Source organism: Rhea pennata, chromosome 4 (genome assembly GCF_028389875.1).
Source record: "Rhea pennata isolate bPtePen1 chromosome 4, bPtePen1.pri, whole genome shotgun sequence".
Taxonomy (NCBI): Eukaryota; Metazoa; Chordata; class Aves; order Rheiformes; family Rheidae; genus Rhea; species Rhea pennata.
The window spans coordinates 73,365,436-73,505,119 of record NC_084666.1 but is presented as its reverse complement, the minus strand read 5'-3'; the positions used below and the strand labels follow the sequence as shown (position 1 = coordinate 73,505,119).

Sequence of the window (139,684 nt, the reverse complement as noted above, 5' to 3'; positions counted from 1 at the left end):
GGAGGTGAGCTGCGTGGCGAGGGGCGGCTCCGCGGCGGGCGGCGGGGAAAGCTTCCGCTCGGGCAGGGCCTGGGCAGCCCCCGGCGGGGCTGCTGATGGGGCCAAGCCCAGACCAGCGTGGTGCTGCAGCATGGCGGTGACGGCGGGAGCGGGGGTCTGCTGCACCCGTGGGGTCTCCCCAGGGGCCCCGGGGCTGGGTCGGTGCTTGGGCGTCTGCCCCGGGGCTCCTGAGCAGAGTGGCAACCGCAGCCTCCTCGGCGGCAGGTGGCGAGGGCAGTTCTGCGCTTCACCAAGGAGCTGCTCGGCTGCAGCGTCCAGAGCTGCTCGGCCTGGGAGCTGGTGGCCCACGTCTTCGCCAGGTTCAGCCAGGCCTCCGGCAGACTGGTGAGGGCCGAGCGTGGCGCTTGGGCTCCGCTCCGTGCCGGGGCGTCCTGGGAGCCCCCGCGGGCGCCCTGGGAACGGGGAGGCCCCGCGGCAGGGCCGCAGTCACCGGTGCGGGGGGCTGAGCGGCGTCCCCGTCGCCATTCCTCGGGGGGATCTCGGAGGGTGCCGGGGCCGCGCTCTGGCCTCCCCCCCAGCGCGTGACAGATCCGACTGCGGCGCTGGCTCTTGGCCCCGGGAGCTGAGCGGTGCTCACCAGCGCCCTGGCTGGAGCCCATCCCGGGGGGTCCTGGTTTGCACCCCGACCGAGGATGCTGGCGACCGCCCCGCCGAGCTGCGGGTCTCCCTGGTCGCAGCCTGTTTAGTCCTTCCTCCCCCTGGGATCTGGCCCCTCTTGGGGGACTTGCTGCTCTCTCCTCCTCCGGAGATGGGGGCTCCCAGGGGAGGGAGCATCACGGTGGCGCTGGGTGGTACCTGTGTCCCTCTCCTGTCTCAGGGACAGGGCTGATGCTGGTGTTGTCCAAACTGTGTCTTGCAGGCGGAGGGAAACCTTTCGGAGGCAGAAGCACAGGAGGAAGCAGATCTTCAGGCCCTGTGCTTGGACATCCTGCACTCCCTGGATGTCTCCATCAAGGGGATGAGCAAAGTAAGTTGTCCTGCCGCTGGCTGCTGCCTCCCGGCCCTGCTCTCCCCAGGCTGCTCCCCAAACAGGCCCTTGTGCGCACAAGGCGAGCGGAAATGCCGAGCATCGTTGCCAGCTCAGAGCTAAATGAGCTCGCGCTGAGGTGGGAACCCCGAGGTGCTGAATTGCCCTGTTCTTACCACAGCTCTTGTGGCCGTGGCTCCTCCAGTACGTGGTGCCAGCCCAGTACACGGGCACACTGGTCCCGCTCTCTCGATGTCTCCGAGAGCTGGCAGAGAGACGGGAGAGCGCGGAAGGCGAGGACGGAGAAGAGGAGCCCGATGCTGCGGCCGCTCAGGATCAAGGCAGGAAGCCAACCTCTGACATGAGTGCTGCCGGGCTGTGCCGGGGCCGGGGCGGCCTGCGTCCCTCTGCTGCCCGCCTGACCCAGGCGGTCGCCGGCCCGTGGGCTGCACGGGGGCTGCCCGGCCCGGACAGGGGCAGGGTTTAGCGGGCGACGCCGCTCTCACCGGCCTCTCTTTCTCCTTGCAGCCAGGCTGCCAACGCCGCAGGCCCTGCTGGCTCGCCTGCTGGTGAGTAGGGCCCTGGGGAAAGGCTCCCGGGGCCTCGAGGCAACGGGAGAGGTGGGGGCAGAGCCGCTTCGCGAGCCGGGGCCAGCAGCCTCCGGGCAGGAAGGGGCGTGTGAGAGCGAGTCGGAGCCTCCCCTGCCCCGCGGGGACCCCGCTGCGGTGCGGGGGAGAAGCTCCCGGCTCGGCCGGGGCCCGGCGACCGCCCTCCCTCCCGGGAGAAGCGGCGGCTCTCGGGCTCCCGCGGCCGCCCCAGCCCGGCTCTCGCCTGCCCTCTCCCAGGTGGTGGCGGCGGCTCCTCACACCAGCGGCGGCTGTGGCATCGCTGCCCTGCGGCTGCTGCAGGCCTTGTCCACGGAGATCCACGGCGCCGTGGGCATGGTGTGGGCCGTGAAGATCCCCTTCCTGCTGGAACACCTGGCAGGTAAAGTGCCGTCGGTCGGGGAGGAGGAGGCTGGGGAGGCCGAGGGGGAGGCGGGAGAAGGCAGCGCCCAGGCGCGAGGGAGGGGAACTGGCGCTGGGTTTCTGGGCGCTTGCTCTGCAGCCATCCACCTCCCGGGGGCGAGCGCTGGCGCCGAGGGCAGGATGGGGCCCGGAGCGGCTCCCGGGAGCCCGTCACCGCCGTGAGCAGGCTTTGCAGCAGCCCAGCGTCCTCGCCGGGGGACGTTTGGGAGGGCCAGGCTTGGCACTCCGGGGGGTGGGTGAAACGTGCCCCGGTGCAAACGCCTGCGCGCGGTCGGTGCCCTCGTGTGACGGCCTGGTTTGCTCTGAGAGCCGCAGTCGAGCGATGGGGATTGGGGCTGGCGGGGCTGTGGCTGACCTGAGCCAGTGACCCTGTCCCCAGGTCCCTCGGGTGTCCTGGGCCTGGCAAGGAGTTTGGCGCTGGGGCTTGAGCCTCCCGGCTTCGGCCCCTTCTGGCGTGGGACCCGGAGGGTGTTTGAGTGCGCGGGAGACCCTGGGGCTCCTCTCCGGTGCTAAGTAACGCGGCGTGTTTTCTTGCTCCGGCTTTGTAGAGAGAAGCGAGAGCTCCCTGGACTCTGCCGAATGGGAGCATCTTCTGCTTAAGGTACGGCGCCGCTGCGAGGCAGCGGAGACGGGCGGGGAGCAGAGAAGGGGTGGGTGGAAACAGGGGAAAGCCGAGAAGGAGAAGGCCAGTTCTGTTTAGAGAACGGGAAAGCCAGCAGACGCCCTGGGAAGGCCCTGAGGATGTTGTCTGCAAAGAGCTGGGGATCACGGAGGGTCGTTTCCTGCTCTGCCCTGTCCCGGCGTTGCGACCCGCTCGGCGGGGACACGGGCAGCGGCCCCGTGCAGCCGGGGAGCTGCCGGGGGAAGGCTTGCGCTGGGCGTGCCTCCGAGTCCCACCAGAAGGATCTCCCATCGCCCGGATAGATGGGAGCAGGGAAGGGAAAGGCGGGTGGGATTTGGGGCTGTCTCTCGTGGAAAGCCCTCCCTGGGCACACGGGCAGGATTCCCTGACCCCACGCGGTGCCTGCAGGAGAGCTGTGCCCCACGGCCGGTCCCTCGGGCTCCCCGTTTGGAGGGCGGGAGAGGGCAGGAGCGCCGGGCGCTGGCCGAGCAGCCCTGGGGCCGGGGAGGCTCTGCCTCAACTCGTGTTCCTCCTAGTTCCTGAGGACGTCGCTGGAGACCATCGAGAGCCAGGCCTGGACCATGGCCTTCAGCTTCGAGCTGAACCAGCAGGCGGGCAGCTACTGCCGGCTCTCCCGGGAGCAGGTGGGTCCCTGCCGAGGCCTCGTTCCCGCTCCCGCTCCCGGCAGGCGCTGGCGGGAGAGCCGGGACGCCGCCCCGGGCTGCGCCTGCAGCTCTCGCCCCCTGCGGCCGGCCGGGCTCCCCGGCTCCCCGGCCCTTCCCCAGACGGGCTTTGCTCTCCGCACCGCGGGCAGCGGCGCTGGGCTGAAGGGCCGGCGCTGCGGCCAGCTCGGCTGTGCCTGGTGCGGGCTGGCGCTGCCCGGCCCGGCCGTGTCCCGCCAGGGCGCGCGTGACCGCGTCTGGGGTGGCCTCTTCTCTTCCAGGCCTTCCTCTACAAGGCTGTCGGGGTGTCCCTGGCAGCCTGTCAGCACGTCCCCTACGTCCGCGGGGAAATCCGGAAGTACCTCTTCCAGACAAACTATTTGGAGGCGTCTGAGAGAGAGGTGAGTTTCCTCTTCTCCCCTTGCTCTCCCCGGAGACCCCCGTGTTTGGGGAGCAGTGACCTCTCCCAGCAGGGCGCTCCCGGGTCTTCCGGTCTCCGTGTCGCTGCTGCAGCCGTCGGACGATACCGCGAGTATTGCTCAGAGCTTGCCGTGGCCGAGGGCCAGCCAGAGGCTGACTCCCGCTCTCTCCTACCTTGCAGGCAATGATTTCTGTTGTCGCCGGCTCTGCTGAGAGCCACTTCCCCCTCGCCTTGGAGGTGGTGCACGAGTTTGGGGCTACAATGGAGGAAAGACCAGTGTCCGGGGCTTTCAGACGCCTCAAGGTGAAGGATCCCGCGTGTCTGGCTTGTTTCCCTCTGCTTTATCCCCACTCCTAACCAGAGGCCGCCCAGCGGTGGCGGCTGCGTGGGAAGCGGGGCGGCTCCTTCGCTGGGGGGCAGCGGGAGCTGGGGCCGCCTGAGGCGCTGGGCTGACGCCTCGCGGCCTCTCCCGCGGCGCAGGAATACCACCAGGGCAAGAGAGCGGGGACGCACACGGCGCTGGTGCTGGCCTATGGCCGGATGGCGCTCTGCGCCCCCCGGGAGCAGCTCCTGGCCCGTGTCGAGAGCGACGTCGTGGGGCCCATCCTGCGGCACTACCGCGCCAGCTGCCAGGTGGGTGTGTGGGTGACACAGGCGTCCCGGCTCGTCCCCGCCGTGCTGCAGGGTCTGCGCGCGCCGTGGCCGTCGCTGCGCGAGCTGCGTCTGGGCGCCGCGGTTCGTCGCCGCTCACCGTGTCCCCTTTCCCCTTCCAGGTGCTGGGCTTCACCTTCTCCACCAAGGTAAGTGCTGCCCAACGGGGCCTCGCTTCCTGCCCTTCCCGCACACCTTCCCTACTGCGGGCGTGCAGGACCGGCGCTCCCCAGGCCACGGGCCCGGGCTCTTCTGGCGGTAGGTAGCCGGGAGAGCTCGTGCCGTCCCCAAGGGAGCTGCTTCCCGGGAGGGGAGAGGAGGTTTCCTTCCTCGGGGCCGTGTGCCGAGCTGCGGTCCCCGAGGCTCCCGGGAGCCACATTCGCCCCTGTGTGCCGTGCTTTGGGGCTGGGCTCCGCGCCGCGCCGCTCTTTCGGCCCCTGGCGCTGCGAGGAGCCCGTCATCGGCGCCACTGTGTTTCTCTCTGCCGGGATGCAGAACGTGCAGCTCAAGCTGGCGCTGGTGCGGAGCGTCGCCGAGGTCAGCCGGGCCATGCAGGGGGCGGGGGGCTCCCAGCGCGCGGAGCTCTGCTGCAAACGGGAGCTGCTGAGCGTCCTGCTGGTGAGTGCCGGGGCCGGGGCGGTGCCGCCAGGGAGTCGGGGCTGTGCCCCGAGGCCGGCTACCCGGAGGGGTGATGCTCTCCCTGGGCCGTGCGCCACCTCCCCAATGCCTGCGCCTTGTCCCCGGGCAGCGGGGCCCTCAGGTGCTGGCGCCCAGCAGCCGTTGCGGGGCCGAGCAGCGGGTCTGTCCCCAGCGGGACCGCAGCCCGGCCCCGGGGCTGTTGCGGGAGCCATGCGGGCCCCCGGGGCTGGTGCCTGGGGCAGGGCGAGCGGCAGAGCCTGTCCCTGGCGGGAGGGCGCTCGGTCGCTGCCCGCTGCACACCTGTCTCTCTGCGACCTGCAGGGCTTCGTGAGGGCCGAGCCCCGGGATTGCCTGGCGTCCCCGGTGCGCCAGGAGGCGTTTCTGGCCGTGGGGCACCTGAGGTAGGGTCTTCCCGCCGGGGCTGCGGGGGCTGTCGCTTGAGCGCGCCGGGGAGTGGCAGTAAGACTCTTCCCTGCTTTCCCTGTCCTCTGCCAGCAAACTGAAGCCGTCACTGAGCCGAGAGGAAAGCCGCGACCTCCTGGATCAGTGCCTGCAGAGCGTGATGCCCCTGCCTGCCCTGGAGCCGGCGGAAGAGGAAGGGGCGACAGCGGCGGGCGCTCTGCACCTGCGGGTACCTGCCGGCGCTTCTCTGCCGGCCTCTCCGGGGATCCCCCCGCAGCACCCGCTGCGCTCGGCCCCCTCCGGACGAGCCGGGCGTCTCTGTGCATGGCCGAACGCCCGTCCTGCCCTCCGCTCTCAGGCTCTGCACGCTCAGACCATGGGGGCGCTGGGCGAGCTGGTGACGGCGCTGCTGGAGGAAGACCTCACCTCCGGCTGGCTCGCGGAGATGCTGCACGTGAGCACCCGTGGGGCGGCGGGGGAGGCGTCCCCGGCGTGGGGCGCAGGGTGCGCGGGAGAGCCGGGCTGTGGAGTCGGCAGGGTCGGCGCCAGGCAGCCGTGGGGCAGCTGCGGGGCACGTCTGCGCCACTGCCCACGCCGTGGGGCTGCCGGGGATGGTGCGGGGCTGGTGCCGCCGGCTGCCAAGGCGGCAGCTCCCGAGCGGGACGCTGTGCGGGAGGGAGACGTCTGGGGCGGCGGCGGGCAGGCCGGGGCCGCCGCTGTGAGACAGGGCTGCTCTTGCGCAGGTGCTGGAGTACTGGCTCAGCTCGGCCCGCGAGTGGGAGCGGGAGAGGGCCCTGCAGGCCTGCGCCCAGCTGCTGGGCGCCTACGAGGAGCGGTTTGAGCTCACGGTGAGAAGGGACCCCCGCGCACCGCGTCCCCGTCCCCGCCGGCCGCAGGGCTGCCATGACCTCCTCGCCGGCCGCCTGTCCCCAGGGAGAAAATTCTTTCGGGCTCTTTGGCTCCATGGTGGGACTGCTGGCGCCTTTCGTCTGCGACTCGCTGGCCACGTCCCGCCAGCGGGCAGGCGCCTGCCTCGGCCACCTCCTCCGCATACAAGGTGGGGGCAGCCCCCTCTCGGCCCCGGCCGGCCGCCCTTGCCGCACGGCTGCGCGGGGCCGGGCTGCGTTCCTGCTGGCCCGTGGCCCAGGGGTGGGGTCTCCGTCACCACCGCTGCCCTTTCCTCCTGGTGCTCGCTGCAGGCAAGGCCCTGGAGACGACGGCCGAGGAGGACGAGGTGCAGTCCCTGTGCCAGCGGCTGCGAGCCCCCGACGCCGAGGCTCTGCTCCAGGCGTCCTCCAGACTCTCAAAGGTACCTGGTCCCGACAGCATGGGGGAGCCGGCGCCTGGGCTCCTGCGCAGCTCCTCTTCCCTGCCGGGGCCCCGCTCCGTTCTGGGAGAGCTGCTGCGGTGGGCAGCCGGGCTTACGGAGTCGCGAGCTGTTGAGTGTGTGTCCGTCCTCCGGGCGCGCTGGGGAAGGAGGAGAGGCCGTGGGTGGGGGGGTGCACTCCTGTGGGACGGCCGTGCACCCGCCCTGAAGCACACGTAGCTGTCGGTGGGGCCCGAGGGGCTGGAGGGAAGGCGGGAAGCTCCTCGGAGCCGGAGCAGACGTGTGATGTGGTCTCTCCTGTGCCTGATTTCTCCGCAGATCGTTTGCAAATACATCCCCCCGGCGCAGGCGGCGGATTTCGTTTCTGCCGCCCTGGACGGGATGCTGTCGGCGAGGGTGGCGTGCGCTCAGGGAGCTGGCGAGTGGCTGCTCGCCTTCCTGGAGACGTGCGGGGGACAGCTGCTCATGCAGGTGCGAGGGACGCCTTTCCCTGGGCTTCGGCCTCCCCGCCTCAGCCGCTGCCGCGCACCTCGCGCGCCGGCAGCCCAATGCCAGAGCTGCTCTTCGCCCGGCGACACCGACCCTCCTGGGTCCCATCCTCCCGATGGCTCCCGCGGCCGAGGCCCCTAGAGCAGGGGCACCCAAAGCGCCCAGTTCCTGCCTGGTTCGCGGGTGCGATGCTCAGCCCTCCCAGCCCCGGGTCAAAGGGGGCCGCGCGGACGGCTGTGGCCCCCGTGGTGGTCCAGCGTCCCCCCGCGGCTGCGCAGAGCCGTGGGGCTTTAGGGCTGGGTCTTGAGAAACGGTCGGGGAGCAGGACGAGGACAGGACGGAGAGGACGGCTCCTCCGCTCTGCGTTCAGGTGCCGGAAATCCTGAGCATCATCTACATCCGGATGCCGACCATGCAGCAGGACACCCTCCGCGGCCTCCTCTTCAAGGCGGTGTCCCTGCTCGCCCACTACCACCCCGGGGCCGTCATCGACAGCCTCCTGCACAAGCAGCTGCCCGTGGACAGGTACGTGCACTGCGCCGGCCCCGGGGGCGGGCAGGACCCCCGCTGCCGGGGCGAGGAGGAGCCGGCGGGGAATTCAGTGCCCGGAGCCTGACCCCCGTCGGCCCCTCCGGGGGCGGGAGAGCGTTTGGCCGCTGCCGAGGGCGTCGCAGGTACCGGCGCTCACGGGGGGTCTTGTGCTCCCCTGCAGTGAAACCGTGGAGCTGTGGGGGGTCCTGGGGAGGACGTTCATTGCCGGCCAGCTCCTGGGGGTTTTGATGGAGAAACTGAAGGACTCGGGAAGCGACCGGCCCGGGACCAGCTCCGCCAAGCCCGAGGCAGACGACAGCCAGGCTGCGCTGGAGCCTCTCAAGGTGCGTGCGCTGGCCGCCGCCCTGCTGCAGCGTCGCGCCCGACGTCCCACGTAACCTTCAGCCCGGGGGAGGCTGTGCCTCGCGCGCGCTGCGCGTGCCCCCGAGCCCCCCGGTGCCGGGCCGGGCCCTGGGCAGCGCTGGCGCCCGAGACCTTTTGCTGCTGGCAGCCTGCAGGGCCGCTGCCGAAAGCCAAGGCGCAGGCAGGAGAGGTCCCCGAGGCGGGCAGGGGGCGGCGGGAACGGCGCGTTTTCACGGGCCGCGCTGGGGGCACTGTCTGCAGATCACCCGCGCCATCTTCGAGGTGGTGTCAACGCTGCAGAGCCCGGAGGCTGTGCAGCACCTGCTCCCGGAGCTGCTCCCGGTGCTCCTGCAGCAGATCAGCGCCACGCTGGGAAAGGAGATGCCGTTCTCCAAAGTCAGCGGCCGGGGAAAGCTGTTCCTGAAGGGACACACGAGCGACGACAATCCGTGCAGGTAGGAGCCGGCGGGACGGAGGCGCCGGGGCTGGGCTGCGGGGCCCGTGACCAGGCCGCGTTCACTCGTGGCCCCGAGGCAGCGCTTTGGGCTGCCCGTCCCCTAGGCGGGGAAGCCGCTTCTGGTTGGTTTCCTAGTGCTGCCAGCGCGTTTGGGGCATCAGGAGGGGGAGGAGGGCGGTTCCCTTGCTGCTTGGCAGACGTTGGGGTCGTGGGGTGTCACTTCAGGGGTGCTGTGCCCAACCCGCCCCAGTGGGGCTGAGCGCGAGCGACCGAGCGCCTCGCGGGCGGCGGTTCCCTAGCTCTGCCCGAGACGCCTGCTGCCGCGATTCGGGAGTCGCCGCTCTTTTTCCGCCCAGGCTTTCCCTGGAGACCTTGGAGGCGGTGCTGCGTGCGTGCCTCCACGGGGGATGGCTGTGGCTGCTGAGGAAGCAGGGAGCCTGGGCTGCGCTGGAAGACCCCCGGGCTCACCACGACGGCGTCTGTCTGCTGACGGGGTGAGAGCCCGAGGAGGCGCCTGGCTGCTCCGGGGCGGCCGCGCCCGGGGGGCCGGCGGGACCCTTCCCCTCGGCCCGGGCGTCTGCGAGCTGCCGAGCAGAGCCCGCGCGGGAGCCGGTGGGTTTGGGGGGCCAGGTGCCTCCCCGTGTAATCGCGCGCCGCCTGCCTGTGCTCCGCACGCAGCGTGCTGCTCCGCGCCGGCATCGTCTCGCTGCCCGTGGTGCTGGTGGTGACCCAGTGGCTGGACTCCCCCTCGGCCAACCGGCGGGTCATGGCCGCGGCCTGCGCCGAGGTGAGAGGGGAGGTGCAGGGGGAGGCTCGGGGGGTTTCTCACGACGCTGCTCTTTGGGAAGGCGCCGGCGGAAAGCGTCGCCGTTGGGGCGGGAGCGGGTCCCCTGGCAGGAGGCGCCCCGGGAGCTGCCCTGCCCCGGCCCCTGCCGCGTCCTTCCCCTGCGCTGTTGCGGGGGCTGCTGCTGCCCCTCCAGACCGCTCAGTCCCGGCGCTCGTCGCCGCAGCGGGCGTCGGGGCAGTCCACCGGGGCGCGGGGGGCTTCTTCGCGTGGAGCCCGGGACGGCTGCTGGTCCCAGGCCCGGTCCGTGCCCGCGTGCGGGTGCTGACGGCCGGTCGCTGCGCCCCAGCTGATGAAGGCACCAGTGCCCTGGGAGAGGAGGTGCCTGCAGCCGATCGTGGGGGCCCTGCTGCAGAAGTCGCGGGACCCGAGCGGGACCGTGCGGCAGATGGCAGCGCGTGGCCTCGGCAATCTGGCCCGCGGCGCGCCGGAGACGGTGAGCGGGACTTTCCTGCGCCCGAAACGCAGCCCCGGCTGGCTGGGAGCCGGGGGCGGAGAGCGCGGGGGGACTGGGGAGACGGGGCGGAGCGGCGGCGGCGGCTGCGCGTCTTTCCCCGACAGCGCTCTGCTCCCGGGCGGCAGCCGGGCGGCGGAGGGGACCGCGGTGCGGCAGGAGCGGGGCCGCGCGCTGCTCGGGGCCGCTCCTGAGGGCTTCGGCCCCGGGGACAGGGGCACAACGAGCGGCGGGGGCCGGGCTGGCGCGAGGCCCGTGCGCGTGTCGCACCTTACAGCTGCGCGAGCACAGGGGAGCCGTGGTGGCAGCGCTGCGGAGCGGCCTGGAGCCCAGGGTGGCGGCGGCGGTGGCGGCAGAGAGCCTGCTGGCGCTGGCCAGGGTGGTGGAGGAGCTGCGGGGGAAGGGCCTGGGTGCCTCCTTCAGAGACCTCGCCAGGGACGCAGCGGCCTTCTTCAACGCCGTAAGTGCGCGGTGCCGCCCCGCACCGCTCGGAGGGTCCCGTGCGGCGGCCCCGGGCGGAGCCCACGCTCGGCCGGTGGCGCTCGGCGCTGCGGAGCAGCCGCGCGCGGGGGCCCGGTGCCCACGCGGCAGCCGGGGTTCCTGGGTTGCAGGAGGAGGCGGCGCTGCGTGCGGCAGCCTTCACCCTGTACGGGGCGCTGGCGGCCTCCGCCTCGAGGCGGTGGAGGCCGTTCTTGGCCGAGGAGCTGGGGAGCACGTGGGCCAGCCTGGTGCTGCACCTCGGGGACCCGGACCCAGGCGCCTGCAGGGTAAGCGCCCCGGAGCGTCCTTGTGGGGCCAGGGCCAGGGCCAGGGCGGGCGGCACTCAGGCCACAGAGCTGAGGGCTCCTGCGCGGAGCCGGGTGGCGGGGTTCGGCCGTGGCGGGCGGCGGCGACGGGCTCCGCTCTCCACTCTCGTCGGCAGGTGTGCCGGGGCGCGCTGCAGCTGTGCGTGCTGCTCCCAGGGCTGCAATGGCTGCGGCAGAGCATCGCCGTGGGCGCGGGGCTGAGCGCGGCCGAGCTGCTGGACGACATCTGCGGGCAGCTGGTGAGGAGCCGCACACCCAGTGCCGCGGGGCCCTGCCCGGCCAGGCCGCGCCGCGTCCCCTCCACGCCCGGGCGTCCTGCTCGCCGCGGGGCGTTCGGGGCGGAGAAGGACGCTGCGTCCCCTTGTCGCCAGGCCTGGGAGAGCCTCGAGCACCAGCAGGCGCTGTACGTCGCCGCCCGGCGCTGCTTCCTGCAGGGCTGCGGGGAGGTGCGGGCCGCCGGCCTCCAGGTGGCTGGTGAGTGGCCGCGGGCGCTGCACCGCTGGGACTGGGGCTGTGCGGGGCGGCGGGGGCCAGGCCGGGCCGGGCGGCGGCAGCGCCCTGAGGCCGCGCGTGGCTGGTGCCCGCAGGGGTCCTCGTGGCGCACGCAGGCACCGTGTGGCTGACGGCGGAGGAGGCGATGCTGCTCGGGGCAGGTAGGCGACGGCACCCCGGCCCAGGGGCTCCGGCAGTTCGGGGCCGCGTCGACCCCCGGGGCGGCCGGGCCGGGCCGGGCCGGGGACGCGGTGACGGGGCGGCCGGTGCCGTTGCAGCGCTGCGGGTGCTGAGGCGCGACGCGGACCCGCGGGTGCAGCAGGCGGCCGCTCGGCTGCTGCAGGACACGGGCCTGGACCAGCTGCAGCGGCGGCGCTGAAATAAAGTCGGGGCGGCGGCAGGGCAGAGCAGGGCGGTGTGCGCCGGGGGCGGGGCCAGGGGCGGGGGCGGGGCTACGGGAAGCGAGGAGGCAGCGGAGGGGCGTCGGACAGGAGGGGGCGGGGGAAGGAGAGGGGCGGAGCCGAGGAGGGGCGGGGCCAGGGAGGGCGGGGCCGTGGGCGGGGCGCAGCGGTTTTTCCCGGCGCCTGCGCAGACGCTCGGGTTTGACCCCGGCGCCTCGGGCGGGGGCGGTCGGTGTCCGCGGGGCTCCGGCTCCCCGCAGCCGGCGGCGGCAGCGAGCCCGAGGTGAGCGGCGTGGCAGCGGCTGCCTAGGCCACGCGTGGCGGAACCACCCGATGGCGGGAGTGAGGCTGGGGCTCTGCCCGGCCACCGCTGCCGGGAGCCGCCGGGCCCGGACACGCCGGGGCTGCGGCGCCGCTGTCTGGAGCGGGGGGTCCCGCAGCGATGGGGCCGGGCGGGGGCCGCGGGCGCGCTGGGGCCGGGAGCCGCTCGCGGGAGCGGCGGCTGCGGGGCTGCGCTGGGGGGACGTGCAAAGGGGGGGGGTGCAGGGGCTGGTGGGGGGGCAGCGGGGAGGGTGAACTGCTGCTCTTTGGGGCTCAGACGGGTCGGGCGGCTGCTTTGGGGGCTCGCTCTGCGTTTGTGAGCCCCAAAGAGCCGCCAGAGCCAGTCGCGAGCCCCCGAGGGCAGCGTTCAGCCTGCAGCTCTGCACGCTGCTTTTCGTGGGGACTGAAAAGCACGTTCTCGGGGCTGGTGCAGAGCTGCGGAGCGGAGGCTCAGTCCTGCCTTTGCGGTGCTGAGGAGCAGCAGGAGCGGGCTGCTGTCAGCGCTGCAAAGCAGGGGCTGGGTGCTGCGTTTCGGAGCCCTGCAAGCAGCTTCGGGGGCTGGTTCGGGAGCTGGGCGTTTGCGGCTCCCAGCTGTGTGCATGGGACCGATGTCCGGGCTTGAAAGGGAGGCTAAGTGCTGCGTTTGGTGGGGCTGGGGAAGAGGGTGGAGGGGTGTTTGGGGGCTCAGGAAGGGAGGCTAAGTGCTGCGTTTTGGTGGGGGGAGGCTGGAAAGCAGAGGCCCTGTCACCCGTAGGGAGCCCCCAAGCAGAGGCCGGGTGGGCTCTTCCTGGGGGAGGGTGGGGGCGCGGGGCCGGGCCGGGCGGCGGGAGGGGTGGGGGTGGGGGGGCCGCGGACCCTCACCGGAGGTGGGGGTCCGTCCGCGCGCGCCCTGAGGCCCGGGAGGCCGGCATGCACCAGGCCGAACTTCGCGTCTGAGATAGTTTCTGGGGCGAAAGGCGCTTTTGGGGGAGGAAAGGCGAGCAGAGGCCGTCCGCCGGTTCCAGTGTTTAGTCAGTGCTTGTGCAAGACTCAAGGTTTATTCCACACATTTACACTGTTAATAAACTAATTGCTCCATGTGTTTGCAATAATAAACGCTGACATGAATGTGCAAGTTGTGACAGTGATTGATTTACGGCCCTGTCAGTGCCCAGGGTGGCTGGAAGGAGCTGGGCCTGGAGGAGCCCGCGCTGAGCTCCCGGCAGGGTCACCGAGGGGGCCCAGAGCCCGGCGGAGGGAGGGAGGCGGGCGCAGTCGTCCTGCAGCACCACAGGAGGGCGGAGGGTTGGAGGCGCCTCTGGAGATCGTCTAGTCCAAGCCCCCTGCTCCAGCAGCGTCGCCTCGAGCACGGTGCCCAGGCTCGCGTCCAGGCGGGCTTTGCGTGTCACCGGAGAAGGAGACTCGGCCGCCTCTCCGGGCAAGCTGCTCCAGTGCTCCGTCCCCCTCGCGGCACACAGGTTCTTCCTCGCGTTCAGCGGGAGCTTCCTGGCTTTCCGTTTGCACCCGTCGCCTCGCGTGCTGTCGCTCGGCACCCCTGAAAGAGAGTCCGGCCCCACGCCCCCGACACCGTGCCCTTGAGGTGTCAGGGGGACTCGAGAAGGCCAACGAGAAGAGCCCAGAACCGGACGCAGGGCTCCCGGCGGGGCCTCCCCAGGGCCTCACAGAGCGGCAGGGTCACTCCCCTCGGCCCGCTGGCCACGCTCCTCCCAGGGCCCCCACGACACCCTCGGCCTTCTCGCACACGGGGCGCCTCGCCGTCCAGCGGCGCTCCCAGGCCCCTCTCGGCACGGCCGCTCTGCAGCGGGGCGGCCCCCGGCCCGTGCTGCTGCGCGGCCTTGCTCCCCCCGGGCCGCGGGGCCCCGCACTTGCCTCTGCCGAGCTTCAGGAGGCTCCTGCACGCCCGGTTCTCCGGCGCCTCCAGGGCTCTCGCACGGGCGGCACGGCCCTCGGCTGCATCGCCCGCTGCTCCCGGCTTGGGAGCGGCAGCCGTCGTCGGGGGCAGGAGAGGGGGGAAACGAACCTCCCGTCGCCCCTCTGCGCTGCGGCTCTCCCGCTCTCAAAACCTTTCTGGGAAAAAGAGAGACGAAAAAACGTTTCCCCCCCGGCCAGAAGCACGAGGAGCTTTTGCAGCGCTTCTCCGAGCGCAGGCGGCAGCGGCCCGAGCCGCCGCCGCCCCGGCAGCCCCGGCCCCGCCGCCGCCCCGGCCCGGCGCCGCTCCGCCGCCCGCGCCCCCCGCCCGCGCCTCGGCGCCGTCGCGGCAGCGGCAGCAGCTCCCGGCGCCGCGCGGCTCCGCGCAGCCCCCGGCACCCTCCGGCCGCCCCCAAGCGCCCCCCCCCCCCGCGGCCCGAGCTGCTGCCGCAGCCGCCGGCAGATGCTGCCGAGCCCCGGCCCCGGCTCCCCGCACGGCCTCGGCCCCGCCGAGCCTCCCGCCGGGGCTTTGCCGTGCCCGGCCGCGGCGCCGGCTGCTCACCCGAGGCTCCGCGCAGCTCCCGGCGCGGCCGCCGCCTGCCCGGTACTGTCGGCTGCGTCGGCGGCGCTGCGCGGTCGGGGGGAGGGCGGAGGGGCGGGGCGGGCGTCGGGGGCGGTCGGGGAGGGCGGAGGGGCGGGAGAGGGGAGCGGAGGGGCGGGAGGAGAGAGGAGGGGAGGGGAGGGAGCGGAACGGAGCGAAGGGGAGGGCGGAGGGGCGGCACCGGGCGCCGGGGCGGGGCGGTACCGGGGAGCTGCTGCCGCCCGCCCCGGACTTACCGCGGCGGGGAGACGCGCCCCGGCGCTGCCCGGCCGCCGAAGGGAAGCGCTTTCCCGCAGCGGCCCCTCGGGGGTGGCGCCCGCGCAGGGGGCTCCTCCGCGCCCGGCGCTCGCACACGCTGCCCGGGCGGGAGCTGCCGCCGCCGCCGCCTGGCGCCGCGGTGCCCCGCGCTGCAGCCCGGCCTCGGGGCGCCCGTGCGCGGAGAGCCCCCGGGCGGGACCGGGCGCGTTTCTTTTTCTTGTCTTTTCTTTCCGTTTTCGCTTTGCTTTCTTTGCACGGGGCGCGGGGCAGAAGCCCAAACCTCGCGCCTTTCGTCACCAGCCCTTCCAGGCCAGCGGCTCCCGCTTGCCGAGGGCTGCGGGGCAGCGAAGGTTGCGGGCCGCAGCGCGGAGCCGCGCTCGCCGAGCCCGGGGCCCCTTCTGCCGCGAGGGGCCGCGGTGCTCGGGTGCTGCCGCCCGCGGCCGCGGAGACGCGGGGAGCTGCGCGCGGGGCCTGGGCGCTTGGCGAGAGGCTCGTCGGGCAGCGCGGGCGGAGCGGCGCGGCGCGGGGGCGGCGAGAGCGGCGCGAGCGGAGCAGCGGCGGGCGGCGGAGGCGGCGCGGCGCTCGGGCGTGGCCGGCGCGGGAGCGAGGCGCTGGCGGCGGCTGCCCCGCGGGTGCCGGTGCTGCACGGGGCTGGCGGCGGCGCTGCGGGCCGAGGCGGTGCGGGGAGCTGCGGGCGGGGAGCGGGGGCGGCTCGGGCGGGGGCGTGTGCGGGGCGGGAGCTGGGGGCGGGCGAGGGGCGTGCCCACGGCCGGGGGCGTGGCCAGCGCCGTGGGCGGAGCCGAGGCCGCGGCTGGAGGCGTGGCCAGAGCAGCGGCGGGGCCAGTGAGGGGCGGGGCCGGGGCCGGGGGGCGGGGCCGTGGCCGTGGCGGGGCGGGGCCGCCGTCGGGGGCGGGGCGGAGAGGGGCGGGGCCGGGGCGCAGCGGCTTTTCCCGGCGCCTGCGCGGTGCCTCCGGTTTGGCCCCCGACGTCGCGGGCGCGCGCGGGCGGCGGCGCTCGGTGTCCGCGGGGCTCCCGCTTCCCGCAGCCGGCGGCGGCGGCAGCCGCAGCCGCGAGCGCTGCCCCGGCGGCTCCGAGGTGAGCGGGGCGGCAGCGGCTGCCCGGGCCGCGGCCGCCGCAGGGCAGCAAGCAGCTGCGGAGCCGGCCCGGAGCCCGCCCTGCCTCCCTGCCTCCGTCCCGCCGCTGCCGGGAGCCGCCGGGCCCGGGAGCCTTGGAGCAGCCGCGCTCGGGCGCGCCGGGGCTGCGGCGCCGCTGTCCGGAGCGGGGGGTCCCGCAGCGATGGGGCCGGGCGGGGGCCGCGGGCGCGCTGGGGCCGGGAGCCGCTCGCGGGAGCGGCGGCTGCGGGGCTGCGCTGGGGGGGGCGTGCAAAGGGGGGGGTGCGGGGGCTGGTGGGGGGTGAACTGCTGCTCTTTGGGGCTCAGACGGGTCGGGCGGCTGCTTTGGGGGCTCGCTCTGCATTTGTGAGCCCCAAAGAGCCGCCAGAGCCGGTCGCGAGCCCCCGAGGGCAGCGTTCAGCCTGCAGCTCTGCACGCTGCCTTTCGTGGGGCCTGAAGAGCACGTTCTCGGGGCTGGTGCAGAGCTGCGGAGCGGAGGCCCAGTCCTGCCTTTGCGGTGCTGAGGAGCAGCAGGAGCGGGCTGCTGTCAGCGCTGCAAAGCAGGGGTTGGGTGCTGCGTTTCGGAGCCCTGCAAGCAGCTTCGGGGGCTGGGAGCCGGAGGCCGAGTGCTGGGCGTTTGCGGCTCCCAGCCGTGTGCATGGGACCGATGTCCGGGCTCGAAAGGGAGGCTAAGTGCTGCGTTTGGTGGGGCTGGGGAAGAGGGTGGAGGGGTGTTTGGGGGCTCAGGAAGGGAGGCTAAGTGCTGCGTTTTGGTGGGGGGAGGCTGGAAAGCAGAGGCCCTGTCACCCGTAGGGAGCCCCCAAGCAGAGGCCGGGTGGGCTCTTCCTGGGGGAGGGTGGGGGCGCGGGGCCGGGCCGGGCGGCGGGAGGGGTGGGGGTGCGGGGGCCGCGGACCCTCACCGGAGGTGGGGGTCCGTCCGCGCGCGCCCTGAGGCCCGGGAGGCCGGCATGCACCAGGCCGAACTTCGCGTCTGAGATAGTTTCTGGGGCGAAAGGCGCTTTTGGGGGAGGAAAGGCGAGCAGAGGCCGTCCGCCGGTTCCAGTGTTTAGTCAGTGCTTGTGCAAGACTCAAGGTTTATTCCACACATTTACACTGTTAATAAACTAATTGCTCCATGTGTTTGCAATAATAAACGCTGACATGAATGTGCAAGTTGTGACAGTGATTGATTTACGGCCCTGTCAGTGCCCAGGGTGGCTGGAAGGAGCTGGGCCTGGAGGAGCCCGCGCTGAGCTCCCAGCAGGGTCACCGAGGGGGCCCAGAGCCCGGCGGAGGGAGGGAGGCGGGCGCAGTCGTCCTGCAGCACCACAGGAGGGCGGAGGGTTGGAGGCGCCTCTGGAGATCGTCTAGTCCAAGCCCCCTGCTCCAGCAGCGTCGCCTCGAGCACGGTGCCCAGGCTCGCGTCCAGGCGGGCTTTGCGTGTCACCGGAGAAGGAGACTCGGCCGCCTCTCCGGGCAAGCTGCTCCAGTGCTCCGTCCCCCTCGCGGCACACAGGTTCTTCCTCGCGTTCAGCGGGAGCTTCCTGGCTTTCCGTTTGCACCCGTCGCCTCGCGTGCTGTCGCTCGGCACCCCTGAAAGAGAGTCCGGCCCCACGCCCCCAACACCGTGCCCTTGAGGTGTCAGGGGGACTCGAGAAGGCCAACGAGAAGAGCCCAGAACCGGACGCAGGGCTCCCGGCGGGGCCTCCCCAGGGCCTCACAGAGCGGCAGGGTCACCCCCCTCGGCCCGCTGGCCACGCTCCTCCCAGGGCCCCCACGACACCCTCGGCCTTCTCGCACACGGGGCGCCTCGCCGTCCAGCGGCGCTCCCAGGCCCCTCTCGGCACGGCCGCTCTGCAGCGGGGCGGCCCCCGGCCCGTGCTGCTGCGCGGCCTTGCTCCCCCCGGGCCGCGGGGCCCCGCACTTGCCTCTGCCGAGCTTCAGGAGGCTCCTGCACGCCCGGTTCTCCGGCGCCTCCAGGGCTCTCGCACGGGCGGCACGGCCCTCGGCTGCATCGCCCGCTGCTCCCGGCTTGGGAGCGGCAGCCGTCGTCGGGGGCAGGAGAGGGGGGAAACGAACCTCCCGTCGCCCCTCTGCGCTGCGGCTCTCCCGCTCTCAAAACCTTTCTGGGAAAAAGAGAGACGAAAAAACGTTTCCCCCCCGGCCAGAAGCACGAGGAGCTTTTGCAGCGCTTCTCCGAGCGCAGGCGGCAGCGGCCCGAGCCGCCGCCGCCCCGGCAGCCCCGGCCCCGCCGCCGCCCCGGCCCGGCGCCGCTCCGCCGCCCGCGCCCCCCGCCCGCGCCTCGGCGCCGTCGCGGCAGCGGCAGCAGCTCCCGGCGCCGCGCGGCTCCGCGCAGCCCCCGGCACCCTCCGGCCGCCCCCAAGCGCCCCCCCCCCCCCCGCGGCCCGAGCTGCTGCCGCAGCCGCCGGCAGATGCTGCCGAGCCCCGGCCCCGGCTCCCCGCACGGCCTCGGCCCCGCCGAGCCTCCCGCCGGGGCTTTGCCGTGCCCGGCCGCGGCGCCGGCTGCTCACCCGAGGCTCCGCGCAGCTCCCGCGGGCGCCGAGGCTCCCGGCGCGGCGCCGGGGCCGCTCCTGCCGGCGCTCGGCGCGGCCGCACCCGGGCTCTGCTCCCGCCGCTCCCCGGAGCCGCTTCCCGGCGCGGCCGCCGCCTGCCCGGTACTGCCGGCTGCAGCGGCGGCGCTCCGCGGTCGAGGGGCGGGGGCGGGCGGAGGGGCGGCCTGGGTGGGGGCGGCCCTCAGGTGAGACTCGACCTTGACTCTGCCTCAGCAGCTGCTCCCTCACCCTCCACTCAGGCCCACAGGACTCCGGATCGCTTGCGCAGTCCCGACGGAGCAGACGCTCTGGCTATTTCGATGGCAATATGGTTCCTCGCTGCAGCCGGGAGCTCCTGCACATTCGCCTTCATCGTTGCTCCCCCAGCCTCTGCCCTCATTTTTCTTTCCTCAGAGTGAAGGCCATGGCCCTGAGCTGCATTGCCGTAGCCACTTGGTGCTGCAAGTTGCTCCCACCTCCAGAGCTGAGCCTCTTCCCTCTACTGCGGCTTCACTTGCCCCCACTATCCAGAGCAGCTGATCCGTCTCTGCAGGGAACTGCATACTTCCAGCACCTCTTTTGGATAACATTTTCCTCCTCCTCCTCAACAAGTGCCTCCAAAAGTGGCTCTGGCAATGACTAGTGATACCTGTGTGATTTTGCTTTTTCTGCTGTGATTCCTTCGAGCTTTCTGCTCTCCCCCTCTGCCTCAGCCACGCACCTTTCAATACAGCTAAGCACTGGCAAACTTGGTGGAGAGCATCCTCTGGGAGACCCAGTGAAACCAGCAGCGCTCCGCCAGCCCAGGGCTCTTCCCATGGCAGAAACGTGCGCTGCAGCAGCACCGGCCTGTTTGCCTGAGCGAGAGGGGCCGCGTCGCAGGCGCCCGGCCCTCGGCCGCACCAGCGCCAGACTCCGAGCTGTGCACGTCGCGCGCACGCTGCATTTTGTGCTGCTCCCACTCGTCAAAGGGAACGAAGAGCACTGGAGAGCTGCTACCAGAAGCACCACTGCTGAGACATTTCGCCTCCATTTAAGACCAACAAGTGCCAGAGTCAGAACCAGGCTGACAGCTATGCCCAAGTCTTGAGTTGTTTCAGCTTTCATCTGCAGGAAGCTGAGCTTTAACAGTGGAGAAGTGGAGCTTTCCCAAAGTTTTTCAGGTAACCCACCTTCTTTTCCATCACTTAAAACAAACCCACCTTTGCAAACTGGATTTTTATCACCTGAAATACAAAAAAAATTCCTCAGCACCCACTGCGTCTGCCCGGGCGCTTCTCGGAGCACGCGCGTGGAAGCCCGGGAGCAGCACGCGGGTGCGGGCGGCTGCCGGGAAGCCGCACGCCACCGGTGCGGTGCTCGAGGGCACCGCAGCACTGCGAGCCAGCGCTCCTCGCAACAGGCGTACCTGCGACCCGGCTTACGCACGCTTTTCTACCAATTACTTTGTACGCTGTTTTCTCCGTGGAAAGCGCGCAGCCTGCCCCCGGTGCTCTGCGTCGGGTGTTTGCACCTTGCTCCATCGCAGCGATACCGAAAGGATTCCCGAACCGGCTCATTATCACGCAGCACCGCTCGCACCGTCTAACGTTGCTCTGAGCCAGCACAGCTCAGGGAGTGACAAAACGTGCTCTTTGGAGACTTTAAGCACCTAAGATTTAATGCTACAAGTCAAACTTGGTCCTAGCAGATCCTGTTTGTTTTTATCAGTCTTCAGAGACCGTTGTCTTTGCCTTCTCCCCTCTCCGCCAGCCACCGATAACCACGCAGCCTGAATTTGCAGGCCTCCGGCGCCATAAAGCCACGCGAAGGTCCGAGTGCTTCAGGAGGCAGCATCCAGGGGCCGGCGGTTCTGGGCTGCCCCTTGGCGCCAGCACATCTCAGAGCAGGTGAGGCCACTCCTCAGAGGAGGAGTTTCCAGGCCTCCAGCTTAGGAGGCTGCGGCAGGATCTGCTCGTCCGCTCCGGCATTTCAGCTCACGCAACTCTGCGTCTTTCTATAAACTTGCAAACTAATTTCGGTTCTCCCAGTTAGCAGAAAATGTTACAATCAAAACACATACTTGGCGCAGGACCTCAAGATACAGCAGGCAGCGACTGCCAGAAGCTTCTGCAGGGATGACACAGCTCTACGAGGGCTCCGTGCTTCAGACACAGTTTATCTACAAGCGTCGTATGAATTCACCGATGTTTTGGGCCAGTGTTGGCACTGGCATGGCCGGCAAAGGCAAGAAGGGGAAAAACAGGGGTTATGTTGCAGCAAGAGAATCTGTTCCTCCGTATCACGAGTAAGTGACGCCAGAGCCAAGAGCAAGGGACTCCAGACGCAGGGCGCTGCTTACCTGCACCACCGCCGCGCGCACTTGTACGCACGCTTTTCCATGTCACTCTGTTCCTCGTCTACCGCAGTTTCCACAGTGGATTGAATTAGCTTCAGAGACTCGGCTCAAGCTTCTCCCACTCTCATCATAGCACCTGTTCATGCGGCGCCCCCAAAGCCGGACTCCGCAGCCCCCGAGCCTGCCGGCCGTGCCGGGGGCCGAGCAGCCGACCCCGGGACGCCTTCGGGAGGAGCCCGCGTCCTCCCCGACGTGCGCCCTGCGGTGAGAAGAGCCATCAGATCAAGGGGATCAACTTGCAACAAGGGCACCGCTTTGCTGGCCACGTCCAGCACAGACGAACCGTGCCAGCTTTTCCTGCCTTTCGCCTCTGCAGCAGGAGCGACGCCACCCGGCACAAGCACCAGCAGCCCTCACCAACCACACCGAGACCAGACCAGGCCTCCCGTTGGTTGTGTCTTTCCAAGCAAGATCCCACACGGGGATCACACGGCCGTGGCAGACCAGAGCTGAGTGACTCTGCTGCAGTCACTTCAGCTCAGCTGTGTGACACTGGGCTCACACGGCTTCCCCTAGTCTCAGAAGCCAGGAAAAATTCTCCTTTAAAGCCGTTTTCTGTATCTTAAGGGATGAAATAGTGCTCTCCACCAACCTACAGTCAAGAGAAGTAGGGACATCATTGATAAATGCTGCAGACATCAGTAGTTTATTGGTATGTTTAGTCAAAACACATTCAGAATGGAAACTTAAAAAGTAAAAATACTTTCCACCTGCAACAATTAAACTAGAATCTACTAGCATATAATGCTTGACACGTTACAGCAATAAAGATGGTAATCCACTGTCTTTTATACCCACTAAAGCCAAGATGGTCAGCCAAGTTTGTTGAAATAGAACCGTCATGATAAAATACTCCCACCATCCACAAATCAGCAACTAACAGTGATGGTCAGTGAATCCCTTCCTTTGCTCTAAGAGGTACATTTACTATAAGAGGGTCAAGAACATTTAAGAGTCCACAGTATGGGAGGTGAACTATCACCATGTAAACTTCTCTGGATGACGTCCCAATGTTTTTTTTTTTTTTTTTTTTTTTTTTTTTCCATGTCATGTGAACAAGAAGCAAGCCAGAAAGCAGAACGGCTCAGTAGCTCTTCTAATTCTCCATTTCCGTTGCTGAGATTTTTCCCAGTGCCATTTGCCATACCAGTTAAATAGGTGGCAGCAAAACACCACAGCACAACAAAAGAAAAACAGGCTACACAAAACACACTGGTAGCAAACTGCTAACTGAAGACAGCAATTTGACTAAAGGCTTCAAACCTAACTCCTGTTGTGTGGTGTGCAGTTCAAGTAATATAGACTTCCAAGTAACAGCTGAAAACGCAAGAGTCAAACCAAAACCTGAAATTACGGAAATGAAAACTACAAGAAATGTGTCCCAGAAAAAAGGGGCATGAAAATAGTGCAAGACTTACCATCAAACACAGAAGACCTTGAGTTTGGGAGAAAACAGATGCTTTCACTTTGCCTAACGCATCAGAAACAAGTATGTGCAAAATCTTCCAACTTACGAGAAAAGAACAAATGATTGCATAATCCAGAGACAGATTGCTGTTATACCCTATCTGCTTTTGCCTGAAACCTTTTTTTTTTTGGGAGGTCTTCCATGCTTAGAAGCAGCTTTAAGTGGTCACACTTCCACACAGACTCGCACACAAACACTCTTCTACTCCTGACACTCCGGAGCTGCGGGCTCGCTGCGCTCCTCAGCATTGAGCTGAACTGTGCTGTCTGCCGCAGCTGCAGTTTACGGGAATGTGCTCCAGAACGTCACCCAGAAACAGACCTCTCGACTGGCAAAACCCACACGGAAAACCGAAGAAGAGGATGTCTCCTTTCTACCCTTAAGTCCAGAGTCACAAAGGTGTCAACTTCAGCTGACAGTTATGTGCAAAATGAGTATGAGTTTCAAAAAAGCGCCAAATGGAAAATGCAAATACTTAAGAGCTGCTGTTTTGTCCTCTGAAAATTGCAGTATCCTCATTTGATAAGCTCGCCCTCACAAAGGATGCTCAGCTCCACTGAGTGCGAGCTGGCAAAAATCGTCCACAATTCCTGACCGAGTTCTGAAATGTCCAAGAGAGATTTCAACTCTGTTGTCTTTAACTTTGACATAGCTTAAAGAGAAGAGACAACCTGGAGACTACCTGGATGCCTTCTTCCTCCCTTCCCCCCCTCTGCAAAGAAACAGACGAACTTGTTAATGGAAGAGCAAGGTGAATGATAATTTTAGCAATGTTTACTGATTTAAAGATACTGCAATTTTTTAATACAATTTTTCAATGATTTCTTTTAAATGCTTTGCAGCAGATTGGCTTTGCAGCACAGTAATTCATACACTATACTGTACAAAATCACCAGCAAGACTGGAATGATGTATTCATAGAAGGCACCATCATGCTTATTACATTACCAGAGAACTCAAAATACAGTCAAGACAATTTTCACTGTACAATGCGTATTGAAGGGGAAAGGGGGAGGAGGAGTGTGTTGAGCAGCCATCCCTGTACTGTAGAGGGGCAGATAGAAAAATCTGATGTGAGCTATCAAACTTTGTTTAGTATTCAGGAGTACGACTTTGAAACTCTGGGTTGTTTAGTTTACAACTAAATGGATTCCTTCTGGAATATACTTGTAGTCTTATTAAGGTTTGCGTGTGTACATATGTTGGTCACAGCAAGCAGATCAGATGCCCGCATCATTTCACAAGCTATTCTGTCTGAGTAAGAGGATGAAGGGTTTTTTCCTCCGATGCCTCCTGCAGATGTCAATATAAATGAGTTCAGAGTACCCATTAGTGCATTTTGATGAGTGCGTAAACACAAGTTTGTTTGGAGCCGAGTGTTCTAAAAAGGAAAAAAAGGCAAGCTTCTCCAATTGCACAAATTGCACTATTTGTGTTGCCAACAGTAATAGGCAGAAACCGTAACACTTACACAAAATGTGCAGCAGAGGGTTTTTGACTGAAAGGACCTCAATTCTACTGGGCATGTCCTTTAGTTCACTTTTGTTGCAGATAGTTTAATGGTCTCTCTCTTTTTTTTTCAGTCCTCAATTCTCCAAGTCTACATTTATAAATTAACAGTGTGACTCCTGTTGTGAAACTGGGGAAAGAACGTCCACCTCAATTTAAACTGGAAACCAAAGGATGCTTTCGCATCAAAGAAATGATCAGAAGGGCTGTGTCACATTCCAAAGCCAAAAAAAATTAACAAGAATGCAAACACGATGGATAATGTACCACTGCCAAGACTGTCTGCCCGCAGTGGAGAATTCAGCGACGCTGTCCTGTGAAACGGCCTTCCATCTGCCCGGTTCCTCGTCCAGAGCCAAGTTTCTGTGCCATGCCACCTCTTGGAGGGGGTCCTCTTCCGTCACGGTCTCGCATCATGCCACCACCCACTATTCCACGGGGACCCCCGGGGCCTCTATCATTGCGCCGAATATCCCTACGATCATCGCCTCCACCTCGGGTCTCTCTTTCACGAGCAGCTCTTGTTTTTTTCTCTTCTACGTTCAGGCGCACCTCACCCCGGAACATAATAGGCTTATAGGGAAAAGTTTTCAAGGCATATGTTAGTCATCATTTCAAAAAGTCCATTTACAGAACACATGTGAAAACATTGCATTCAGTACATGCCTCTGCCTACCTTTACTTATATGAGAAGGAGAAACAAACTGTTAACAGTTCCCTGGTACTGTTCAGCCCTAAACTTTACAGAGAACTGAACAGTGTTTTCCTATACTTTTTTTTTAAATTCATCTAGCATGCAAGAACCAAAAATTTCTTTTTCATATAAGGATTGATCTTAGCCTTTTCACTTTGAGGCTAGAATTCCTGTCTGCTGGAAAAAATAATTTGAGAATTGCTCCATCAGGTCTAACTCCCATATACTACAAACGAAAATTGCTCTTTCCCCCTCCTCCGGCTCCTCAGATCACAGCTGCCAAAAACCATGCTCCTTTTCTGAACCCCAGACACACGATTTAGTGATCTACGTGATGCCCTTCAAAAGCTCAGGTACTGACTCCTCAGCTTACAAGGATCTGCAATAGGAAGGGTTCAGCTCCACACGATGTCTGCGTGCAGAAGTACAAAACCTGACATCAGTATGTCACTGTTTGAGGATCCTTGGCACAACTGATGTAAGCCAGAAAACCCTCTTGACAGACCAAGTGTGCCAAAACAATGTTTTTTTGTTGTTCATGGTAAGAGAGTAGGAGACAAATGAATGCCAGAAATAACAGCAACACAAACTAGGATAACCCACACTATTTGGCTTTTAGGGCTCTCTCCATCCTTGGATGGCTATTCAATGCTCATACTTACTTTTGCAACTAAAATTCTCTGGACTGGCTCAGAGTCATCAAATACCACAAAACCGAAGTTAGGCAGTTTTCCTCCCACTCCTTTAGTATTTATGCGAAGTTCTACCACATTTCCAAAGCCTGGAAAGCACAAGCAAGGAATCAAGTTATTAAAACCTACAGTGTCAGCTCTATGACCTCTCCATTTCTTTCCAGAAAGCACCTGTCATGCTACAACATGCAAAAGCTCCCTCATACACTCTTTAAGTGAATGGTACATGGCTTTTCAACACAGAAAATGCTTCTGTTCTTCTTAAGTCTCTGCAGTTGAAATTATTACTTACTCATGAAAAACTCTTTCAGCTCACTCTCATCGATATCATGTGGCAAGTTCCCAACAAAGAGCTGATGGCTGTCTGGGTAGCGAATTATTCGACGATTATCCGACTCATTCTGCTCCATGTCCCCTCTCCCTGTTGTCAACAGAAAGAAGGTAGAACCACTGAGGTTAGAAATTGTGTGCAGACTTGGACAAATACATCTATAAGCAGTATCAAGCACATTCGCTCAAAGCCTCAGTACTCTCAGGTCTTGAGCTCCTGTTTACCACGGGCAACACATGAGTGAGGATACAGTCTTCCTCTCTCTGTAGCTCTGACAATTTGCCACCTACCAGTGCCTCTCCTCTATAATTCTCTGTAGTTATAACACAAAGTATATGTTTTCATTTAGTTTTCCTGGTTAGGTTGAATCAGTCCCTGCTAATTAATACACTGGCATATTGGGTAAGCTTGTGTGAGAGGATCTGATCATATCTTCTGATAATTAAACCAGTAAGTTTATACTACAAATAAAAAAAAAGCAGTATTAAAAGTTCCATTTAAAATGCCAGAAGACGTTTTCAACAGGTAAAGTCCCTGCTAAATCATACAGAAATGAAGCTTGCTACCTATTATAATGTTTTTTCAAAAAATCTGGATTTAAGTCACCTCTCAGTCAATTCCTTAATACAACAACAATATTCTTATTTTGCAGTTTTTGATAGTCACTTCTGGCTTTCATATTCCACCATTTTGTCCCAAACAGAACTGTGAATTTCCTAACGTTCTCTCCAGCTCAGTGGAAAGAGAACTATTGGTAGATTGGTCCCATTTCACCACATGTTGTCTAACATGTTGAGGATGCATTTCTCATCCTCACCCTACATGCAATATGTTTGGCAGCAGACAGTATAAAATCCTGTAACTCACCAGCAAATCGTTACCTACCTTGTAAAGTGATCACAGCACACTGTTACCCCTTCTGTGTTTTAAGTATTGTAGTGTAGGTACATTTCCCTTTCTCTCCTCTCCTTCCCCTATAAGTCAGTTTATCAAAAGCTTGCTAGGTTGTTTCAAAGGTTTCATTGAGCAGATTGAACAGCTCACAGAATTCCTTTGACAATAACACCATAGGGCAGAAGCTCTACCATTTGGTGAACTGACATTTTAGCTATTTCTCTCCTATCCCTGCTTCCTCCCGCTTCTTCAAAATAAGAATTAAAAGGGTTGGGCTCTGTTGAAGTTTTTCTGTTTGGCTTATGATACGGTTTTGTTGTAGCCCCATCCAAGAATAGTAGAAATGCATTTCTGCAACTTTATTTAGTCTCAAGTTGCAGCCTTCACTCCCTGCTACAGATGACAGATTTAAAACACAGGTTAACCTATAATAAATTTTAAGATGCTTTCTTCGCATCTTATATCCTTCCAGTTTCAGAGCTGTCCCCAAGTGAGGAAATGCTTACACCGATCAAAACCAAAAGCAAAAATCATGTAAAACCCAGGTCTGGATCAGAAAGCTTGAGGGAGGCTTACTGAGACCTCTCGGTAGGACCAATGTGAATTAACCAGAGTTGGTAGGGAGGCCTGCACTTGCTGTGGTGCAACCACATCTGCGGGAAGTGCTTTGAGAGCTCTTGCCAAGTTTATGCTGGCACTTTGGGATACTCATGAATAATAATATCCTCTCCCTCGCAACTCCAGACTTCTTTCCACAGCAGATGATGAACCCGTCAGCAACTTGTGATTTGGGGCCTTCGACTAGACAGCTTTTCTCCAACCCCGCACAGAGGTTCACCGAGTAACTAGGCTGGACTAATGAATACAACTCTGAAGACTTTCACCTTTCAACACCACTTCTGACAACTCCAAAGTAACAAGCAGCTTTTCTAGTGAGACCATTCCAGGGATTTGGATACTCTGTATGAATAACATAGATAAAACTATTAACTGATTGAGGCAGAGTTGACATGGTAAAAACTTTTTCCTACGAAACAAGGAGTACTACAGGCCATAACGACAGGCATGTAAGAGCTCTTATTCCCAAGATTCAGTCAAAGTTAGGGGACATTCAAAAAAAACAATAGATTTCAAGACTAGCTTTTCCAAACTGCACCATGCCACCTGAAAGGTATTCAAGCATACAAGCAAGTGGCCTGACTATTAATAAACAATTAAACAGAACAAAATCTTAGAAATAACACCTAATCTTTGCAGCAGCTCATCTCAGCATGGACTCCAAATCACATCTCTCCATTTTGGGTTGAAGACAGTAGGGATAAACAGTTCATAATCAGCCAAGTACAGCTCACAGTTATAGGCAAGATCATTCAAGGAGACCCATCTCACTAACTAACCCCAAGCAGGCTCACAAACTGATCCACGTTACCTGGTCTAGGTCCTCGGGGTGGAAAACCTGGTCTTTCCCTTGGACGCTGTTCACGTACACGAGGAGGTTGAGACTGAGCTTCAGGCTTAGTTTCAACTCTTGGCTGAAACAGGAGGAAAACACTCATTATTAAACACCACGTATTAAAGAAAAGCCCCAGTTAAAAAATAAAAAAACCCCAAAAGCTACGCAAGACAGATAAGTGGCATGCACAAGACGAACTCAGAAAGATATGCATCCATGTACATGTGTTTGTGTTTAAAAATGTATTTTTTTCACCTCTATAAATTCCTCTGTACCAATCCAGGACTGCAGTGTTCAATTTTGTCTACTAAAAGGTACAAAGTAAACATCTCTGAATTAGAACTTTTCCCCCAAAACATTGCTAAAGTGGACTTTCTGTGTTTGACCAGGCATTGAGACCCCCAACGCCCCATAATTCAAGAATCCCTTGACCTGGCTAAAAACCCTAAAAAGATCAATAAAGCTTCCTCATGCCAAGCTCAAAGTCCAAGGATTAGCAGGTAGTCCAAAATAATACATGAAGAGATGGACAAATCACACTTTCTATCTGAGCCGCTGAAGGATTCTTTTTCTAGGTGCTGTAGAACTGTAAGGCAACTACTGAAAAGCAAAAGGAAAATAAAACAAAAGCCTTCAGAAGTGCGTTTCTGATATAAAAAAGCTGCTTGAAACAACAATTTCTATAGACTACCTGCTGAGATTCCTCCTCAATTTTCATTATGTCATGAGGTACAGAGGACAACCTTGAAATTTTCAGGAATAAGAATATCGAATTCAAACTTTTGCAAGCAAAAAATGCCTTTAAAGGTCATTTGGAGAGGAGACAGATAGAACTTTCAAAACTATTTCCAAGGAGCCTGTTGGTTACTGAGACAATTTCCAAGATTTTTTGAAATCCTTTTTTTTTGCACAACATTCCAGCACCTGCTGCTGTACTTGGTTCTTATTTTGGAAAACCAAAATAATTTGTAGAAACATAAGGATGAACACTAGCTTCCGAGTAAGATTACACAAGGAGAATGTCTATAAGCCCAGTCTATCAGACTGCTGCTGAAAAGAAGTTTGTCAAGCATCTCCTTTATTTTCCTTTGAGGACCCAAGGCAACTGACAAATGCAACTGGACAACCCCTAACAGGGAAAAAAAGACATGAACACCCAGGTATTACGCACCAAATAAATGTCACAGACCTCCTATCCCTTGTGCTCTATTCAGCTAGGCATTACCTTGCCTTTCAAACACTTCTAGGATCAGTATTTCAACTCCAAGAATTAGCTGGAAAAATCATAATACCTCCTTCTGGCTCATGAGATCACCACCATCTTTACTGCATTAAAAATTTTACCTCTGAAGAGAAACTCAAGACTTTTTCATCCTCCATTGCTTAGACTCTTACTGCTATCAGGATTAAATACTCCTTCCCTAACCCAACTATAGCAAAAATTTGCTAAGTCACCGATGTCCATCTTCTAGATCTTGTATAACAGAAAACTGCTTTGCATTTTACTGAACTTCTCATCTCCAACATAAATCCTTTCTCTCTACCTAACCAAAAAGCAGCTAATCTCATTAGTTGCTTTCTAATCAGTACCACCCCCTTTCACAGAGAAAAACTGCCTCAGTGCTCTCTGACTGATAACACTTCTGCAAAACTGTGCTCTGCCAAAATACTGTTATCACCAGCTGCCTCACAAGATTCCTGTAAAGAGCTGCCAGTTACAGTCAAGGAAGCAGCTAATTGCAACTTCTATTTCACAGAAAGCATGCAAAGTGGACTGAAAGTCATAGAACAAGGATTTCAACAAAGACCAACAGACTGCTCAGCCTGGGAGCAAGTTATGCCACAAATCTCAACCTACTGGAGCCTTGAGAACAATTCTGGACAAGATGACATTGTCTCCATTCTCTCCCGGAGCTGCAAAGGAGAAGGAAATGGGCCTCTTTCTGCCACTGCAATGCTACTGGCAACGACAGCAAAAAGAGTTAGCTGCAAGCTTTTACTCACTTTGGAACAGAATATCCCCCTTAAACAGAGCATGATGGGGCAGAAAGAGCAAGACAAGGGGTAGCTCCAAAGGCTGGTACAATTCTGTTCTGGAAATGTTAAAAGCTTCTCCATAGTGAGATGCCTGCCATGACAAAAACACGCATACAAAGAACCAACTACTCAAGCAAACCAACCAACCAACCAAACCACACAAAACAAACAAGAAAAAAAAGCAAAAAACAGGCAAAGCAAGCAAAAAAACCACATCCCCTCACCTGAATTCCAGCAGTTAGGTTAGATGCATTGCTCTCACATTGCTGCCACACTACTTCTGAGGTAAACAGGGACCACAGAAGAACTCTCTAAAAGGCACTCATCAATCACTTCCACAAAGGCATCATAGATTCACGCTAGCTACCAAGCAAAAACACTAACCATCCTAAACTAAGAGAGGACAGACTAGCTTTCAGACTCCTCTTTTCAGTTAAACCTTGGTCCTTAAAACTTGACTCAGCCTTAAAATACCCCAGACTTCCAGTACAGTTATGTTTAACGCACAGATCCCTTCACAGAAAAAAATATCTAAAGAGATTTTAGATGGTGAGGTGAATGAAGTCGGTATAAACATCAATCTCATCTTGAACTCACCATTTTCAACCCCAAAGGAAAGGATCAAGGAGTACCTTGCCTGCCTCCTCACCCCTATCTCTAGCACAAGTACTGTATGAATGACAGTAGAAGGTCAGAATGGCTTTTCATTTACAGTAAAGAACAAGACATGCAGCTAATGAGTGCAGAAGAACTAAAGGCACTCTCGTAACAGGTAAGGGCATTGCTCAGTCTCGCAGCAGTTTTTTTTTTTTTTTTTTTTTTTGAAGTTCATGATAGAAGTCCAAGTGCCTGGTCTGCACCAGATCTGAGACAACTTACAAATATCAGCTATCCTGAGGTTAAAAACTAAGTCTCTTCTTTGCTGTAAAGAAAAGGTCCAACTTACCACTGTAGGTTGTTAACAGTCAGTAACAATTTCTTATCACCCACAAAGAGAAAAAGAGCAAGGATTACCTCAGCAAGTAATGCCCATCTGTTTTAACTCCACATCTGTCAACAGATAGGAACCGAATGGGTTTATATCTGAAACACTACATATGAAGTCCTCCAAAGAGTTCTGAGCAATACTATGGAGGTTTCATTTAAAACTTGATAAAAGATGGGAAAAAAATTGGAGTGATACAAGGAGAGGGGTGAGAAAAACAGTCTGTTGACTCTTTTGTACCATCACTCATGCTGGTTTGAACAGCATCCCCTACCCACCCACTGTGCAATCTACTATCCTTGTTTACATGTACGGTATCAGACATTAATGAGGGCAAGAGGATGGGAATAAACTGCTGCTACTTTGTAACCCTTTGTAGAAATAGTTTGGCCAACCAGCTTTCTGTACATGTCTGGAAAGCATGAAAGGAAAGAAACTGAGGACAGACTACCCTATCTCCCAGAACTGTTAAGATTTAAAATCCTGCCTGTTCCACTCTTGTTCAAAAACTTCCATGCAAAATTACTTGAACATGAAGTCACAGCAAACAGTCTAAAAGGCAGAAAACACAACAAGCTGCAGAGGCAAAACAAAGAAGGCTCAGCTGGACACCTACAACCTATATTCTGTTCTCTGGTCTAGATTATTTTGAGTGATTCTTCAGTCATATTGCAAAAACCTACTCTCTCTACTGCAACTAAAACAGAACTGGAGAACCTATTCTGGTTTTGTGTAAGAAAAACCCATTCTGCCCTAAAAAAGGAGGACTGTTTGGACTGCTCAAATACCACCTGAATGCTGGAAGCCCTTTTGAAGCTGATGAAAACAGACAGGCTTCCCAACTCATTACATAGCCATTATCTGATTTTCATGACAACCTTGTTGGACCAAACGCAATACCATACAAGGCAGATTTTTTTTTTTGAACATGCTTTTGGTTGGAGAGCAATCCTAGACCGGTTCCTCTCTGTCTGTAAAAAATGGAGAAGAAACCACTGCAAAAACAACAGCTGCAATAACACAGCTGCTCTCCTAAAAGTTGCAGTCTTCGTAAAAGGTTGGACATGAGCTACGCAGTATAGGTGCTTGTGGAATACAGCTTCAGTAAAACAGATTAAAGCACATGAAATAAAAAATTCAAGGGCTTTCTGTTTACACAGAGGCAGCTGAATTGAGAGTCTCAGGTCATCTCACACCAACTTGGCATGTGCTGAACATGAGCTATCACCCGGTCAAACGTTCTTTCCTCCTTTCCCTCCTCCCGCAATCAACTTAGGAATGGGAAGACAGCATTGTCCTGGCAAGGAAATGTGAATCCTTCCATTCCGCACACAGTCATAAGTTGGTACAGGGTTCTGTATAAATGGATAGTGGAGTCCAAAGTATTTTTGTAGAGATAAGGCTACAAGGCAAACTTGCACCTCTTAAAAACGGTACAATTCCTTTTACTGCTGGGGCACTTCTGCCAATGAAATACCCCTTTTGCACACGCATTAGAAAACAACTATTTTGGGGGTTTTCTTGTGTTTTTTCTTGTTAAGTCAAACCATATCCCAGTAAGATAGGTCAAAAAAAAACTTCAGTAGCGATTTCCTGATTGCATACGAACAGATCTTAACTCTACCACCACCCAAAGTTACATCTGTTAAGAGTATTGTGCCTTCAGTTGTGACAAGAAGGTGAGTGCATTAACATTTAAGACACAATTAATTTGTGAAATTTAAGTCATACAATTTGATCTGTTAATTTAAAAACTGAAGCAGTTTGCAGAAGTAATGAGACAATCCAAGGTGTTCACAGATGGGTTACCTGTGAGACGGGTGCTTTAACATGGGGTGGAATTCCAGAGGAAGAAACAGTACCACTAGGAGGCAGGTTTTTACTGGTCACTGAAGCCCAAGAGAAAGCCTGCAGGAAATGCAACAAACCTAGGCTACTAATCATGGCAAACCACTGACATTCCTACAGGGAAACTTGACTGCTGAAAATATACTTTTGGTTCACATCTAGCTATTAAATCATTGTTGTGCTAGCATTACATCAAAGTTCTAACCATCTGTGGGCTCCAACAGCATAGATCAAGTATGTACCATACTCACTATCACTATTTTGAGTGAGCTCAGTTCCCTCAGCATCCTGAAATCGCTACTTTCCATGATGTAACCAAACCTAGGACTGAAAACCTTGTGCTATTAAGTGTCTTCTGCAGAAAGAAAGAAAGTGGATGCCAGAAGTTAGAACTTAAAACGGAAAAGAGAAAAAAGATTGGCAAAAGAGGGGAGACTGACACTGGAGCTACAAAATGACCTCTCCAGTTTTCATCAACTCCTCCCATCTCTTTCAGACTACCTAGTGTAACCATATTGGAGGACTAATGGTGCGTGCATTGTAAGATGTGGCATCCTGCCTCTAAGGGAGACAGTCAAAGCCTTCATACTCATTTTAAAGCTATACTGCCAGTAACTTTGCAAGTCTCAATGCACTATTATGTTGTTTTTTTTTTCCCCCTCCAAGAAAGAATGGTGGTTCTCATTATTTCAGTATTTTGTTGGTGGCGGTTTGGAATGTTCTTTTTTCTTAAACACATCTTAACTTCACATTTAAAAAGGTTTACACATGCATAAAACCACACACACACGCTTTACAAGCAGAACATTATATTTATGATAGGTGACTTGAGTAACATTTTAAAATAATGTTATTTCCTTTTTTGCTAAAAATTCACATTTTTTTAAGCTGAAGGTTAAAGTTTAGCTGTTCATACAGTATGACGCTGAAAATAGATACCAGTTTGGCCACTCAGAGAGACTAAGTTCAAAATCATATATGTTGGTTTACCATTTTCACCTAGAAGCACAGATATGACTTTTAACTAACCTTTGGTGGTTCTTGTGGTAGTGAAGCAGGTTCTACAGGAGGTGGAGATGGAGACTTCTCTTCTAGCTCTTCAAGGGTCTTTTCCTCTACTTCTGCTTTCAGCTCCTCAGTTTTTGTTTCAGATTCCAGTTCTGGCTCAGGTTCATGAGACGGTTCTTCTAGTGGCTCCTCTATCCCATTACTACAATAATCAGAAGTAGTTTATGCAGTTAACTGATTGCTTAGTATTTTCTGACATTTTTTTTTTAACAGCTATACTATAGTAAAGATTGGTATTAAAAATATTATTCTGTGTTAAATTGCTATGATACGTTATCTATACATATGGTCCTGTGAGAATTTAAACTGTACCATTCTGGTCGCATACAAAATCAAAACTGTATTTCTACTCAAACGAAGATAAGTTCTGCAATTCCCTGCAAAAAATCTGAATACAACACCAGGTATGCAAACTGTTTAAGGAATAGATGCTAAACTCGAGAAGCATTGTTCCTACAAGACAAGAAGCACAGACCAACAGAAGATTAAGCTACACACATAAGCTGATTTTGAAAGCATACCAGCAGCTTACCAAACTGCCATAAAAGTTCATTACCAAAAGAATTACACATTTTGTTTATTTAAAGTTTCATTTTCCATTCTGCATATATTCCATGTAAGGAGTCTGAAATTCTTTACTTCTCTCTTCCAGTCACCCAAAAAATTTATCAAATTCCAAATATTTACATCTATGCAACTCCTGTCACAGGTGAGAGTTCCTGCCTAAGGGACTAACTGCTGAATCTCATATTTTCATGTTCCTTCTGAATAGTACCATATCCCACAAGTAAGACCTGACTGAACTCTTTCAGGCATCAAAACCTTCCTATGTGACCTTGAGCAAGTCGCTGCCAGAACTCCAGCAGACTCCGCTCTTCCTTCAGAGATGTCAATAAAATCATTATTTGAACAGCATTTAGCATTCCCATTGACGCATTTAATAGACATCATGACTGATTTTATAAATGTTTTTTTTGACTGAAGAAATCAGTAAGCTATGGCCCATAAAAGACATTCTCATGTAGAAAAAGTATGATTTCTTATAAAATATATTTTTCTTATAAAAACATAATGAAATTTACTTTTTCCATGTAGTTTAGATTTTAAGACACCCAAAGCACAAATCTATTCTTCCAACATTGCACTGGAACAGCTTCTCCCAAATTAGTCCTTTCTTTCAGTTTTAGGTGCCACCCAAATTTAAGGAGTAGCATGTAATTAGCCACTCCTTTGTTAAATCATCTGTTCAATATGAATTATATCATACCAACTCATTATTATAATTTTACATAATAGAGACTGCAATAAGTGTATATATAAACAGATTTGTTATCTTCTCACTTCACACTTGAAACCAGAAATGAAAATAACCAACAAACATAGGAACATCCTCCACTTCCTCTCTTCATTCAAAAATCAGTGTTTAAAATAATACAAAGCAACAAACATAAATCCACAGCAAATTTAGCATAGTTTCCTAAACATGTTAAATCACATCCAGAATCTGAAAGTCAAAACAATTCTGGATTTCTTAAAAAAAAAAAGCAGCTTCATTCAATAAAATGAACTTCTTACGTTACAGGGTGATTTTCATAGTAAGCACTGCTTGCATTTTCTTGCACAGGTTCAGGTGATGGCTGTCTTTCCTCCTGCTCCTCTTCCACCTCCTCTTCAGATTCTGACATAAGAGAAAAACTTCCTTGAACATCTCTGCAAGCGTACACAAGCCCCACTTAAAATGGAAGCACATTCAACTGGCAGCAATTTAAGTAAAGTTTCATCAGTAAGCACTACAATAAGAGAGGCAAGACCATTCTGCTCTTTCAAGAGGCTTTGTTTCTTACTATTTTAATAAAAGGAGGAAATGGAGCTGCTTTGCTGTTGGAAAGCTCTGAGAGGAAGGTTTGGAGATCTTTCTAAGCATCAGATGCTTTCCATATGTTGGTAACAGGAAAGGAAGTTTAAATCTCTAGCTCATAAATCACAGTACCTAAAACTAAGAAGGATGATTGCTTGAGATGCTTTGTTTCACAGAAATAGGACAACAGAAATTCCAGCAGTAACCCAGTGAACATATGTACACACATTCTATCTGTACTCTTCTTTAATTTGCTTTGGCTCAATAAACAGGATGAACAGGAAAAAAAAAAAAAAAAAAAAAAAAAAAGCTTGAGAACAAACTCAAGTTCAGCCTGTGAATAAAAATTAATCACTGAAGGCGGTGATCGTACGAAAACAAACTACATCTTACATTCAAAAAAGTCCATTAGATTTTATTCAAATCACTTCACCTACAAATCCAATTGACAACAGAAATCAACTCTATCTAATGAAACTCAATTGCAGAAAAAATGCAATTGCTCTCTTCACTGCTGTTCTCTACCAAGCCTTACACAGCCTAAGCAAATTTAGACTTGTAGGGAACAAGGCACAACAACAAAAGCTTAGTTTTACAGAGACTGTTTTGGACCAGCAGAAAGTCACAACAACATAACCTACACTCTCTCTCTCCCTGCTTCCAAATTACTACGTTCCACGATAACACAGTACAGTTTGTCTTTCCATGTCCTCTAGATACCTGCAAAAACTATGTCTATGGTGGAGGAACAAGTACAAGACAAGCCCTATTATGTCCGAAGTACAATTCTTCTCACCTTCATCAAGTTCTCCTTCTGAATCTCCAAATACTTCATCTTCGTATCTGAATATATCATTATGGACATAGAACTTGTTTGGAACAGATCCCTGTAAAAAAGAAACATATACATTTTTCGCATGTATATTAGCAGTTAACAACATGGACAGATTACAGCTACAAGCTTTGGGGTAAACATCTGTATTTTGGAATTGGACTGTTTCATCAAAATCCCTTTTCAAGTGGCATCTCTTCTCTAAGCAAATAATTGAACAACAACTACAATCTACCTGAAAGATGAAAAGTTTCAGGCACAATAATAGTTTTTGCTAATGCATGGTAATCATAGGTCCTAACTAAACGTTATATCTATCAGTTTCATCAAGTCACCTGTGAAATGTTCTCTATTAAAAACAAACAAACAAAAAACCACTGAACATTCACAGGGTGGCTGTACGCTCATATTATTGCATAAGAACACAATGAAGAAATTCAGCAAAGTTCTGAAGCATTAATAATCAGCGACGCAATAGTTTTTGATGACACGGAGGGGAAGATGCAGAAAGAGTAACTCTTTACCATAACTCTTGCTAAGAACTGAGTCTGGGCAGTGATTTGCACTGCATCAGCCAATACTCGTATTTGTCAGTCGACTTGAACAAAGTACAGAACTACATTAGACTGTTCATCTACAGGGCTGGCCGTTATTTTTCTTCATTGGTGCAAACAGCAGCTCCCAAATAAAAGTCCCTATTCGCTTTGGACTACTGCTCCAACACCTCAGGTCTAAGAAAATATAACAGCTTGAGACAGGTTCAGAACACTCATTCTTCTACATTCACATGTTGTGACATATTTAATCATAGCCTTTTGGCCAAGCTCTAAAAGCCAGATAGTATCTTTCAGCCCAGTAAGACAGATCATAGCTGCAGGCCAGGCTTTCATCGTCATTACTTTAAGCCAAACATAATCTTAGATATACTTACTTCTGGAGCAAGTACAAAAGTCTGCATGAACTTCCTCATGGGCTGCCCGTTGTTTGATAGCTCTCCCATAACCTGCACAACCACCCCATCACTCAAAGTAGCATGAGCATCCACATGACGAATCTTGGTGTGACATTCACTGAATTGTAATGACATCACTTTTTTGTGTATCTCCTAGAAATAAAGAATTACATTTTAGCTACACTGAGTTTCATACAGAGTTTTACACCTTTTAAATACCTGACCCTGAACTAACGCAAAAAACTGCCCTGCTCAAGCTCGGAAGGTGAACACGGGAATGAAACCTTGCCTTTCACCTAGAAGAGCCTATCTGGGCTTAAATAATTTTTCTTCTGCACTTTTCAAGTACTTATGAGAGGAGTCAAATACATCACAACTTGCTATCTTATTTTCCAGCTGCATTAGTATATATGACCCATTTTAAGACTTCCATTTTTAAGAGGCCTGTTCAAGACAGAAAGGATTCATCTGGGTTTATTAAAAAAACAACCAAACAAAAAAACCCAACCAGACAACCAAACAAAAAAACCCTCTCCCTAGCCATGAGGTACCAAACCTCACAGCAGTGGGCTACATCTACATCATCATGGTTTTCCTAGCCATAAAACAGGTTCTGCTGATGAAAGGAGACACAGCCAATCCTGGCCGCAGCTCAAAAAAATTGCCCCAAAGAAGCTGTGACAGGAAGAGATGCTCCCAGGTGGCAAATATTATTCCAAAAAGCAGCTGCAATCACAAAGAAGCACTCATGCTTTCTAGAGTAACACCACTTTTTCAAAAATTATTTTAAGAGAGAAATTCTCTTAAGAGAAGTCCACTCACAGAAGAATTTGGTAATATGCAGAATTCAACACAAGTTTCAAAGATCACAGTTCCTCTCCCAGAGAAGAGGTTCTAACTGAAATCAGATACATGAAGAGATCCGTCTAACTAATGCTTTGTTTCCTGTCCTAGAAGTATGTTCTATACACCAGGTGTACAGCTAATGTGAGCATCAAATATAACCCACAATAACAGCAGCAGCAAATCAACTAAAAAATTCAAGCTAATAACTAATTAAATTTGTATTGGCTTCTGACCAGCAGGAAGGATCACAATCTATTGAGAATGAGATAAGAAAATCAACAGAAGTATTTGATTGAAAAAAAATGACTGACACATACAGTAAGTTCTGACCATTAGTGAAGACTATACCACCAATTTTGATACGCACAGCTTGACCGTACACTGCTTCTTGAGGTTTCCCACTGGCATCCAGTCCTCCATGGACATAAGAAGAGTTCCTGCCATAAAACCTGCAAAAGCAGAGAGATGTAAAGTTCATAGCTGTGAAAAAAAAAAAAGAAAAAAATCAAGCAAGACTGTATCCAACAAGTGTTTTAGCTTGAAATTGTTGAACCTTTAAAGCTGAAATTTTTTCATGGTAGTAAACATGTTGCTGTTCATCACATCAACAGCAAGAAGAAGTTGGATTATAAAATGCCCTGTCAGAAGACCATCAGTAGTATAAAATGTTGGTCCAAAGAAGAGACAAACACATATCTTCCATGTCTGACCCTCAGTAGGAATAGCCAGCTATGCAACAAGGAAAGCAGGAAGAAGGGTGGGGGGCAAAGGGAAGAAGGGTGGGGGAACTGGCTAGAGGATGTTTCCCACATCTAGCTCAAGAATCAGTTTGATCTCAACAGCTTGTTCAGACAAACTAAATCGGGACAGCTGTTAGGACAGTTCTGTAGAGAAGTACTTAAGATGCTACTGTTAGTGACACTTGTGCAACATTCAAAACGAATGCCGTTTACTACCATTAGGCAGCCCTGTAATTTCATGTGGTTATGCTGTCCTTAAGAATTTTGAGAGTTCAAAGTTTGAGAGACAGTGAGAGAGCAATCTAACACTTTCTGAGAACAAGCTGCCCAAAGTCATTCTTCAAGTATAGAACATCACCTGCACCATTTTTCTCACACACGTGCTTCTGTTAATTACATACTGCCCCAACCTGGAAAAATCAGTCCACATCTCACATATACCAGGAACACTAGTTCTTTAATGCTCCCAGAGCATGAGTTAATATTGATGAAATGGGGAAGTAATATTGCAACACTAAGGGAACGAGGGCGGAAAGCAAATCTGGAATAGCTAGCTGCCCTTCATTGACTCAGGTACACAGGTTGGAAAAACATACTAATAATATTCTGCCTTTTTAAAACCTTCTCGTCCCGCCCCCAATCTTGCCAAAGTTACAATTGCAGTCACTACAGGTAAATGCTGTTATGAGTAACATCAAAGATTACTAGCAACACCAAGCTGGAGGCATGGGTAATCTATCTGGACATTGACTCTGACTGCAATCAAAACAATTGATTGTTTAACTAAAACTGGTATCATTCATTTTTTTCCCCTGCCTCGACACTGTAGATGAAAAGAGGCATTATTCAAAAGTTCAATTTTCAAGTAAGTTGTTTGAGAGCTTGTCACCAATCAAACAGTCCAATTTTTCACCATTAGCCTTATGCCAAGGCCTGAGATGGAGCAACCCACATAAGTAATTGCTTTTTTGAACACTGGCAAGGCTATATTCGTCTTCATTTATTGTAAGTTTGTGCTGCTCTGAGTCCAAATGTAGAAATGCAAAATCTTAAGAGATAAGCTGTAGCCAATCAAAACCAGAAAAGAAAATGAATATTTTCCAAATACAACTTAAATCATAGTTTCAGATGAATAGGACCACTTTATTTTCCACTTATCTCATCCAATTCTTGACATTTATACTGAAATCTCCAGCTGTGATCTGGATAAAACACTTCAGAGGCAATTAAAATATGGTATCCTGCAATAGTTAGCATGCCTGCCTTAGGTACCACATGCAAGTGATTCCTCTGCAATTGTATTTTGTTTTAAATCTATTTTGAAAAATATTTCTGTAATATATCAATGTTACTATTTATCAGCTGAAAGTAGCTCATTTTTCCATATAGGAAATAACTTGGTAACATGCAATACATCCCAAGGATATGATCAGACTTAATCCTGGAGTTTTCAGTAAGTTGAAATACAAAAGCACAGAAGTTAGTCAGATCATTCTTTTGTCACATTCAAGAGTTAAAGTTCATCTAATTTCTGATGAACAAAACACACTTTCTTTCAAGAATGTAAGTTGCTTTTACATGGAAGCATTACCTGTGCAAGAAGTCAGGAGCTTTATTTAGCAGAGTGTAGTACTGCCTCACAAACTCCCGCCCTACAAGCAGGGGACTTGGCTTCTCCATCACCATTTCTTTGGTACACAGTGTCAAATGCTGTAATTAAAAATATTTATATTAGTTCAAAGACAAAGCTATATATTCAAACTTCCTCATAAAATGAAGAACATAACGATTTTACAATTTAAAGAAATATGCAAACGGGAATTGTATGCTCACAGAACTACTCCATCAATGCACGCAAACCCTCCCCCATGCTTTGAGTAACTAATTCTTTCTCAGATTCTTACAAAACAGGTGTTTACTTTCCAAAGAACACTGTTAAAATGTCTAGAACAATTTATTTAAACCTTTTAGCTCTAAACCGACGAACAATTAAAATCCAAGTTAAACACTATTACAAAACAAATAGGAATATAATTTATTAAGTAGAAAGCCAGTAACATTCCTTTATCTCAAAGCAGATCTGCTTTAAAAGGCTACTGTGATACCTAAATACACAGAAGATAGTACTGACATTCTGAAATTATTATATGGGCTGGGTTCACATTCCCTGAAGACTAGATAGGGAAGCCATTACACCTCAGAGACCATCAAAGCCCCAGTTAGGTGTTACTTGTTGGGCCTACAGCCATTCAAATTTGTCGTAGAATAATTTAGGTTAGACTAGAACTCTGGAAGTCATCTGGTTCAAATCCTTGCTCAAAGCATGATCAGTTCATAGCTGCTCATAGTCTCATCCAAAGAAGTTCTAAATATTTGCTAGTATCTGAAGAGAACTTCCTTTTTTGCAACTGGCATCCATTGCAACACCGTGCACCTCGGAGCAGTCTGGCTCCACATCTCCCCATTAGGTAGCTGAAGGCAGCAATAACCTCCTCCCTTGGTCTTCTGTTCTTCTGGCTGAACAAACCTAGTCCTAAGTCTCCTTACACACATCATGCACTCTAGTCCACCAATAACCGTGCTGATCCTACACCACACTTGTTCCACCACGTCAGTATCTTTTTTTGCACTGAGTAGCTAAAATGGGGGGCAATGATACAGGTTTGAGTCTCACAGGAGTCAAATGGAAGGGAAGAATCACTTCTGTTGGCTACAATACTGCCTACACAGGTCAGGACGTAGGCGCCATTCTCATCACTTTGAGGGCACACTGCTGATTCAAGTTCATCTGTTCCACCAGGACCTGGGAGTCCACTTCTTGAAAGCTGCTTCTTACCTGGTCAGTTCCCAGTCTTTCCTGTTTCATGGAGTTATTCCATGCAGATGCAGGACTTGGCAATTATCCTTTATTGAACTTCATGATCTTCCTGTCAGCCCACTTCTCCAGCCCATCCCTGTAAGTATGGAACATTCCCTCTATTTGATATTATACAGAAACTTCCTGAGAGTGCACTCTGTCCCATCACCCAGGTCATCAGAAAGGTGTTAAACAGCACCAGCCCTCCTATTGCCCCTTGAGAAACTCTGCTAGCAACCAGTTGCCAGTTGGAATTTATACCACTGATCATAAGCTTCCGATGCTGGCTGTCCTGGCAGCTTTCCACTCACCTCATGGCCAATCTATTCAATCTGGCTACAAGGAAAATACGGAAAACTAGTTCCAAGGCCTTACTAAAATCAATGAAAACCACCCCTATTGCTCCTCCTCATCCACTGAACCATTCATCTCATAACAGAAAGCAATCCAGTTCATCAAACATAACCTGCCCCTGGCAAATCCATGCTGGCTGTTCCCAGATGCTTTCTTGTCCTTCACGGACCAAAACATCACAGAATTATTGAGGCTGGAAGGGACCTCTGGAGATCATCTAGTCCATCCGCCCCTCCTTTAAGCAAGGTCACCTACAGCACCTGGTCCAGGATTGTTTCCAGACATATTTTGATTATCTCCAAGGAAGGGGACTCCACAAACTCTCTCAGCAACCTACTCCAGTGCTCTGCTACTCTCACGATAAAAAAGTTTTTCCTCACACTCAGACGGATCTTCCTGTGTTTCAGCTGGTCCCCGTTGCCTCATCCTATTGCTGGGCACCACTGAAAAGAGTCTACCCCATTCTCTTTACACTCTCCTTTCAGATACCTGTACACATTGATAAGATTCCCCTCCTCAGTCTTCTCTTCTCCAGGCTCAACAGGCCCAACTTTCTCAGTCTTTCCTCACAAGAGAGATGCTCCAGTCCCTTCACCATCTTAGCAGCCCTCTGTTGGACTCTTTCCAGTAGCTCCATGTCTCTCTTATACTGTGGAGCCCAGAATTGGACCTCTACTCCAGATGTGGCCTCACCAGGGCTGAGCAGGGGGCAGGATCACCTCCCTCGACCTGCTGGCAATGCTCTTCCTAATGCAGCCCAGGAGACCATTAGTTGTCTTGGCCATAAGGGCATCTTGCTGCCTCACGGTCAACTTATTGTCCACTAGAACGCTCAGGTCCTTACCTGCAAAAGCTGCAATTCAGTAGGTGAGCTTCCAGCCTGCACTGGTGCATAGGGTTATTCCTCCCTATCGCTTCAAGAACAATTTGCTTCCTAAATCCTCTCAGGATCCAAGATGAGACTAGCCAATTTGTACTTTCTAAGATCTGCCTCCTTTACCTTTTCGAAGATGGATGTGACGTTTGCCTTTCTTCTGTCACCGGGAACCCCCTCTGTTCACCACGATCTTTTAAAGGTGACAGAAAGCAGCCTTACAATGGCACTGGTGATGTAGAGATGCCAGAATAAATAGATACTTTTTGTTTAATCCCATGCATTTCTGTATGACAAATTTGTTCAAGTGATCTCTAATTCAGTTTACTTTTTCTTAACTGTGAATAACACCTTGCTTCCCTAGACTATGTCATCAGGCTCAAGGACACAAGAAGCCTGAGGGCAGATCCCAACAGTAGAAATCAAGGCAAATAGGCATTTACTACTCCAGCTTGCTCCCTATGTCCTTCGTCACTATGTTCCCTGTCCTACTGACATACTCTCCTCTTCTTTCCTTTGCTGCAAATGTAGTAATAGAAACCAGTTTTGCTGCCCTTCACATTTCTCTTCATTGCAACTCCAGCTGAACTTTGGCTTTCCCAAGCAACCCATCCTGTACTGCTGTATACTTCCCTTTTCTATTTGAGCTCAGTCAGGAATTCTCTGTTCCTTGTCCCTTAAACTACACTATCTCATATTTGCTGCTGCCAAGGCTGACACTGTCCATCACTCCCTCCTGATCAGTTCTTTCTTATTCTCTGCTCACACCTTCCCTATTTGGCTTGTAGATCATCTGTGCCAGGAAATCATCTTCAGCATTCTGGAAATCTTTCTGATGTTTTCTCAGGTTTGCCACATGACGTCTTTTCAGTCAATGTCAGAATAGTTGATGTCACCCATAAATACCAGGGTCTGCGATTGTGAGATTGCCTCCAGTTGTCTACGTAACACTTTTTCTACTTTCCAGTTTCAAAAAACAAACCTCGAGGCAAGGCAGCAGGCAAAGGAGATCAAGTCAAAAACAGACGTTTCAAACTTACAGATAACCTTAAAATAAGCTTTGTTTTCTTATCAAAATAACCTCAACCCAGCAATCCATGCTACAGGGCAATACCAAGGACGGCTCCCAATTACAGATAGCCAGAAGGAAGAGCACATAAAACAAAACTTGAGATTAAGCTCAGCATAGCCGGAGCCTGTAAGCATATTAAAAGGTACAAAGGAACAGCATCATCAACACGTCAGATCCTTCATCAAAAAGAAAAGGCAAAGACAAAAATCAAGTGTTTTGCCCAGGTAATTTATACGTAATGGGCATTAAAATAATCTCAACTGAACAATCCAAGCCACAGGCCAATATCATGGACTGTTCCCCATTACAGCTAGCCAGGAATCATGCTTTAAGCAACAGTGTCAAAAACAAACTTGTAGGCAAGGTAGCAGGCAAACAGAACAAGTCCAAAATACAAGTTTTGAACTTGGAGATAAGAAAACAGAATTTTTAGGCTTATCAAAATTTTTGATTATAACCTTCCAAGACTCTCTGATACGCAGTATGAGCTGAGAGTTGGGTTGCAACTTGAGTTGGAAGTCATTTTGATGATCAAACCTAAAAAACAACTGCCAAGAGTACTATGAGATATCAAAGAGATCCTGCGCACATTCAAAGCTGGAACTTCCGGAAAAAAAAAAAAAAAAGTGATTTGGGGAGCTTCCTAACATGACTCATACCACAGCAAAGGCACACATATGAGAATTTTACTTAGATAGCAACCTTGAAGAACAAAGACCTCAGTTTCTACAGACTATTCACTTTTGCCCCCCCCAGCAGGTGATGAACACAAAATTGATGATACAATAATCACTATAAGCACTTGTGCAAATACAGAAGGACAGAGCTTCTTAATAAACGACTTTTTTACAGAACTTATTAAAAAGCAGATCATAACCAGCACACTTTCTTATGAATACAGCATTAAGCAAAGTACGTATGTTAACAAATTGCTGGCATACCACAAAGAATACTGGAAATGCCTTTGGGTACAAAACATAATAATTGGTGACAAGTCATTACACTACATCAGATTTGCATCATGTTAGATCTGTTCTTCAGTGGAAGCTGTGTTATTTCAGCTAAGGCCTCTGAAACCTTTCAGAAAATCTGAGAAAAGCAACCATAGGATAATCACACACAACAAATTTCTTCCCTCATGACTTTAAACAGAAGTTGGTTTACATGCTGAAATAGGTAAGTATAGCCCCACCTCTGTCCATATTTCAAGAGACAGCACTATTGATTTATATCACAGAATCATAGTATTTACAGGATGCCTCAGTACAGTTCTTCAGCTGTCTCAGTTTTATTTCCTGCCTTATCATCTCTTAAGAGATCTCTATAAAAGTAGCAGAGGCTTAATGAGCTGTTCAGGTCTCCAAATCATCAAAAGGCAATAAAGCAAAAATGCAGGTACTCCTTTCATGGATGAAACAGGGATGCTGCGAAATCAGGTTTTAAAAAGATTTTAAAAAAAATTCCTTATGCCCCAGTTAGTGTATTACCTCCTTAAAGCCAAAGACCCACGTCCTGGCAGGCCTGAAGGTTTTGGAAGTGAACACACAACTGAAATTAAAGCTAAAATCCATGGCATCTCATCAACAGTTTGAACAGACCAAACTTAAGAAGAATCATATCTCCATGATTTGTCAGACACTAAAGCCAGCCCCATAGATATAAATACTCCTTTAAAGATATTTTTCAAGTTTTCATAGCTGCATGCTCAAGAATCAAGGAATGACAGCTAAGAAAGAAGAACCTGAACACTCTTCTCACTTGAATAAAATGAGCCACATTATCAGATCAACCTGAGCCACTGGGAAAGTGCCTTAATGAGACCTTATTGCTCAAGGCACTAAAGCACACTGAACCACTGAATTTGGCACGGTAAACACTAGAATGTAAGAAAATGTATCTACTAGTTTCTTTACAATGCACCTGCTATGTTAAAAATCACTCCTCTCCCCAATCATACACACCAATAAAAGCCATAAACCATACAGATGAAGCAACATGAACCCACATGCAATTGTTCCTTGTTGCACAGGTAATTTTGCCTACATCAAGTCGACATAACAATTAGTCTGTACAATTCCACCCTATTCCTGCTTCTAATTCATGTGCTTCCAGGAAGGAAGCATTTGCATCGCACTCCCAAGGAAAATGGCAGCCATTCAGCATATTTCACATTAGACTAACAAGCTTGAAGACCCAAAGAAATGTGCAAACTGTGTCTTCTCCAGACAAAGTTCAGCTAAGGGACAAATATGTGGCCACCCGAGGGACTAAAGGAACATGTGATACTCTCTGCAACTTCAATTCACATTACTCAAATTCATAACAATTTCACAGTAACCTATGCCTACAGGCAGGTCTGGATAAGACTGTCACCTTTACCTCAAACAACCAAATCTGTATCTTGAAAAACTTATTTCCTTGCTCACTCCTTTCAAGAACACCAAAACAAAGGAACAGTTACTGCAGAAAAGAGACTTTTTTTTTTCCCCAGGAGAAGATAAGCAAATGAACAAAAACAGAAAGCGTATCTTCTTCCAAAGAGCAACACCAAGTGCAACAGCAGGGTTGTACTGAAATAGTAGTAACAGTAAATTAACTTAGCAACAACAACAAAACTATACTCTGCTGGATTCCTACAGACTTGTTCAGCTCTGCAAACAGGATCTTTCAATGGCTGGGAGAAACAAATGCCAGCCATGACAAATAAAGGAAGAAGTCAGCCCTTGCAAGTAAAGGAAACTTTTAAGAGCTAGAAGGACCAGACAGAGCTGATGTTAGGACAATTATACTGGAGCACTTTGGAATCAACAGCAACAACAATTTCTCAAGTCCACACTGAATTAATTGTGCGAATGTGTTCAACCTGTACTCATCTTTATAAATAAAATTGTCATTTATTAAACAGTGTTTGTCACCTCTTCAAAGAAACAAGCCACTAACATCCACTCTCCATGGAAACAGGAAGGCAGAGGAACCTTATCTGATAAGAAGTACTGAAGGCCACTAAATGCTAAGTGTCGACTAGTCAAAATGCTCATTGGCATGTATATTGCTTGATAAGCAGCTCCAACGTTAGAGAAGTCTGCTTTCCAAAACATACCTAGGCTTTCTTATTATTTCCTTGAATCTGTAGAAACAAAAGCGTGACCAGTCGTCTGTGACAAGGCTTTTAGGAGCAAGTTGCCCAAGATGTCAACGGAGCTACATGTTCAAATTTAGGTATCCAGGTAACCAACTTTGGCACAACCAATTACTTAAAAGCTACTTCTACGGTGTTTCAAGATACAGCTCAACTGCCTGAGTATCTCACTAGTCCTAGTTCAAAAAATAGCTTTAAAATATCCAACTGTATTCTGAAAGGGGCTCAAGAAAGTGAAATCTGAACTGAAAGTTAACCTCTGTCACTGCACAAACTTTAAAGGTCTGGAAGGGAGAGGTGGACTTCAGAATTTGTTTTATTAAGAAACTATTATGCAAATAAAATATTTTCTATTATTGACATGCAAGTTTTATCCTTTGATTTCAAAGACTACAATGATTCTTCCATGACTAAAGCCACAGGGGCATTAAGGTCTTGTTTCTCCTAAGACTGTTAGAGTGTGCTCATTCTCAAATCCACAAATTTACAACTTGCATCCAAGTCAAACACCAGATTTGAAAATATCACTCTATCTGAAAAAAAAAAAAATTGACAAAGCACTTTTGAAGATCAGAAGGATGCTCCTCATATAGTAAGCACACAAAGCAAAGCACTGAAGAGACATTGTGTTGATTTGCATATCACAGGAACCTAGGGGAAAAAAACAGAGGAAGGAGAGAGCAGTTTTTTCAAACTTGGACAGATTTCCTAAATGCAGATTATCAAAGCTAAGCCTGCGGTTTGCAGAAGGTCAAGAACCAACAATACTTTTGAACTGCATTTCCCACTGACTCCAGATAGGAAAATAATGGCTTCGAGGGTGTGCTTGCTACTGTGATCCTTAACTGTGACTTTGAGATCACAATACTGCAACAAATTCTGTGATCATCCACATGTCAAATAAAGCTAAAAAATATGCTGCAACTGACAGTCCAACTGGCACAAGCTAGAGCACCTGTAACTAATACAGCCCTGCAAAGGCTGGCTTACCTTCCACAGTAATGTAAAATGAGCATTGACTAAAATAAGGGGAAAAACAAACAAGCAAGCAAGCAAGCAAGCAATTGCAAGTCCCAACTAACCCAGCCAACCGACTGAACCCATCTCCTCTCTTTTCACGCTATGCAAGGTAAGTGCTCAGATCATCCTCCATCAGCAGTAAATGCTAGCAAGCCATTATAATCTAAGAGAATCCCTTTACTTTAGGAACTACTTTACCTAATCCAGTAAAATCTGAATTGGCTGTGCCCCAGGAAACAACATACAGTTCTTTCAAATCAAGATGTTGTATTTTTGTTGTTTTTGAGAAAAGCTGAATGGCACCATATACTGTAGGCACATGACTACTACAGGGGACCATCTTCTGGGCAGTTAAGCTGCATCAACTAAAGCAGCTAACATCTACCTGAATAACAATGGCAACTGTTCTTAATGGCAGCACAATCTATAGAAGCTATTGTGTCTCTCCCTGGTTGTTACCAGCCAAAGCCAGGTTTAGTGTCTTCCTTCTGGTATTGGTATACCTTCTGGTACATAATTTGAAATCTCAACTCCATACAGACAAATATTTTATCTATAAGGACACCAGTGGATCAGTAGATTGAAAGGCCAGTTCTTTCTGTTTTCTCTCTCCAGTAAGGTATCTAATCATGGAAGAAATTTTAATTTACTTATGAAAAATATTCATACGATACAGATCATAATTCTATAAATGAGCCCACATCTGCCAATCAGAACAATACAAGAACTCTTAGGAAACAGGGATTACACCTCTTAAACCCAAACTAACAGATCCAGAACCAGTTCAGTAGAAGGATGCTTCCTAAAGAATGAAAAAGCTTTTCTGAGGCAGATATGGCCCTGCAGGCATGCTTACATTCACAATGAACAGAGATGCCTTACTAATCACAAATTAACTCCAGAAGCAAAAGCAATACCAGTTTGTCAGTAACAATACCTTCCTGGCTAAGAATGGAAGTTGACAAACCCTTTACCTACTAACCAAGCAATGGTAACACAACTATGCTACTTCTAGGGACTTGCATATACAGAGCAGTGCTTGCTTGATATTACTTCATTTTAAGTCTGCTACACACCACTGAGTAGGACAGTGTGGCCTACACTGCAGAGGAACCATTTCTGGTAAGTTAGTCGCTAGTGCTCCCTAATTAAAACTGACAATAACAGAAGGAAAAAAAAGAAAAAAGAAAAAAAAAAGGAGAGACCTCAGGCAATAGTGAGTGCTTTATTAAGCTTAAGAAGTAGTCTACTTGCACAAGCACTGAGCTAAGAAGAGAGTGATTTATCTTGTTTCTCAAGATATGAAAACTAGCTTTAGTATCTTTTATATTTCCTGTTGTAATAAAGTAGAACACTTTTACATGGAACTTGAAATGCCTAGTATATATTGAGGGCTCAAGAAATGCCAAACTCACTTGGAAGGCTACGATCAAAACCCCTGCAGGTTGCAGTCAATCTGTCTAGCTTTAGATGGAGCAATAATCTCATCTTATCTCATCCCATAGAGCTTTATTTCTTTCATGTAGCAGTGGTTGGCACAGAGCTCAATATCCTAAATGTTACTCAACTAACCAGGGAAGTTAAAACATTCATGCTAGAAGATGTTCCTATGTACCCACTCTGGAACTGCAATGACCTTTACTTTACCCGTCCAAGATTAAGGGGAGCAAATGCCAGAGAACAGCATGTTCAGCTCAAATGTGAAATAAGAGAAGCTCACAAAAGGGCTCCTCAGGCTATCTTGATCTGCAGAATAAAAGCTGCTTGCAACTTCAGCCATGTTATGAGTGAGAACAGCGAAGCTCAGGTTGTGACTGGAGCAAGGTGGGGCAGAGAATGGCAGGGACCATAGAGATACCAAGACCTAGGGTGGAAAAGGTTTTAGAGGCAGTGATGCCATCCCAGAACAAATCCTAAAAGGAGACGTGCAGCTCAGTAAGCTGAAGATGGAAAACTAAGGTTGCTTCTGCAGCCCAGATGAGGCTGAGGAAGCAGCATCCTGGACACGCCAAAGTGCAGATACCCCTCGGGGCTCGCGGAAGGCAGCACATGAGTCAACCTGCGGGCAAGGATGAAAGGGATCAACACTGCAGCAAGCACGAGGCAACGCAGCGCGGGGCTCGGGGCGTCACGCCCGGGAGCAGCGGGCGACGGGGGGCTCTTCTTCCCCTGCCTCCTGCCAGCGCCCGGGGAGAAGCGGAAGGGGGAGCGCCGGAAGGCGCCGCACCGCCAAGGTGACGGCGAACAAAAGCCGCCCCCCGCGCCCACGGCTGGCTCCGCCGCCCCCGCGCCGCACCGCGCCACACGGTGGCCCAGGAGCCGCCGGCCAGGCGCGGGGCCGGGGCCGGGGCCGCGCCGAGGCGAAGCGAGACGCGGCGGGCGGGCCCGGCAGGGCGAAGCCGGGCCCCGCGGCGCCGCCGCCCGGCGCGCGCCGCGACCGTTAAACGGCCATCTCCCAACGGCCGCGGGGCCTACCCCTCCACCCCCGCTCGCCCGTCACTCACCTAGGGAAAAAGTCTCAGTGCTTGGGGCGGGGGCGCGTCCCCCCCGCGATGTGATCGGCGTCGGGCGCGGCGAGCGTGTCCCCTGGCGGGTCCCGCAGCGGGGGGAGGACGGGGCGACCGGGGCGCGGCGGCAGCGATGTCACGGCCGGGCGGGGGAGGGGCGGCGGGGGCTCCCGTGCGCGCGTGCCTGTGCGTGCGTGCGTGCGCGCCTGCGTGCGCGGAGGGAGGCGGGGGGGGGGGGGGGAGCAGGAGAACGAGCGCGCATGCGCCGTCCCCGCGCCGACCGGATTGTCCTACCCCTGCGTCCGCGGGCCGGAGCCCCCTTCGGGCGCCCTCCGCCAATCCCTGGCGGCCTTCCGCGGTGACGTAGGCGGGGGCGCCGGCTTCCCGCCGAGCGCGCGGGGTGGAGCGGAGGTGGGCTGTGCGTGCGCCAACCGTTAACGGCCCAACGGGCGCCGGTTCGCGCGGCGCGCAGCTCCCGGCGGAATCAACCGCGCTGCGGGGCGAGCAGTGGCTGCCCTCAGCTGGTGGAGGCGCCCGGTGCCTCTGCGGCCGAGTACCACTGCGAGGAGGGCGGGCGAGGTGCACCCGGCTGCTTTCCGCGGTCCTGCCGGAGGTGGTGGAATGTCTCCCCGGGATGGCTGGCAGGGAGCCGGGGCCGTCATGTTAAGGACAGGCTCTGTGAAGTGTTAGGGGGAATCGTAGGCACGGTTACTTAAATACTGCCCCGGTAACTTCGTGCACGGGCCAAGGTAAGAGGACTCAAGTATTACATCGGGGGTCGGGAGAGTCTCCTGTGTGCGGTGTGACTGAGACGCGCTTTTAGTGCGAAGCGGGTGCGGAATCCTGATCCGCGGTTCCGTTGTCCCGCGAGGGGCACGGCCGGAGCGGGTGATAGTGAAGGGTGAAAGAGAGTCTCGGGAGGTTAGGCAGCTTGCAGCAGCTGTCCGGTACCCCGCACGCGGTGGAGTGTCGGCCTCTACGGCCCCACAGTCTTTGCTCCAAAACCAGGCGTGTGGTACGCCTGTGGGAGGTTGAGTTTGCAGCAGCACCACGGAAAGGATCGAAAGATGGGGAATAAGGGCTCCAAGAAAACAGTAAAGTGGGGAGAAAATCCCTGAGATAGTGCCTAAAGATACCCCCTTAGGAGGGGGGTATCTTCCCTTAGGGAAGATCCCCTTAGGAAGGGTGCTAAGAAACTGCAGAAAAAGTAATCCCTAAAACTAAGGGTAAAGATAGGCAGACCATGGTTAGGCATTGTGTACTTGTATGGCCTAGAGAGCTAATCAAAGGAACCTCAGTATTGTGAGACAGGGCGAAAGCAGCAATATCGGTGGACAGTTTTGCCTCAGGGGTTTACTGAATCACCAAATCTATTCGGGCAGGCCCTCGAGAGAATTTTGGAGCAATTGCAGCCACCCAAAGGAGTGCTGGTGCTACAATATGTTGATGATCTTTTAATATCAGGGCAAGAGAAAGTAGCGGTAAGGGAGATTACTAATGAGTTATTAAACTTTCTTGGGAAACAGGGCTTGAGAGTCTCAAAGAGCAAATTACAGTATGTGGAGAAAGAGGTTAAATATTTAGGCCACTTGGTCTCTGAAGGAAGATGCAGGATAAATCTGGAAAGAATTCAAGGGATTGTAGAATTACCTTTACCCAAAACTAAGAAGGAATTAAGGAAATTTTTGGGATTAACAGGTTATTGTCAATTGTAGATAGAGGCATATGCCCAGAAAACTAAGGGACTATATCTTAAATTGTTGGAAGGGAAGCCCAATATACTTGAGTGGACAGAGGAAGAAAAAGAGTTGGTAGAGATATTGAAACATAGTTTAATTACAGCACTATTCTTAGCCCTCCCTGCATTGAATAAACCTTTCTATCTCTTTGCCACCATAGATAAAGGAGCGGCATTGGGGGCTTTGACCCAGGAATGCGGGGGATAAATGACAACCAGTGGTTTACTTGTCTAAGCTGTTGGATCCGGTTTCCAGGGGATGGCCAGAGTGTGTTCAAGCGGCAGCAGCTACTGCTCTCTTGGTAGAGGAGAGCAGGAAGTTAACCTTTGGGGGTCATTTGATAGTTACTACTCCGCATCAAGTTAAGACTATCCTGATTCAGAAAGCTGGATGGTGGTCAATAGACTCTAGGATTTTGAAGTATGAGGCAATACTGATTGAAAAGGATGATCTAGTACTGACCACTGAGTCAGGCCTAAATCCAGCTGCATTCCTATGGAGGGGGACTAAAAGCAAGGAAGATACAGAACATGATTGTGAGGGCCTTGAACACAACTGCTTGGACCTAATTGAATACCAAACTAAAGTGAGATCTGATTTACTGGACATTCCTCTCTCAAAGGAGAAATTTTGTTTGTTGATGGGTCCTCCAGAATGGTACAGGGAAAAAGGTGTAATGGGTATGCTATAATTGATGGATCAAATGAGGAAGTGAAGGAGATGGGCTGACCAGTTATTCGTTAGTGGGCCCAGACACGTGAGTTGTATGCCCTGAATCAGGCACTTCACCTCCTTGAGGGGACAGACTATTTACACCGATTGGAGATATGCGAATAGGGTGGCTCACACATTTGGAAAGACTTGGGAAGAACGTGGGTTGTTCCACAGTAAGGGGAAAGAGCTGGTCCATGAGGAACTTGTGGGGCAAGTTCTGGATAGCTTATTGCTACCCCCTGAGGTTGCTGTAGTCCATGTTAAAGGACATCAAAAAGGAAACTCAGTTACAGCCCAAGAAAATCGAATGGTGGACAAAAAAGCTTGTGAAGCTGCACTGCAGTCAGCAGTTGTTATGAATTACCTTATATGTGAGATACTCTCCCCACCAAAGAAGCAGATATTCAGTGAAAGAGAGGAAGAGACCTTCAGGAAATTAGGAGCTATAGAGTCTGAAGGAAAATGAATACATCCTGATGGGAGGGAAATGATAAATAAGGCAATAATGAGAGAATTCTTAACAGGTTTACATCAGGGGAGCCGTTGGGGAGTTCAAACAATATGTGATGCTGTGCTACGAAAGTACGTATGTGCAGGAATATACACTTTAGCTAAGCAAGTGTGCAGGAGTTGTGCAGTATGCCAGAGGATAAATAGGAAAATCCTCCGTAGCCAACCCAAGGGCGGGGATGAGAACCAGGAATTCGACCTTTTCAGAGTGTACAGGCAGACTTTATAGAACTTCTTAGAGTAGGTAGGCTCACATACCTACTGGGTCTAGTTGATTACTTGACAGGATGGGTGGAAGCCTTCCCTCTGGCGTCCGCTACTGCGAATGTAGTAGCTAAAATAATTCTAGAACAAATAATTCCCAGGTATGGGATTGTTGAAAATATTGACTCTGATCAGGGCATCCATTTCAAGTCACAAATACTGCAAAGATTAATGCAGGCTCTGGGAGTTGAATGGGAATTTCACACCCTCTGGCTTCTCCCTTCTTCTGGGAAGGTGGAAAGGATGAATCAAACAATGAAAAAGCATCTGACTAAGCTGATTCTGGAAACCTGACTCCCTTGGACAAAGTGTCTACCATTAGCACTCTTAAGAATCAGAACTGCAGCAAGGAAGGATATAGGGATTTCACCCTATGAGATGTTATTTGGATTACCGTATTTGGGTAACAGGAGAGAAATGCCAGTTTTTGAAACTAAAGATGCTTTCCTTAAAAGCTGTATACTTGGGTTGTCTTATTCCTTATCCTCTCTTAGGGCTCGGGGATTACTGGCACAGACCCCACCATTAGAATTTCCGATCCATCCATTCCGAGCTGGGGATTGGGTCCTGATACAGACGTGGAAAGAGTCAAAGCTACAACCTGAGTGGGAGGGACCGTTTCAAGTGCTCCTGACTACCAAGAGGGCAGTATGAACAGCTGAGAAGGGCTGGACTCATTACACTTGAGTAAAAGCATCTGTCGACCCTGAGACCTGGGAGACTGTTTCCACAGGGGATCTGTTAAGATGAAAATCATAAGGAAGGTGTAAAACTGTAATTGTAAACTAATCTTTAATTTCTCCTTAGGAAAATCAATGAATATTACATGTGATTGACAGAGCGGGTTAGATTATATGGAATTAGTGCTTACTGATAGGGATTTGGAAACTGAAATTTTAAATTTAGTGGGAGCTGTTTATAATGCGACCAATATTCTTCTGGATAACCATTCCCTACGCCCTTGGTTCTGAGGGAGGTTTTGACTCTCTAAGAGATAACCGAAAATGGGAAAACGAATTTGTGACTTTAGGTTATTCCGTGGCCCATATATTTAACCTTACCAATTGCTGGGTATGTGGAGGGCCATTTGGCCTAGAAAGCTGGCCATGGACCTCTGTCCCCATTTCTCCTGAATGGCTGGTGAGCAATTACAGTGAAATTGAAAATGATACCTACTGGGAGGAAGACACCTCACCACCGTGGCCAGTACGATATCCAGCTCAGGGCCAATATTGTCTGAATCGAACTCAGAAAGATGGTGTCCCTGTGGGAGTCAGTAAATGCAATTGGACTTATACGTATGGAAACCACTGCCTTACTGATAGTTGTATGCCACTTAATTGCTCACAATCCAAGAATAAGCCAATAGCTTGTGGAAACTCCACTAATGAATCTTTTGTACCTCGTCAACTAGGATGGGCTTGGATAAATGAAACCGGACACCGAAAACACTTTTTTGGCTTTTGGTCCCCTGTCAATCAATCGGAAATTATTTATTATAATAATACTGATACACCTTATGAGGGAGTAACGATAACCTGGGGAATCCTTCCCACCGAAGGTGACGACAGTAAATGTTCTGGAACACTCACCATTCTGCCAAACGGGCAAACGTTGTGTTGGAGCCTTCACACCAGGTACAGACGAGATCTCTTTGATGATTACAATTTGATTTATAATGCTAGTGCTCGGTGTAACTGGAGGAAAGATTTCGGCTCCTGGTTTTGTAGCCCCGATGGACATGAGAGCTGGGAACCCTATCATCCTCTGGGAACAAGTAATACTACTTACTTCCAAACCCCTTGGACTTCCACAGGCCTGTTTGAACATGGTACTCGAGCCTTAAAGGGCCATTACTGGGTGTGTGGTCAGTATGCATATAAAATATTACCAGCAAATTGGTCAGGTATTTGTTATGTTGGGATAATCCGTCCATTGTTCTTCTTACTCCCTGGACCGGTAGGTGGGGAGTTGGGGGTGAGGCTCTACGATAACCTGAGAAGATCAAAACGATCCCTTGATCAATCCATAACAGCTGGGGGTGGTCAGACCTGGGGCGAAAATGAATGGCCCCCAGAGCGGATTATACAACATTATGGGCCAGCTACCTGGAATCCTAATGGACCTATAAGTGGGGCTAGAGAACCCATTTATAATTTAAATCGGATTATTCGATTACAGGCTGTCTTGGAAATCGTTACTAATCAAACGGCAAAAGCCCTTGACCTATTGGCTGACCAGGCCACTCAGATGCGAACTGCAATATTACAGCAGCGCATGGTTCTTGACTATCTGTTAGCTGAAGAAGGGGGAGTGTGTGGGAAATTGAACAACTCTAACTGTTGTCTTAAGATTGATAATAATGGACAGGTGGTGAAGGAAATCACTACTAGAATCCGAAAACTTGCAGATATTCCAGCACAGACTGGGAAAGGAGGGAATCTTGAGTTTGCTTTATGGTCTTGGGTTCCAGGACCTAAGTGGGTGAAACAATTACTATTTTATTTCCTATGTGGAACTATTGTGTTGATGACACTTCCTTGTTTAATACCCTGTATAGTCAAATTTCTACAGAAAACAGTACAGGATACGTTACAGTCTATGAATGCGGTCACAGTCACCACTGGGCAAGAGGAGAAAATACTATTTCTGACACAGGATCCAGCCCTTGAGTTTGAAGTTGTCTAGTGAGAATTATGGAATATGGAAATGCAAAAACAACAATAAAAGTAAGAAAAAAAGGGGGGATTTGTGAGAAGTACAAGTATAAGTTGTGTTTTTGCAGTGGAAATTTCTACCAGAATTGCTCAAGTTGAAGCAGCTACACACATTTGAAATAAGAAAACAAACGTAAGTGTAAAGAAGGGGGAAATCGGTACTGGAAAATTCCACTATTCAAAAGGCTACAAAGGCAAAGTTGCTTAACTGAAGTGGTGGCATAAGATTAAAATGCTAAAGCAGATGGTTCTGTAATGGATATGTTTGAGCAAGATGACAGTCAGCAAGAACGCACAATAAGGTAATTAAAAAAAAAAAAAGAAATTAAGGAGTTGGTCAAACAAAGTCGTACATATGGGGCATAGAAACAAGCATCAGGTGGGTTGTGAATCTGAAATACTCAGCCAATGAGGAAACGGGAGGATCTTAGTGTTGGGATATCGAGGATATAAGGCTATGATGTATTTCCTCTGCACGCTTCTGCTTGCAGAACGCCTGTGATCGTGAATAAATCTACTTCATTAGAGATCCTGTCTCTGGAAAAATTATTGGGATATTTCTCACACCACTGAGAAGGTGCCCTTTCCTCAGCTCCTGCTGCTTTGCCCACCTAAGAACTGCAGGGGTTCTTTATGTTGACTATTTTTTCTGTTTTGAAGTAACATGACAAAGGTATGTTTCTCTAACAGGCGCTCACTGTGCTGTAGAATGTGGTGGAGCTGAGGTGGGGATGTCTGGTGTCGCTGCGGCTAAGCAGTGCACAGGCTCGTTGACAGTCGGGGTCACTGTGTTCACGCTGATGTTCTCACTGTTTGCACTTTTTTGGTTGATTTTTAGCTAATTGCTGCAATGTTTTGCATTTGGCAGAACTCTCCAGCAACCTAACAAATAAAGATGTGACTAAAGTAGGTCTAAAAGTGGCATCCTATGTCAAGCTTTCTCCCATCACCAAAATTAAGCATTTTTTCAGTACGTGTTTCAGGTATGCTGAAAAACAAAGTAGTTAGTTATTTAATATTTGAACCTCAAAATCACTATTTCAGTCGGGTAGCAGCAAACAACTACCACTGCAGTACCTCCTTCCCAAGGTAAGAAAAGCTGAACTTGAGGGTGCCTGCCAGTGCACAGCAAACACCCACTTCCGGAGCACCTGTCTTTCACTGAAGCTCTGTATGTAAGGATGGAAAACTCTGCAATCTAGCTTTCAGTGGTTTTTCCTTTCAGAAGGACATCCTGGTTTTTGGTTCCTGTTACCAAGATTCAGCATTCCTGAGTTCTGTCTCTTCTGCTTGCCACTGGCCTCAAAAAGTAACTATCTTGAACATCCTTACTGACAAGGGCAGGAGGTGAAATTTTCATGGAAAATGTTACAATTAGCACCTGTAAGTTGTATTCAACAATCCACCTGGGAATTGGCATGGACTTTATGGAGGCATATGTAAAGGTTGCAACAAAGAGGCATCCTAGGAACAGAAGCCCAGAAACCCCAAGATCTGTCAGGCACAGCACTTCCTAGAATGAACTACTGCTGTAAGGTCTTATTTACTATAATATATCATGTATATTATGTGAAATAACTGTTCTTTTCTTCCTTACACTTTTGGTTTTGGCCTCCTATTTGTTTCAGGCTTTCAGCTGACCTTTCTTTTCTTAACCCTAGTGCTATCCAAGCTTTTTTCTTTAGAAATGCACTTTTTCTTTCCCTTTTTTTTTTTTTTAATTTCCCCCTTCTCTTTTCCATGGTATTGGGCAATTTAGTATGAGAGAGTATCCCAAAATTCACAAACTAGGATAGAGACAAATGCTGCAAAAGCTGCCTTATGCCCTACTTTATAATCACACCTTTTAAGAGTTGGATGTAGGCAAAAAGGCAAAAAGTAAAGGCCTGGTTCTAGCCAAATATTGCAAAGCCAAATTACTGCTAGGAAGTGGGTAAACAGTGCTTGTGATGGCAAGGGACTTGCAGATCAGCCCCTCTCACTCCAGTGCAATCTGCAGCACTGCGCTAGGTAGGAAGAGCAGAAATAAGCCAGTGTTAATTGTGTCTTGTAATGCAGACCAGCCTTTTCCTGCTTTGGCCCAGGAAACTGCTGATACAGCACTGTTTGCTGAACAACATCCTGCTTGGCTCTGGTTAGCAGGTGAGCAGACCTCAGCAAATAATATTCCTGCTACCCACCAAGCTAAAAATCTGCTATTTCTCATGCCAGGTGGTAGCCATATAGGGAAAGCCAAGCTGTCTAACACTGCTTTATTTCATCTACCAGTGTAAAGGAAAAGGTATGGCCAGCTTTAAGGCTTCGCTGTAAGCCTAGTGTCACAGCTAAGGTCCCTGGAAGTTGAAGTTTCAGGGAAAGCTGGGCTTGGTTTCAGAAAGCTCACGCTGGGGAAAAGGCAATTGGTTAGCAGAGGTTTTTCTCCAAGAGAGAGAATGCAGTCCAGGTGAAAGATGAATTGCAAGTGTGTATTTGTTTAGCTGCACAGACAGAAGTAAGTGTTTTGTGTCTTTTCTTTATTAGGCTCAAGTTTGCCACATCCAAAAGCCTATGCAGCTTCTCCAGGACTGGAGGTGATTCTGGTTTCTCTATTATTACAAGAAATGCAGTTATAAGTGAATAAAATTGCTTCACTGAAGCCTGCTTTGGTATGAGTTTTGTGATATCAAATCTTTTTGACAAGTATGTTGGTTTTGGTGTCTGTCTTCAGATGGGGGAGGAAGCCATATCTTAGAATACTGAAAAGCTTTATTTTGACTTGATATCAAAATACTTGTTTTTCGTCTTTTCCTTTTATGTAGTAGCAAGTAGAAAAATTTAAAGAATAAGTCATTTACTATGTAGTAAGTTATTTGACTCTCAATGTTTAGTTTTAATTATGAATTTTAGTCTAACTATTCTGATTCTTCAGGTGATGGAGGGCGAAAAAGAATCAAAAAGCGCTCATTGTTAAATGTTATGTAGTCCACTTAAATGTATTCAGAATTACAGCAGATATTTAGGAAGCTATTTTGCTTGTTTTTTAATGTTTTAGTATAGCTGACCTTATGTGTAACTCTGGAAATCTAATTTACTCGTATCACTGAGGATCCCATCTTGGTATAACAGAAGCCAGCTGTCATAAGCCTGAGACACGAGCAGGAGGAAATCATCCCTATTGTGGGGACTTCATAGTCACAGATGGCTGAGTCTAAAATGCTGATAGTAGAAGTAAGTTTAGAGATTGGGGTGGAAAGAGAAGACTGTACAGGGTTCCCTTTGGAAAAGAAGGGAGTTTATTCCCTGAAATGAAAACTGTGCCATTAATTCAGTGAGTGGAAAGTGAGAAACATTGTATATACTGCCTTTGTTCATGGGAAAGGGTCTCTTAAATACACTAGAAACAACGCTTACCTGTTTACCTAGATCACCATGTTAATTTAATGGTAAGTACTTTAAAACCTCAGTATTAAGCTAATTATTTTGGGGACCAGTAGCAGTTGTATCAGACAACTACATAAGAGCTCAAAGGATCCTAAGCGAGTCCTAGTCTGGAAGTGCCTAGGCCACATATTTAAATAGCAAGTTGCTTTTATTCCAAAGCAAATTCAAAAAAGAACATTGAAATCTAATGTTACAATGACAACTTTTAGTCCCACGTAAAATTGGCAGTTCCTTTCTGTGTCTATTTGCTATGGTTGTTATAAAATTTGCTGTAATTTGATATGCAAGCATACAAAAAAAAAAAAAAAAAAAAAAATCCCATCATTAACTAGGAGGGGATTACTAGCCTGGAAGCTGGTATGCAGATAAAATGCCATGCAGATTACTGGAGGAACCTGATTTACTTGGAGCACTATCCCTTGGATATTGTTCCTCAGTGTGGAATACAAAAATGGCTACAAGAGCATCATCGAATGAAGCAAACTTCAGCATCTGAAAGAGATGTAACTACCGATGGGTCTTCTCTTAGACCGAACTGTCACTGGTATCTGGGTAAGCCTCTTTCTCTGGCTGAGTTGATTACCTTCCTAAAAAATAGCAATGATGTTTTCTTTTATATATATATTATATATATATATATATATATATATATATATATAAAATATATATATATATTTTACCCTGCTTTCCTTTTTTCGTTATAAAAAAGCATTACTTCTAAATTCCAAGCCTGAACGCTAATCTCGGAGTTGTTCTGGGTACATAAATCCCTTAAGGCTCCAGGAGGAGAACAGCCTGTTACAGAGGTGTGGGGGGTTTGGTTTTGAGGTAAGTTAACTCCCCTGGCCCACCACAGATCTGTTGCTGGTTCTGAGCAAATACATGGCAAAACATGCTAGTAAGTGATATGATATTTAGAGCTGTTTTTAATAGGAAATAACAGTGTAGGGTAGTAAATGCAGGTGGGAATGTGCATAGCTGCACACAAAAGCCCTCAGAAGAGCTATGCTTTTCTCCATGATTGTTTCAATTCACAATTAATGGAGAAGTGTTGATTTGAGAAGGCACAACCTGGACCAATCCCAAAATGATGATTTATCATCCTCATGCTCTACCCTATTTAAACAGCTTAATAAGGCTAATAATTACAAGAAGAGGGGATTATTTTTGGCTCTACTAATGCCAGGTGGAAGTGATGTGGCAATACATGCAGTATTCTTCCACTCAGGATGGAGCAATTGGTGTAAATGGCCACTGCTGCGGATTTCAAAGAAACAGTCCATCAGTAGAAGTGGACAGACTGTAGAAACAGCAGTATTTTGTATTCTGCATTTGTTGCTGACCTGGTGCAGCTTGTTACGCTATTCTCTAAACCTGTGCAGCTGAAGGGCTGATGGAAAAGTCATTACCGTAAAAAGGATTTAGAGGATTTTGGGTAAGGCCTGAAAACACCTTTTGCTATGTCCGAGTTAACCGATGACTTGCAGAAGTGGTTATGTAATGAATGGGAATGGTCCTCTAGCTTCTCTGGGAATGCTAAATTGGTGTTGTTGCATTAAGTGCATGCAGAAGGCAGGGTAAGCAGCCAGTGGTGGTGGAACCAGTAACTGATGGAATAAATGCACAAAGAGCACGGTAACTGATAGAATAAATGCACAGAGAGCACTGTTCCTTTTGAAGCACTCAGAATTGTTAGAAACTACTACAGCTAAAGCCTTAGTTGGCAGTCGGTTAGTAGTTCCGTGATAGCTTTTTGGCATATGCAACTACGGATGACTTAGCAGAAGAGCTGGGCTCGTGTGTCCCCAGGTGATTTCAGAAAACAGGTATCTGGCAGTGCTGTTTTGAGAACAGCAGTGGCTGTACTTCAGACTAGCTGATTTCTGCTTAGGTCGCTGCCCAGCCGGGGACAGGCGTGCTGCAGAGCACGGGAGCAGAGCGGGCGGCCCAGCTGTTGCTGCGCCTGCTCGGGCAGCGCCGTCCGCTTGGCAGGGCGCTGGGGCTGCCAGGTGGAGTGAGGGGGGGGTGCGTGTGCGTGCGCGGGGCGCCCCGCGCCTGCGGAAGGAGACGAGCAAGAACCACGAGCAAACGCGGCCGCCCGGGCCGCAGCCGCCTCCCGCCCCGCGCCGCGGGGGCGCGTCCCGCGCGCGCCCCGCCCCGCGCGCCCCGCCGGCGGCCACGTCGCGCCACGTCGCGGCGCAGGCGCGGCGGCTGCTTCCGGCGGGGCCAGGGGCCCGGAGCGGCGGCGGCGGCGGCAGGGCCGAGGGGGCGAGCGGGGCCGCGCCGGGCCGCGCCGCGCCGCCATGAACTTCCTGCGGGGGGTCATGGGCGGCCCCAGCGCCGGGCCGCAGCCCTCGGGCGCCGAGACGGTGAGGCGGCGGCGGCCGTTGGCGTTGGGGCGGCGGGGGGAGGCGCGGGCGGAGCGGGGCCCGGCCCGGCCCGGCCCGGAGAGCGGCTCCCGGCGGGCGGGCCGGGGAGCGGCGCGTCGCCGCCGGCTGGGAGCTGCCAGGCGAGCAGCTGCGGCTGCGTCGAAGAAGCGCAGCCGGTCGAGAAACCTCGCCCGCCGGGTCCCGGTCGGATCGGCCCTAGGAGCTTCTGTTCGTCTTCCCGAAGCCCTCGGGATCGCTGGTCTGTCTGGGGCGCTCTAACGGCGTCGTCCGTGCGCGGTGCTGCTCTGCTGAGACGAGCCGGTCAGGCTGGGGGAGCTAGCAGCTGTCTGATGTTCTTTCGGAGACCAGGCGGTGTTTTCTGGAGCGCTGTTCCAAAACTACATCGCGCTGCCTTCTTAACGCAAATGCGCCCTGTGTATTTGCAGATCCAGAAGCTGTGTGATCGAGTAGCTTCTTCTACGTTGTTGGATGACCGAAGGGATGCCGTACGTGCTCTTAAATCGCTATCTAAGGTAAGTACCTAAATTCCTACAGACTTTTTACACTATATAATACTCTTGTAATGTAGTTTTTAAAAAGCTTAATTTGACAGTTGTGTTAGACTGTGAATTCTGTTAACTTTTTTTCTGGATTTTCTTAATAACTGCTAATTCTTTTTTCCAAATAGAAATATCGATTGGAAGTAGGCATACAGGCTATGGAACATCTTATCCACGTTCTTCAGACAGACCGGTAAGCATGTTGCTAGCTTCTGATAGCGAGCTCCAGGTGATAACTCCCACTGAAATTGACCATTGTGATCTTTTTTTTTTTTTTTTTCTGAATTCTTTAACTTATGTAATGAGAATACGAACTCGATTTCTAATTAGTGACTCTTCTGTTGCAGTAACTTTTTATGATGATAAAGCTGCATCAGCCCATTTCCAGTAGTGAAAGGAGCAGAAATGATGGAAACTAGCCCTAAGATAGTGAGGGTACTGAGGTGCACCTCAGTGCTTGTAAGTGGTCGCTCTCTGCTGTATGTGGAACAGCTGAAACTTAAATCCAAAGTTACAAAGTTAACTCAAAAAGGTGTTTGAACCACCCAAATCAACATGTTAATATGACAAAAAGTGGATTTGACAAAATTAAATTAATCAAATCAGCAAATTTGATTTTCCTGAGATGTTTGTCTTTAAGTGAATTGGTAGAATAGTTGTCATGAGGAATAATGCAGGCCCTTATATTAAAGGGTTGGAGTAAATGGAGCTATAGTCTATTGATGTAGAAAGGGCTGCTATCAGGACAAACTACACCAATCTGAATATATTTTGTGGATTAGAGATAATATTTATGCAATGTAGGAGTTAAAACAGCTTTGTCCATATCCTTGTGCAATTGATTGCATTACTGTACTTGATAGTACCACATGTTGCAACTTGAAAACTGTTTGCAGTACTCGTTATATAACATGCTGCTTGTTGCTAATGCTTAGGTAGGCAAGTGTATCTTTCAGTCTGGACTAGAACATAAGCCTGTGGTAAAAGGGGGGCAGGTTACAAGTGCATATACAGAACACTTGTATGTGAATGCAGGTGGAGCAGGATGCCATCCTACTATGTTTAGATGAACAAAAACTAGGCAGACAGCAGGTGAGTGTCCAGAATGAGGCCTCATGAGTCTATGTAATGGCAGCATATTGCTCCACAGGCTTATGCAGGAAAAGAAACCCTTCAGTGACTAACTGAAGGCCCTTGCTGCCTTTGCTTGCTCGCCAATTACACCAGCTGGGAAGAAGGTATGAAACTTGTGTCTGAAAGAGTCCATTTTATTTCTATCTCACCTGCAGTTAAAGCTGAATCTGTGGGCTGCATAGAACTTGTATGATGAAAACAATCAAAGGGATGTTACAGGAGTAATTGTTAGTCACTCACCTGAAGGGGAAGCCCTTCATTAAATTAGGTCAAGGAACCTGTTTTCATCCGCTTATCTGCTCCTGAGGTCAGACCTGAACTTCGAGGAGGGAGGTGGGGCTCTACTGATTTCCTTTCCTTTGAGATGGTAAATGGATGTTATGATCTAAAGGTTTTTTTCTGCTCTCTTAGAATATGTATGTGCTGGAGCTCTGCTTGGATGTGTTGGGTGATATGGGCTGCAGCTCAACAAGCATTAAATACACTGTGGTGCTTTCTAGGTTTTGAGTTTTTTTTTTTTTTTTTTTTTTTTTTTTTTTTTTTTTTTTTTTAGGCTTCCAAAATGCACTGATAGCTTAATTTCCCATTGCAAGTTTTGTAGTGGACTAGCATATCAGCTGGCCTATATACTGCCTGCTTTGGCTGATCTGTGAGAGGAGTAGCTGTAGGCTCTGCTTCTGATCAGTCTCACGTATGTGTTGTTTGTGCTGAGACTATTTATGAGGCAGGTGTGCAGGCTATTTGGTATCACTGATTGTAGAGCTAAGGCTTTAGATATTCTTGCCATTGTGGTGAGATAAATCAGTGCCAGTTCATATTTAAAAAAAAAACGAGGTGATGAATGAGTCAGAGGCTGATCTGTCCCTGATGCCTGATGCAATTGGCATATTGAACTGTGGGAATGATGGTCTGACGTAGGACAGTGCTGTTGTGGTGTCATCAGCATCTGAGTTTGTTCCTTTACCTGTAATCTTTGGACTTTTCCATTGTCCCCTCAAGGTGTCCTGAACCTTTGTGCAGAAGTGCAAAATGCTTGCTCTGTATGTTTTGTTTTTCTTTTCTTTTTTTTTTTTTTTGCCTTAACAAGTACTATTTTTAAGAATACTTGAACCAGCTTCAGAAAAAATAGAAGTCAATAGAATTGACTCATGTTGTCTTTTTACATGTCACTGTATTTATGTGAGTGACTTGCGTGAGCTGGTCCTGTATCTCGACTGCTGTTTTGAAGTTTGAAATTACAGTAAATCTGATTTGATTAGAAAAAGAATGAAAGGACCATGAAAATAGTATGCTGAGCTTGAAGAATGAACTTTTTCCTGTAACTTAGCTTTATGAGAATATTGCTTTTACAGTGACTGTTAGATTGGCCTGAAGATAGGGGACTGAGCTCTGGAGTTAAAGCTTTTTTTGCCATGAAGCTGTTGATGGTTGTAATCTCCTGAAGGTGGTGGGTGATTGGGGATGTTATGCTCCTGTCTACTTGTTGTCCTGAGCATATGCCTGTAGTTTCAGTGTTTTCTCTGCACCTGAATGTGATCACGACTCATGGAATTCCCCTCTAGGTCCCAGCTGAGTAGAAACAAAGCTTTACTGGGCTGTATCAGGTGAGGCAAGAGAGAATTATTAGTGAAGAGCCAACAGGCATGGGTCACTGAATCAGGAGAGTCTGTGGAATGGAAAGCTGGTTTACAAAGTACTGTCATAATGAGGGCGAGACTAGTGACAAGTGCAAGCGTGTTTTGCTGTTACGCATTTACAAAAAATTAAGTAGGTCAAGGTGTATGAGAGTTATTTCTTCAGTGGCATTTTTCCTGCTGGAATACATAAGAGCAGTATGAAAAATGGAAGCAACTTTGCTGATAAGAGATGGTTACTTCCCAGTGTGAGCTCATTGTGAAATTGCTATCTAATCTAAAGATCAGTTGGCTCAAAGATCATCTTGACCAAGCATAAAGCAGATCTTTTTCCTGTAAATTATGTTACCTATTATTCATATAGCCCTTGAGTTTAAAAAAGAAAAGGGTGGGAGAGGTATCTTTATCTCCAGGTTGTCTCCTGATTTTGGTGAATCAATTGTTGTTTTCTTGGAAAGCTGATGAGATAAGGAGTAGCAGTGCATCAGCTCCATAGTACTTTTGCTTTACTCTCATTTGCAGCCTCTTTTCTGTGATGATTACTTTCCTTTTAGTGAATTGTGTTTCTCTTTAGGTCTGTGCAAGTCACACTGGTACTTTCTTAATTCTGAAGTTGATAGTGCAAAGTGAGAGGCATTTAAAATTTCATCTTCAAACCTTGGTAGGAAAAGGGGCTGGTTTACATAGTGGATATACTGAAATGGTGAGTGCTTCTTGTGTCTGGTTCTTATTTCTATCCTCAGATCTTACACAGTTGCTAATAGCAGCTTCTACTTCTTACAGCTGCCTTTATCCTAGAACAGAGATGCATGTGTTGTTCCACTCATCATATGGTTTCCTTGTAGACTGCCTTAAACTTAGTCTCCTGCTCATGTGAGATATGAGCATATATACATATATATATTTTTTTTTCCAGTAGTTTTTCAGCTATGCACATCAGCCATCCTGGAGTCTAATAACATTCCTGAGGCAGCCTTTAAATGCTGCAGATGCAAACTCTCACACAACTAGTGTTCTTTAACCACGCGTTCATTTTGAAATATGAAGTAGAAACAGTGATCTACTAGAAAAAAAAATTTCTTCTCTTGACTTGCTCTCTAGATATTGCCACATCCCACCTGGGATTTTAAAAATAATTTGGCATTGACTGTAAATATGCCAGTACCACTTAACTGTTGGTTTGGGAGAAGGCACCAGAATGAAAACTGAATGTGATCTTTCTTAACTTCTTGACTTTTACTTATCTAATGTAAGGTATTTTTCAAAAATTCAGTGTGACGCTGCTAATCATTTGAAACTTATTAGAAAAGAATGGTGTAAAGGTAGACTAATAGAAATCAAATATGTATTTTTTCATAACTATTGAGTTAATGCACAAGTATCAGCCATTTATGTGCTGTCATTTTTATATGTTCAGAGTTGATATGCTTTTCATTAAAACTTTTGTGAGAGGTAAGATGCCTTCATCCTTATCTCTTTAGATCACTCTTCTATGAGTTGAAATTTCGGGGGGAAAAGTGTGGTCCTCTATAGGCACACTTTTCGCTGCTGACTTGATAGAGCATGAGGAAGCTGAGTGTTTCTATTTGGCAGCAAATACAGTTCTTATCTGTATTCTAACAGTGAGCTGCCTTCATTTTTGAAAAGGAAGTGAAAGCTTTTTGAGGCTCTCGGGCTAGGCAGGGTGATACATGGATGCTTTGACTTCCATATAATTTTGCTCTGCTATCGTTTGTGAACTCATGCAGTGCTGCCCTGACATTTTGGTAGAGTGCCATGTACAAGCACAAGTAGCAGAGGGAAAATGCCTCAGATGGCTTGTGCTGGATAATTGCATTGCAGAAAGATTACATCTTTTATGGACATGTGAGAGACTACAAATCTAATTTTTGAGTGATGACTTTCTTGACAGACCAGAAGCTGCACAGTGTTTGTCTCCCTCCAAGAAAAGACAAAGGCCTGCTTTTTATAGGTTTATATGAGATGTAGTACTTATTTTTTAGCTACTGGGATTTTCCTGGCAGAGGGAAGGAAAGGAAAAGCAATGCTGCTTTTTTTTTTTTTTTTTTTTTTAAGCCTGCAGGATGCATTTCTGTGTGTTTTTCAGATGTGTAATTGTTGCAGTTAAATGAAAATGTAGGATTTGTAATATTGTTTGTCCCAGAACTAAAATTACGGTAAAGGTAAAATGGAAAACATCCTGTTAGGAACTTTGAGCATACCTGTTGGATGAGAACCTTTAAATAGACTAAAGGCCTCCTTTACTTGCTTTGAATAATAGTTTACTGGAGGAGGATTTTTTTTCTGTTTCCATTATAGCCCAAATCAAAAGCACTTGGTACAAGTTGTGTGATGTACTACACTGGGGGATAAGCTGATAAGTGTGTGTCCTGAGAGGACAACGGCAGGGGAAGTGTTCAGTTTAAAACCCGAAGTGAAAGAAGAAATTGAACTGAGACCTGATACTTCCAGCCTTGTTCAGCTTTTGATTTGGTGTGCAGGTCTTAGAAAAGGAGGTCATGTGTCACTTTGAGAGCTCTCAAAAGCCCTTGCTATAGTGATAAAAGAAATGTAGGTATGGGTTGCTCCATTCTGCTCAGTGGTTCACTGGAGGGCAGTTTGGGTTTTCCTGGTTGCAACAACTACTATAGGTCTGTTGTCTTTAATTAGCAGTCTAGTAGGGCTTGGCTTTTAAGACTGCATGTTAGGCAAGCTGTCTTTAGACCTTTGCTATGAACTAGCCTCTAGTTCCTCAAAAAGCAAGTTATCTTTTGTGTGGAAGCCTAGCATTGTATGCTGTGGAGATTAGCGAAAGCAGAATTAGCAGCATAGAAATTTGAACGAGAGGTCCTGCTTTGACTGTGTGCTCTTCTGCTCTTTGGCTGAGACCTGATAAGGGTGGGTTTGGTTTATCTGTTTGCACTGCGGAGGTGCCTTCCTCTGTGTGCCTGTTTGACTAGCTATGCTTCCATAGTCATCTGGTTTATGAGGAAACTAGCAAGTGGCAAAAATGATTATATTTTTTTTCACCTCAGAAGGAGGAACTCTTGTACTGCTGTTATGTTGTAGCTTAGGATTCACAGATTGTTCAGGCTTTGTAACATAGAAGAAACTAATGCAGAAGAAATAGGTTTCCTCTGTCAGACCTGGGACTGGCTTATTAAGAAAAGAGTCTTGATGTAAGCAAGTGAACTGATATTTTGGGGTTAGATTGGCTGCCCAGTAGCTTCTACGGGAGGTTAGCAATTCGAAAGCTCTTAATTGCTGGGTGTATTTGGAGTTGGTGGCATTTAGATTGGCCTGTTCAGGAGAAGCCAGGTCTATGGTTTTTGCATCCCAGTGGAGCACTAGAATGGGGCATGTGCTTTGGGCTGGTGAGGTAGCCAGTGGGGTCTTTCCTGTGACTGTGCCAAAGTGCTGCAGCTTGTTTGCAGCCTCCTTGAATGATGTTCTGGGAATAGGGGTGAATCCCTCCTAGAGGGGTGTCTTCTATACCTGAGGAACAGGTTAGGAGGAGTGACTTGGGAAATGCAAGACACTTAGAGCGAAACTTCCTGTGGTTTTTGTTGTGTCACCAAACTTTCTGGATGTCGCCACCTGAGGGAAGGCACCTAAGAGAAATAGTTTGACTTCATTTAGAGACCAGAGAACTCACGGCTGGTAAAAACGTGATATTATAAAATATGTTAACGTCAGTCCTTCTTAATTTCTGTAATGCTGCAAAGAGAGCTGCCCGTGTGGAAAAGCGATCTTATAAAGCATAAACTGTAAGAGAAGTTGGAACTAAATAAATCATTAAAGTGGTTCTTCTATTCGCAGTTCAGATTCTGAAATAATTGGCTATGCTTTGGACACTCTCTACAATGTAATATCGAATGACCTCGAAGAGGAGGAACAAGGTAAGCTCTTGGTAATAAGTTTTATTAACTCTGGGGAGGCTTTCCTTGATAGCTTTGTTCAAATTTTAAACTAATAATGTGTGATTTACTAATAGTGAGACTCCCTTATTGTTGTGCAGCAAGAAATTGTGTAGTTTGCATTAAAGTAATACTGGGTTGTCTTAGTCATTCATCTTTAGAAGTATGTTTTGTGAACAGCAGCCAGTTGGAGTGGCATAGCTCTTCTTTGTAAATAAAGAATTGAGTCATCTTGCTATTTGAAAGTGACAGTTCTGTCTCTTTCTGTAAAATGGGACACTTCTTTCTGATTTAACAACGATACCAAGAGATGAAACTTTGGGTGCCTATGATAAAGTGGCTGTTTGCTAGCCCTGAAGCAGCTTTTTAGAAAACAATGCTCTTCCTTTCCTTCCCTGAATAATCGAATGTGGAAACAGACATTTAAACATCTATGTTTTAAAAATTATTTCAAGAGGCCTAGTATTACTCTGACACCTTAAGGGCAGCACAGAGACTAATTAGACTTAAGCCTATAGTCAAGGCTGTTTGAAATAGATATTGGATGATGAGAAAGAAGTGATGTCTCCTTCCTCTCCTTCCAGCCTGGAGTTTGTTTTTAAGGGTCTCTCTCAAATAGCCACTGGTCTCAAAGGCCAATGGCACAATGCTAAAGCTGTTAACAAGTACTTCTTATCAACACTGTAGAGAAAATGGTAGTAGTTACCCAAATTAGGCTTGTGCAAAGAGAATGTTCTTAAAGTTAAATACATATATTGGAGTTGTGAGTGCCCAGACTGAGGAAGAGCCAGCTGCTTCTGATGAATAAAACAGCTGTTGATTATTATAATTTCAGGCTCTCGGAGGATGAATGGTGAGGAGGGCAGGACAGCCCAAGTTCTCTTGGTCTTAGCATTGTGGGCATGTGAGTCTAGAGCGTGCTGACCTTCTGTGCACTTGCTCTCAGGGCTGGGAAACGTGGACACCAGGTATTTGTTACAATCGCACAGGCAAGGAGGTAGCTCTTCCAGAAGGGTAACTAGCTGATAAACTGAAGCAAGCTGTGCAGTAAAGCAAACTGCAGGATTCAGTTAAGCTTTTTGGCATTTTTCTTGTGTCTTCTTGCAGGTGGTATTTGGAAAGCTACCTCTGTTCTTATTTACAAATCAAATTTTGGCCTGATCAATGTTTAAACTAGAAATCTAAGTTAAAGAGTCAGAGGCATGCTTTTTAACGTTTTTAAGAGGAAAACCTCAAAGGCAAACAAAAAGGCTTGTAGCACGTGCGTTCTGCCTTTATGTGAATCAACTTGAAAATGTATTATACTAGTCTGTCAAAATAAGGTTGGAGGTCTTGGGCTAAGCATGAATATAGCATAAGCAAACTACATTTCAGATGGGGAGAAAGTCTGACAACAGTGTTTTCAAAAATCTCTGGCATGCTCAATATCTGTGGATTCATAGCATCTTGCCTCTGGTGTGGACCTCAAGGCTTACTAGTCCTTGACAGCCCTTGTATCGCGTTCCTAGTTTGCATGATATGTATTGGGAGTGTAAACACTCCTCTGAAAGGGCAGAATTTTCTCGTTTTTGACTTCCAAAATGTGAGGACATACTACCTGTAGAGTTTCAGTCTCTTGCCTGAAATATTTATCCCCAAATCCTTCTTCAAAGGATGCTTAAACAAGTGATAGATATCCTCAAGGGAAAGTAGCTAAGGGTTAACCAGTATGTTGGCATCACATTGTGCCATAGGTGCTTTCACTGATCCTTCGAGAATTGTTTGTTTCTCACCCTATGTTGTTGCAACAAAGACTTGCAGGCTGAAGTCCCTCCAATGATATGTTATACTTAAATATCTCTTAGATTGATGCTTTATTGCTTTGCTTATTTGCTCCCCTTTTCCCTGTTTATACAGTTGCCTGACATTGAAATAGGTTTTGAATAAGATCAGAGTTTCACAGTGCTGGTGTTTAGCACAAATAAACAGTACTGGTGAAGGCAGGCGCTCAGTAGAGGCTGTGATTCAGGACTCTTCACAAGCATGTTATTAGCACTTTCTTGAGCAAGGAATTGACTGGTGTGAGTTGTGTATGTGATATCACCAGTGTTGTTAAAATAAGACATTGTTCTGCTCAGTTGTTTCTATGAGAAATACCTCTAGTAGTCATTTTTGCTTCAGAAAGCTATGATGACTGCTTAGGAAATCTGAGCTTATGCTGCTATTGATTGTGCTGTTTGGAAAGTCTGTGAATGTTTCTCTTTCTCTTTTTCTTTTATCTGCTTTGACAGATGATTCTGAAGGTAAAAGAACCTTTACTTATATTAAATACATTAGGCACTTGATTTTAGTCTTAATGTTGCTGTTCACACCCATAACCCTTTCTGCTGTTTACAAGGATGCTGTAAAGACTTATAGTGAAGGTTAGGGAAGGCTTCTTGCAATCTGCTCTGAAATATAAATTTGTTTTAGAGCTCAAGTATCTTGTATCTTCCTAATATCATTTGTGTTTGATTAGACAGTTTTCGTGCAACTTGGACATGTTGAATGTCAGCAGATCTCCTGAGATTTTAATTATGATAAATTCTTGTATATTATGTCATGAAATTGTGCATGCAGCCTTGGTGCTGGTAGGATTTTGATGGGCAGAGGGGGGTGCACAGAGTTCCTCTTCTTGGGAAGAAGCCTTCAGGAATTTGACTCAAGTCGTACGCAGAACTTAAAGTTTTTCACAGTGTCTCTTATAAGCAATGCATGTTAAGAGTGTTCACTTACACCATAAGTGTGCCACTAAAGCTTTGTATGTCAAATTTTTTAAACTGATTTTTATCAAAATGCATTTAAAATGTTGACTTTAATCTTTAATATTAGTTTGCAATGCTGAATGTTGGTGAATCATCAAGAGCTAATTTTAAATGGAAGTCTTTCCTTTCTTTTGGGCAGTATGAATATGTAGATGTTAAGAGAGATTCCTGACAGAAGTCAGGTTGTAAGAGCTATGATGTATCCATACGTAAAGTAGAAGATGCAATTTCACTTTGGCTTTACCTTTTTCTTTCATCTTGCCCCTCCTTAATTTTCTGTTTTCAGTTTAGTAGAAGAAGAAAGGCTGATAGGAAAAATGAAGAGTTAAAAAGATGTGACAACTTAAATTAGGATCCCTTATAGAAGAATCCAAAACTTCCTGAACTAAAATCAAGCTCTTGGAATAAACAAAAGCCCTGACAAGCTTGTAAAGGGCTGTGAAAGTTTTGATTATTTCTTTTTTTTTGTCTTGGCACCTAGAATTTGTGTAAGAACAAGGATTGAAATCAAAAGTGATCCAAAATTGAAACACTACTTGTAAGTTGAGCTTGAATAAAGGACAAGATATGCAGTCACAGTTTGTGGCAAATTCCAAGTGAAATACTTTAATCTGAACCTTTATATATATATAAAAAAGTGCTTTTTGTATGTAGCAAGACCAAATAAACTCCTCTTTCCTCTATTGGTAGTCCTAAAAAAAAAAAAAAAGTTTCAAGTTGGTAGCTGGTAGTGAATCGGCATAGCAAACATCTGGACTTGAAAGAAAGCTGGATTGGTAGAACTGAAATTATTTTCTTGGTACCAGTGGAAGAAATTTTTTTTTATGGTAGCCTCCTTTCATTTGTTAGTTCTGCCATACCCCTAACAAGGTGCAGAGCTTCAAGATTATGGGCGGTCTTTGACCCTGCTTATAGCTGCTTTGTTATCAAGAGTTTGTTAGTGAACCTTTGATAAGGCTGTGAATTCTGCAGTTAAAGATAAAAATCCTCTTGTGCTTTCAGTGACCCAAAAGAGACGTTTGGATTTAGCTCAAAGTACTTTAGTACAAAATAAGAGATTTATTTTATTTTGCTCTTTGGGGTTAGATTGGCTGCCCAGTAGCTTCTACGGGAGGTTAGCAATTCGAAAGCTCTTTATTTTGCTGCAAGCTATTCTTAGGCTTGTGCCTTCATCAGTTAACGTGGGATGGTGTTGAAGTGCTGCGTGCACATTTGGGTCATTTGTAGGGTACCCTGATTTAGAAGGTGATCACTGTCTTCACTGCAGCTCTTAAGTGAAGTCTTGACCTTGACTTTCTAATGGACTTTGGCAGGAGTAAACATACAGTAGAGCCTGGTTAGGTGATGGCATGCTCAGTGGGACAGGAATGGCTTTGAGATTGTGCAGAAATGAGGGAGCAAAGAAGGAAGTTGTTCTGAGAGTGGAGAGAGGAAGCTCTGTAGGGAGGAGGATGTGTAGCTGGAGTTGGATATGTGAGTGGATGTGTCCTGTGTGTCACTTCCCTAGTGATTAATTTTCATGTGTTTAGCCCTTTGATTTTCTATGGTGCTGTGAAAAAGCTTGTGGAAACGTCACCAAGCATGGTACCAGCCTATTTTTAAATTTAAGGAGACATTCGCTTCATATAGGTCATCACTGGTGTTATGTAGGACTGAATTTCTGCTGCTGTTGAGCAGGATTAGGTTTGAACTACTGATAATCAGTTGAAAAGCAAAGGTCTCAAAACCATAATGGAGTTAAACAAAATGAGTTTTCTGTCAAAAATGATAATGTAAACCTCTCTTTGATTTACTCTCTCTTAGCAGCAGTTTTTCAGTGGACAATTACTTAATTATCTCAACCAGTAGCACCTAAATATGATTGTTTTCCTGAAATATCTTTGTTTTCACTAACCAGAAAAATGACAGTAGTGCATGGACGTGGTTTCTATTCTGTTTTCTTGTGTGATACTTTTGCATTTGTCTGTCTGTGCAATGATGCATTAAAGAATTGTGTAAGACCAAATTGATGTATTATCTAAATTCCATACGATTAAAGAATAGGAACAGAATGAATGAGTTATCTGATTTCTGAAATTAATTCAGATTCCAATATTGAGAGGTTTTGATACTAACTGTTTCAAAACTACTCTTGTTGATATTTAGGTTTCCTTCCTATTCCTAAATGAAAATAAGTAAATGAGATGCTTGAACCACTTAGCCTAGGTTGTTTCATGCCAAATGGGTTGGTGGGGAACGAAATGTACTTTGGCTTTGCAAAGAGTAGTGAATAGTCCTTATGATGAAGTTCAAAATCAGCTGTGTGCAAACATTGAATCATTGAGGCTTTCTGCTCCTTATTTGAAAGTGAGGGTTCTCCTTTTCTCTCTGAACTCTTCAGTCACTTTAGAGCATGCTTGGTGTTTTATCTGTAACAGGTAATTGGAGTAATGAGCTGTGAATGTGTATGATTAATGGAAATAGTGTGTGTGTATATATATATATATATATTGCTATGAAAACTGATTTGGGTTTGTTTGGTAGATTCTTGGTTCTGTTTTTAGAATACTGCAGCTCTTTGGTTAGAAATACTATCTTTGTAATAACGTAGGTTTTCTCTATCTGTTGCTGTTGGTGCACAGCTTGTTGCAGTGTTTGATTTGAAAACAAGTTACACTTACTAACACTGTAACAGTGATTATCTGAACCTTTTTTTGCCCTCAATGGCCCTAATGTAGTCAGACTGTAACCCACAACTAACTGCATTTCTTCTAATGGTATATTGTAATGTATTGTTTTTGATTGTTACAGAAGAAAATCTACCAAAACAAGTTGATGACTTGGGAAGTCAGTTCACAGAGATTTTCATTAAACAGCAAGAGAATGTCACGCTCTTGCTAACCCTTGTGGAGGTGAGTAACTGCATTGCGTGTGGAATACCGAAGCATACGTAGTGTTGCCTGGTGAGCTTATCCTAATGGATGAAGCTACGATTTTGCCTTTTTGGTGAAGTGTAGTCGTTTGTCAAGTATTCTCAGCCTCTTTAGCACGCGTGGGTTTGGAGCTCACAGTGAAGAAGGCAACCAGGACGAAGGCCATTCGTGTTACTTTTCAAGCAAGAAAGAATGGAAGGAGTTTTAGATATGTGATTAGATATAGTAAAAAGTACTGTTCCACAAAGGGTACCTCTTGTCTCTCCTGCTAGGATAATTTAACAGATGATCATTCAATGCGAATGTGATGGTAATGTCAGTTGAGGTTCAGTTCAAGTAGGAAAGGTGATTGCTTTCTGCAAGGCTGTTTACAATGATATCCTGATACTTTCTAACTTTTAGTGTTTTTTCCTCACTAACTGCTTGTTTACTCTTAATTGTTTGTATTTTGTTTCCAAACTGAGAATATTGTTGTACTTTAAGGAAGAAGAGCCACATGAATCTGTGGGTTTTTCCCCCTGTTGTCTGTCTGCAGTGAAAGGAACCTCTTTCATTCTTTCCTGTCTATAACTTATATCAGGCTTTCAGTTTTATTAAGTAATTGTCAGTATATCTGAGGCTTAAATCCTTGCATGCTGAATTTCATCCTCAGTAGATAAGACAATTCAATACAGTTTTGATGACTACAGTTAGTGCAAGTGTTAAATAAGATCCTAATGGTCTTCACAAGAACTAGTCATTTGCAGCAGCTGAACCAAGAACCAAGGTCATGAATGAATGAATTCTGTTTGTGGTTGACAGTCCTATAAAACTACATTCTGAATAAGAAAATTTGATTTAAAGGGTTCTTTCAAGATGCATAAACGCAATGGGCACAGTTGGAACATCCAGGATATACCTGACTCATGTATCTTTTAAGTTAGATTAGGACCTTACTCAGCAACTTCATTCCATTTTTAATGATCCAAACATATATATGTAATTATTTTTTTTTTTTTTTTACTTTAAAACAGCAAGTCCTAGAAAAACCTGTCCTAAAAATAGGTGGAGCTGTGCAGCTGTTGAACCTGGCTTAGGGTGCAGTTGCACGCAAACTGCTGTGTGATAAAATTGCACAGCATGACTGGAAATCTGAAAGCGTGCAATGTTTTCTGGGTCATCTGTTCTTCTTCTCTCCAGAGGTAATAGTTTGGCATTCTGCTTGCTTGCAGTAACATGCAATTCAGGGTTTGCACTGTGAAAAATAGTTTATAAAGCTCTTCCTGAAATGGAGGACTATTTGTTTGAATAGTCAGGAAATTGTTTAGGTAGTGCCTCTCTGTTGTTACAGCAATTAGTGTTAAGACTTTTGGCCACTGCCCTGAGATGGGGTACTCAGTAAGAGCTGGCACACATTCAGAACTTTCCCTTGTGACTAGGAAGAGACAATTAAAGTAAGATAGCTTGTCTTATTTGTATATTAGTGGCTTCAAGGTGATTCTTTAAAACAGGGTTAGAAGTACAGAAAACTCTGAGATGACTCATTTGAGACTTAGGTCTAGTCACTAGCTGAGTTGAAGCTGACCTGTGGAGGCTGCAGTTTTCTTGTGGTTGATCAAAGCCTGTCCTGTCCACAGACATGAGCTGTTGGGTTTTATCTTGATGAGACCCATCTTGAACAGGGAAGCTGCTGTTACTTGTTCGGAATGGGAAGAAGATACAAAAGATTTTTTTTTTTTTTTTTTCCTTAGATTTCTGGGTAGTCAGGGTTGATCCCTGGAGGGTGGAGCTTACTAGTTCTTAGGAAGAAAAGATAGCTAGGGAAGCTATCCCTGAGGGAAGTCAGGAAAACGAACTGCTGGTTCATGTTATTGATGAAATGGAAAGAACCCTAGAATAGGACAGTATTTTGGCTTGCTGTTTATATGCATAGGATGAGTGAGAAAATAAATTGTCCTGCAGGCACTTACCAGTTTGGTTTCTATTCTTAACTTACATCTAGAGGAGAAAATTGAATACTGAGAATTTTGTTATTTAATGTGCTCCTCTCCATCTTTGCAGGAATTTGACTTCCATGTTCGCTGGCCTGGAGTAAAACTACTTACATCTCTTTTAAAGCAGCAAGGACCTCAGGTGCAACAGATCATTCTTGTCAGCCCTATGGGTAAGTGGTTCAGCTTACTGTTGATGAACTTGAAATAGGAAGCTCAACAAAAAAACATGGCAGAAGGCCAGAGGAGTCTTTAGGAAAGTGTTTTAATGACCTGTAGTGTGGGGAAAAAACTCTGCTTTTGTGCTGATTTTTTTTTCATTACATTTTTTTGCAGGTGTTTCAAGGCTCATGGATTTACTAGCAGACTCTAGGGAAGTTATACGAAATGATGTAAGTACAGAACAAAGGCTGTTTACTGTCTTCATAATTAGCGTCTGTCAATTAAGTAGCTGAGTGCCTGTGCAGAATTTGGATGAAGTTAAGTGAATGCATGTGAAGAAAGCATGGTTTCTAATTGGAAGTATTTCAGCCTCTAGCTGAGTTTGAAGCTGTTGTTGGGCATCTCATCACAATTATGAGAACTCCAGCAAGTTGTTACTGTGTATTTGATGCAAGCGTTGGCCATTTTCTAGACTACTGTCACTTGATCTTTGTCAGCCTTCTGTCAGGTCCACTTCTGTTCTTCCTTTTCCCCCCAAAATATCAATTTTCTGTTAAAGCACTTCATATCCTCTATAATAAGATTTTCTTTTTATATAATTATTTAGTGTCTGTCTTAGTGTACTTCAGTGGACAAGCATAGTACTACTGAGGCATATGTCTTCTGTGGTGTCCATGGTGGGTTTTGTAGCATGTGCTGAACTGCAGAGACCTAGAGTTATGTACTGTGATTCTGGCCAGTGTTGCTTATGTAGCATCCTCCTGAAATGATTTTTAAAAACTTACGTTCTTCTAATAAAACTAAGTTTAATTGCTTCTCCCCACCATCCCTCTAGGGAGTCTTATTGTTACAGCAATTGACAAAAAGTAATGCAGCCATTCAGAAGATTGTTGCCTTTGAAAATGCCTTTGAGAGACTCTTGGATATCATAACAGAAGAAGGAAACAGTGATGGAGGTACAAAAAAGTATTTTAGTGCTGCTTTAGTTTGGGTAGCAGTATGTTAAAGCTAGTACTACTGAAATGCTTGCTTTAATCTCAGTGTGGTCTAAGGTTTTCAGTTTTGTGTTTCTGCAGGAACTATTAGGTGACGTGGATTGCAAGTGATGATAACGTGTGAATGGAATGAGGTGACTGGCTAAAAGAATTAAAAAAACATAGCCTGATAATAAAACATGAGCAAAAGCAAACTGAGAAAACAGTTTCATTGTTTTCTGAAATCTAATTTTGAGATAGTTCCTTTAGAACATCACTTAATCTCAGTTAATTTCTCTGAGCGTGGTGTGCATGGGTTGGTATGTTCCTGTCTAGTTCATGTCTGTGAACATAGGTACTTGAATGGTGGCATTAGCTCTGCATATGCCCCATTTGTCACTTACCAAGCAGAGTGCCTGCATTCCTCCTGCAGGATCCTCAGATGCTTTGAGTGGCTGGATGTAACAGCTCACTGTATAGCTTCAGCTTCATTTTTCTGGTGAGCTCCTTGCCAAATCATTTACCTGTTCCAAAAAAAAAAGGATACAAAGAGAATGAGCAGAAATGCTGCAGCACTCTAAGTGCTTTTTTCTCTGTGTTTTTTTTTTTTAACATCATCTTTTCCAGCTGAATTATTCTATATATCTTGTCATGGAAGGATTAAACAAATCTTAGTTTCAAAGCGGCTATTTTTAGGCAGGTAATAATTTTAGGGGAGAAGGAAGGAGACTTGGTATGTCAGTTCCTAAGGGCTAAGAATTCTTTGCTTTCCACCCTCCTCCACTTCCATTTCTCTTGTCTGTGGCCCAGCTAAGACGTGGATTACCAGCTGTGCCTCTCTGCGGCAAGAGTCGGTAGGGAATGTGACAGCTGCTCTGTCTTTGTTCTCCCACTCCCAAGTTAGGCATTACCAGTGCCAAACTTTTCCCAATCCCAAGGAATAGATCTTCATCTTTTATCAAAAGTCCAGGTTTGAAAGCATCCCAGCAGTACTGGGAGCGGGCTGCCTTTATTGGTGTTGTTTTCTGGGCAGTGCTGTCTGAGGATTTCTTTTCTTCTCAGAGTATAGTTCTTAAGCATCTGTAGTTCTTAAACATCACAGATAATGTGAAGGTAAAGATTAAAATTCAGTGCTGTTGAAACTCCAAGGAGTTCACTGTTTGAATTGACTTGTTGCGCAGGCTGTCTCTAAGAATTGCTTCTATTTTAGTAACAACAGCCAAAAAAATACCAGTAGCTTTGAAATGAGTTGATGTTTTAGTCAATGATTGAAGACTGTACGTGCAGTCCCATATGAATTGTTGCACTTAAATCCTGATGCTGTTGAAGAGGAACTTAATTTTAGTTCTTAAAATGCAAAGAGCCAGTAGTGTAATCTGACTCTGAAGTTGGTACTCTTCAAGCCACAAAGTGTTTGAGGCTTGCTTTGAAGTGCTTCCCATTCCTATCCAGCTGTACCATGTACCATATGTACCATACAAACCATGTATTCTTTGCAAATACCACTTTTAGACTTGTGGACAAACATTAATTACTGCTTTTTTTCTAATAAATGTGCTGGATAAGCATGAATATATCTCATTTTCAGTGACCTTTGATTGAATTTTCATGCATGTGTTTCACAGCTTTTGGTCAAAATATAATGTTTTTAGGCATGAAGCTCAAATTGCTTTCTGTTCTCTTGTATATAGAATGTAGTAATTTCTTCATGTGTTGTCTTTGGTTAATCCTTCCTTTACCTTCTGTCTCACAAGGAATCGTAGTGGAAGACTGCCTTCTTCTACTTCAAAATTTATTGAAGAATAATAATTCCAATCAGAATTTCTTTAAAGAAGGTTCATACATTCAGCGTATGAAGCCTTGGTTTGAAGTTGGAGATGACAACTGTGGTTGGTCTGCACAGAAAGTAACTAATCTTCACCTAATGCTGCAGGTAAAATACTTTCTATCTAACTGTTAGTGCCAATCTCGACCTCTTTTCTGATCTTGCAATGAAGAAAATGTGTATTGTAGTAGTTAATTGTGAAATCGATGTGTTCTCTTTTAGCTCTGTGTTAGCCTCCGAACGTTCACAAGATGCCCTGCTTTAAGCACAAACACTATTTCAAAATTGTGAACTTGTGATGAGTGACATTTAATAACTATCTGGTGTAACTTTATAAACAGTGACATGGGTTAAATATTTGGCTAGGGATGCTTTTTATAAAGAAGCCTTGTGTATGACTTCAAGCATGGTTATGATGCCTGAACAGCATTTTTTCACTGTGGATGGCATGTCATCTTTCCTCTGCCCACCCCTCTGAAAAATGCAGTAAGATTATTTTCCTGTCCTGTAGTACTTGCTATCTGTGAGTGGAAGCTGAAGATTCATGATGAAGGTAGTCTCTTTGAAGTGTAGCTCTGACAAATTGAGTGTCAAGTAATAAACTAAATTAAGCCTGATTTCTCATCATGTAGTTCCAGCATTTGCAGTGGGCTGAGATGTTTGTGGGTTCTGGAGGGGACTTCAAGTGTGAAGTTGGATTAAACTTAAAATCAAATGGTCATAATACTAGTGTGATGAAGATGCTATTCTCTCATCTGTTAAGTTCATTTTTAAGAACAGCTGTATTTCTGTGGCTAAATTGCAAATAGGTGAACTTATACTGTCCTGAGTTTCGTGAGTTCTCAAGCTTGCTTTGTGTATAAATACTTCTTTCTCTCTAGCTTGTGCGGGTTCTCGTTTCTCCCACGAATCCTCCTGGTGCTACGAGCAGCTGTCAGAAGGCTATGTTTCACTGCGGTTTGTTACAGCAGCTCTGCACAATCCTAATGGCAACTGGAGTTCCAGCTGACATTCTGACCGAAGTAAGAGAGAGCAAGTACACCTAGGGATAGGGGCAGCTAAATGGGGCAATAACAAGAGTCTTCAGGGGTAGCCCATTGCTGCAGGGACGAACTGAAATTACACTGTTTGCCAAGAATGCATTTCAGATGCCAGACATTTCAGCTGCTTCCTGTGCAGGGAATGCATACTGATGGTAATATTTTGCATTATATTTTGAACAGCTGTAATATAATTGACCTTGAAACAATCAGGAAGTATTTGGATTTGCCTGGTTTTTATGTTGGATTTAAGTATATCCCAAAGAAGCCTAATTGATTCACTTCTTGAGAGTGGGAGAGAGACTCTGAGTCTTCTGATGTGGCAGATCTCCAGTGATGAGAGACTTCTTGGTTCTGAAACACCTTATTATCAGTTTAGGATGAGATGTTTTTTCACTTGATAAAACAATGTGCTTGGACTGAATGACTATCTAGAGCTAGAAAAATTACTGGGCCCTGAGTAAACCAACCACACCTATTCTCAGCCCCATGGCAGTCTAGAGGTGATAGTGAACAGCTTTGCATTTACAGCAGGCCAAGAGCTGGTGTACAGTCTGTTGTCCAGGTCGTCTCTAGCACCTTGTCTGACAGCAGAGCAATTTGCTGTAGACAGGCCATTCTTTGAAGGTGAAAGAGCTGACAGATCCACCTGATAGTCTGGCAGCTTTTCTAGAAGTTACCACTAAAATTGCCTTTCTGTCTTGAAATGGTTTGTGTTGCTGCTTGGAGAAAGGAGTATAGATTGATCCTTTTGAAGGTGGCTCCATTTTAGTGGTGGTTTATCTTGATATTTCTCAGAGTTACCCTTCAACTTTTTTTTTCCTTGAACTTCTCTTCATATTAAGGCTGTTAATTGTTCGGTTTCCTTCTGAAATCGCTTCCTTATCTAAATCTCTATATTGAGGCTTGATATGTTTTTTCATTACCAAGATGTTGGACTGAATAATTGAGTGTTGCATGAATTAGATTATTGCTCACATTTAGCTAACTGTTTTACTGTTTTTTTTTCCTGCCATTTCTATAGACCATTAATACTGTATCAGAAGTCATTCGAGGATGCCAGATAAATCAAGACTACTTTGCCTCTGTAAATGCACCTTCTAATCCACCAAGGTAGAGGAAGAAAAGTGTTTAACTTTGTTAGGTAATGATGTATTGGTATGGGCAATTGCAGTCTAATCCAAACGATTGTTTAACCTTGATGTTTGGAGTTTGAGTACATAGAAATAGCTTTGAGCTTGCATTGGGGATATTGGTTGTAATGTGAAGGTGCCAGGTGTGTTTTCACAGAAATGAGGTCTAGAACTGATCTCATTTAATGATAGGTGGTATCTGCAAAATGAATGAGTAGTAGTTAAATAGCTGTGTTAAAAAGAACTGTTGTTGTCAGAGGATGGTCTACAAAATAATGTAGAGGCTAGGAAAATAGCCAGGAAATTTATGTTTAATGAGGTTGGGGAATGGCAAAGTGATAGGTATCTATCTCAAAATTTGAATGTGACTAGGGTAACACTGTGACTCTGCAGTATGACTGGAACAAGCAGGGAGAAGCAATGGGGACTCCATGTGAAATGGAAATACAGCTGATAAACACTGGCTTATTGCAGTCATATATAATATATCTGCTGTTTTTTTTGTTTTAACTGGAAAACTTGCATTTTATAATTAAGTTTTACTCAGTTTAAGTGTTTGAAATGGCAATAGATAGAGAAGGCAAAAATGTTTTTTTTTTTTTTCCCTTGGAGCAAACAACCCAAATTGTATTTGGGAGGGGAGCGGAAGCAAAGAGATGTTCAATACAAAGTTTAAACTGTGCATTACTACACAAAAATGATTCAAGTGTGGGATTTAGATACTCAGTGTCACGATTTGTGGGTGCCCTGTGCAGGTGCGAGTTTCCTTTGACTTAAGGTTTTCATGTTTGCTGTGTGATCAGGTCCCAGTGGTGTGCACCTTTTGCAGGTGAAGCAGGTGTCATTGCATCAGGTCTTGTCACTCTTTCCCTGCACCTGTTGACTAGATACCTGCAATTTTGCAGCTTTGTGCTGATGTTTTTTCTCTTTACTTTCCAAACAGACCTGCAATTGTAGTACTTCTGATGTCCATGGTAAATGAAAGGCAGCCTTTTGTGCTGCGTTGCGCAGTTCTCTATTGTTTCCAGTGCTTTTTATACAAAAACCAAAAAGGACAAGGAGAAATTGTTTCAACACTTCTGCCATCCACTATTGACGGTATGCAAGAAGAACCATTTTCTAGCAAGTTACAAACTAGCCTATTTTTTAATGCATCATCTGAAGACACCTGCAAAATCATTTATTTGCAGCTGGGTGTCAAATCCAAGCAAGGTTTGGTGTATGGTTTCTGTAAACTTGAGACATATGGCTCTCTTTTTTGGGGGGTTTCAGCTGTATGCTTATGTCTTAAATATTTTGCAGTTTCTGTAGCTTGTTTTAGTCTAATTTCTCTTGGTCAGTGGCTGAGCTAGGCATCATCTGAAGCAAAATAGTTCTTAATACCTCTTGGCCGTTCTGGTAGCTACAGGTAATTCTGTCTCAGCTGGTCAGCTGCTCTGTGGGGGCCTCTTCTCAACGGACTCTCTCTCAAACTGGTGTGCTGCTGTGGCCCTAGCCCATGCGTTACAAGAAAACGCGACTCTGAAAGAACAGCTCCTAAGAGTTCAGCTAGCGACGAGCATCGGCAACCCGCCAGTGTCTCTGCTGCAGCAGTGCACCAACATTCTCTCACAGGTACGGCACTGACTCTCTTGTGTCTTCGTGATAAACTCTGGGTTTGCAAGAAAAATGTGGTTCGTATAAAGGTGTCTCATAGGAAGACGCTAGCATTAGCTTAAAGAGGAGGAGGATTCTCTCTCCTGCTGAAATATTTTAGCCTTTCTTAAAAACACTTGACACTTGATGGAAAAAAAGAAAAAACAAAACACAGTAGAAACATATGTCCATCAGTGATTGCAACTTAATATTGCTGTCTTAAAAGTTACTCTCCTGCTCTGCCTGTTTTAATTCATGTGCATGAACTGGAAATGGACACTAATTGAAAATAATTTAATTCCAGTCTGAAAATAAATCATTATAGCAAGAGAGCTTTACTGTGCGTGACAGAAATAAAGGGAAGATTTGGCCAATTTGGGCAGTACAGAATGCTTTTGCAGGGCCAGTCTTAAAACCTGTATGGATCACTGCTTTTTTTTCCTTGTAAAGATGAAAGTTTTTCTGTAAAGAAAGAAACTACTGTCAGTAGACAGGGAATCCTAAAGCACCTAGAACTTTATCTTGATTTAAAAGACATGGCCAGTTGCTAGGACCCCCACTCACATTAGGTTTTCTGTAGGAAGTGCCTGATTAGTATTTAATGCATAACTGCTAACAGAAACATCTTGAAAATACCAGGCACTTGTGTATTGACTGTTCATTTAGTTGTTCAAAGTTAAAAGCTTTTTTTGAGGTTGTTCAGCATGGTAACATCTGGCTCTGCAGATGACTAGTGATGATAGTTTACCTGACAGACCACACTTCCTTGTGACGTTCACTTTTATTTGTAATTTGTACTTTTCCCCAAAATGACTACAATGAGATAGAGAACTCTGACAGTAGTTAGACATTCCTGCAATTAATAATGGCAGAATGCTATAACTTATTTTATTGATATGACTTCTTTCATCCACTTAACCTAAAAATAAACAGTCCTCTCTGTGTACTTTTCCCCACATTTTTTTGTCTGTTTATGTGAATTTGAATCAGTGAAACTGCCTGTGACCTTTTTAGTCTTAGGTGATATAAGGGGCTTAAACTTGGGGGATATTTCTGAAATGTGTTGTTCCACTTAAAAGTTCTCAAGTAATGCGTGTGTAACTTGCAGGGTGATAAGATCGACAGACGGGTATGTATTTCTTGGCACAGCTTTGGCATTTTCTTGCCACAAGCAGGCCCTTTCCTCTTGTCTTGGGTTTTGCTTGGGGGGATTCCTTAACTGCTTTTTGATGTGTTTCCACTTACAGCTTTGTGTTGCGGTTGGGTTTGGGTTTTTCCCTAGCATAACAAACTCTTTCTGTGTCTCCAGGGCATTCTCTGGGGTGCTCCATGAAACTATGGGATAAAGATCTTGGGTAGCATGGGTGCTTTCTTTCCAGTGGGGCATATACATCCACCAGCTATTCACCTAATTAGATGCACTTTCTTGTCAGAAAAATTAAAGCTGCTAGAAATGTTGTTTTCTCAGACTGGTCTGAAGCAATCGGCTGATACAACCTGAAGTGAGAGCCTGCTGCTTATTTCCTGACTACTAAAAGAAAAACTGCGTTTAATCTGCATTCTTGCCACTTCATATGTTCTTCTTACTAGCAAAAGCTCTAAGAGCTTTAACCGTGTAGATTTTGGTTGTAAACAGCAGAGATCTGTTCACTAGTCAATGAGCCCTGAACTAATGTTTTACTTTAAGGCCATGTTACTTAAAGTGCTGCTAAGCTAAGCATCATCTGCAGCAAAACAGTTCTTAATATTGTGCTCTGGTATTGTCTGCTTTATTAGCCATGTTTATCAAAGCTGGATTGAGCAGTGGGACTGGACTGTTTCCAGCCCCAGACATGGAGAACTGTAATATATTACAGCAGGAGCTGTAACAGCAGGTCTGGAATTGAACTGTGTATTAGTTTTTTAGAAAGGGTGTTTTGGGCTTTGTGGAAATGATTGGGCTGAATGTGTTGACCTCCAAATAGCATGCAGAGCTTCAGAGTAAGAGTGATGTGTGAATGTTTTCAGACAATAATTTGGGTTGTAAATGCCAGGTGACACAGATGTAGCTTTGTATTTCTGACAAGACTTTTTGATAAGCACACGCTGATGAAAGTGTTACTTTAGAAAAATGATGTATACAAATATGCTATAGCTCAAGATTGCTAGTTCAGATGTTTTTTTCCTAGTGACTAGAAATGTGATAATAGTGCTGAGCTGATCTTTGAAATTTAAGAGAAAGGGAGTTCCAATGTGCTTCTGCTTTGCTTGAAGCAAGCATCACCATTTTTGTTCAGTTAGAGGAGAACTGTCTTGATCTTTTCAGAAATAGCAGAAAATTGATATGATTGAGATCTTTGCACAGGCCCTTTGGTAATGTGTGTCATAGCCATTTTCTCAATAATTATTAAAGCTCAATTTATACACTTAGTTGGACTTACTCTGATCTCTCTAAATAACTTCTCTCTGTCCTAGCAGGGTAGAAGCAGTATTGCATAGAATAGTTACTGTGAAGTTAAACGTAGACTTTTGGTGATTAAACCAGTGTAGCAGAAGTCTATGGCAGAAGTTATAATAGACCTTCTAGGACAGGAAAACTGGGGGAAAGGGATTCCTGGGAGTTTGGAACAAGTCTGAGGTGAGGGGCACTGAAAGTAAAAATGGGCAGTTTCACAGTTCATTGTATCATGGTGTTTGCAGTGGGAGTACACAGGACTCCATACTTCAGTGCTACTGCATTATGGTCCTGTTTCCTGAAAGGTTTCTGCAGCAGATGAGGTTGTGCCATTGTCAGTGTCATGAGGCTGTTAACGCATCTACTCTGCAAGTGATTTCAGAAGAGCTGGTGCTCTTCAGTTCCCTTGTGCTAAAGCAGTGTACAGACTAGATGGCCGCCAGAGGTCTCTTCCAACATAAATTACCTCATGGTTCTGTGAGATTGCAATGAGGAAATAAACCTCTGATCTAGACGCTCAGCAAGGAGGATGTGTGTGCTCAGAAAGTTCTTCAGCTAAGCTGGCTGACGCTTGAGGCAGTGCAATGCAATCCACTATACAGTGTGGTGTGGCAGTAATGAATTTGAAAGACCTATGATTTATGTTGTCTTGTATTTTAATTTCTGCTTCACATGGAGATTGGAGTTTGGACACAGTTCTTCTTACCTAGGTAGTTTCTTAACTAGTTGGTAGTAATAAGTGGTGAGAACTCTTTGGGCATTCTATTGTGCCTTTGTGGTAAACACTGTATGTGCTAGTGAATAGCTGTTTAAAGAATGTTTTTTTGTGTCATTACCAGACCACTTTGGAAATAAGTGTCTTTTATATAAGCAGAGATCAGAAAATGTTGTAGGACGTGCAGGTTATAGACTAAATAAAAATGGACAAGGGTATAGGGGAGATGCACAACTTGGTGAAGATGGGGAATGCTAAGTGGGCTAGTTTTGAAGAGAGGAAGGAAAGGTGAGAACAGAGTTCAGTGAAATTCAGGCATCTTGCAGTGAGATCTAGGTCACTGGAAACCGGTTGTGAGATGCAGCTAGAAGGCTAGCAGCAAGGCATATAATAGTCCATTAATGCAATGTCACAATGGAGTCACAGCAAAGCTATGGACTAACCTATATCAGAGAAAATGTCAGTAGCTAATAATGGTGTGTAGTACTTACTGTAGAAACAGGGCAGGTGCTGGGTGGTCTGGTGGTCATAGCTGTATTCTCTGCTGTTCAGACATTACTCACTTCAAGTGTCCGGAAGTCATGATGGGGGTCATGAAGAAAAGTGCTTCCTTTTCCATTTGTGAGACATTAGAAATGCTTGATGCAGTCTGGGTATTTGTAATTTGTATTCTCCCTTCTCTTCCTTTAAGAAAGTTGCTTCATCTTGGTGATAAATTGGAGCAAATCAAGGCACCTCAAAAGTCCTTGAAAGCAGTCCCTTCAGAGCTTGATCTTTTCTCCCAGGATTGGTAGTTTTGGTAGATAGTAATTTTGGTTACCACCTGTCTCACAGCCTGTGCTGCAGGGGCACATGCTGGGACCCTGCTACAAAAATAAGTTTTTTTTTGTCAAGCTGATGGTTGCTGGCTCTTTTGGTGCTCAAGATGGCTTATTCAAAGGGCTTGAGAGGTTTGTTTTTGTTCTTTAGGTTGGCTAAAATAAAAAACAACACTGCTTTTAGCCCTAAAGCATTGGGATGATCAGAGGCGAGGATGCAAGTTCAGCATGTCCCTAAAGCATGTGCTTAGGGACTCTTCATTTCTTAGTGACTGCTTCTCATCATCTTTGCCACTGTTTTGATCCCTGTGGCCATTCACTTCAGTGTGTTTTCTTGCCCCCTTTTGAACATATGCCAGCTGTTCTGTGTACCTCATTTTGCTTTCCAGGCTTGACTTTGTTTCCCAGTTTACTAGATGTTTGTTTGAAGGTTAGTTTTCCATGCAGGGAGCTTTCTGCTTGGTTGTCTCCAGATGTGTATGCTTGCCTTAATGCTACTGTGCTGAAGTATCTGCAGCAAAGACAAGGGAGACAAAATTGTGAAAAAGTTCAATTTTGTAGTTACTGAGGAATTAGCTACTGCCATACCAACTTACGCAGTCTGCTTAGTGTTAGGACCTCTAACTTCTTTATCCTGTTTTTTCTCTTTACGCTGTCATTACTTTAGACACTTGAATGACAGGTTTTCTTGAGATGTGCTTTAGATGCTGAAGTGCTTGGTAAACTTAAGGATCAAATACCAAGCTTAAAATTGCAAGTTTCTATTTTGTAATAGCATCTGTCTAAAGGCTTTCTGCATAAACTGTTGTGTATGTTCTGTGCATGAGCAAGAAACTAAAGTCAATATTCAGATGAAAACTAATTTTCCCTGGTTAAGAAAAATTCAATTACTGGAGTTAGTGTCTCCTGGCTTAATGTATATATTCCTTTGTTTAAAGAAAAAGCTACTTCAGTATTGCTTTTTTTTTTTTTTTTTTTTTCCGGATTCAAGTATATTAAGAACACAGAAATTTGTAGGCAGCAGCAAATGGAGAAGATGTTAGTATGCCCCTTCTTATAGGGAATCCCAGCCTGGCTTAATATACCCTGACTTGTTCCTTCTTCAGAGGGATTGTGTATGTATGTTTCCTCATGTTACCCTAGTATTAATTACAAATGCAGAACTAATTTGTTATGATTTTATATTGGTGCTAATTTGCTTTGAGTTATATTTCACATCTGTTGCTTGTTGATTTGCTCTGAAAACAGTTAAAAACATGAATGACTTAATGTTCTTCATCAAAGCACTAAAGCTGTTTTCAGTTATAACTAACAAATGGGTATTATGGAAGACAACTTGTTTTTTTTTTTTTTTTGTTTTTTAAGCTGAATTGAAAGTGGGCGAGTTCTGGATCAGTGCAGTTTTTTGATATTTTAGCCCTCTGTTGTGGAAAGATGATGATGGCATTTTTATTCTTTTCAGGGCAGCAAAGTTCAAACGAGGGTGGGATTATTGATGTTGCTTTGTACCTGGCTAAGCAACTGCTCGATTGCTGTCACACACTTTCTTCACAATCCAGCCAATATTCCTTTCGTATCCTTGACCTGCTTGCAGAATAGAACCACTTGCCTAGAAATTACTTAGATTATTCATGTTATATTTAAATGTCTGTGTAGATCAGTTTGCAGGCAAGCTGCATGACATAAAAGGAAAATGTATTAGGGCATGAGATCCACCCAGGCTTTTGTTGGCTGTGCCTTGAGACTGTGTATGCTGGCATGTCTATAAGATATATGTATAGCTTAAAGCACAGCAGAAAGTGTCATTTGGTGTAGGGATTCTTCTAGTTAAGTAGGCTCAAGGCTTTGCTGCAGCAAGCCCATTGCTATTTTAGTATGACTTCTCATTTCCAAGATGTGTAAGCCTATTTCCTGATTTTATTGAATCTTATTTTTATGCTTACTCTTCATAAGACGATCCATCTAAAGTATAAAGTACACTGTGCAAAACTGTCACCTTAGTGAAATTAAGTATCACTGTAGCATAAAACTGAGTTGTTTTGGAACAATGGCATCTTTTTTAAATGTTAAAGTGACAATTACTGAGGGAAAAACTTCTGTGGGACCACTGATTACCTAAGCCCTTTAAAAGAGGAACTAGTCTAGTCAGGTTTTCATCAGGTAATTTCCTTACTTTCTAATCCAGCTCAATTTTGTATGTCCAAATACCTTTTAACAAGGAAATTAAACTGAGGTAGCATATTTGTAAGGAAGTATGTTATATGCATTGTGCTTATGAAATATCTCAAATATCCTTAACATGAGATCTAGCTCACAGGGCAGATAGCTGAAAACCTTGGAGAAGAGGAACAACTGGTCCAAGGCCTGTGTGCGCTTTTGCTGGGCATTTCCATCTACTACAATGACAATTCCCTTGAAAATTATAGGAAGTAAGTATGATAGAGAAAAAAGACAACTGTAGGAAAAGACAGTGTGAAAGGTAGATGGTGGTTTAAGGGGCTTTTAACTGCTGCAGTGCAGCCTAGAATGTTTGGTTGAGCTGTTTCCCATGGTTGTTCCTTGAGGTAGTGAATATATTCCCTATGGGATACAAAATAGCTGACTCACCTTTAGCTAGGCAAAGTAGATGATTGTTTTGCTTAGATCATTGTAACTTGTTTGTTCCTAGCCTGAGAGTAGATGACTGTGGCACACTGCAAAAATTTGGATTTTGGATACTAAGCATCTAATACAGATAGGAGTTGAGACAGAAAATACATTGGTGACTGAAAGAAATCTTGAAAGTAGAGTGGGTTCATTTCTTTTTGGCTATTGCATTGTGATTAACTATCTATTTCTTTTTAGAGAGAAACTGAAACAGCTGATTGAGAAGAGGATTGGCAGGGAAAATTTCATTGAAAAACTTGGCTTCATTAGCAAACATGAACTGTATTCCAGAGCTGCTCAGAAACCACAGCCTAGCTTTTCCAGCCCAGACCACATGATGTTTGATCATGAATTTACTAAGCTTGTAAAGGAATTGGAAGGTGATGTGTTACACTTATTTCTGTACTTACTGTGATGAACTGATGACTAACCTAATTGTGCTGAATTTATTTTATTAAAAGTAGTAGGATAATATTAAAATGGAGTATTTGGAAAACCATGTTACAGTAACTGCTATAGCCAATAGTATACACAAGCTTGTGGTTTAAGTATTCAACTAAAATACTGCCAGTACAATTCCATGGTCATGCCTTCTAATAATCAGGTAAATGATTACAACTGATGTAACCAGTGAACTATAAACTGTTGAGTGAAATGTTTCTTAGTACATGCTGTAAGTTATCACACTGTGGCTAAGTTTATTTACTTGTGTTGAACTCCTGTAGTAAGTTCAATATTATGCCTTTAGAAAGCACAAAAAAAGGTGATCATAGAAGCTTGATTCATGAAAGTGCACAAAGAACCTAGATCTTTTGCAATTTTTGATTCATTAAGAAAAATTGTGAATACTGAATTTTCTTGTTAAAAGAGTTAGGGTCCTTAACATTTAATGTTTTTCGGTTTGTTAATATTGGTCAACTTAAATCAGTCTAGAGAAGAAAAAAATAAGCAGCAACAGTAAAGATAAATTTTGCCAGATCAGGTTTCATCTGCATATCACCTTTAGCTTAAATCTTCTACTTATCTGCACAACCACTTGCGAAAGCAGTGGAGATGTAGCCTTATTGCAAGTAAAATGCTTGTTTGGTCAAAAACATTTGAACGTCCATTTGCTCTTCTGAAACTGTTTATTTAAAGAAGTAAGTGTGCAAACCTTAGTGTGGAATAATGCCTTTTCCTGTTTTCTTAAGCCTGTTTGTGACCACTGCCTTTTTCACTTTGAAGTGCAGGTTGTGTTTGTTGTACCAGAAACTTAGTTAAGCTAGGTGATGCTGTGAGACTGAGCACAGCAGGAAACAAACCAGCTGGGCTTTAGATGACAAACTCTGTTTTTTGACAGGTATCATAAGTAAAGCTATTTACAAGTCCAGTGAAGAAGATAAAAAGGAGGAGGAGGTTAAGAAGACATTGGAACAGCATGACAATATTGTGACTCACTACAAAAAAGTCATCAGAGAGCAGGTAAGAGAGTTGTGCTGTTTGTGTCCCTTTAGAAGATGTTTGAACTGACTTTTGGAGACACCACTGTGCTGTTTCATATCAGATGTTCCTAAACAAGCAACAAGGATTCTAGAAATGCAAAAGCATTTCTGAAAACACTTAGGCTAAGAATTTCTGGTTTAACGTTAATATCAGCATTTAGAATGCTGATAATGCTCAATTCATTTTCTGGAATACATCTTCTCTGTGTTAGTGTTTCTTTTCAAACAAGTAACTGCAGAACTTACAGCTCTTCTCAGAAAGAGATAACTCTTTTTTCTGCTCTCTCACCTTTCAAAAGATGATGGACTAAATGTAGCTGAAGGAAATGACACTGACAGCATCACTAACCAGTGATATGTATTGGTAGAATAAAGTTTACTCTGTTTTTATTTTCCTTGCAGTATGGTACTTAAATGTGTTCTGTAATACTTTTCTTTTACAGGACCAGGAGCTCGAAGAATTAAAACAGCAAGTTAACACTTTAAAATCTCAAAATGAACAGCTGCAAGCTACAGTTACACAGCAAGTGTCACAGATCCAACAGCATAAGGACCAGTATAATCTCCTTAAAGTACAGTTAGGTATGCTTCATAAAGAATGATAAATAATCATCTCACTACTGCTCAAGATCTGTTATAAATTATGGAAAACTTCAGCAAACAATTTTCTGTCATTTCAGGCATGTTGCCATGTGTTCTGCTGCATATGAACTTCCATAGAGATAAAATGTGGGGGTTTTTTTGTTGAATTTGAGCACTGTGAACAATTTTTTTTAAGGCATCAGATTTTTTTTTTAAAAAGAACTAATTCTCCCTTGAAATGCCTTCAAATTACAAAATAATGCACAGTGAGAACGAAGAAGATAACTTGGAAATGTAGTATGTTGCAATTTCTTTTTGATTTTGTGCTTGAGTATTTGGCCTCCTGAAATAATAGTTCAGTTTTCTGAAAGATCTCTCATTCAGATATGTAGTTAATGCTAGGACCAATCTGCTGTGTAGGCTTGCACACTGGAAAAACAAGTACCCAAAGATGGCTGTAGACCAGATAGTTCACATAAATGCACACGTTGAAATACCGGGGTTTATAATGGCTTTTGACCTGATCCCACTATCACTTATTTTGTTGCCCACAATAAAAAGGAAGCCCTTCACTGCTACCTTGGCTGCTTTTCTGCAGTTATGCCTGGTGAGGGATAAGAGTTGAAGCTGCTGTGGAAAATTCTGACTACCAGGGAACTGCTGGTAGAAGCTTTCTACCAATTTGTTTCTTAAATTAGTCTCAAAAAGTCAAGCCTGTTAAAGCCTAAAACATAAACAGGTGGGCCATGTTGTGTGCTAAGGTTTGGGTCTGTGAATGAAAGCATGAGTTGGAAAAATTTTGGTACAGCAGATATGCCAGGTTAGACATATTAGTATTAGCAAAGAGATATTTAACTGAATGCTTAAATCCAGACAGTATATACAATTTCTTCCAAAGTGAAGATGCCTCATAAGCTCTATATGCCAAAGACCTGTGTAGAAGAAGTAATTTTGCATTTTAGGATCTGTTATCATTAAAAGTATGTGAACGGACAATTGTTTTTCCTCTATGGAATGAGCTGCTTGTGAACTTGCTTTGAATTAACTGAATGGTTAATGGAGCATGTAGATGCAGGCACAAGTGCATACTTTAAAGTGGCAAATAAGAGCTGCTTGATGAAAAAATGTGTAGAAAAAGTTTTAACTTTGCAGTTTCCTCCTTTAATTAGAATGATCTGTATTGTCCTGTGGGGGGGGGTGGGGGGAAGGAGAAACGATGAATCCTTTCCTTTGCATGTTTTGAAGCTAGCCTTAAAATGATGTCAGTATTGTAACCTTTGTTATAAATCTTGTCCCATAGGGAAGGACACTCAGCATTATAATTCCCATGGTGAAACGTTTCAGATGAATGGCATTCCGCTGGAAGAAGTGAGCAAACTGAAAGAGGAATTGGAAGAATGGAAAAACAAGCACGAACTGCTGCAAGGACAGCTGAGGGAGAAAGATTCTGTGATTGAAAAGTTGGTAAGAGCTAACACTCAGCAGAACTTGGAGTGACTTCTAATTCCTGTTAATTACCTTTGGCTGTAAACTCTTTGTTACGACAACAGTCGTCTTATAAATGATGGCATGCTGACCATAGGAAATGTTTGAGATGTCTGTAGCAGAGCCTTTTCTGCTTGACAGTATGCCCAAGAGTAATTTTGCAACTGATCTGTTATACTGTGGGACCTATGGTATTGACATAGGGTTGAAAAAATGCTATCCATCTCCTAGGAGCGTAGTGAGGGTAATGCCTGAGACGTCTTAAGGTAGCTTGTGTTTGGTGGCCTGCTTGTCAAAATCCAGGGTGATATGTGCTCCTTCCTTGGTGCTCGTCTTCTGCGTTTGAATTGGTGAAAAACATTTCTGTGTCCGCCTCAGAGGCCATCCAGATGCTCTCTTATCGGGGAGCTTTGTGATGTGTTTTTGGCTGCTTTTGCACCTTCTCTGTTGGGAACTCTATCCATGCAAGCACACAGCTTGTTAACTGTTCTGACAACTTGACTATATGTAGTCTGTTTAGTTTTGTGGTTGACTTTCCTGTTGCTTTTACAGAAGTCTTCACAGTTGGAGATGGGAACAACAGAGCAGTCTTCACAGACCAGCAAATCTGGTGGCTTGGACCTCAATAATGAACTACAGAAGGTGAACCTGAACTACTTCAGAAATCTTTGTACTATCATCCATTGGGCCAAGCTGTGATGAACAGTGATAGCTCAGGATGGAAAGGAGGTTATGTCAAGAATCAGGGAGCAGGATGGATCCCTGACCATGTTGCTATTTTAACCTTACAGTGTTGATTTACGTGATGACAGTATTAATTCTTTGCATCAAGATTCTGTATCCAAAAATTGATCTGTTGCTTATGCCAAGCAGAATTAGGCCAGCAGGAAAAGCTTCAACTGAAATGTCAAACTTGGCAGATTTGTCTGCTTGTCCTTTGCAAAACTTCTACTTAAATGTTAATAAGAAAGCTTCCAAGTATTAGATGTACAACACAAAAAAAGAGATGCCTAAGCAGCTATAGGTTCAATTAGTCAAGACAGCTGTTGCCCCCCAAAATGCCCAGCAGTCTTTCTCTGATAGGAAAACTAATTATTACTGAGCTGATATGCCTTAATGGGTTTCTGCACCATAAAATGTTACGCATAGAGGATATTCCTGGGAGTGCTAGTATTGTAACTCAAACTCTGTAAATATTATTGAGCCTCATACAGTTATCTTGGGTGTTCTGTGGGAAAAAAGTGATGATAAATGTTGCTGAGGAGTCTTGTCTTCTAGAGAAGTGGCTGCTGTGTTGTCATGAGATGTACACAGTTTCCTCTCATGTAGCTAGTGTGAAACAGTATAGGATGCAGATAATAGCATTTAAATTAAATAAAACTTAATGTGAAGAATCTACCTTGCTGTTTTCTCAAAGTAACTTTGGAAGTTTATTCTTCTCCTTTGTTTCCCAAAGGAATTAGAAACACTAAGGAGTCAGATACAGCTGCAGTCTACAGAGATCATTAAGCTTCAGTCCGAGAATCAGAAGTTACAGCTAATGGTATGTGAAAGACTTCCTTACTTTCACTTCAGGGAGTGAAACTGAAGCTGTCTTTCCAGCTTGTGCTGTCTGTAGTTTCTCCTAAAGCGAGCTTGATTTGAACAATATGCATCAGTAAATGATTACAACAGTGTTTTAAATGACATAATTCCTAGACATGCTTTTCATGAAACCTGAGGGAACTTTCAGTAAAGCTAATGCCTTTATAAGACCTTTGATCCTTGGCATTTTTAAATAAAGGAGTGGCCATTTTCCCATGTTTTAAGTGCACACCGTTATCAAAGCCAAAAAACCCACCACCACCATTGCTGTCTCCTCTGAGAGAGAATTTGTGATGCAACATAAATTAGAGGGGTTATTATTCAAGTAATGGAGATACTAGTTTGAAAGTTAACATACAAGTGCATGGCAAACAGGATAGTTGTATCCGTCTATGCTAATACTGAAATATATCACAATTTTTAGTTGCACATTGAAAGGATTTACAGATAAAGCATTATGAAATAGCTAACATGTCACTGCCATGTTTCCATAGCAAAGCTGACACAGTTCAAGTTGCAGGAGTACAGACCAATGTGAACAGTTGAAAGGATAACATCGTATGATGTTGAGTGCAAAATGAGGATACTCCTGTATTCCCTGCTTTGCAGTAGTCAAGACTAGTGATAGTCTGTGGAAGCTGGCTTCATTAAACTATTGCTTCCAGCTGGTTTGGTCTGACTTGCACACTGAAGTCTAATTTGAACATTAGAAGACATAGGACTTGAATTTTAAAAATAACAAGTGTCTAATTTAACATACAGAGATCATCTAAGCAAGGAAGGTTTTTGAATGCTTCCAGCAGCAAAAGTCTCAGCTGCTCTGGTATGAGATCCCACTTCACATGTGTTGACCATGTGTGCTCAGGAGGCTTATTGAAGTGGTCCATTCTGATGCTAGTTGTCAGTCCACTTCACTGCCATTCTACAGACTGCTTGATTTTCCCTAGAGCTTTGACTTAAAGATGCTACAGCTGAAGAAGCAATTGTCCTGCATTCCTGTGATGATGATAATTTTAGATAAGACAGCTGCCACATTTTGAAAGTGTTACCTTTGGGTAGGGCTAGCTGAGAACAAACTTGCTATTTTTAGTAGTGTTGCATGAAAGGGTTCAAGTTTTTTGCCTAATAAAAATTTTAGGCACTTAGGAATTACCTGAGTAAAGCTTAGTGGTGTGTTAAACAAGGAGTCTGCCTACAATAAAACGTCAGACCCTTTCTATGAAATAAGGGTCACCTTTTGTTCTCCTTTGTGTGTGCTCATATGTGCACATATCTGCGTGTTGAGACCACAGGAAGCATAGGCTTGTCTTCTGTGCCTTACAGTACAGGATGTCTACAGCATCTTAACTATGCTATAAGGAGAAAATACACTTTTTAATATCTATAACTCCTTGTATAATGTCTTGGCTTGTTGCCTTTGCATGTGAGGCATTCGGTGCACCTGATACTGCATTTCTGTTCTATAGAATACAGCTGCAGATCCTGTATTAGGAGACAGTAGCGCAACAGCAGCAAAGAACCCTGAAGTGGAGGGACGACTTTTGCAAGAAGTGAAAGACCTGAAGGTTGGTAGTGGACAAACGTCAAACCTCAAATCTCTTGATACTCAGCCTTCAGTTATGACTTGCACAGTAGGAAGGGCTTTGAGTGGAAGAGGTGGTTTATGCTCTTAGTGCCTCATGTGCTTTAGATTACATAAGGGAAACCGAATGTTCCTCTTCCTTCATTTTGCACATGAGAAATTTAGGCCTGTAAAGAGCTGGTAAGGAGAAACAGGGAAATAGCTAATAGCTTTGCTAAGGCAGTTAGGCTTGTCAGTAACTTCAGGTCAGCTGGGAGCTTTTCAGCCAGATTTGTGGGAGAGGTGAGGGCCTCAAAAGATAGCTGGGTTTCAGTGATATTAATTTAAAAAGTGGATGGATAGTAGTACCTGAACTAGACCTTACTCTGAAGAAGCCTTAGAGTGGATTTGATTGGAAAGTGTTCAGTTTAGCCTGACACTAGTCAGTCAGTCATAGAGGTAATGCTTATGTGCAGATCAGAACTAGACACAGTACTTGGCACGCTTCTCCTGGCTAGTGATAGGGGGATGTGAGAAGCGTGGACTTTGGGTAGGGAGGGGCGGGGGTGAGGCTGCAGAGCACTAGGAGGGGTGGAGGTATTATGATTAGTGTATGGTACATTTGTAGGAAAGGAGGCTTCAGCTGTTCCTCTGCTCATGGTGTAACTTGGTGTGGGTTTTTACTGTTGGCAGAGTGAAGTCAAAGCTCTTTCTGAGGAAAAAGCATCACTAAAACAGCACTTGGATTCGTGCAACAGTACAGTTGCCATCTTGCAAGATCAGAAAAGCAAGCTTCAGCAAGAAGTTGCAGAATCAAAAAAAGAACAGGATGATCTTCTGGTGCTTTTGGCTGACCAGGATCAGAAACTATCTGCACTAAAGAACAAATTGAAGGAGCTTGGGGAACCGGTAAGCAAAATGAGGCGTTGAGTAAGTTCTCAGGTCGGAGGCAGTTTGGGTATGGCAATACTATATCCACCAAGTCTGAGGCATCTTTGTAGGAACAACAGCCTGTTGTTCATGCTAGTGTTACTTTCTGACCTTAAGAGTGGCAGCCAGCAAGAAAAGATGATGACTGTCTCTTGGGAAATGTGTTCAGCTGAGGAGTGCTTTGAGGTGTCTGCCTAACTGTTGTGACGAAATGACTTGTCATGTATGTATCTGGAATGATACATGACTATGTGCCTGGCAGTGCTGCAGCTTATCCTGATTGCCAACTAGGAAGTAGATAATTGCACTGTAATAACTGTACTTTGTGTCCAGGACTCTGAGCTTCAGGACTTTCTTCTCCTTGGCCTGTGCCTGGATTTGTTACTTTTTGGACACATGCAAAACCTGTCTGTTCCCTGTTCTCATCAAATGTGTTTCTTCAGATCAGAAACTCCTTAGGCGCAGCCTTTGAGCCAAATGCAGTTCACAAAGACTTGGCACATGAGCTGTTAAAGGGCTTGTAACTATTTACTATAGGATGAAAGTGAACACATTGTACTGGGAGTGAATTTTTATGCATGCCTCAGCTGGATGCCCCCTCCCTCCCACACCCTAACTGGCTTTGTATGGAACCTAGATGCTCAAAGATGGTGAGAAATACCAGCAGGTTTTTACATGTTTCTGAACTAGATAAGATGGCAGACTCAAGCGTACAGTTGATAGACTTAATTGGCTTTCAGCAGTGAGGTGTCCTTGGTGAGTGGACAGGTTTTGGTGAAATGGGCACTAGTACTAGCTAATGTGGGGCAGTTTACTAGTGCAGTTTCTGAGAGCCTCAGCTTCTGGGAAATGTCCTTGTGACTCACACCTGGACATTACCCTAATGTGCCATTAACTACCTGTTGTACTGCTGTTTTTGTGGCTACCAGACTTCTTCAGATTTCCTACTACAAGGCAATCATGTCTGTCAGTCAAATCCTTTATCTTTTGAAAGAAGGTTTACTTTTTGGTAGTGATAAGTTATTTGGTTTAGCTATAGCTGTATCAGAGTTTTAAAGAGTGTGCTGGAGAGGAATTGATATCTGTAGCAAGTGTAGATCTTACAATGAAACAAGGGAATTTTTCAGAACTTGTGTAGGCTTTAAGTGACTTTCAGGGGGGAGTACCCCTGGAGATATTAAGCAGCTTCGTTTGTGGTAGTGCACAGCACAGGCCGGACGGGTTTTCTTCCTTGGCCAGTCTGCTGAAGTATGCTGATGTCTGTATGTGCAGATGTGTGGGAAACTGAAGAACAAATTTAATTGCTTCAAATGTGAAGGACAGAATTGATGATCAGAGGCTGTTGTTCCCAGTTGTCAGATGTCTTTAGTAGAGAAGTTAAAGGCTGTGTGACATTGTAAGATGATGATTGCCTTTATAAAGAATTATTCAATACACTGCAACAAATTTCAGTTAGCTTTAAGGTTACTTTCATTACTTTAGCATTTGTCCTGCCTTGAAAAGGTTGGATCAGAATAAGAAATGTTATTTCTCACAATGGATTTTTCTTAATTTCAGGTTGAAGATGAAGATGATATTGAATCTGGAGATCAAGGGGATGATGACGAGGATGGAGAAGAGGAGGAGCAAGACTAATGTGTTATGTGTTACCACGAAAACTAGATTGCCTCTGTTATGGAACAAACTAAAATGAAAACTAGTATTGGTATACAAAGCAAAATATCTGCTTAAGCAGCAGAGGGGAAAATGGTAACTGTGGGACTAGTTATAAGTTACTGAAGTGTTTGGAAACTCTTCATACTAGGAAAAGCAAACAAAAATCACTGTTTAAGTTCTACATGGCATCTTAAATTGTACTTGTTTAGAAGTTGCTTTAGACACTGTTTAAAGCATGGGTATGACAATGCTTCTGCCTCAGTTCATTGTCATTGACAGGAGTTCTGTGCGTTTGTCTACCGTTTTAACTTTTCGGAGCTCTTAACATGATTAAATACAAAAGTATTTGGTTTAACATCTGTCAAATGGACTCATTGCCTCTGCCTTCAGCATGGAGCTTCAGTGTAGTTCGTGGCTTCCTTTAAAGAGCAGGGCTGAGGTTGAAGGGTTGGGGTGGCTGCAGTGTGCCCTGGCCACCCTGCTGGCCTCGTGGACCCATTCTCTAGAAGCGAATGAACCTGCACAGCGTAGAGTGCCTTGACACCCGACATGGCTGCATTCGGGACCTCTCGGAGGGAACCCAAGGGAGACTGCAACACTATGCTAATAATGTGGAAGAGATTTCACTGAAATCTGCACAAGAGGTAGCATTTTTAAGAAGAATATCTTTGGAAAACAAAGACAAAAATACTTATTCTAAGGATATAATGTGCTACCAAGTCAGCATAAAGAAAAATATTATTCTGTTGACTACTTCAGTAAGGAGATGAAAACTACTATGATTTATATAACTTATTGGCTCTTGATGAGTAAATAAAAGATGAAATTTTAAGAGAAGACGTAATACAGTAAATGCATCAATTTCATTTTTGGTACTAAAAACAGATATGTCCACTTAGTACTCATTCATTTAATTTTCTTGTCCTGCTTTAATAAAATATATTTTAATACACATGTAAAATTGTCTAAAATCCCATCTAGCTCTTTAGATTGAAGCAATAAAATACAGTGACCTGGGCTATTGTCAATGAGCAAATACCGGTAATAGTTCAGTCTTCTCCTAACTCCATATACTTAAGTAGCTGTTGAACTTAGACCTTCCCCCTTCAACAGCTTCTTAATCAAACAGTAAGTTGTAAGCAAGCAGCTTGAGGTTTCTGTCCTCAACTGTTGCCTAACTTCTTTCTTTTTCTAAGGTGTGCAAAAAATGAGGGAAGAGGCTGTTTTGGACTACTTTATCTTCACCACAGATGTAGCAATATATTAGTAACTGTACTTTGATTCCTAGGTACTGCTTCCCCCGTATTATAAAAAAAAAAAAAAAAAAGGTGAGAGGGGGAGGCAGGAGATAGAAAAACTGTAAACAGAAAAACTAAACATGAGAAAAGTTGGAGTGGAAGGCCTGAATTGCTTTTGCTGCTTGCTCAGTGATGTGAACAATTTCTAATAGAATGGACCGTTTGGCTGCTTATAAAAACTGATAAGAAGGAACCTGTTGCAGACAAATATAGCCAGACAAATTAGTACTGAATTATAAAACAAGTCTCTTCCAGGAATGGTCATACACTTCTTCCATGAAGTGTGTGAAAGCTTAGAATATCTTAGACAAAGCTGCTAAATCTATCCAGCTAGAAAAGTGAAGGTGATGTTGTGGTCCCAAAGGAAAAATCAACCCTAGCTGTAACTTTGTAAGGAGTATATATCTAATAACTGTGAGCAAAGGAAGCATTAGAAAGTAGGAAGCTGATGCAGCTGCTCCCAAAATAGGCCAGATTTGCTTAGCAGCAGTGTCCTTTGGGCTGATTTTTCAAAGCTTGTCCCCAGTGCTGTCCTTGATCCCTGCAGTGCCTGGGATTCCGAGCTGTCGTTGCACAGATGGTTGCAATGGGCTGTTTCTTCTGAGAAAGGCTCAGTGCTGCTGCCAAGTTTCAGGTATTTTGAAGTATGGCAAAAATGTGCTATTCTGAGGAGAGCAAGATGCAAGTGTCAGACTGCTCTGGACTGAGCTGTGGGGAGAGCTTTTCTGAAGTATGTTGTGACTTAAATTGAAAAACTATTGCTCTTGCCCCCCCCTCGAAAAGGTAGAAGGCAATAAATTGACTCCTTTGTGCACTGTCCAGTATGGACTTCAGGATCTCCTTTCTATGGCAGCTGACTCAGTAGAAGGTGGCGTAACAGTGGCTTTGACAACTGGCAGATCTTGCTGCATTTTTTGCTTTTTCTTGCAAAGCAGAAAAAATAGAAGTTACTAATCTGCCAAGAGTTTTTTTTGGAGGCCTTATAAAACTGGATTGCGTGATAAGTGCCTTTTAACATTAATATGGAGAGTAATAAGCAGTGTAGCTGCTGCCTCTTGATACATAACTTCTGCCTAAGCTTTCTGTATTTGGACTTGGTACAAAGTAGCAAACCTACCACCCTTACACAGAGACGTAGTAGTCACAGAATAGAATTATCAAAAATAGCTCAAGAATTTAAACACCCAGCTCTCATGGTGTGCCTGGATATAGGCTGAAATTTCTCTGACCCCCTGAAACTTCTGGATGTTAACTGTTGTATTCTCCTTCAGTCACCATGCTATGACACTTGCTAGGCATGACACGCATCTGAAGAAGAAATCATCTTTGATTATTAATGTCTCTAAGCTGGGAAAGAAAAAAATGGGATTTAGATCTGGACTTCCTAGGTCATCACCTATATATCTCTAGTTGTCAGCTCCTCTAATGCTGATTTGAGGTTAGTCTCACCTAATTTTGCCATGATGTGCAGGGTTTTCTGCAACTTTGAACACTCAGACTACTCTTGGGTGTTGGAAGGAACATCTTCCAAAGGCAGCAGTGTTACAGGCAGGAAGAGACGGCTAAATCGGCTCCTCACTACTTTGGAGTTATTGGGGTGATAGAAAGTGTCCCTTGGGGTCATCTTTCATCAGAAAACTGCTAAGGCAAGGTTTGCAGATCTGCTCAGTCCAGTTGGTCTCCCTGGAAGACACTGACCTTTGGATGCACAGAGATCACTTTTTTGTGAGGCCTGTCTCATGTACTGCTATGTGGACTTGTTGCCAAGTGCTGTTCCTCCTGACCAGATCTGAGACCTATTAAGTTTTACAAAACTTGCAAGTTTCCCACTGGCCTTACTTCCATTGTGGTTGGAACATACAATTAAATGTGGTAGTAATCTGAGCCTGGGATGAGGTTATCCTGACAGCTTGAGTCTCTCATATCGAAATGGCATTGATGAGAACTGTAGTGGGATTTTTATTTCAACCAGGAAACTAATTTGGGGATTCTTGGAGGTTATACGCCTTTGGTATATAACCAGAACCCTGAATTAGGGCCATAGTTGATTATGAATGGCACTCTACTAGAACAGTAGAAAGGAAGGGCTTGCTGGATTTTAAAGAGCCAGAACGTACAGTGACTGACTCAATGGCTATTAGCAGCAGAAGAAATGGGAGCTCCATTCTGGATGTGTTAGGAATACAATTTTAAACAAAGTATTTTTTTTTTTTTTTTAATCCTAGTGGATGTGACAGCTTCAGAACCCAGCTATCCTATGAGTGTCAACATGGCTGTTTGCTGCTGCTGCTGTTAGCAGTACCACCCCTGGGAAGCTGGTGACAGCTTGTCCTACCATACTTTGAGACAGACTTTTCTTTGGGAGGGTTACTGCTGGCTCCTTCACTGAAGAGCAAAGATGTCTATGGAGAAGAAATGGTGTCAAGAAGCCTGGTGGCTTTGTCATGTGCAGAGAGCATGGAAAGGTGATGGGGCTGCAGAGCTAGACCAGCCCCTGAGGGAGCAGCAACATAATCGTTTCCTCCCTCTCCGACATGTGCCCCTGGGCCTTGCAGGCTTTCTGTCCCTTTTACACACCTTTTATATTGTCCTGGATGTTTTTATTTTGCTGTCTTCTGGGTGCTTTCCTGCAACATCTGCAGAAATGCTATGGGCAGAAATAAGCAGATATTTACATAAGCTATCTTCAGTATGCAAGAATACCCTAGAAGGCAAGTGTACCTCTAGAGTGGAGGGGAGTGAGGAACGGAAGATAGGTGAAAGTAAACAGACCTTGTCCTCACACTGATGAGGCTGAATCACCTGAAAAATAATCGTAAATGGATTTAGGATGAGAAACCTCAAAGCACGCGATTGATGGTCTGGCTTAATGTTGGTCAAAGATTATTAATCTGGAAACCTTACTTGGATATCAGCGTCTCTCTCAAATGGTGGTATGACACAAAATATTTTTTGCCATTTTCTGCAGTGGTGTGCTTGGGAGATTTTTACTTTTGGATGCAACTCCAAAATGTTTGAAATTGCAAAAATGAAGGAAGAAATAACTAGTCAGGGTAGGAAGTTCAGGAGACGGAGAAACTGGTTACAAACAGGTTTTAAATAGATTTGTTCAAAGTTCTCAATGAGAAAACCTGTTTTTGCTGATGGTTTTTATTGCATCATCCTAGCGGTGCATCTTCCTGCTGGTAACAGCCATGTCTAGAGTATAGCTTTACGATTGTTAAATGGGTGGCTTTTGTCTGCAAGGTATTCACTTGACTGTGCTCTTGACTATGTCATGAAAATAGGATTTGTTTTTGTTTCTTTGAAAATCTTTTTTTGTCCCATTGTGATTGGCTGCTTTTTAACAGCAGTGAGCCAAACTGCAGGATTTTGGGATGATTCTGGTGAAGGATCAAATGTTTGTGATGAGCTCCCATTTGCTAATACTAGCCTGTTTCTCCATGTGCTGTAGCAGTCGTAGTGAACAACTTCTCTGCTCAAAGCCTGTGTCCCTGTGCATTTTACACTTGATTCCAGAATACTCTATGTAGACATTCCCCAAGCTGTGTTCCCATACTCACTCTGGCTTCGTCACTTCTCTCTTATCTTCTTCATTGTGTTTCCGCATCTCCTTCTCGCATAAACCCTCACTGAATGCACCCCTGTCTCCTGCTCTCTCCCTTGCTGCTGCCTGTGTTTGCAGATAGGAAGGCTGCTCTTGTTTCAGCTGCCTGGTGTATTTATCTCCTAGTGACAACTGACTTCTCACTTTCCTCAGTAACCATCACATGTGCTGTTGTACTACAGCAATGATGTCCAAATCAAACTGTCCCCTTTTAAAGGGGGTCGCAATCTTTTTGTTAGCTCCAGACTGCTTCCCAATCTCAAACCATTGTCTGTAATGTCTGGTTAAAGACTGCATTTTCCAGAGCACATCGATTACTTCTCAAATTGTGTGTCCGAACTATGGCTTTGGACTGCAGCCTTACCTGTGCCACACAGCCTGTATGCTGGCAGTCTTCTGCAAACTGAAAAATGATGAAATCCCATTCATTTGGGTGAAGTCCTTCCTGGAAAATAACAACAAAGGGTTCATTAGTGCACAGAGCTAAAGTGATAATTTTTTGTAAGTGCTTTACTAGAAGTTCCTCCTTTCTCAAAACTAGAGGAATAAGGAAAAAAATGAAGGGGGAGAGATTGGAGGCTGTTGAGGGGAAAAACCAATTGCCAAGCAATCAAATCCCCAACCTACTGGGTGCACAGGCAAAGGGGGTGTGGGTATCCATGAACTATGGCTGCTTGCTCAAGCCCTTGTGCTGATAGTTACTGCAATCACTCTGTGTTTGGTGGTGGAAGTGGGGGCAAACGATGTACCTAATAGTTGGGCCAGGGGCCCAGGTACTGGCTGCACAGTCATTACTTCTCTGAGTGTTTCTGTACCTCACTGCTCTCCCTGGGCCATCTTGTTAGCTGCTTGGGTCTGGCCTTGTTGTTCCATGTGTGGTTCCTCTCCTCTGCCCACAGGAGACATGGGAACAAAACTGGCCCCTTTTCTCCTGCTCCTCCTAAGGGCCTGAGTGTTAGCTGAAGAACAGCACTCCAACTTAAAAGAAACTAGCTTATCAATTTACCTTTTGCAGCACAGCTCTGGTGTGAAAAGGGGAGAAATAAAACCCATTTTTGATCTGTTCATTAGCCTTCCTCACTGCTATTTGGGAAATGAGATTGGAAGGTGGGACTAGAGTCCTAATACTTGTTTCTCACTGTTACACCATTTGACACGTTTCTACATTCCTCCTCTTGCCTACATGTAATTGTTATGTGTGTGTAGGTGAACGCGTGGTCTGCATGAGGCAGCCTTGTCACAGACCCTTCTCAGAAACAAGTGTTGGGAGGTGCCATCTATGGCCAAGTCCTCACCAAGCATGATGCTGTAGCTGACTTGGTGTGCTGATCTGACCAACATCAGTGCAATGTGTATGCATGTAAGCACCCTGCTGAACAAGCTGAAACTGCACAAGCTTTTGGTAGAGGCTGGTCACCACTCAGACCAGCATTTAAGTCTTTCCTGCTTTCTTCCTGGGAATTAGGTTGGTACCCTTCAATCTAAACTGCCTGCTTGAGCTCACAGGAGCTGGTAACACCGGGTACGGGCTAGCAGAGCTGCCCATCGTGAAGATGGTTTGAAGGGGGCAAGAGGTATTTAAGACCATAGTGACTGGAAATTGTTTTTCAGAGCACCTCCTGTCTTTCTTGAACCTTGGCCCCTCACTGTGGGCATATGTAGTGAATCACTGTCACCAGAGAGGTGGTTGCAGCACTTAATAGACTGCTCTGTGCTAAGTTTCTAGCTGTATTATGAAGCACTAGCTTTGCTGTACATATTTGAGCCCTTTACTCCACAAAACAAGCAGAGAACGTGCCGTTTATTTGAAGGAATATTTCAGAAAAGAGAAATTGATCTGGAAGTCCCTATGACCACCTCCTACCACTTACATCAGAAAACAATAACCTTATGACACTGTTCTTGATAAAGGATATCTTAGCAGAAGGAAACAGTGATGCAACAGACTCAGATTCTGCAGCTAAAGGTGAAGGTCAGGCCAAGGCTGAAAATACCACTACTGCATAGTGTTGGGCCTTGAAGCTGAAAATGTCACTGGTGAGAAGACAGGGGACAGTCAGTGGTCAGTAACAGTTGCTCACAGGCAGCATGTGTTTTGCTAGAAGCAGTATAATAAATCAAAGGGCAGACAGCTTGCTTGATTGGAAGAGATACTAATGCCTGTGAAGAAGAGTTGTTGCTCTGCAAGCTAGCACATATACAAGCGGGAAAATCCTTGAGAAAATAAATGCTCTGGGGTTAGTGTGACAGGAGGGCCTCACACAGACTCCTATAAGATCAAGCAACAGACAAGCCCTGACTCACAGCACTGAGAAAAATGAAGCAGCCCCAAACATAGGTGAGACCTGAGGCACAGGACAGCTGAGACTCCCCCTAGCCATGTCAGCAGACCCAGCCATCCCAGCTAGATCAGTATCTCCTTATTGACCCAGGGTCTTCTGGCTACGTGACAGGCTGGGTGAGAAAACTGCTTCCCACCTTGCAGGACTGACAGGGCAAGAGCTGTGGGAAGCAGATTTGCTGAGGAGACCTGGGAATGGTGCTCATGGGTCACAACATCAAGCCCGTGCTATGGAACCATTTTCCATTCTGTTGCTGCATTTTCATATAGGCAATAGAAAAATGGTCTACCTTTTCCACCAGGCTCTGGTCAGAAAAAGTCTCGTTTCTTCTTCTCAAGGAAATCACCAGGAGCTGTGTGGTATGGGGAGGCACCTGGCTCTGCAGTTTCTTTTCTCAACAAAGACAGGCCCCATGGGAGGACAGTGCCCTACATCTGGAGACTGGGAAGTCTAGCATCTAGGTTTCATCGCCAACACAAAGTTCCCAGAGCTTCCCCAATGCCTGCTGAGATGCCAGGGCAAAGGCCTGGTAGTGTTAGAGCTCTTGGCAAGGCAGGAATTTCAAACTGCCCTGTCCCAAACCGAGGACTATGTGGTGAGCCTGAAGAAGACAAGCCCACACCCACAAAGGGAAAAAGGCTGGCGCCTCAGCTTCTTGGCACTTAGCTGCCATGAGGTTTCTTGGGACATGGAGGAGCTGATGTTTATGCATACTCATGTGGACCCCAGACTTCCCAGGGAGTCAACCTCCAAAAAAGCACAAGTCTACAGAGCAGCTTTGCTGGCACTGGGATGACTGCTTATTTGCGTCTTGAACTCTGAATTATCTGTTCTTCTCTCTCATTGCAGACAGGACATAGATGTGGGTGTATGAGTCAGGCCTGATACTAAGCCCATTCCCTTGTTATCTTTGGGCTTTACAACCATTCCTCAAGAGGAGTGCATAAGAAGACAGGGAAAAAAAAAATTATGTCAGGGTCCACAACTCTTCATTATACGTTGTGTAGAGAGCTCTCCAGTTTGGTCTGTGTAAAATATGCTGCATCTGTTGCCAAAGAGAAAACAATGGGAGGATCCAGCATATTAAATTTTAGATGCCTACACTAGAGATATTGCTGTCAGAGACAGCTGTCTAAGGTGCCCTTCGTACTCAACACAGAGAAACTGGCACTTTCACAGCACAGATTTACCAGGCCTATGTCCGTTCTCCACTCCTCAGTGGAGGGAAGGGTCACATCGCCACATGCTCACATTTCTGACTCTACAGGCTCCCTCTATGGGATGTACCATGTGGACTCTCCCTAATAAATCCAGCACAGATTTGGACACACAACTGGATAGACAGCTTAGCTCCCGATGAGTTACGATCCAAAGGAAGAAGGGGGATCCACCAGTAATTAGGGGAGCTCTGAGTCATGTAATGGTTTAAGCTATCAGCATGAGCCTTCCTGATCCTCATTAGGGGTAGGCTCTTGCTGCAGATGCTCCCTTTGAGATTCAGTCTAAACTGAGACCAAAGCATAGTCAAACTTTGGCTTCCTGTCATACCTGAGATAGGAGCAAGCTGAGTAATCACAGCAGAGTCGCAAGCTGCATTTCTGCCCTCCTGGTGGATCCCAGGCTCTCCTCTGTACGATTTTAGCCCCCAAAATGGTGATACAAGGTACAGCGAGTTTGCTGCAGGCTGCATTCCCCTCTCAGCAGCTTGAGGAGGTGTGTGTCGGTCTGGGAGGAAATAGGCAAGCTGCAGAGATAAATAGGTCTTGTTTACCTTTACACCTCCGTAGCCATCTGGATCTACCACAGCCTGGGGAGCTCTTTGCTACCAGATACCCTGATGACCAAATGCAAGACTAATGCAGGAACAGCATTTGCATAAGGAAGGATAGACAAAAAAAAAAAATCATATATGTGAAGTAACCAAATGAGGGCTTTGGAACACAGTTACAAACCTCCCTGCTTTGGGGCACAATCAGCTGATTTTCATAGGTTAAGAGAAAAATTTCTTGAAGGGGTACAGAATTGCTTGCTGAGTGTGTTACTGTCCGAAGCCTCCTGGCCCTGTTCGTTTTCCACTGACTGGCAACTCAAGACCAGTTTGCCCTGCTTCCCTTTGGATTTTGTGTGTCTGCATGGGGAGTGCGTTGGCACCTGGGTACTGTTCTCCAGCACTTCCAGCACTACAGACTAACCAGCATTACTGGATAACACTGGCCAGAAGTGCCAGGGCTTGTATTGGTGATCCATGAGCTTGAGTCTCTGCCATCTGAACTGAGCTGAAGACTTCTGCAGTCTGACATGGAGCAAGAAGACTAATGTCTGATGAGCTCCAGCTTGGCCACCAGAGGTCATGGTGCTCACACACACGGTCTGAAAACTACTATAAAGCTGTCCTGAATTACATGCTGAGAACTCAAAGTTGCAGCTACAATGGTTAAATAAATGTAAGTATTTCCAAACTAGCTAGATGTTTGCTTTTGGCTTAAAATACAGTTTTAGGGCAAACATAGCAAAAAATATTTTTACCCTGCAACCTAAATCTAGTAATTCTCAAACCAAAGTTATTTTAGTAACTGCCACAGTTTGAGGGTATAAGGTTATCTGAAGCAGGAACTCATAATGGACCTTGAATTTGGATTTGAGTTGCAGAGAGACCATTGCTCTCCTGAGGCAGAGCAGCCAAGACCACTGTCCTGCACTCACCTCAAAGCCACAAGAGCCATGCTTCCCCATGCTGGGGCTCTGTGGGAAGGGCTGTGCCCACTCAGGATACAGCATTAATGCATAACCACATGGTTATGGCAGGGCATGGCCACCTCAGGCTCCACTGAGCCCGAGCAACACAGGCAGCTGGTTCATCACTTCAGGTACCTACTCACCTGCCCTGTGCTACCACAGATATTCAGGCCTGCTCAGGACCATGTTGACTTTATGCAGTTCAGACTAACCTCTGGCACTGTCCTACCCTGTCATCCCAAGAGAAGACAACGTTATCTTCTAGCAATTGAGCTTACTGAGAGATGTACTGCCAGTTAAAACCCATCTGATGCACATCATTGCAAGACAGTTGTGTAGATGATGAGGTAGAGTATACAGATTGGTGGGAGTTTTGTGTGTGTGTGTGTGTGTGTGTGTGTGTGTGTGTGTGTGTGTGTGTGTGTGTGTGTGTGTGTGTGTGTGTGTGCGTGCGCGTGTGTGTACCTTCTGTCTCTCCTAACGTGGCTCTTACAGAGAGGAAAATAAGACAGGCTGTCAGGTCTCAGATGACCCAGCCCTTTCCCTGGAGCTATGGGCTTTGTTCAGGCCCCAGTTCTTACTATCTGCTTGCAGACTGCTGTCTCACTGCCTTGGGGCTTAGTTGTTATGGTCTCCAGAAGTACCCGAGAAAGCAGTTTTATGCTTGGTGGGGGCTCCAGGAAAACAGTATAGTGGGTCTTCCCTGCATTCAGTATTAGGGCTCACTCTTCTCACACTGTGAAGATGCCTTGTCTGCTGAAGGTCAGGGTGTTAGCATGAAGAACAGACGCTATTGTCTCTCCCACAGATATTCAAGGCTAGTCCTGCATTGCGATTTGACCACACTGTGGGCCTCAGTCAGATGGGACTCAGGCCTGGCCCTGTCCTGCCCGTCCCATCCCATCTCCAGACTTTTCCTCCTCTGACCTGTCCTTGCACAGTGTTATCCTGTAGGGGTATATGCACTAAACCGCAGAACTGCCTGGGTTTGTGGAAGAAAGGCTTAAGCAGCAAATACGACTTTCTAGCTGAGTTTGCTGGTGGATATGCCAGGTAGCTGTGAGATGATCAACCCCACTATCTCTACTCCTTAGGAAAAATAAAAAGAACCTTTTCTAACTGGAAATATCAGCATGCTTGAGAACATGTGCAGCATGAGTGGTACACAAAAATGTTCAAGCAATCTTTTTAAAGAATTCTAAGTTGTTTTAAAGCACAAAAATAGAAGAAATAGTACCACAGCACTATCTGTGTCAATGTTTATCTTCTCTCACACAACAGGAACCAGAATGTGCTGCCTGAAAGATTTAAATGTAGAAACCCTGTTGTTTGTTGGGAGGGTTGCTTTGTTGCTTTTTAGTTTCTATTTAGGGGAGTTGTTTTGCCAAACATCTTTTGGTTGGAAAACTATTTTCCCAGCTGGCAAGAGAAGACAGCCTATGTTAGGATGCCTGGTAAATGTGCAAAGGGCTTCTCTGACCTGTCAAGGCTACAGGTGAGTACCAGAATATGGACAGCTGCCAAGTGACCGATTCAAGGGAGCTGCTTGTCATAGGAGCCAGTCAATTTTGGCCCAAGCAACAGACAAAGACAGCAGTGATTGAACCTCAAGATGACAGCAGTAAGAAAACTCTTGCTGTGCAACTTAGTCATCTCCTTCTCCCCTCTGTGTAGCTGCCCCAGCATGTGTACAGCAGATGCTCCCAAGTGCTGGCCTCGGTGGCTGATCCAGCAGGGGCGAGGACAGAGTACTCCTTATTGGACTGCTTGTATTGGTAACTGATCCTTTCTCAGTAGAAAATCATGGGGCTGTATCAGCAAGCCCAGATGTACAGGCACATGCCAAAGGTGAGTAGAAACATGCCAAGTTCACTCACCACTCCAGGAAATCCGTTTGGATAAGAACATACTTTTTTTTTCTTTTCTTTTTTTTTTTCTTTTTTTTTTTTTTTAATCTCCCAGACACCTACACTCAACTGTCTGTCATAATCTGTCTGGAGCTGATTTTATCTTGCACACTGTGCACTTCAATGGGAAGGAAGGGGGTGATGGTTGGGCAATTGATAAAAGGTTTCCGCTCTGAGCAACCGCAACTTCAGGTAGCTGATTACTCACACCTTTCCGTGGCAGGGCCCAGTCAACCTGCTTTTCACAGGTATTTCTAAGTGCATGTGTAGCTGCATGCCGCAGGACTGGCCACCGTGCCAAAGCTAAGAGGGTTTGAACTCGTGTCTGAAGGGCCTTGAATTGCTGGAAGTTTTGCCAAGCTCTGGGCAGCTATAGCAGGTCTGCCCTTCTTCTGCAGCTGCTATGGACCAAGGTAACCTGCTATTTCTGGTCCTTGTTTTTGTCTCCACTGTACAAGAAGCATCTTTCACCTAGAGGCTAGAAGCTCTCAATGGGGAGATCATACCTGCCCTCACAACAACATTTTCAACCCAGATTATCCACGGCCGGATAAAAAGGCATCCTTTCTCCAGGATTTTCCAGCTCATGTGACAGCGTGTTCCCCCAGCATGTAAGTGCATGTCCAAAGGGAAATGGGGTAAAGCAAGAAACCTCAGGACTGTCATTCTCTGCCCTTGGCAGATCATTCTCTGCATTCATTACCTGCATGTTGTATTTGTGCAGTCTCCCCAACAACCATTGCAGATGGTATAGTATAGGCATCTGATTGGTTTGGTTTTAAATGAAAGTCAGGATGCTGAATAGTGCATCTCACTGATGTTACCGTGTGTACCGTGTGTCACCACTCTGGCCAACCCTCCTGTGCTTTGTTTTGCTGCAGCCAGCATGCACTGGCTTTGGCCATGTCTGTGACTCACTACTACATCATTGTGGTGGTAAGGTCCCACTTGCCCACCAGTTCTGCCTGTACCAGCTAGCCAACTGGGCTCAGAGACGTGACTGTGCCACTGTGCATGTGGCTTTGCTTTGGATCTTTGTGCAACCTCAAGGACTCTGCATTAGTACTCCCCAAATGATGGATGCTACTGAGTAGCCTGCCAGTAGTGCCAGGATTCTCTGGCTACGGCTGAGTAGTGGCCCTGAAGGGAATTTCCCAACCACAAGAAATGTCACAATTTGCACTTCCTTATAAAGTGCTTTGCAAGCTCACAGAAGCAGCTGGTCTTATGGCAGATGTGTCAGATACCCAACAACTGAGGAAAGATGCCCTTTATCCAAAGCTATCTTGTAGGAGATATTTACTCCTGGGCTGGTTGCATCATCTGCACAAATCATATACTTGGCCATCTAAAAAAGAGTGTTCCTCCTATGCACACAAAGAGTATGGAAGTATCTGACCTGGACCCAGCACTGTGAGTGAAGTGCTCTGACACGAGTACTGTGGGATTCATGACAATTTCCTGGTGAAGTTTCATATACATCTGCACTTTGCTCTAGAAATCTCCTCCTTTGACCTCGACATACAGCAGGAAAGGTAGAATGAGAAATTCCTGCTTTTAGCCTTTAAGTTTAACTTTTATAATGGGGCTGGCTATACAATATTTTTCCTCATCCTTCAACTCATGCTTGAATGTTCCTGGTGATGTCCCCAGCTGCTCACCAGAGGTTTGTGTTGACTTCTGATTGAGTAGATAACATGAATGTTATTCTTTCTTCCCTGTTGCTTCTGGCATATGTAATAGGACATTAGTCAAAACAATTGCTTCCAGGTACCTGCTGGTTGAGGAGTGACCTATCTACAAACATCTGTTACGTGCAGATTTGCTGCTGTGTTTCCCTGAAGCATCTCCCAAGTGAAGTTGCAGGGTTACAGGCCTGACGACACAGTACGTCTTTCCATCTTTAAGAGAGTGACAGGAGTGATAGCAGCTATAAGTCAATGAGATCAGGAATTGTAGAGAGGATTGCTGCTTTCTGCTGAAGTCACTCCTCACATCCAGTCCTCTCTGCTAGTAAGAGAAAGCAGTGCCCCTATCCTTGGAGGAGGGTGGAAGAGAAGCCCAGCCAGGCTTTTAAGTGTCCATTCTTCAGGCTTTCCACCTGAATGTGCATTAGTTGGGCAGCACTCTGAGAGCATGCCCTGAGTGGCCACGTGCATGCAGTGCCCATGAGCTGTAACTGCTAAAAGCTGTGGTGCTGCCTGGAAGGATTATGCTCTGAGGGATGAGTGCTTTGGCAATGCAAAGCCCACATTCAGGTTCCCTCTGCATCTTTCACTACTGTTTTCCAGTCTGATTTCCAGACATGTTGTGCCTATGTCTTGCATCAGTCCAGGGCCCAAAGAAACATGCTGATTCCTGAATTAATCAGGGGAGAAACAGAAGGAGGGAAATCCTCATTTCAAACAAGCTCACTCTTTCAAAAGTCTGAAACTGTGCCTTGCCATTGCATGCTTTCCAAAGCATCCTTCCAGTTCTCTTGGACATACGTGAGCACAGGGCGAAACAGGTTCAAACATTTGTCTCTCTCTTCTTTGTCCAAAGAATGAGAGAGAACAAGAGAGAGAGGGAGGTTGCTGGGGTGATGGAAAGGCCACTGTAAGGAGGAGAGAAATGGGGACAATCTTGCAGCTGTGGCCTGAGGACAATGTCACTTGTGTGGACTGTGCATGGCCAGTTGCTGTCCAGTCCCTCTAATAGCTCAGCTGGATGACCAGAGGACAGTAGAGATCCTGCCTGCTGGTTGGTTTCTGATGCAAAGCAGAAGTCAAATTTGGGAGGAAGAAGCTGGCCTTGTGTAAGCTATATTCCTGTAACACCTCGGAAGACAGTCAACACACAGAAACAATGGCAGCAGTCAGTCCTTGAGTCTGCCTGGCTCGAGACCAAGTGGGCAAAGACAAGCCCCGTCTGCTTAGTAAATGGCGAGCAATCTCCAGTGAGATCTTGGCAGCGGGAGGTGTTCTGGAAAATCACAGCTTCCGCTGTGTTTCATGTGGAGCCGGGTTTCACTCCATTCACACTGGGGTGGGGGAGCATGCAATGTGCACAAACAGACAGCCACCCAGGCACTCAGGAATCCAGGGCTGCTCCAACAGATCCCAGCCCTCCCATCGGCGTTTCATGAACTGAGCACAGGCAGCCACCCAGACATCCTTCACATGCCACACAGACCTCAGCACTAAGTGTTAGTCTTTGACTCAACTGCATTCCAATTGCCCCAGCTCTAAAAGGTGGCAGTTTCCTTTAAACAATTCCAGTCATTACAGAATAAAGACCTAGAGGTAATATGCCTTCATATTAACCTACTGAACACCCTGTATTCCTGGGAGAGTATAGGGTAGGAGTACAAGAAACATCCTGCCTTCCTATTTCATGGCTCTCACTTCCTTCAAAGTATGAAGACTCCTGGGAACTGCAGACCTGACCGCTCTAAAGACCATGATCGTATACAAGAGAACTGTGGCTCTGGTGTGCCTCTGATCTATGGCGATCCTTTGTTTTGTGTGGAGTAGTTTTGCCGTATCTGGGCTTTGCTCTGCTGTGGTGAGGGTTATTTACGCTGAAATGCCAGAACTTTGGAGTTATACTTGGGATGAGTGCGGAAACTTGCATCAACACATAGTTTCACAAATCTATTTTCATAGCTTCCTCAAAAGTTTGCAGGTCTCCCTGCCTTCCCCCTTTCCCCCCAATACATATATGTAGAGAAAAAGGTTGTTTTCAGAACACATAACCAAATCTTACTTTGAATGAATTGTCTACTTGGGATTTGGCTGTAGAAAGAGAAGACTAAGCTAAGCAACTGGTGTCAAACACCATAAGCAAATGAGAGAGCTCTGTGGGCTCCTGTCTGTTTGTTGAAACTCACATCTGGCTTCAGGGACTAAGTGACTGACTTCTTCGCAGATGTTTGGAAAGCTGGAGATGAGCTATTCATACAGCCCATGCTACCGAACAGCTGAATCTCCTGCTGCCTGCAGTCATCTATTTCTGCTGTTGCTAAGGGGCATGGTGAAGTGTGGACCTGGGGCCTAGGTGGGTGTGCTGAAGGACAACGGAGGTGACAGAGAAAGGAAGAGTTTTCCAAAGCCGACCCCCCCCCCGGCCCTTGAAACTCCCAGTGGCCCTGTCTGGCCTCTCCCCCACTAACAATTCCCTTAAGTCTCAGTGACCCGCTGCTCATCTTGCCATCATAGTTTTGTTTACACTGCTGGAAAGCCTCAGGTTAGCCAAAGTGAGTCTGCCCTGGATTTAGCAAAAGCATATCAGACATGGGGGCTTTGACCTATGTATCTATGGTGCTGCTCAGTAATGCTTTCCCATTCCTCTCTATGCTATTATAAAATCATTACAAGAGGGCTTCATAGCAGCATTTCATTATCATTATTACTACATGGAGTTTTCAATGAGGATCAGGAAAGAGTGGTGCTTAAAAAGCACCTCAGCTGAATTTATGCCAATTGCACACTGAAATGTGTCCTGGAGATGTGACTGAAACCCTGCATCTTAGAGATGGATTCTGGAGTGGGTATGGATTCATAAATCCATGACAGCACCTTTAATCTACTTAGGACTCTAATTAAAATTTATTGTTATGGCTTCAGGTCAAATGAAATACATCCAATTTCTTGAATGGTACTTCTGTGCTAAGGCCTTAGCTGGCATCAGAGGGACTCACCTCCTCTTTATTTCAGACATGCTGCTCTGATAAGAGGCTGCTCTTCTGTATTTATCTGATAAAAGTGATGCTGAGGTTGCACTCTGCAGGGCTGGGGTTAACTACATCATGGTCATTCCAGGAGACCAGCATATTCAGGCCACGATCAAAACCCACAGCTTCTGATGGGAAGTTCTCACTGACGTGAGAAGCCCATGGTTCAATATTTATCAAAACCACACAGATCTTTCTTGTGGTTTAAAGTTGTGTCAAGTATATATCTAAATACTAGAGCTGGATGAATTAATATTATTTTAAACTGATGGACTGTTTATTCAGCCAAAGAAATACACATTCAGGAAACAAGAATTTTAGTCTGGATTTGACAAAGATGTTTGGCTGAGTCAAGTATCAGAAGGAATTATATTTTTCAATTCAGTTTGATTTTGTTTTTAATTTCATTTCTTTTTAAGGAAACCATTGAATTTTTGTCTTTTGAAATGTGTTCATGGTGAAAATACTCATGAATAGAGGCTGAAAAAACGAAAAAGTTTTGGTCAACACCAAGTGAAGTTTTTTGTGAGTCTTCACTTTGTTGAAAAGATGTTTTTAGACTGATGTAAAAGATAAAGATTTTCTTTGTTTTTTTTTGCTTCGTCTTTAATCAAAATGCTCTTTTTAACCTAGCTTTTAAACACATCAGCAAAGAAGTCACGTGTCTTTGAGAACTGTGAGGTAGAAACTGTGGAATAAAAATAGCACTTCTTCCAAACTGATGTCTTCCTAGCTCTACTAGGCTCCAAGATGCAAATGTGGCACGACTGAAAATGGGCCAAGATGAACTGCCTGTCCTGGTCAGCGGGGCAGATGGTCACATGTGAAGGCTGGTGAGTTTCTGTGGCACGTTTGCTCCAAAGGGAATCCTATACATTGATCCACATATATATTTTACAGTGTCTAACTGCTTGCACTAAGGCCCTGTTGCATGGGGTTGCCATCACTGGTGAGTTTCTCTGGTAAGGGGTATCTATTTTGTTAAAATGAATGGATTCACTGCAATATGTTGCACCTCCTGACACTGGAGAGCCAAAGAATTTTAGTGCTAGTAAACACCAGTGTAGGGAAGCCATGAGCAGGACCACAAAAACCTGAAACTGTTTTGATTTTGTTACTGAATGGTTTAAAAGCAGAATTGATTGTTTGGAATATTTTTCATTCTTGCGCTGGAGGATATCACCAATGAATCAGTTTGCAAAATAGATTTGAACTTTCTCACAAATTTCAGCAACATTTTTTCTAAGTTTCCATTTCCACAAGAAAAAAGATATTCTCATCTAAAAATGACAGAAAATGTATTATTTTTGGACTAAAATCAGCAGCTTGAAGTCTTCATAGGAAGACTCTCTACGAATTCAGAATACTTACTGACTACACATACTCATATATGCTTAGCAAATAAGGAGATTTTGGTTCCTTCTTCGCACTTAGGAAAGGTTTTCCCATTGCTTCACTGTCTCAGACTAATTGGGGCAAGTTCACGTGTAGATTGGGAAGATTTCACAAGTTTAACTTTCTATTTAGGTGGGCCAAGGGTGTTTGAGTCTGGAGAAATAATGCAAGGCTTTGCATAGCCGATTGGGGAATTAACAAACAGAAGGTGGAAATTATGCTCCTGCTTTGGTCCTTTTCTTGTGTAATTCCATATCTATTCAGTTTCCTTTCGTTTATTATCATCGTAGCTTCCAGCAGAACAAAACTGAGCAAAACTTACTCAAAGAAGGCAGCAGAAGAAGGCAAAGAATCAGCTGCCGGGATTAATTCTGCCAATTGCAGAAGGTAGGACTCACTTCCCCAGTTGTAAAATTAAAAATTAGTAAAACATCCAGCAGGTGTTAATGGAAGGCATGAAGCACCTGCAAACCACAAACCTCGAAAGAGGTATAAGCTAAACACAGACCGGAAATCCCCCACCAAGCCAGGATGTGGAAGTTGCCTGCACCCGAAGGAGAAGTAACTGGGGATGGCTTACTTTAGGTCAATTATTTGCAAACAACTAATGTAAATGATGCTCTCTCCCTCAGTTCTTACAGTAACACAGCAGAGAAATGAATAATCAGCCCTTGCTATCTTCCCTGATTAGCTTCCTCTAACTGGTAGGATCTCTGAAGACCTGATCCTAGTTTCCTTCAGTCAATGACCCTTCATTATCAGCAGGAGCTGTGGCAGGTGTGAAAGGAGCACTTCTGCCAGCCAGTACCTCTCTAGACAGCTGGGTCACAGTCTTAGAGCATTCAGGGCTTCCTGAGGGACATGGAGAAAGAATTATGTTCATGAAGTAGGAAGGCTAAAATTCTGGGCAGAAAAGAGTTGCTATGTTTTGAGGATTGATACTTATCTAAGACGCCTTTGCTCCTGACTTTTCTATTCCTACACATGAATCCAAAAGTTGATAAGATTGCTGGGCAATAAACAGAGGTACATATTTTATGGATAAAGTAGATCAGTTGTAAACATAGCCAATACCTGCAAAAAAAGGAATTTGGTTGGGTCAACAGTCCCACACTTTTCTCTCTGGCATCATCCAAACTCCCCTGCTCCAATACTTGCTAGAGTAAGACATCTCCTTTTCTGAAATCCACAATCTTACTACTATTTATTTTTTCATTTCCCTGTCATATGCTTCCCTTGTCCCAGCATGCCCTTGTTAGTTCAGACTGGTTCTAACTAGCTACATGTGTATTTATCTTGCCGAAATAATCACTTGCATTTTCTGGTTTGCAGGCACTCTGCCATCTGGGAGCTGGCTCCATAACAGTTTGTTATATTGAGTGACCTCCCCGTCCTCCTGGACAAAGACTCTTCTCTGGCTCCCCGCTCAGTGCATCAGCGCCAGCAGCCAGGGGTTAGGGTCTGTGATGGAGCGGGGAAGGACTGCATCTCTGTAGTGGCCAGTTACTTGCTCTTGTTTGGAAACTTTAATTGTCCACTAACAAAGATGGACCTGGCTGTAGGAATTTCAGAGTTCTCTAGGAGACAGCTCTCTGGTTAGTGCTACAGATGAAACACAAAACTGATCACAGAGAGATCTTTTTTTTTTCTTTTCTTTTTTTTTTTCCTTATTTTTTTCTTTATTTTTTTTGGTAGAGAAACTACTTACTAGTGAATAATGGCAAAAGAGTAATTCAAGGCCTCTGGAGATAGAGGTTATGGGAGTGATAAGCAGAGCAAAGAAGAAATCTGCGTCTGTGTTCTGCCTAGTCTTGCGAGTTGGCTGTGTGAGCTGTGTTTCCTACAGGAGGTAGGGGCTTGGTCTTGTTATCTAATTCTCAGTATACTGAGGGAACATATTTACATTGCCAAATGCTCCTTGAACCCAACTGGTCTATGCAAGACAATTAATATGGATTTTCAAAGCTTTCCAAATAAACTTCAAGGCAGGAGTAGTTCCTGTTGGAAGGGAAGGGCTGGCTATGAGTGGGAGCTCTGAATGCCATCTGCTAATTACTTCCTATGGTTGGGGCTTTCCCCACTGGTGGGCTTCTCCTGGATTTGTTTCATAGCAGAATAGCCTACTAATTCACCATAAAGCTCTAGAAACAAAGCAAGTATTCAAGAGGGAGCCTGGAGCAGCAGACCATGAAGCTGTGGCTTGAAGAGATTTACACAGCTCACAAGACTGGTGACACGAGTAAACACAGTTTCAGAGTGGGCTGCTATTTATCCCCTCTCTCACAGTTAGTTAGAAGCAAGCCTATTCACGTGTGATGAGGCCAGTGTGTGAGATGCACATCTGGCCAGATATGGACCTTGGCCTGCAGCACTGACATGCTAAATGGGCTGAACAAAAACAGGGCGGAAAGGTCTCTTGGTCTGCCATCCCACTGGCTTTCTGGCCCCCAAAGGAGAGAGGCACTGCCAGTCCCTGACAGTTGTCTAGATGTTAGTTCGGTGGCCCAGTAGGGCCTCACTATTTAGATGCTGAGAGAAGGCGCAGAATTGCTGAACTTTACACACTGCTTCCTGTAAACAAGGTTGAACGTGCAAACTGCAGCATCCAATGTGACAGCTGCTACCTGTGCACACCACTGGCAGGGTTTGCCAGAAAAACCTTTGATGTGAATCTTGGGCCAACCTTTAGGGTGATTTGAGGGCCCAACTTGCAGAGAGCTCCTGGAAAAGTTTTCTTTTTTTTTTTTTTTTTTTTTTTTTTTTGCACCACATGCCTTTTATTTTCCCAACTTATCTCAATCTGGTGTACTAAAAATTGGGAACCAAATGTAATGGAATCAGACCATTTTAGGTGAAATTCTTCGTGTCTGCTACTTGACCTGACTTGCCTTCCTTCTGGGACCACGAACATTTAAAATGTTCTCTTCTCTTTCAGTGAAACTCATTCCTGGCTCAGGACACCAGCATGTGTCTCTGTAAAGACACAGTGTCTGCACTCAGTGATCTAGTGATCTGCACACAGGACCTAGTGGTCCTCTAGTCAGCACTCTCACTGTCATTCTCCCTGGAGACTGGGTCTCCCTGGGTCCTCACTGGGCTGTGGGAAATGACTGGTGCATGGAGCAGAGGCAGAAAGCTTGGCTCTTTGGTAGCCTGAGAAAACTGTGGTGCTTCTCAAAGCAGAACAGCAATTAACTGAAATTAAATTAGGTGAGGATGTTCAGGGCTTAACTGGCCTGCCTTAGCCATACCTACAGTATTTCCCATAAGCAAGTGTCAGGTTGCATGGCACATTTTAGTTTAATTGTGGCGCTGGTATAATTACAGAAATATTTTTCTTTTGGAAACATAATTGACCCTTTGGAACTGACGTACCATGAAGGTGAAATTAAAAAAAAAACAACAACAACACATTGCAAATATTTGGGCAATCTCCTCTTGGCACATGATTGTTTTGTGACCTAAAAAACAGTATGGTATTCCTTACAGTCCTGCACCAGGATACAGGTTACTTAAACTATTTATAGATGCCTTGATCCTATCTTTTTTCTGCAATCGAGGCAGTGAAACTTGAATCAACTAGGTGTGACATAATTCTTAATGCTGCCATCTTGAGCCATGCCTCATGTGACCTACCAACTCCTAGGAGCTGCTGTGGGCATGCTTTATCAGCTCCATCTATTGCAGACTTCGAAGAGGTCCCTCCCTAGTGCAGAGGATGCTTGAGAGATGGAGGACTGCAAGGCATGTTACATTGTGTCATCTGCCCTTGATGAGACGGGGTGAGGGAAGTGTGTCTTGGCAGTATTTTTCCACTTGCTCTCATACCAGGCAGCTGATGACTGGGCTGTTACAACATGTACAATCTTTAGTGAGGCTAATCTTTTCAAAGCTAGAGATCAGATTTGGCTTGGAATACATTGGCTGTTTGGTGACCTGTCTAAATGCTAATGTAAAGTGAGGTACAACAGTCTTTATTTTCAGAGATAAGAGAGCTAAGATGGTGGTACTTCCTTCCAAAAGGTCCCTGCAGCTGAATAGAAATGGACCTAGATAATACATATTCAACAACTTGTGTTAACAGTCACTTGAGATGTCTGAAAAGCAGGAGGGTTAAAATACATGTGGCCCCTTTGAAAAGAGGCCACAATGACTTTCTAGCATTTCCTATGGTCAGATAGGAGCAAAACTACAGAACTGGCCATTTCCCACAGAAAAGGAAACCTCAGGAACTTGTCCATTTTGTTTTGACGTTACAATTAGTTTGTTGACATAATACTAGAGTGTTTCATTTCAACAATGGTGAAAATACTTGTCCATAAAAATAATAATACTTTGCATTTCGTATCTGAGACACACTAAAACATAACTGTAAGAAGGAAATTTTAACATAAGCAAATGCATGAAAATGATGATACTTTTTTGAGGCAGGATGACAGAAGGACAGCAATCATTCAGAACCCTGAAGAGAAGAAGAAGGATACCCCACAAAAGAGACAGCAGTTGAAAACACTGCCTGAGGGAGAGATGTGGAGCAGATGAACTCACTGTGGGTCACTGCTGGCCCATGCACACACCATGGCATGAAAGATGAGCATGATCCTGTATTTAGTCTCGATTCCAGACTGCAGAGTATGTCTCAACTTCCTGCCCTGAAAAAACATCTTGATTTGAGGAAGCATATGTACGTCCCAGTGGCTAAAGATCGCAACAGAGGACGTCAAACTTTTCTACTCAGAAGAAGACATGCTAGACCTGACCTTCTGGGAGCAAGGGCTTGAGTCTTGAGCATGGCAGCTGCTCTGATAAGAGGAAAGGGAGTGGTAGGAGTGGGGAAATGCCCTGCTAGAAGGGTTGTCTCAGGACGATGCTGTGTATAGGGGGGCCTCCCTCTTGTCTTTGTATAGTGGGAGCAGGAAAAGAGGCAGAAAGGGCCTGAGGACATTCTAAGAAAGCTGAATATCTACAGTCTGAAGGGAGAGAGGATCAGCAAGCAGGGAAGGGGCAATGCTGTGTAGAGTCCTTCCCTTAGGATATCAGTCCCTGAGATTCTCTGCTCCTGCAAGATAGGAATAGGTTTTTATTTCTAGTAGGTGGCTGGATGTCAACTGAAATAGATGATCCCAGCAAGGTCACAGCCAGTTGCAGAGTAGCCTTGGGCTGTAAGGGAGCGAAGTGTGGCTCAGATTTCCAGCTGCTGGATGTGAATGGGGTTGCTGGGTTGATATCCCTGTGGATCTGTTTGAGATGGCAGTCTAAAATGACCCTTAGTTCCTTTGGCCTCTTCACCGGCCCTGATGGACTGTAACCACAAAATAATTTAGGAATCACCTACCCGCTAGCCATGGCTTGAAGGGGAGGCACTCACATATAAATCCAGATCACAGATATCCTGGGCTTCCCTGCTCAGATTTGAGGCTGCTTCAGGGCCTGGGACAAGCCACAGGCTTTCTAGACCCGTCACTTAGTGGAATGAGCTGGTCAGATACTGAACCAAAGCAAAGGAAACCTGGAAAAGCTCCTTCTTTTTAGAGATCATACATGCAACAATGAGGATAAACCTGCAATTCTGAGTATGGACCTTCTGCATGTGAAATCCTGGCCTTTCAATTCTTGTTTGGGCTTCTTGTGTAGTTTTATTACAAAAGCTTACAATTAAATACACAGGGGAATTCCCCCACCTCCTGAGAAATGATGTGATACATAAGCAAAAAGGCCTGCAAACAGAATATCTGAAACAAACTTCACTAAGTGGCCTATTTCTCCAAAATGACACTTCTTGTAAATATTTTTCCTTCTCATTTCCTGTGTGCTACTTGTTACGTTATTTGTTTGAATCAGATCACCACGTGGCAACTGTTAATGTACGTAATCGGCCTTACTAGTAAATGGAACTCAACGGAAAGTAGGGACAAACAAGTAGAAAAGGAAAACACTGATATGGCAAAATGCAAACTGATAAAACCAATAAAAAACTCTTTTCCCAATTGGCAATAGACTATATTTGGAAAGTGGGCCTTTAGCATGAATGGCAGCGATCTGCTTAAGGAAGACTTTTTTAAAAGACTAGAGGACAAAGAGTTTAGGCTAATGTGGCAGAGTCTAAGGCACATCTGTTTGTGACTCAGTACTTCTGATGTCATTCATATTGCAGGCATGAAAGTGAAAAAGAGTAGCAAGTTCACATAGGACCAAAGTTATTTCTAAATTCAAATGGGACCAGTTCCTCATTAAAATGCTTTTTCCCTCCCCACAAAAAGCATTTAGGAGCAAATCCTCTTTCTGTTCTCTTGCTTCTTTTTTAATAACAGGTCAAGGTGAGAAGGAGAGGTGACTGTTTCAAAACAGTGATGAGGCCTAGTCATCGGGAAAGAGTAAGTGCTTGGAAAATCTAGAAGTCAGGCTGCCTGAATAAGGGCCTGAATGCAGTTTTGGGAATCTGAGTAAGAACATCTGCATAGAAGACTGGCAGCCTTCAAGTGAAAGAATGCAGAGGACTTGACATGCTCACAAGTGGAGAGCTGTCCTGAGGGGACACTCACTTAGTGGCTTTACACCTCTCAAATCAGCAGTGGCTCCTACTGCACCTTTGACAGGACAAAATATGAAGACTGAGCTGGACAGGGCTGAAGCACCCTGGCCTGTCAGGTTACGCACAGGACAGGGTCATTCAGAACCTGTGTAAGTGGTTACAGCCTTACATATATCTCTATATAATTATTTATATGTGTGTGTGTGTGTGTGGACATGATTTCTGGCAAAAGTTACATCGGTAAGAGGGAATGCAAAAGCAAGTGGCAGGCTTGGAGGCTATTCTATTGCTGTGTGTCTAAAATGCCATAGGTATGTGCAGCCATGTTCTGCCCTTCCTTCCCTTAGTCCCATAAGTCTGTGCAGCCTGGCTGTCTGGCTTGCTTTCTGCACCCTTATATCAAGGTGACAGGCCCTGGCACTAGCTCTCCCAGGTCTGCCCTTGCTGTACCAAATCTGCTCGGCTGCCCTCTGGTGCGCTCATCCCAGGCTATGGCCAATTGACAGCCCTGTAGACGCTGCAGATGTGAACCTGTGCATCTACAGTCAATGCTGCTGTGTTTGTGCTGATTTTTCCTAGTGCTGACTGTTTATAAAGGCTATGTTGGTATCCCTTTTGCACCAACTCATGACAAAACTCAACAGTGCTGGCTCCTCAATGAAGATGTTTTGCAGTGCACAATTGCTTTAATTATGGCTAAACTTCAGCCCCCAGAGTAACAGCTGCATGGCAGTTCGAGGGAGACAGCATGTCCAAAGTTTCTCTTTTCCCTCTTTCCCTCAAGAGGTTAGAGGCTTCTTCCATTGCCATTTTCACTTCTAATATGTTCCATTCTCCCTTCTTCATGAAGCAGTGATTTCTTCCTCACATTGGCATTTGACTGCAAGCTGTGGCCTGTACCGTAAGAATGCAATCTGCACGCCGCAAGAGCAGCGAGAGGTGCGCAAGGCTGACCTGGCTGGCAGAGTCAGGCTGTGAGGTAGGGAGCTGCAGAAGATAGAATGCACCTGTTTTTTGAAGGCATGTTTACCTGAGAGGATCAGATCCTGTCTTACTCTGCTAAAACTGTGAAGCAGAGTGGCTTTTCTGGAAGAGCTCCCTGAATGGGCATGTCCTAACAGCATCAGGAGAACATCAAAAGATGCAGCGATCATGTGCAGATAAGCAACCAAACAGTCTGATCCCAGGCACGACTTATTAGTTTGTCAGCCCATGACGAGCTCTCAGGGGCCTCCTCGTTTATATCAGAGCCTCTTTCCATAGTGCTAGCTTCATATACATAGTAAAGGACTGACTGCTGGAAACAGGTCAGGAAGATATCTCAAAGAGTAGTTACTTGAAGAAATTCCCAAAGTATTAAGTTTTCTAAACTAAGAAAGAAATGGGAACACAGGCTTGGGTCAGTGCTAGAGCAAGCAAATCCCTGCTGCAGTGACCCAGCCACGGTGGGAAGTATTTGCATCAACCATCTTTCAGTAATTATAGCAACAGATGACTCAAGATCAAAGTGCATTTGTGAATGATGTGGCAAGGTAAATGCATGTAAATCTGAGCTTTTTTATCTCTGGATCTGTCTTTAATGCTGATTTCTGTCCGGCTTTAAACTGTCCTGGGAAAACATCTCAGCTTCCACTGCTGCAGTGCTGGTCTGAACAGACCCCTGCGAGATGCTTCTTCATGCTTTCGTCCTTGCTCTGTGGATGGTACAGCTGCTGCTGGCTCTCACAACAGCCATGGGGTCAAGAGTGCTTGTCTTTGGGGCCTTATCCCCAGAGTTTTTCCCAGCACAGGAGGGCATGTTTGCTATCACAATGACTCAACAGAGCCAGGTGCTGAGTGCTCTGTGCTGACATGCTAAGGTGGTGTCGGTGGTTGCTACTTGCAGGCTCTGCCCCTCCCTTATCAGCACCCCAGTGGGCAGCTTCTCCTCTGTTGGCCGTAAACCAAGTACTCCAAAGCTGGTTTCTAATCCAATTTTTCCCAGCCTTGCCCAGCCATAAGGCTGGGCTCCAAACAGGTTTGACAGGAAGGTCCTTTTATTCAGAGTGCTGCAGGAGAGCACAAGCATTTTGCTGTAGCCAGTGGCTGACCAGCAGCTGGGGTGGGTACCATTTGTCCAGTCCTCTTACATATGCTATGATTGCCCTTCGTTTGGGCTGAATCTGTTCCATCTTCTTTCTGTCACATATTCTCTGATCAGCTTCTATATCATGTGTTTATCCTGTACTTTCTAATTAGCTAATTACTTTACCCATAATGCTACACTCCACTCATTAACAACAGCAAATGTTCTGTTCATGCCATTGATCTGTAAATGCACCGTTGGGATGTTTCCTGTTTGCACATCCTACTCTGGGCAACACCACCAAGGTTTTAGGGAGGCCTTTTAAATCCCTGAATGCACTGCAACTACCCTGCTCATTAATCCAGTCTCTAGGAGTTTCTCAGCCTTGCTCTCAGTTCCCCATGACTTCATTTGTAACAAGATACTTTTTTATTTTTGGTCTTTATAACATGGCTTTTGCCTACAACCTTCTGCTGGTAAGTCTTGCACAAGGAACAGGATAATTCTTGGTGTTAGTTTAAAATGCAACACGGAGACGAAATCCTGCCAGAAGAGTGACCAGATGAGTCAGGGTACTAACAAGAACCATAGCTGTCCTTGCCTGTCTCCCAAGAGGCTGACTGCTTTTACCAGGGGCTCTGTCCCATATGTCAGTTGTCTTAGCTGGCCTGCAAGGGAACAGGAGGAAATAACTCCTAGGCCTGTGGTTTGAAGGGATTGTGGTGATGAGTGGTTCAACTTGCTCTGTCAACTTGTGTCATGGATAGTCACTTGTCTCACCTCTGGTGCTAAAACATGCACTGTCGTGGGTAGTGGATGGTCAGATCTCCAGCACAGGCTGGAGGAAATAAGGCAGGGACCAATTTTCTAGAAATTAGAAAAAAAGAAAAAAGGCTGCACACTGGCTCCAGACATCATTCCTGCAAGGGTCTTGGATAAAGGCATTTGAGTCACTAGCAGCAGAGTGCAGAGAGAAAACCAGGATGGTTAGAGGATGAATGCTGACTTAGAAAGTGTCTCAGATGTTCCTGAAAGGGTCTTGATCTCTCTTGATTTCTTTCGTTTGTTGTTTTAATTCCAAAGTGTAGCAAGGTGTATCTATAGCTAGTACCTTTGGCACAGTTACCCCATGGCGAGGATGTCCACATTGGGTAGAATTAAGACTTGCTGCCTGGGACTAGGAAGATATGCCATCTACGCACAGGATTTCCCAAATCCCATCAATCATCTAGAGTTTTCATTGCTTATGCTGAGATACTCTGTTGCTCCTACATGTTTATTTCTCAATAGAGTAGAGAGGCTTAATTATTGGGTTGCAAAGCTCCCTAGGGTCTTATGAAAACTGAACTGCAATAGCAAAGTATCATGACGTACTACGACTCCTTAAACTGTGGTAGGTTGCTATCCATCAATTTGCTGCAATTCAAGGGAAGTCAGTCCTCAAAACCAGCTGCCCAGCATGCATGCATTTTGGTTGCTAGCACCAAAGTCTACAGGATGAACAGGCAGTTCATCACCACTTAGTGTGGTGAAACACTGCATTATTATTCATGAAATTTGCACTGCTCTGGAGTTTTAATTGAGTCAAGTGTTCAAATACATGCCTGATTAAAACATGTAGGCCCTCTAATTCCTGGCACTGGAGCTACCAATATATTTCACACAATGCCAAGAAATTTTAACTGTTAAAAACACATTAAAAAAGTTTAATCATTTAGTACATCAGAACATCAGTTCTCCATATGTCCAACTTACGATCCCTCATTAGAAAATGCTGAGCACTTAACCGTTCCCCTGAAACTCAGCAGGGCTTTACCTGCATATTTCCTTGCCCTAAGTCTCATAATCAGAAATTTCTGGATTTTGTCAGTGCAATAACTATCCATAGATTTTTGTTTGCCTCTGGTCCACATTCATTCAGGGTCTGTAATGCCCGGACCTGTGTGTCAAAATTTTGAAGAGAGGAGATGAGCCTTGACATTATTACAAAAAACCTAAAAACCTTAAATATCAGGACACCTGGTAGTAATATATTTTTGCCCTGCTGTATACAAATTTACAGTGGAGATGAAAAGACTAGCACAGCTTATGTGGTAGGGTCAAGGGGGTATCCAGTTGCCACAACTGCCACCTGGCTCAGACTGTATGGACAACAGGGCTGAAGATTTTGACCATATGCAGAAAGCAAAGAGAAGTTTGCTAATGATTTAAACGAAGGTTTGGCACTAACATTTCTGTTCTCTCTTCCCATTCTTCCAGTTCTTCCTCCCTCTTGGAAACCATTGGGTAAAGGGAGTGAAGCTTCAGGAACAGGGTTCAGTCTTTGCTACCTGTGTGTATGACAGCTGATACAGTTGCATCCAGATTTTCCTGCATGGAGATTCCCAGCCGCTCCTGCTGTAGTGGTTGAATTTCCTGGACTACAAGCTGGAGCTAGGTGCACAGAAAGGACCACAGTAGGCTTGATTTGCTGTTTTGGGCCTTCATCTTGCTGTACCTGATGTTCATGAGAGCAGGGGCAAGGGGGGCAAAGGTACCGGTTGTTGCCAATAGTTATCAGTGAGCAGCAGTCTGTGTAAATCACATCAATTACTCTGCTAAATGTCATGATCCAGGAATGCAGCTAATGCTCAGGCAGTTGCCAGCCTGCCAAAGCAACTGCAGGTGTGTATCTTTTTATTTGTTTATATATGTAAATTGAATCCAAAGTCTCAAAGGAGTATGTCATGCGATCCAAGGCATGTGACAGTGGTTGAGAAACAGTGAAGGGCAGACAAGGGTTACAGGAGGAAAGGATTTCAAAGTAGAGCTGTGAGCTAAATCATATTGGAATTGGGTAACCTGGATTTAGGGGAGAGGTTGGAAAGGAAGGGTGTAGCATTGGGAGTGGAGTTCTTTATTTTCTTCCTCTGGAAAGGGCTCTAATTCTTAGGCTTAGGCTCTGATTTTTGTTTTACATAAACAACTCTAGGACTGGTGCAGGCCCACCAAGCTCATCAGAGCTGGGCCTACCAATGACCCAACAATAGTAACTGGGGTCAGGTCCCAAAAGCCTATCCCTGCTCTGGGACATGCTCCCTCTACAAGCATCAGCCCCTCTTCTTTCTCTCCCCTTTCCCTCCTGTCTTGGGGCAAATGTGCTGTTGGGCTGTGCAGAGCTTGAGTGCTTGGCAGCAGAAGTCAGCTCCCCAAGAGAGATGTCAGATCAGAGCCAGGGTAGCAGCACATTCTCCAGTCTTCCAGCCCCCTTTCTCCTCCAAATGAACAACAGTGGGCTGTGGATCTCTGCCTTGCTTCCCACTGTACCAAGCTCCTCTTCCAAGCCCTTATACTTTTTCCGCAAGGGCAGTGCTGCTAGCTTTTGGCCCTGAGTGCCACTGGATATAGGTGCTGGAGAAGTTTTTCAGCTGTTTGGAAGACACATATTGCCCTAACAATTTAATCCTATGGCAACTAAGAAAAGGCAGAGAAATGAATGAATTGAGATTGTGGACTGGACTCAGTCTATGGACACGTTAGATCATGCTGAAAGTCTTAAGTCAAGTGGCAAATGCCCACTTTAATGGGAATTGGATTTGAATCTATAATTACCACAATCATCACATGTCTAATTAGTAGTTGTGTGCACAAACAAATCACTTGCCCATGTACTACCTGTACGTTTGCATTAAATGCTTTTGGTTCCTAGTCTTGGTCTTTTTCTTTTTCCTTTTTCTTTCTCTTTCTCTCTCTCTCTCTTTTTTCTTTTCTTTTTTTTTTAAAAAAAGAAAAGGTGTCTTTAGTAATACTGGTCCAATTCTTATGGAAGTGAGTGTGAATTTCTGTATTGATTTCAGGAGAGCTAGAATACACACTTACTTACACACAACATTGACCCAGTGGCAGACACCGAATGATGTTGTTCCCTAGCAATCTGCTGGTGTTATCACCATTCCTGTGAGTAGTAAGAAAGAAAAAATACTTCAATGACAATCCACAACATTTGTTGTGATATAGGAAGGTAAGCTGAAAAATGAAACAAGACGAAAAGACGAAAAGACGAAAAGACGAAAAGACGAAAAGACGAAAAGACGAAAAGACGAAAAGACGAAAAGACGAAAAGACGAAAAGACGAAAAGACGAAAAGACGAAAAGACGAAAAGACGAAAAGACGAAAAGACGAAAAGACGAAAAGACGAAAAGACGAAAAGACGAAAAGACGAAAAGACGAAAAGACGAAAAGACGAAAAGACGAAAAGACGAAAAGACGAAAAGACGAAAAGACGAAAAGACGAAAAGACGAAAAGACGAAAAGACGAAAAGACGAAGAAAAGAGCACTTCCTGTCCCTTTCTTTTTCATGGGCCAAGCACCTTTTATAGACAGTCTCCTCATGATTTGCTGAAGAACAAGGACTGGGGTGCATCATGGAAGACAGTCATAAATAGCCAGAAAAATCAAACCTAGAGATGTGACACTAAATCAGTGCCACATTTACAAATTTTTAAGCAATAAAGGGAACAATTGAAAACTTATTTTAAAATAATTAATATGGTTACTTCTGAGCTTCCTGTCAGAGGCCGCCTTCATCCAGAATATTATTTATAGCACTAGAATACGGAAAACACTGGAACAGATATAAATGTTTCAACTCCACTGAGCATTGGCTTGGTAGAAATGAAGCATTTGCATTTTTACTATGAGTATTTTCCTTTTAAATACAAGAATGATAGAGATAGACACAGAATGAAGAAACAGGTTGAATCTCTGATAATCAGTAATGTCAAGTTTTGCGTGTTTTAATTTGGAAGGGATTCCTAAACACTTAAGCTCACAGTCATCAAATCCCACAAACACAAGTCTAAATCAATGCCTATGTAATGAAGTGTTTCTGAGTGTTTCTACAACAAATCAGCAGTGTCGGTGTGGAACATATTTAATCCTAAACATGTACCTAAAACCAGTTGTCTGGAAATTTAGCAATGTGCAGACACTCACCAAGGATGTACTGCTGATGTTCTGCCGCAGCCTTCAGTAAGAGAAGCTGGGACAGGAAATCTAAGTGAGCTTAAACTGGACTATGTTAAATGAATTAACAGGATTATATAAGGAGTTTGTTTGCCATGCCAAGAGCTGGTCTTGATGAGCTAGAAATTATCTTCCAGTCCCTCTTCCAACATAAAGTCTAAAACACATATGAAATTATCTAAATAGAAGTGCTCACTGCCCTCACTGGATGTAGCATAGATACAGCCTTGGAGAAGAAAATCAGACATACAGTATTTAATGTTTACTCATTATTCTTATTTACACTGACACCATATTTAACACACAGAGTTGGTGTGTGTAAATGTTGACCTAAATTTTGATACATGGTTTGTAATTTTGGTTCATGGGTACTCCTGAATTCCCTTGCTTTTGAACTATGGGATTGTATAAGATCAGTTCAGCTTTCCCTTGGGACAGGCAGAGCCTCCTGCCAGCTTGCTGTGCTCATCAGCAGGGAGCACATGGGCAGTGTGTTCCAGGACAGCACTGCGAAAGTGTGTCTGACTTGAGTATAGCAGGAAAGATTTCTGAGGTTAGCAAAAGGAAAGATTTGATGCCTTAGTAATTGTATCATAATTGTATCACTTTCTGCTGTAAGTTCATGTGCTTTGCCTATCAAAGTACAAAAGCTGTTATCGTGATTTGATTGAAAATATTTCCTCTAACAAGATATATTTATTCAGCCATTTCCTTACTAACTACCCTTGGCAGTCCTCTCCTAGGAGGATAATCACTCCAGACAAAAAGTAGCTAAGAAGGTTGAACAGTATGCCCTATAGACTTCTGTACACTATCATCATCAGGCCACATGACTTAATTCAAAGTCCTAATATGCATGTGGCACTTCAGGCTGATTGTCCATTAGCTTTTGAACAGTTGTTAGAGGAGGAAAGTCTTTTGTCACTGGTACTGTTTGTTATTCCTCTATGAACTCCCCCAGCTCCTCAGCATCAACACCTGCCAGCTCTGTTGTGTTACTATTGCTTGTTTGTCCTGTTGCCCTGGGTGGCAATTTGGAGGGTAGGAATTTGGCTGGCTCTGGGGATATGAGCCACAAAAACCACTCTTGTTTGGAGTCACATGTGGATTGTGCTGCCTGTTTCCTACTCAGGAACACACCAGAATGAGATTTAGGAAAACCAGGAGCTTGGGGTCAGTTTGTTGGGGGAAAATGATCCTCTAAGAAGATGCTACTATACTGATAAAAATGATGGAAAGCATCTCTAAAACGAAAATGAGGTTAATGTCGAGAGCACGGCAATTCTGGACTAATGACACTAGTGTAGATGGCACCCTACCCCAACCGGTATTGGCCACACATGAGTTTACACAAGTCAGTGCTAAGCTTGAGGCAAGAAACACCACATAACCACACAGAAGTGTAGTCCTATGTCCACACTTGCACCTCCAGGTCTAGCTGTCCTCTTTCCATGGGTATCTGAAGGCCCACACACTCTCCAAAGCCAGCTGCAGCCTGTGTCTCCTGCACCGCCTAGCATAAGTCAACTTTCCCAGCACCTGCAAATCCAGTTCAGTCCCTGAAATAACATGAACAGAGCAGAGGTATAGACCATACCTCAGGATGGAGACTCTTCTCCCAATACCAGCTGCAATTGTTTGTTGTGTAATGGTGCCTACCAGGTTTTGTAACTCCCTCACATACTGGGAGGACTCATCTGATAACCAAGGTAATTTCACTTTCTGACATATATCACCTGACTCAAATTCCAGGCCAGAGCTTTAAAAAGCAACTAGTGACTTAGGATCTCATGACTGCTGAGCACTTAGATTGAGGTATCTCAGAAGGCACACACAATCCTCCTCCTCAAACTTCCTCCTTATGACAAGCATCAAAACTGCCAGTGACTTCAGAAGCCCTGGACTCTGATGTAACCACTAGCCCAAGATGAGCCACAAAAGCTCTTTCTGAACCATAACATCAGCTGTAAGCCCCACAGGAAGATCTCTTCCCAGGAATTCAGGGCACAGGAACATCCTTCCCTCAGTAATGTGTACACAAAGTCTTTGGTGCAGTGGTGCTACAGTGAGGAGAGGTGCAGCATCCACTCTGCACGGGCACACCCAAAGCTGCCTGTGAGCATCAGCAGAGCCACATGCCCTGACAGCACCGACATGCTTCTGGCAACACCAAAACACCACCACTCTGCCTCATGTCAGGCTTTGCCACTCATGCAACTAGCATGACAAGTGAACAACAGCTGTTTTGCTCCTTTTCCTCAAACAGGAGAAAAAAGTGGTACCTTAGCTCAAACTGGGATGTTCTAGCAACTGGCCAAAACATGGGGGAGGACGTGGACATAGGGCAAAGTTGAACACAGTGGTTTTGAGAGCTGTATGAGCCTACACTTGCCTTATGGCTTCCCCAAGACTTACCTCAGTTCACAGGCAGATGCCAGTTGTCACCTCAAAATACTTTCCGTAAAGTAGTCCTACCATGCTTCCTCAAAACCAGCATGATTAAGGGTGAATGTTGAGTTACACTGACTTTGGCCAGCCTGCAGAGCAGGCTGCATGATCTAAAGGAGTCTGCTTTGACAAGCATGGCTCCTTTCCCCTGGAACAGCAAGTCCAGTTGCAAGCATTGGTATCAGTTCATCTTCCTTCTTGTGACTGGCAAATATTAGCCAAACTGCTGCTCACTGAAGAACAGGGAGAGGATTACAGTGGTCTCACATCATTTGTGACTATCTGAGAACCCAGCAGAGAGGCCTCACAGAGGAATAAGGCAAAGTCCCTCCAAGCACTCTTGAGCAGCTGCTCCTTGCACGAAGGAAGATGAGGTCCATCATCCTCTCCCAAGGACTGAGTATTTGAGGTCCCTACTACTCAGCTGGGGATCCCTGCAGCTAGGAAAGCAGGACCCACACTCATATCTCTTGTGTTACCAAGATTGGTCTGGATGTTGAAAGGAGAGGCTGCTACCTTTACAGTCAGCAGCCATTGGATTAGGCCCCAAGTAATTTCCATAAACAAAAGCGCTCTTCTTTCTCTGCTCAATGCATACTTGCTCTCTCTGTGTTCCCATTCCTTCTTCAGCCATTGATCTCACCTTGATCTCATAGTCCTTTTCTACCTCAGAAACAGGGATAGCTTCAACCCTTCTTGAGCACAAACTGAAGTGAAACTCTGCTACCCATCTCCAACCAAACTGACATCCCAGCTCCTCATGGCTGCCTCCAGGTAGCTGGCTCTTCTGCAAGAAAGCTCCTCAAAGGCCTCTACTCTTGCATATGAGCAGGACACCAGAGCCAGCTCTTGCCTGTGAGGGGTTGAGCATACAGGTGGCTCTCATCAGAGGTTAACGAGAAGCAGGAGGGCCTGTTCACTTCAGCATCCTACCCTGCCACGCTCCTAAGCCTTCCCATTGTTGCTCCCTGGCCCAGCTGGGGCAACAGAAGGACTAATGGCCAGGTTGCTGGGCAAAGGGGGAAGGATTGGGAGGCCTTTGTATTCACACCTTCCTTGGGAAACTACCAGTGGGGTTGAGGGGAGTAGTAGGACCCTTGGCGGATCAGAAAGAAGTTTGCCAAAGGCTCACCACCTGCAATACAAATGCAACGAGAGCAAGAAACAAACTGGAGGATCTACTGTGGTGTGAGGGTGCAATGGCCACCTCCCCAGCCTGGAGCTGTGCACAGGTTGGCCTGCTTTTGTTCTGCGCTGCAGACTGCTGTCTCTAGCCTGCAGTTTCATGTGTGCCAGGGTGGATTTGCTGTTCAGTCTAAGGTGATTTGACTGCAGTAACATGCAGGGCTTATGCAGAATCATTTGGCTGTTCAGTACTTCTGCAGAGCATGCATCAAATTAGCCTGTCTGACACTCAAAAGTGGTTCTGGTTCTGGATATGCTTTGGACAAGATTGAGCTTTCTTTGATAACTCAGGCAGGGGAAATCTAAGTAACAGCTGTACTTCTCCATCCACAAAAACAGATCTTGTTTGGGTGATGCTGTTAGTGAAGTGAATAGAGGGGAGCTTAGCAGGTATATCTTACATGTAAGGGTCTCTAGTTAAGTTATAAAAAAGCATCCTACCTTCCCTGAACCCCTCTTGAACTCTGCCCTACACCAACCCCTAAATGAAATGCTACTTGCATCTGTCCCACCCAGGGACACACATACATTCAAATTGTGACTCATTGTCATATATTCTTATTTATGCATTTATTGCCCAGATAACTCTCCAATAGGCTAATGAGTCATTCTTATACACCCACCAAATGCATAGCTGGGATACTGTTGCCTTCTGCCATTCATAAATTAGGGAGAGAAAGAGAACAGAGAAAATATTAATACAGAAAATGTATCTTCTCTAGAGAAGTTCTCCAAAGTTCTCTCTCACACAGTTGGATTTGTGACCTCTCCAAAAAAGCAGCTGGGGTTACTATTTAGTGTACTCTTCCAATACACTTAATGAAAAATGGGAGTATGCTTTTCCTACACATCTTATTTTGATATATGGTGTTTTAGAGGCAATAACTGGAACCTTGCTAGAGGAGGAAGACGACTGCTGCTCAGGTATGCAAGGCTGATAGGTTTAATAGGGTGGATTAAAATGTACTGCCAGTTTACTTCCAGAGCAGGAGGATTTTGGTCAGGAATGGAAATGACTTCTTGTGCCAGACAGCACAAAACCTACCTTTACTACAAGGCGGGGAGGCAGTTCTTGATGGACAGGGCATAGTTGCCCTTCATAAACCCAGGATGCCCAGGATTTGTAAGCTATATTTGCCACCATTTCTCCGAGAAGAGCAGCTGACTAGATTGCAGGAGTCAGGAAATCTCAATTAGACCAAGAAGCAAAATGCTTTGCACAGTGTAACTGTATATGTCAGCATACAAAACTGTGCACAATCTATGGAAATTTCTCCAATATATTATACAGTAGGAATGGGTAGTTCTTGTGAGTTTGGTAGTATTTTGACTGTTCCTGAAGACCCCACAAGGTGGGAATTTCTAAATGAGGCATGAATCTCTCTGCTTTTACCTTAAAACAGATTTCATTCCCTCAGGGCTGTGAACAAAAATCTTGAGAATATGATTTGAGAGCATTCAAAGAGCTGAGAAAGGGGCAAATAAGAACATGTCCCTAATATATAGGTTTTTTGAAAATAACAAGGTTTCTAAGTAGTTTCAAGATTATGAGTCCCAGTTGTTTATTTTTTGCATGCTTGATGTGGTCTACAATATGTAGCTGTAGTTGAACGTTCTTGTGACCACTTCCAATTGTGCTTTGTGGCTAAAGAGATGAGCCTCCTTAGCCTTGTTACACAGGCACTAGTGTCAGAGAGAACAGTGATGGGAAACCATCTGCAGACTTTCTCTAGTTTGTTTTGCAGGCACAGATCACAAGGTTTAAAACAGATCACAGTTTCAGATTGACCTTTTATCCTGCCTGAGCAGCAGGTACCCTCAGCCAGTGAGCTGACAACTGCTCAGGTGAACAGCCAACTGATTTAGCTTCTTAAGGCTTATCAAATTGTTTGCATAAACATTGTGAGCAGAGCAAGAATGAACCAAGGATGGGATGGTGCTGTAGAAAGGCTTTTTCCTATACAGTTTTCTTATCTTCATACCTCTGATTCTCCTGTGTTGCCTATTTAAAGGAGTTGCTCCCTGGAGTAGATGATCCCACATTTCCTCTGAATTGCTGTCCAAGCTGGAGATTGTGGGCTCTTTGAGGTGAGCTTGCACCACCTTTTTTTGCTCAAAGGGGGGGCCCTGGGGAACTTCTGTACTTTCTCCAATGGCATATATTCAGGAAACACAGAACATCACATCTTTGAGATCCCTGATGTGTGTCTGAATCTGGCCAGTTAGAGGCGGACTAACAGACAGGCATACATTGCACAAGAACTAAGACTCATTTCCTTAGGAAACTAGTCTAAAGATATTACAGTGGAATGCAGCATTGTTGCAGGCCATCTAAATGTGAGTAGCAGCTTCACTGAATAATGTTAGGTTTCTGTACTGCAAAACACTTTAGCATGTGAGCTATAGGCATCTACCTTTCTTAAGGGAGGAGGAAGGTGTGCAAGGGTAGTCTTCATGATCGTGCTCCCTGCCACCAGCATGCCATGGGTAGGTTGTCCTTCCCTTGTGCATCTACCCGACAGCTCTTTTTCCTTGCACTATGACTCACTGCACAATAATCCATGCTGAGCACCAAAGCACATTTCCCACCCTGCAGTTTCCTCTCTGGCCAACTCAGGTTTGAACCCATGAGGACTGTTCTTTCAGGGAGAAGAGAGAGCAAACCAGCCTTGTATATGCATGTAGTGACCTAGTCCCCATGGCTCCTCTATGTCTCTGAAAATCAAATCTCCTTACTGGACTGCCGTAACTATTGCAAATGTTCTTTGCTTTTTTTCTAAACAACAGACACATTTTTAGCCAGTTGATCTCTTCATGCTAGAGCCTGTAGAAGGCTCCCAGGACTTGCAAAGGTTCCCAGATCTGTCATCTCTGCTAGGAAAAGAAGTTCTTCTCCCTATCTATTGGAAAGGGGAAGGATGTAATATTTACCAATATTGAGTAAGAAGTGAAATCTCTGTACTTCAGAGACAGTTATTGGAATGTTCTTGGTATTCAGATGGTAACTTAGCCTGTAGCAACTTGCTGAGTGATGTCTTGAATCATGCTTTCATTGTGTGATGATTATGAACTTTCTGAAGGCAATACCTTGCCATCGATCCCTTTTCAGTACTGCGTAATGCATCAGGCTCACAGTACGCCTTCATTCAAAAGAGTTCTTCAGACTTCAACTGGTCACCAGATATTCAGACTAGAGTCTCATTCAACCAAATCAAACCCAGCTTATTCCATTGCTGATATAAACAGGCATTGGAGAGCATGAAGAAAATAAACTTTTCCTGAGCATGTTCACTTAATGCAAACAGCAAGAGTATGTTTTACCCCAGTGAATGTAAGTTGAATGAGAAGACCCTTTAAGCCAACCATATAGTCTAGCTTTGAGCAGGCCACATCATGTAATTTTGGGGTGTTGACTTCTCTTGTTTTGAGGCTATCTCCTACACAAATGGTGCTTAATTTCTCCTACACAAATGGCATTTAATTGCTCCTTCCATCGGGCCTGACAGAAGACTGCTGAACACACCCACTGGCTGTAAGCAGGCCTGTGAATGTCTGGAGATCAAAGCAGATCCTGCCTGGTGGCAGCCATTAGTACATTCCAGGGTAACAAGAGCCCTGTAGAAGGTATGGAGAACCCAAGTAGCCTCACAGTGCTCCCCACCCACTACTGACTTCCATTAATTAATTAACTCTGCAGATTTGTTCCCTTATCATAATCCTCCCAGCAACAGCACAATAAATTGTACTTGCAACAGATACTTCAATGAGATGATCCTAATTCTTTGCTACTTGAAAAGAAGGGTGGGAAACTCATAGTACTGGGGTGATCTCCAATTCATTCATTATACAATCAGATCTTAATTGCTTTAAGAATCTGATTCTAGTAAATCTGGCCTCTAGTACCATTCATGTTAGAGACTTCAATTGCTAAATCTCAGCTGCTATATACAGCCAACCTGTCCCTTGTGATCTTTTTTACTTCAGTAGCAGCCAGTGTATTGAATTATCTACAGAAACTAAGGCTGTGGTTCACCTACTCTAAGTTCTACCACTGACTGCGCAAGGTCAAGCACAGATTAGCTGTTTTGAGATAGATGATGAAGGAAAAGGCATCTGACGTAAAATGAGATACCAAAAATCATCCGGATGGATTATCCATGGGAGATGTTTCTTTCTGTCTCCATTGACTACACAGGAGGATAGGCATGAGACACTTAACCTTTAGACTACTGAAGTTAACTTCAATAGAGCCCACTTTATGTGTACAGAGACCCAAGTAAAAAAGTAAAGAGAAAGTTACTCCAGAGTAAGATTTGATCTCAGGAGAGCAAGTGCACTGATGCCACTTC

General features: G+C 46.4%; 5 protein-coding genes and 2 long non-coding RNA genes across 12 annotated transcripts in view; 5 read left to right on the top strand and 2 right to left on the bottom strand.

Moving 5' to 3' along the window:
• The window catches only part of LOC134140111 (maestro heat-like repeat-containing protein family member 2B), a gene marked incomplete at its 3' end in the record, with an annotated part of 11,727 nt that extends 4,555 nt beyond the window's left edge, over positions 1-7,172 (top strand). The window contains exons 9-27 of the mRNA XM_062574974.1: positions 1-4; positions 250-384; positions 920-1,027; positions 1,209-1,464; positions 1,556-1,752; positions 1,873-2,014; positions 2,604-2,656; positions 3,214-3,321; positions 3,621-3,740; positions 3,941-4,063; positions 4,241-4,393; positions 4,907-5,029; positions 5,372-5,451; positions 5,546-5,681; positions 5,811-5,906; positions 6,196-6,300; positions 6,386-6,509; positions 6,652-6,761; positions 7,098-7,172. The exon at positions 1-4 is cut by the window's left edge and continues 70 nt beyond it. Of these exons, the coding sequence (XP_062430958.1) occupies positions 1-4; positions 250-384; positions 920-1,027; positions 1,209-1,464; positions 1,556-1,752; positions 1,873-2,014; positions 2,604-2,656; positions 3,214-3,321; positions 3,621-3,740; positions 3,941-4,063; positions 4,241-4,393; positions 4,907-5,029; positions 5,372-5,451; positions 5,546-5,681; positions 5,811-5,906; positions 6,196-6,300; positions 6,386-6,509; positions 6,652-6,761; positions 7,098-7,172 (2,248 nt within the window). The remainder of the gene's footprint in view (positions 5-249; positions 385-919; positions 1,028-1,208; positions 1,465-1,555; positions 1,753-1,872; positions 2,015-2,603; positions 2,657-3,213; positions 3,322-3,620; positions 3,741-3,940; positions 4,064-4,240; positions 4,394-4,906; positions 5,030-5,371; positions 5,452-5,545; positions 5,682-5,810; positions 5,907-6,195; positions 6,301-6,385; positions 6,510-6,651; positions 6,762-7,097) is intronic.
• A 4-nt stretch (positions 7,173-7,176) lies between these two features.
• On the top strand, positions 7,177-8,012 carry LOC134140193 (uncharacterized). Its single transcript, XR_009958340.1, has 3 exons — positions 7,177-7,250; positions 7,639-7,793; positions 7,981-8,012. It is a non-coding gene; the product is annotated as an uncharacterized LOC134140193 (long non-coding RNA).
• A 20-nt stretch (positions 8,013-8,032) lies between these two features.
• On the top strand, positions 8,033-11,628 carry LOC134140110 (maestro heat-like repeat-containing protein family member 2B). The gene is made up of 11 exons (XM_062574973.1): positions 8,033-8,143; positions 8,424-8,617; positions 8,976-9,113; positions 9,298-9,406; positions 9,753-9,899; positions 10,195-10,377; positions 10,529-10,684; positions 10,840-10,962; positions 11,095-11,197; positions 11,311-11,376; positions 11,494-11,628. Exons 1-11 carry the CDS (start codon positions 8,048-8,050, stop codon positions 11,592-11,594), a joined length of 1,416 nt encoding a protein of 471 aa, XP_062430957.1. The 5' UTR covers positions 8,033-8,047; the 3' UTR covers positions 11,595-11,628.
• Positions 11,629-12,955: 1,327 nt separating this feature from the next.
• LOC134140191 (uncharacterized) lies at positions 12,956-14,492 on the bottom strand. Its single transcript, XR_009958338.1, has 2 exons — positions 14,408-14,492; positions 12,956-14,004 (listed from the first exon to the last, which is right to left on the bottom strand). It is a non-coding gene; the product is annotated as an uncharacterized LOC134140191 (long non-coding RNA).
• Positions 14,493-21,389: 6,897 nt separating this feature from the next.
• Positions 21,390-50,956, bottom strand: G3BP2 (G3BP stress granule assembly factor 2). 3 transcript variants are annotated; one of them, XM_062574275.1, is made up of 13 exons: positions 50,794-50,956; positions 41,810-41,927; positions 40,565-40,683; positions 38,601-38,682; positions 37,367-37,540; positions 36,400-36,490; positions 35,321-35,423; positions 33,707-33,887; positions 32,639-32,737; positions 27,784-27,886; positions 25,422-25,550; positions 25,100-25,218; positions 21,390-24,316 (listed from the first exon to the last, which is right to left on the bottom strand). In XM_062574275.1, the coding sequence occupies exons 2-13, from the start codon at positions 41,837-41,839 to the stop codon at positions 24,044-24,046; spliced, it is 1,503 nt and encodes a 500-aa protein (XP_062430259.1). In that variant the 5' UTR covers positions 41,840-41,927; positions 50,794-50,956; the 3' UTR covers positions 21,390-24,043. The 3 variants fall into 3 exon arrangements, with proteins under 3 accessions (XP_062430259.1, XP_062430261.1, XP_062430260.1); XM_062574277.1 differs by lacking the exon at positions 32,639-32,737; XM_062574276.1 differs by lacking the exon at positions 41,810-41,927.
• A 286-nt stretch (positions 50,957-51,242) lies between these two features.
• LOC134140189 (endogenous retrovirus group V member 2 Env polyprotein-like) lies at positions 51,243-57,265 on the top strand. Its single transcript, XM_062575060.1, has 2 exons — positions 51,243-51,545; positions 54,518-57,265. The coding sequence occupies exon 2, from the start codon at positions 54,945-54,947 to the stop codon at positions 56,709-56,711; it is 1,767 nt and encodes a 588-aa protein (XP_062431044.1). The 5' UTR covers positions 51,243-51,545; positions 54,518-54,944; the 3' UTR covers positions 56,712-57,265.
• A 5,154-nt stretch (positions 57,266-62,419) lies between these two features.
• USO1 (USO1 vesicle transport factor) lies at positions 62,420-100,455 on the top strand. 4 transcript variants are annotated; one of them, XM_062574272.1, is made up of 25 exons: positions 62,420-62,529; positions 62,976-63,062; positions 63,218-63,282; positions 69,677-69,756; positions 75,348-75,448; positions 77,510-77,612; positions 77,776-77,831; positions 78,437-78,557; positions 80,330-80,508; positions 81,282-81,422; positions 82,465-82,553; positions 83,517-83,671; positions 83,982-84,187; positions 85,317-85,337; positions 89,638-89,748; positions 90,486-90,604; positions 91,020-91,201; positions 92,161-92,282; positions 92,746-92,884; positions 94,185-94,348; positions 94,922-95,011; positions 95,826-95,912; positions 97,420-97,518; positions 98,208-98,423; positions 100,002-100,455. In XM_062574272.1, exons 1-25 carry the CDS (start codon positions 62,464-62,466, stop codon positions 100,077-100,079), a joined length of 2,877 nt encoding a protein of 958 aa, XP_062430256.1. In that variant the 5' UTR covers positions 62,420-62,463; the 3' UTR covers positions 100,080-100,455. The 4 variants fall into 4 exon arrangements, with proteins under 4 accessions (XP_062430256.1, XP_062430255.1, XP_062430258.1 ...); XM_062574271.1 differs by having other exon boundaries at positions 83,976-84,187; XM_062574274.1 differs by lacking the exon at positions 85,317-85,337.
• The last annotated feature ends 39,229 nt before the right edge of the window (positions 100,456-139,684 follow it).

What these genes read in the sequence shown, in the direction of transcription:
- LOC134140189 (XM_062575060.1), top strand. Translation starts at nt 54,945, where the DNA reads ATGCGACCAATATTCTTCTGGATAACCATTCCCTACGCCCTTGGTTCT.
- LOC134140110 (XM_062574973.1), top strand. Translation starts at nt 8,048, where the DNA reads ATGGAGAAACTGAAGGACTCGGGAAGCGACCGGCCCGGGACCAGCTCC. An exon ending in GGCGTCTGTCTGCTGACGGG is followed by an intron (nt 9,114 to 9,297) that starts GTGAGAGCCCGA and finishes CTCCGCACGCAG; the next exon opens with CGTGCTGCTCCGCGCCGGCA. An exon ending in GGCGATGCTGCTCGGGGCAG is followed by an intron (nt 11,377 to 11,493) that starts GTAGGCGACGGC and finishes GTGCCGTTGCAG; the next exon opens with CGCTGCGGGTGCTGAGGCGC.
- USO1 (XM_062574271.1), top strand. Translation starts at nt 62,464, where the DNA reads ATGAACTTCCTGCGGGGGGTCATGGGCGGCCCCAGCGCCGGGCCGCAG. An exon ending in AGCCCTCGGGCGCCGAGACG is followed by an intron (nt 62,530 to 62,975) that starts GTGAGGCGGCGG and finishes GTGTATTTGCAG; the next exon opens with ATCCAGAAGCTGTGTGATCG. An exon ending in CAGCTGACATTCTGACCGAA is followed by an intron (nt 81,423 to 82,464) that starts GTAAGAGAGAGC and finishes CCATTTCTATAG; the next exon opens with ACCATTAATACTGTATCAGA.
- G3BP2 (XM_062574275.1), bottom strand. Translation starts at nt 41,839, where the DNA reads ATGAAACAGGAAAGACTGGGAACTGACCAG. An exon ending in ACCCCGAGGACCTAGACCAG is followed by an intron (nt 25,551 to 27,783) that starts GTAACGTGGATC and finishes TGTTGACAACAG; the next exon opens with GGAGAGGGGACATGGAGCAG. An exon ending in AGAGAATTTTAGTTGCAAAA is followed by an intron (nt 24,317 to 25,099) that starts GTAAGTATGAGC and finishes TTTCCCTATAAG; the next exon opens with CCTATTATGTTCCGGGGTGA.